The sequence below is a fragment of the Xenopus laevis genome, chromosome 3L (assembly GCF_017654675.1).
Source record: "Xenopus laevis strain J_2021 chromosome 3L, Xenopus_laevis_v10.1, whole genome shotgun sequence".
Lineage (NCBI taxonomy): Eukaryota > Metazoa > Chordata > Amphibia > Anura > Pipidae > Xenopus > Xenopus laevis.
Genome location: NC_054375.1, coordinates 112,913,186 through 113,032,252, shown reverse-complemented (window position 1 = coordinate 113,032,252; position 119,067 = coordinate 112,913,186). Strand labels below are relative to the sequence as shown.

The window sequence follows — 119,067 nt, the reverse complement described above, 5'->3', positions numbered from 1 at the left end:
ATTTTGTAAAATGCTAATTCAATACAGCCTCATGGCAAAAGCTGCCATGGAGCCCCCACATTGAAAGAGCATTGTAGTAAAACATAGAAAACAGGAAAGCAAATATAGGAAGATGTGGTGCTAACAATTTACATTGCTCAACCTTCAGCTCTACAGCTATTTTTAAAGGGCAGCCCTGGGAACTGGCGTGCTGTAGGGTGCTAGCAGGCAATGGAGTCAACAATATTTTGTACTTTTCTATACACACACATATACATACTGAATATATCTTTATAGTTGTAGGTCAGAACCTAGAACAGACACAGGAAACCTTCTTGGAGTCTGGCATCCCACACTAGTAAGTGCCTATTTTATGAAGTCCATCATAAAGGTTTTGCAACAATCACAGCCATTGAACCAGATATATTTTAAGATATGTATAGGACATACAAATGAACATTCAATTTTGATATAAGGTCAAGATGTTCTATTCACCGGCATTAATAAACTTACTGTGCCACAGCACTTTATGTTTAGGGTCTGTTTTACACACATACTGAAAGTGTGCATCAGGTAGGGGCCCAACCGGGGCCTCCTTAATCCTGTACCCCCAGAAACTGCTCAACATATTTACTCTTCTACCTTATCAAAACTCAAGTTTGTGTAATGTTAGAGTTTTTTTTCTACTTGGAATAAACTCTAACTTTAAAAATGAGAATGCTTGGTAAATAAAAAGTCTTCATCCTGCCCTACTGCCTGACTATATATGTTGTCTAGTTTGAAAACTTAATTTGCTGATGCACCATGTCAAAGAAACATAACAAAGGAACAAAACCATGTACGGCCACAATCTGCCTGTTTGGCTTGCTGGAGTTCATTTAGATACCATAGGGAATGGCAACCAGAATTCTCCATTCACGATCAGTACATGAGCTGTCCATGAGGTCACATGCAGCCTATGCTGAAGCAATCAGAGGAGTATTCTGTCAAATGTTTGTTTGCACACATTTTGTAAGTAGCACTTGAAGAAGGGGCTTGCCCCGAAACGTTTGCTGGGATCTCACTTAAAATAAAATTGAAAAGGATTTGAATTTTTGCAGATGTATTGTAGTGAGTGTGCCTTTGTTTCTATTTTTTAGTGCATTGAAGAAAGCTCCATTTGCAGCAGGGCTAACATTGAGCAGCTCAAACCACTATTAAATACTTGAATTAAGCTAAGTGGAAAAAGTTCTTTGGAATTTTATACCTGAGTATGCTGTCAAAATTAACCAGCATTCACATCCATTATCTACCACATTTTGATCACTGCCGCGAGTAGACATACTGAGCTGAGTGACTTTTCTCAGGATACATCTAGTAGTGATATAAAATCTAGGAGAGCTTATTTCTTATTATTTTTCTAACTGCATTATGGAAACTCAATTTTGCAAAAAATCTAATTTTGTAAACTATACTTCCAATCTGAAGGACATGTTATGTACATCTTATACTGATAAAAGGGGATAAAGTGCTCCTTTATAAAAATTAAAGGGCCCTTTAACTAAATAAGTCGGATCCTTCAGCTCAGATATCCCCATGTGTCCACTTTTTGGTGCTAAACTAAGCAAATTTACTTCTATCAATATGAAAACAGGCACAGTTCGGTTATTGAGATAAACATGATAATTTAGTCACAGAACAAAATTAAATGGTGAAACATCCTTTAGTTAAATTAGTGTTTACCTGGTGATAACATTCTGCTATTGTTTTCATGCTGTTGTTTAACTGCCATCAAGGTTCTGTCAACACCATTACCCAGGCAGGTTGTTTGGAAAGACTAACAATCTACTAACTTATTTGCCCAAGTGTATCTCACTATCATTTTTATGTCCATGAGTTCGACATAAGTCAGAAATAAGCTTCATTAATCCAACTGTTTAGATAATGTCACTAATGTAGCTTGCTCCAGAGATTTAAGATCAACCTCTGACATCACTTGTAAGGGACCCTGTCATACAGGCATTAGCCTCCTGTCCTGCCTGCACCTAGAGCTTGCATTTCTTCACAATAGTTCAGGGTGCAGACCGGAGGCTAATGTCAGAGTAGGGGCTGATTCTCTGCCTGTGTATTTCAGCAGGCTGATTTTCAGCCCCATGTGGCAGATCTTTCCTGGGAATTTTGATGTCTGCATCATAAAAGGAGAGCACGGATCAAACACTTTAGGGGTGATTTAACAGACTGCAGTGTGCAAAGTGTGTGCTCCGTTTTGGAGCAAAGAGACCCAAATCCTGGGGTATATTCACTAAAGGGGAAGTGGCTGATGCTAGCGACAATTCACCAGAAATCCCATCCACGGGGACATAGCCAATTCACTAACAGGCATTTGCACCCTATCGCATGGTTCTAATTCACTAAGATGCAGATTTTACTGAATGTTACCTCTTTCGCCAGAGTTTACTTCACCACCACAGACCAGGCGAACTGATAAAACTAAGCTACACCTCAATCTTCTGTCAGTGACATCATATCCTGTATGCTGGAAATTCATTAAAGTTGTAGAAAACGCAAGTGACTTTTACTTTTTTAAAGTGGGATTGCCTTCAAAAGTCCTAACTATTGAAGGGATGGTTCACCTTCAGGTTAACGTTTAGTATGTTGTAGACTGGCTAGTTCTACGCAACTTTTCAATTGGTCTTCATTGTTTATTTTTATAATTTCACTAGGTAGAAATGAACGCTAGCGAAACTTCGTTATGAAATTCTCACATTGCTGAAGTAAAGCTAACGAAAATTCTCTCTGGGATGCAACTTCAATTTTAGTGAATTAGCGTAGTGGTAACAAATTTGCACCTGGCGAAGTAGCGCAAAGTGTGGCGAACTGGTCGCTGGCAAAAATTCGCCCTTTAGTGAATTTGGCCCTCTACCTGACACTAGCATATCTCTCACCATTTGAAAATCAGAAAGAGGGACAAAAAGTTCTGCTGCATGCACCACATTGAAAACTCATCCATTCTACAAAATTTGGCAGGTTTTGGAGAGTTTGAACACATTTCTGGGGGGTTTAGAGGCCGATTCACTAACTTCGAGTGAAGGATTCGAAGTAAAAAAACTTCGAATTTTGAAGTGTTTTTTGGGCTACTTCGACCATCGAATGGGCTACTACGACCTTCGACTACGACTTCGAATCGAACTATTCGAACTAAAAATCGTTCGACTATTCGACCATTCGATAGTCGAAGTACTGTCTCTTTAAGAAAAACAATTCAACCCCCTAGTTCGCCATCTAAAAGCTACCGAACTCAATGTTAGCCTATGGGGAAGGTCCCCATAGGCTTTCCTAAGTTTTTTTGATCGAAGGATATTGCTTAGATCGTTGGATTAAAATCCTTCGAATTGTTCAAGTCGAAGGATTTTATCGTTCGATCGAAGGAATAATCCTTCGATCGTTCGATCGCACTATTTGCGCTAAAATCCTTCGACTTCGATATTCGAAGGATTTGAATTCCCAGTTGAATATCGAGGGTTAATTAACCCTCCATATTCGACCCTTTGTGAATCGGCCCCTTAGTGTCATGTTTTATGTTATTACTGTTTTGCTAATGAATGTGAAACTGCCCTTTAAGCTGCAAGTCTCAGTTCTCCCAAGAGACCTGCTTATCTTAAATAGTTACAATTGTATCTTTGCTTATCTTAAATCATTGCAAATGCATTGCAGGTGCTGAGTGTTCTGGGTTGTCTGTCAAAAAGCCTCTTAGATACAAAGTTTCTAAAACTTAATTACATTTTTCTGGCATCAGTGCAGGAGATCAAAGAGAGCTGGGACATTTCTGCAATCCTGGACTGTGGCTGAGCTGTCATAATCTGGACTTTCCAGTCAAAAAACGGACAGTTTGGAGGTATGCACTAGGTGCAGAACGCAGCCTGGTACAAATGCTTGTTAAGTGAGCACTCAAGTGTGTGTTCTTGTACACATTAAATATTGCTCTAGCGCTCGGGCGCTGCAGCTGTCGAGAAATTTGCAGCAGCCTTCAAGTTGCCAGGGCCGGCAAAAAGCGCTGATTAAACCCGAAATTCAGCTCTTCTAGTGAAGAGAGCGCAATTGCACTTTCTGCACTAGCGATGCAGCCCCCCAGGCTCGCACTGTCACAGTAGCCACCTCAGATGACAGAATTGCCCATGCTAGCACTTGAGCGCTAGTGAAAAGTAAATGACTCCTAATATGGTAAGCCATATCACTACAAAATGTTTCATCCTATCTAGGATCATAATGAATTGTGACCGATAATTCTGGCTTTTGAAAGATTATGTAACACCTCAAAGGGTCTGAGACTTCCAGGGCAGTAATGTTCCATGTCCCCTTGGAACATGACATTCTTGCTCTGCTGTGCACAGTAGAACATAGTAAAGTATATCCTGTACTCATGCTGACTTTCTACCTTCCATTCACAAACAGATTTCCATCCCAGCAGGCAGAAAATACTCCCTGAGGCCCATTGCTTATTTTTTCACTTTTGCAACAAACTTTGAAGTTTTTTAGCTTCATTGGTCCTCTCCGCCAGCAATTTGTTGCATCGATCCTATGCCTTATTTTTTTAATTCAAATTATTGATAAAAAAAATGCGTAATATAAGCTTCTTCACCCTGAAATAAAAAAACCTTATAAATGTAATCAGACATTTCTAAAATGATCAAGTTCCTATTCCTTCTCAGCATTTGTCTCTCTTCATTCTTTCTTCATGCGTGAGTTGGGTGTCAAATTTTGATTGACAGATCTAATATATCTTGGGGGGGTTGTCCTTTCCTTCCACTTAGACTGTAAGCTCCTTCCTCTTGTCTCTTTAACACTCAGTGCTTAAAGGAATTGTTCAGTGTAAAAATAAAAACTGGGTAAATACATTGGCTGTGCAAAATAAAAAAAATTTAAACTAAAGCAAGGCATTAAAGCAATAGACAAAATTTTCATTTTTTTAAAATTATATAATTGGTGTTTCCCTTTAAGCCAGTACCTTCAAGGTGCACTGCCAAGACAGCAGTATGTGCAGCTCTTCACGTAGCTTTAGATGTGACCTTTGGTACTGAATGAGGCAGAAAAATCAACATTTCACATTGTTACTGAGGCAATAAGAGGCGGGGATACAGATTAATTTGAAACCTTACTGATACAGTAACAATTCTAAGGTTCAGACAGTGAACACTTTTACTACCTTAGGGCAATGGCACATGCCTCGATAGTGAGATATATATAGTTTTGCCACCTGCACAATTTCCAGCTCGGCAGGTGGGTGTCAAAAACCTTGCAATTGCCCCTGTACATGTTCATAGTAAGTATGCTGTCCCTACAAGTATGTATAACTTAATTTATAAATTTCTAGGATACACAGTGCTGTACAATCTTACAGTGTATGAAATTACACACAGGGAGGGCAAAGCATTCAATAAATATGTCCATCTTTACTACTTATAGCCACGTATAAGAACCCTTTGTGCTTGTCTCTAAGGTATGTCTTTATGATTTTAAAGCCAGGGTCACCAGGAAAAAAACAGGTGGGTCTGGCCCTCATTGGCCCAGCTGCCCCATCAGAGTGGAGGAAGGAGGTAAAAGGTGTTAGTGCATGTACTGAGGGTATAGTGGCCCAAGCCAGGAAACCCATGGTGGCATCTACTATCCTTATTTAACAGAATGATGCAACGTTTTCAGAGAATGTCCAGTTTTTGCCACCTTACTACTTTTTACTAGTTCTGTCATTACATGAGATCACAAAATTTAGCATGTATAAATGTTATTCACAAAAGGTACTTGTGCCCATACATGCTCCTAGCAACTGGCTACTTGTGGGAAATGACAATGTGTCTGTTCAGCCTAATCTGATGAACATTGTGGGAAGTGCACCCACCAACTCCAATGAACATCAGCCTGAGGGTATTGGTAAATCCAGGGTGTTTTCCATTAATTTGCGGCATCAGTCCGTGCAAGGTGACATCACTGGGGCCATGCCCACAATCCCCCAGCACGGCAGCAGTCAAACAGCTCTGACTGTATAGCATGATCTGGATCAGTGCTGTCCAATTTATATGGTACAGAGGGACAGAATTTTTCTAATCTACATGGTGGAGGGCCAATAATGGAAGCCAGTGTTAGCCACTCCCTTTTTAAGACCACACCCACTTTAAACCACACCCATGTTACCACAAGACCATGTCCACATTAATAGCTCACCAAAAAAACAGATGGTTGGTGCTCACTGCAGGGATCAGGGCTGGAACTAGGGGTAAGCAGAGTAGGCAGCTGTCTAGGACACCATCATTGAGGGGTGCACTTTTAATGGGGTTTTTTTTTTCAAGCGTTTATTTAATCATTTGTTTCAGTAATCATTGTCACTCATTCAGGTAAATGGTAATGCAGGACAGGGGAGCACTGATTGGAGCTCTTTTCTAGGGTGCCAAACTACCTTGGAGGCACCGGTAGGGATGCTACTCATGGCTACTGGCACAGGTATGGGGGGGCAGTATGGTGGATGGCTACTGGCACAGGTATGGGGGGCAGTATGGTGGATGGCTGCTGGGCTTGCTGGTACAGGTACAGGGGGCAGTAATATAAATGAAAGTGTTGTACACTTTCTTTCTTTTTTTTTATTTAAAAACTATCATGGTAAGGAGGTAAATGGTAATGCAGGACAGGGGAGCACTGATTGGAGCTCTTGTCTAGGGTGCCAAACTACCTTGGAGGCACCGGCAGGGATGCTACTCATATGTGAAAAAAGTTAAGTCATATTAAGACATACCCTTAAATCCATATGCCTCCTCCTCCCCTGTGTATAATACAGTACCCCAGCATATGATTAAACACCTAAGGGCCCCTAAAAACAATTTTCAAATGTTAACAAATCCCCAGAACAAATTTCAGGCTTATGTTCCATTGGGATCATAGATCAGGCAGAGTATGTCACACACAGGGTGCAAAGAGCAGGCAAAGTATCACACACACAGGGAGCATATGGAAGAGAGAACAGAGCAGGAGACAGGAATCAGGACCAGTCTAATATGTACTACATACAGTGACACAGTGCTGGTGCCCCATTAGTATTTTGAATAAGGTGTGAACAGGTGAACAATGTGGGCAGTTTCAGTCTGGGTTTCAGGTGTGAACTGTACAGGCTGTACGGGTATGAACAATAGAGGTGTCACAAGTGTTAACAAAATTGGGGGGATTACATGTGTGAACAATAGAGGGGATAACAGTGTGAATTTGATTAAACAATGCAGGTGCCAGTTAATCTCTGTAGTGATACCTTTTAAATTTTACAAATGGTAAACAGACACACTTTGATATGGAGGGCCACATAAGGGGGGGTCGTGGGCAGTGGGCGGCAGGCGGGCCACCAGTTGGACAGCCCTGATCTAGATGAATGAAATTCTTCATAGACACAAGAAAACTTGCAGCGATTTGTGCGATTGGTGTAGCAGTGGATGCAGCTTGGCAGGCACCTATAGTATAATCAATTTTTTTGTAAAAATGGCCAATTTGTATACAAATATTGCACTGTACGCTGCATTTGTGAATACAGTAAATCTTCGGGAATCCAGGGAAGAGCCGAAGTGTGTTTTCAAGCTGCTGCGTATAATTACCTGGCCAAGAGTGAAACTTAACCCTTTTTTCCTCACCATACATCAGAAAGTGACAATATTTTGTATATTTCCTGGCCACATAGTTACATATTTCAAGCACACTATGCAGCATCTAAATCTGAGAGGTAAGAATCTGGCAGCAGCCATGTTAAGATACTCTGTACTGCCATCTGCTGCTAACGTTACTAACGTTAACTAGCAATGAAAAGTAGGGGATATGTGTGTAAAGACAACAATAAGGGGCAGATTTACTAAGTTCGAGTGAATTTTCGAAGTTTACAAGTTCGAATTTCGAAGTAATGTTTTGGATACTTCGACCAACGGATAGGATACTACGACTTCAAATTTACTTTGTCTCGAAGTAAAAATCGTTCCAATATTCGACCATTCGATAGTCGAAGTACTTCAATACTTCACCAACTTAAACCTGCCGAAGTGCTGTTAGCCTATGGGGACCTGCAGGAGCATATTTCTACGTTTTTGGGTATTGAAGAAAATCGTACGATCATACGATAAAATCGTTTGAATCGTACGATTCGAAGTATGATAGGAGTACGATCGTAAGATGAATAAAATCCTCCGACTTCGAATGTCGGAGATAAATGTAATTATCTTTTTTCCTTATTAATTAACATTGGGATCTACCATCATTTTTACCAGTCAGGTGGAAACCCTAGGTACTAGGTCAGTTCACTGTACGGTTTTCCATCATGGTTCCTCCCATCTGTCAAAAACATACAGACAGCCGGCAGGTTAACTGGTTCTTGATAGAACTGTCCATAGTGTGTATGAATGTAAGCTGTACTGGGCCAGGGATCAACCAGGACTAGGGGTGGGCAGGAAAGGAAGCTGGATAGGGTACTGGATAATACACACCACTGAGTACCTAAAAGGCTAATCGGATTGGTCCACGATGGCAAATTGGGGTCAATAAATGAGTATAAATTTGATTTAATATTTTTAATAGATGATATTAAAGGGGCAGTATACCCACTTGTTCAGCATGAGTGCAATTAATACAGCTTGTGCTAAACATACTTTTGGCCTATTTTAATTATGAAATAGTGATTTTTGTCATTTATTGCAATAAATAGGACAAGCATGGAAAATGAAGCTACTACTATCGTTGGTCCTTGCAAGGTAGATAATGTTATGCATATAATCCACCTACATAATGGACTCCTGCTGAAAAACAAAGAAGACAGGCAGTGTCAGACTGGGGTATGCGGGGTCCAGTAGGGCTGCTACCTCAAGGGCTCACACCACAGCCACTGAGGCCTCCACATTGTCACCAATCCCCCAAATGTACCATCCCTCCCCAACATGTACCTCCGAGCCACTCCAGGATGATGTCTGCGCTTGCAGTAACTGTGTCTCATGGTGGGGTAAGCAGCGGGTTGAGGCTGGTGGGGCCCACCAGGTTTTCTTCTGGTGCCCTGCTGGCCAGTGCAATGCTGGGGGCAGGAAGGTTCTGTATACTGGCAATTAAATTATCTTTCTCGCAAAGGACCAAACATACAGTAGCTTCTATCACCCTATTTGCCCTGTTTAACTCAAGAAATAACAAAAAAACATTAAAACAAAAGGCAAAATCTATGTTCAACAGAAGCTCTGTTTAATGCACAAATATTCATGCAGAAGATGCATTTTATGATCACACCTTATCTAGTGCAACATAATTGATATAGAGGAATAATTTTTTATCATCTTGCTAAGTGAGGAGATCCAGTACAAACAGCATGTGTGCTAAACCCACACAAACTGCTAGTGTTTTCTCAGAATGCTTTTTTTTATTCTGCACACTGAATGCAATGAAAGGAACTAGGTCTGACTCTGCTTGGTTTTATTTCTTTAACAAGGGCTCTCTGTTTATTGCCAGTTCCTATTTGGCTGTAGTAGTAGTTCTGGTGAAACCTATTTAGGAGGTATTTAACTTTGCATTTCAATGCAGGGTACATTGTTACAAGCTCTACTGCATCATATTCTGATATTTTTGTATTTTCACCTTGCAGCTGCTATTAAGCAGTTAGTAGCTGTTGCAATCCCTCTATCATTCTCTATAATTTAAAGTAAGCAGAATAACTGTGCGTCCACATGACATGTTTTGGGCAACAAAGGCCCTTTTATAAGCTGATAAATGGAATAATTGATCTCAATTATGAAACAGTTGGCCAAATTGAGATGGTTTACAACATAGAAGAAGCACCTTAAAGGGGTTGTTCACCTTTGATTTAACTTTCAGTAAGATGTAGCGACAAGCCTGGATTTTTGGCTTGGGGCCCCTAGGCCCACTGGGTCACGTGCCGATGCTCTTGCGAGTGCAGTCCCCCCGTGTGCACATGCATGCGCTGGAGCACCGCCGATTACACGTACAGAAGTACGCATCCCCGGTGATCTTTAGGTTGTGGCTGGATGGCATGCCGCCCCTAGGCCCGGGCCTTTGTAGAATCGCCACAATTTCGGGCCTGTGTAGTGAGTGACATTCTGAGATAACTTGTTTTTTATTTTTGTGCTTTTTAAGATATTTCGTTTTTTATTCAGAAGCTCTCCAGTTTTTATCACTGCAGCAAAGTTGCACCTATGTTTGTAAATGTTCCCAAGTAGCATGTTGAGACAAAGTGATCCTAAGCATCTTAGAATTTACATTTCTAAGCAACTTTCCAAAACTATCCAGTTTTCAAAATCTATTTGCAAGTGTAATTGGTATTGAAAAACAGTATTTCTGTTTATACACTCCTGGTTTTGACTCTTGAAACAATGTAGCATAGGTCAGCTCTTTTCCAGTCAAGGCACCATTTTCCCACATTGCCTTGCATGCTTCCTCACAGGTCTGGTAATCAGATGACTTCTTCCACATGAATAGCAAAAATGCTGTATTCAATGGAATGCAATTATTTTAACAAACAGCTTTAAAAAGCATGCAAAATGTGTAATAAATGTATATTGGAAAGCTTCTTAGAATTATATATTTTTTCCTTATGCAAAATTGTATTTTTGACAACCTCATTAATAAATATAACACTTCCGTATTTTATACGTGTGCATATCTAGGTGTAATGCTGATGAGTAGCCCAAAATTTAACATACTTTTAGGTCAGTCACATGTAGAACTTTGTCAACCATGGAAATTGCTTTTCCTGCAAGTGATGGAAGTATCCAAAATGAGACTTTAATTCAGATGCCTGGGGATTGTAACGTCTAACACTTTACATACATCGATATAGCTTAGTTGCAGGGAAATGTGAAAGAGGGCATTTTCCTGTGATTAAGGCAGTGGGTTACAAAGCGCAACACCTAAGCATTTATAATGTTGCCTAACAGATCAATTACCATGCAGTTCAAGATGGTTCTCTTGAGTGTACTCAACTGGCGCTGCAAAAAGAAAATGGAAGCACATCTATATTCACATAGATTTCTCAGTGATGCTATAGGTCGCTTATTTAAAAGGAAAATTAGGGATATAGGAAAAAAGGACAACCACTGAAGATGGAATCTTTACTTAAGACATTTATAATTGTATAGTATCAGTCACTTGGATCCTCCTGTGGTCCATAATGTCTGACTAGGCTAGAGAACCTTATGCATTGATGATTTATGGTGCCTGTATCCCAAAAGGACTTCAATTAAAATAAAGGCCACAAAGGTCCGGTCAGGGTAGGCATGCTTTCATCTGCATCTAAATGTATTCAAAGCACTGGAGACATGCTGGAGATTTGCTAGCTCTTTAAATCTCCCACACTAATCCCCAGTGCCCCAGGAACCAACCAGATAGGATTTGGTTGAGCAGGTGTGCACAGGAAAGGGGACAAGAAGTATGCTGGGAAGGGGGCAACAAGTGGTGCTGGTTTGGGAGCACCCAATCTGTAAATCTAACCTGTTTAGTCATTATATTTATAGAAAATTATATCATGTTTACATGAGGATTCCTCAGGTTAGTACGTCAACCATGCTTAAATATCTCCAGTAACGGTTTAGGCCTTGCATGTATAGTACATCTGTTACAATTGCCATTATTTACAAATGTACACTTTGTCACAATTCTTGTACACTGAACTTATTGATGTAACCTTTTAACATTGTTGTGAGGTATCTGTTTCAATAAAATCTTCTTTGAGCAAAACAAATATCTCCAGTACATTAAGCTCCTCTGCGGAAGTTAAAACAGTCGTGTTGACTAACTAGAAACTGTTAAGGTTTTTTTTTTGTAAGATGGGGCTGCTGTAAGATGCCATAGACAGTCACTATTTATTGGGCTGGTGGTGAGTATGTTTGGGCCTCTGTGTACTTGGAATACCAGGGCCTATTTTGACCTGGGTTTATCCTCTTAAAATTATCATGTATGTTTTTATAACATGATGTTTTGAATAAAATATTTCTATTTCTAATGGAAATATTAGTTTATTCTCAGTGGACCAAGAACAGGTCAAGTAGTCATCTTCACAGCCTAATGCTTGGCCTACAATTAATTATGCCCCTTATTTTTGTTTCATGTTTTACTGTATTAAGGGAAATATGGAACCATGTTGTATACCTCCCAACCATCCCGCATTACGCAGGACACTCACTTTTACCTGCCTGTCCCGCCATCCAGGATAGCAACTGAAGATGTCCTGCTGTTCGGATATTCCGGCACTTCTTCCAGCAGCTGCTTGATTAATAATCACTCGGTCCTCTGTGTGTCAAGAAGGCATTCTCTGGCTTTCTATTCTGCTGCTCTCTACCAGGCTGTGTTGTGTTCTGCTGCTGCTGGTGGGATTAGCTCACTCAGCACTGTGAAGAGCGTCACTGCCGGCTGGCTCCCTGCTGCTGCTTTGTGAAAATCAAACGTTTCAGTAACTTTGACCGTCATAAGCAAAACCAAGGGGGCTAGATTTTTGTGTGGATTATCAGTTAATAAAAAAAAAATAAATAATAAAAAAATAAGAAAAAAGGCAACAAAGGTTTGTTGATTCATTTCCTTTTTCTTACTTTTTTTACCTTTCAAAATTACATTAACTGTTTGTTGACCTTGTTCTGGGCAGTGAAGCACAATTAATGCATGGTGGTAAGGATCTCCCAGAATGCCAGGCACTTAAACGAGAATTCAACCCCCTAATTGGCATCCCTCCTGGCCTACCTGGGCAAATGCCCCTAACTTTCTACTTACCCCTCCTTGTAGGTCCTGTCCAGTGGAGTTCACAGCAGCCATCTTGTCTTCTTCCTGTAGCGTTCGGCATTTTCGGGCTCATGCACAGTTGGAGGAATCTTCCATTGCGTTGAAAGGCACGAAATTTTCGATAAAAAAATCAGAAATATCGTGACTTTCTGTACACGCGCAGTTGGATGAATCTTCAGTTGCGGAGCTACTGCGCCCAAAGTCACGTTGTTTCTGATTTATCGAAAATTTCGTGCCTGAAAATGCTGATCACTACAGGAAGAAGACTGATGGAGACAAGATGGCTGCTGTGAACTCCACTGGACAGGACCTGCAAGGAGGGGTAAGTAGAAGATTAGGGGCATTTGCCCAGGAGGGAGGGGGTCTATTTAGGGTAGGGGGTGCAAATTATGGGGTTATCTAGTATAGCTAAATCTAAAACAATTGGACTTGCTGAGTAATTAGGGGGTTGAATTCTCGTTTAAGTGCCTGGCATGATGGGAGATCCTTACACCATGCATTAATTGTGCTTCACTGCCCAGAACAAGGTCAACAAACAGTTAATGTAATTTAGAAAGGTAACAAAAGTAAGAAAAAAGGGAAATTAATCAACAAAACTTTTGTTGCCCTTTATTCTTATTTTTTTACTTTTCAAAATTAACTGATAATCCACACAAATATCTAGCCCCCTTGGTTTTGCTCATGACAGTGAAAGTTACTGAAAAGTTTCAGTCACGCGTCAAATTGATTTTCACAAAGCAGCAGCAGCAGGGAGCCAGCCAGCAGCGACGCTCTTCACAGTGACGAGTGAGCGAATCCCACCAGCAGCAGAACACAACACAGCCTGGCAGAGAGCTGCCGATTAGAAAGCCACAGAATACCTTCTTGACTCGCAGAGGACCGAGTGAGTGATTATCAATCAAGCATCTGCTTTCAACCAGAGAGACGATCGGCTAGCATGAACTCCTGAGAGAAGACTGACGTCACCGATTAAGCGCCGCCCAAACACCGGAAGATCTGCAGCGTAAGCGGAAGAAGCAAGCAAGCCGGAAAGAGCCGAAGGAGACTACTGCTTCCCTCCGCCGCTCCGGAAAGTGCCGAGAAAACCCGGAAGAAGCAAGAAGTGTCGGAAGATCAGAACAGCCGGGACATCTTCACTTGCTATCCGGGACGGCGGGACAGGCAAGTAAAAGTATATGACCTGCCATCTATAGCAAATTAAGAACTAAGAAATCGGCTTAGCAAATCCATCAGTGGGATATCGGAGAAATCGTTTGGGATAGCCAGGGATCCATGTGTACATACTGTATATACCCACACAGCCACACTCCATGGGTGACTGCCCTCAAGCAGCTTTTCACTTGCAGCTTTTAACTTGCAGCTCTGTTGTGCTGATAGAAGTTGCAGTTCAATAGATTCAAGTTGAGCATTTATAGTACATGAATGCAATGAGTAAACTGTAGGAAGTATGCTTATAAACAGTTATTATATGTTGCTTGTGTTGTGACTCTGTACAGTAACAATAAGGTTAGTAGATATTGCTCTGGCCTGTGGTGGAGTCCTCTGTATATGGTCGGGGAAATTATTGGTGACTTCCAACATGTAAATAATTTCCATTGGGGGATAAAATATTTCTTTTATACTCTATCAGTTATTGCATTTCTTGTTTCTTTTGTGTTGACTGTTTAAACTTAAAGGGGACCTGATAAATAAGTCCAAATTCTTTTCTATTGTGTTACTTGAAAAAAATAAACTTTAGTTACATTATATAAACTATTTGCTTTTTGTTTCCTTCAGTCTGGGAATTCGCCATCACAGCAAGCAGGTAGGTGTCATTTTGTGACTACTGTTGCCAAAGAAATCTTTGCATCATACCAACATTTTGCTTATGTGCCACAATTTGGGACCTGATTCGCATGCCCACAAATTTAGGCAGCGAGGAGGGCAGTTACATCAAGGAAGAGCAGAATGGAAAGGTGGGGCCTGCAATATATGTTTTACAGCTGAGCTTTATAATAAAAAAAAAAGAATTTGGGTTACATGTTTAATTTGAAATTTACTTTTATCATACATGTTTTTATGTCTGGGTGTCATGTCAGTGTAGTGCTTAACTTGACAACACTTATTATGCATGCTCACTACACTTTAGGAAGGTGCATACTTGTTTATTTACAGCACAGTTAGTAAACAAAGTGTTTTGTTTATGCTGTACTCTCTAAGAGTCTAAGAGGACAACAGTAACCCTGCACTACTGTCTTTAAAGTGGACCTGTCACCTACGCATAAAAAGCTGCATAATGAAAGTCCTTTGCAAATTAAACATATAACATAAATTATTTTTTTCATTAAAGGAAAACTATACCCCCAAAATGAACACTTAAGCAACAGATAGTTCATATCATATTAAGTGGCATATTAAAGAATCTTACCAAACTGGAATATATATTTAAGTAAATATTGCCCTTTTACATCTCTTGCCTTGAGCCACCATTTCGTGATGGTCTGTGTGCTGCCTCAGAGATCACGTGACCAGAAATACTTCAACTCTAACTGTAACAGGAAGAAGTGTGGAAGCAAAAGACACAACTCTGTCTGTTAATTGGCTCATGTGACCTAACATACAGTACAGTGAATCCTACGATCCCAGGGGGCGGCCCTTATTTTTTAAAATGGCAATTTTCTACTTATGATTACCCAATGGCACATACTACTAGAAAAGTATATTATTATGAAAATGTTTTATTTACATGAAGCAGGATTTTACATATGAGCTGTTTTATGCAATATCTTTTTATAGAGACCTACATTGTTTGGGGGGTATAGTTTTCCTTTAAAGCATCCATACCTGTTATAAAGGTGTTTAAATATCTGAGCTGTCAATCAAATATTATCTGCCCCGCCTCTGTGCCTGAGGCATAGAGGTGGGGCAGTCAATTACTTTCACTTTCCATTTAGCACTTCCTACATATCACTGCACTTGTTGCGTTGCCCCTTCCCTCCCCAGGCCTTTTAATTATGTAGGACACTGTGTATGGGCATTAGGTTCACAATTCTCGTGCTTATACAAGATTTTGGGGTGATACACAATTTATCTTAATAACAGTGTCCACAAAATGGCTGCTGCATGCTTGGTGTGATAGTGTAATTCCAAGAGTGAAGGAAACAACATTTAAATAATAAATATAGTGCAAGTAAAGTTTATTTTGCTTAACTAACATGATAGAAAAGAATTTGGAATTGTTCCTTAGGGTGACAGGTCCCCTTTAAAGTATGTAGCAGACCCTAAGGTAGGGATTTAATACGGATTTATACCCAGAAATAATAATATACAAAAATTGTACAAAAAAAGAAGAAAGCAGATGGATGATAAACTAAAGGAGAGAGTGTAGACTGTAGTTACAGTAAATAAAGATACAAAGGTTTATCTCTTCTCTTTTACATCATAAACATCACTTGAAATCATTCCCATTTTATGTAATGCAAAAGATGGTGGCCATGGCCTGCTTTTGTTCATGGATATGTAGCTATCACTGAGTGCAGTGAAAGATGTTTCAATAAACTGAATCACCTTTGTCTTATTTTCTTTGCAGTGCCAATATATAATGAGGTATTAGAGGCGATTAGCCTGGGGATTAGTTTGATCATCGCTTTGATTATTCTGTTTATATATTGTTGTGGTATAGTTATGTTCTGTTTATAGTACAAATATGAGGTTCTGTACAGAAAAGGTGTTACCTATGTTTGGGGAACGGTAACTGGTCCAGGCCTTAAAGGAGAAGGAAAGGTTAAAACTAAGTAAGCCTTAACAGAAAGGTCCATCTACATATACCAGTAAACCCCCAAAGTAATGCTGCTCTGAGTCCCCTGTCAAAAGAAACACTGCATTTCTTTCCTTCTATTGTGTACTCATGGGCTTCTGTATCAGACTTCCTGCCTTTAGCTTAAACCTCATTGCCCTGGGCAAGAGCATGCTCAGTTTGCTCCTCTTCCCCCACCCCTCCCTTCTCTGCTGTAATCTGACCCCAGAGCGGGGAGAGACTCGGGCAGGAAGTGATGTCACACCATGTTAATACTGCAGCTCCTATCCTAAACAAACAGAGAGTTTCTAGAGCTTTTTACATAGGTATGGTAAAACATTCTACAGAATAAATATTGCATTCTAGCTTGCACTATTGCAGCTAATCTATTGGCAATAAAATGCCTCCGTAGCTTTCCTTCTCCTTTAAGCTTTCCAATTTATGAGATCTGTAAGGGAGCTGATGATAGGTGAAAACATGAGTTTATCAGGATTTTTTTTTTTTTCAACGTTCGCTAAAATGTAAGACTATCTTCTCCTTCTCTTTTGAAGATGAGGTTATTTGTAGAAAGTGTCTTTTTCATTTTGAAGCATGTCTGCCTCTCTTTATTAGGGTCACTGTTTTCTTCTGACAGCTAATTTATGCTTTATGTGCATACCTTTTTATGGTCACTCTTTGGCTCGGGATGGATATATGTATCTTGCTTCATGGTTTTTTAAAACAAAGAACATATATCGGATTTGATCTCCATACATTTTATGCAGTATATTTTTAATGTTCAGTGCATCATTTCACACTTTAATAGATTGTTAACAGTCTTCTTGACACTTTTTAGATTTAACAAGAATAAAGAATAGATATACTTCCTATATGGTGTCTACTTCCATAGTTATCTGTTGCAAGATAGGGCACAGAGCAGTATCCTGCTAATTCTGTTTAATTCATCCAAACTGCACAGTGTGCTTCAAGTCATTTTAAGAATATTATTTATTTTCTGTATTTCTGTATTTTCTGTATATTTGCTAAATTCTAAAACATCTGCAGTTAAAATAGTGACTATATCCCCCCAAGATTTGGTAGCTTACAAGTTATTTTGGTGGTCTCTTCTGTATTTGATTAAGGGTTTGGTGAAGCCACATGCAAAGATGTGCTGGCTTATTTGATTAATCAACAAACACACAATCTGTTTTATATGGGGATCTCTCTTGCTCTACCAAGGTGAGTTCAGAATAGGTATGCACCAAATTCAGGATTTTCCAAATTCCAGCACTTTGTGTAGGATTGTGTTAAGCCTACCAAATTGAAAACCTTTTTTCCCAAGCAATTTGTTTAGTAGGATATTAGTTCAGATCTGTATATGCAAATGAGGATTTGGGTTTTTGAATATTTTGTTAAGAAACCGGTGTTGAGCAAATCTGCATATCTCTTCTAAGCACTGAATTTGGTTTTTATGCAGTCTGGGTTAACATTTGGAGGACAACACATTGGCTTTGAAAAAGGACTAGTATGTCGTTTTGGGGGGTTATGTTTTGCTGTGGATAGCATAGAAGTGCCTAGGTGTTAAGTTAGACCTTCACTTGGCCTGTAAACTTAAAAAGTAGGAACATAGGGATATCTCTTTATCATCCTTTATTACAGTGTGGAAAAATGCTGTACTTTATTAGATATTTCTGTTAAACTAGATGTGAAAATATTTTAATTACATTATCACAGATGAATGCCTAACGCTGTGCAAAGTTTTATGCAACTAAAATAGATTGTTTGGTCTAAGATTAGAATGTAAATGCAGGAAAACTTGTAACTGTAGATGGGCACTCTGTACAGAATGGAACAGCTGCAACCCTGATATCTTTAAACATTTCATTGGCGGGATTGCACTATGAAACCCATACCCTACAACATGAGTGACATGACAAAATTTATTCCTGTGATAAATAAGATTACTGAAAGAGGTCATTACTCACTTTGAATGGCAATATTGCTTTCCAGCCACATTATCTCTGAGCTTTGTATAACAAATTATTTAGAATTGAGTGTGTGAATTGAGTTTGTGTTTTTTGTGTTTGCCGTACAAATATGCATCACTGGCAGTTTGTGGAGCTTAACTTGAGGATTATTTTTTCTTGATTTACAAAATAAAATATTTTATACAAAGTATAAAATTGCATTCTCTACATTTGACTACAAGCAAGTGCTAATTATTTGTCTTGATGTATTTGTGTATAAAAAGTCAACTAATTACATGTTTCACAAAATGAATGCATGCTTACGCCTCATGTCTTGCTTTTAATAGCTGGTAGGGGAGTATGGAAGTGTGGTTGAGGAGTAGCTGGGGTTCCTGATTTTTTAAATGAGAAGTATACACACTTTTTCAACAGTGGTTTTGTGCTGTCATAGTTTTTGCTTATGTTACATAACTAGTTTAATTTCTGAACAGGGCAAAATCGGAAAGTAAAGTCACATTCAACTTTATTAGTACAAGCACAATCAAAACAAATCAGGAGTCCACTGAGTAGACCTCTGTAAAAGCAAACCCCTTCCCCCAGCTGCAGCCTGTTAGGCTGTGAGATAAGGATCAGTTAATTATACAGAGCCTTCTTAGGATTAGTGATTTGTTTTAATAACATGAAGCATATTTCTTTTTGCTTTTTATTTTAATTGTGTAGACAAATTACTATAGAAAAGAAGGTATGCTGCAGGTGCATGTTGTTGTTAGAAATTATATTGTCTTTAGTAGGAATTATCGAGGTTGTATTAGTCTGGATATTTTTTATTTGGGCAAATACATTTGTGTACATTAGTGGCAAGTTGCAGAAACCAGCTTCCAGCTATGAAACCTTATGACCTGTTTGCTAACTTGGTAAGTTTTAGATACATGGATAATGATCACTTCAAATGGCAGCACACAAGAGCTTAAAGGACCAGTAACGTCAAAAATTTTTACAAAAAAAATTCGTTCTAATACAACGAAAAAAAAACACCAACACAAATTAAAATTTAAAATAGCAAAGCCTTTATTAAGAAATAACTTACAGAAACTCCATTTCCTGTCCTCTTCAGAAACGGTGACCATCCATCTGCAGCGCTCGATTTCTCCTCCTGGCTATACACTGACAGCGTGTCCACTGCCCGATCGCCTTCTCCAGCTCTTCTTCATTCAGCAGCAGTAGGAAGGCGATGTCTCCCGCTCCTCTGCTCCAGGAATGCAACCCTGACTGCCGACCCCGTGCCCACTCCGTCACTGTCAAGGCAGCTGAAACAAAGCAGCCGGAAAAGAATGCGTCCAAGGAAGAACGCTTCCAGGCTGCATTCCTCCCCCTGAGTCTGAGTGCACGATGGATACCGGGGAGAGGATGCTGTTGCTGGGGAGGTAGGGGTTAGAGGCAGCCGTGGCCATCACTTCCCCCCTGCACGTTGCTATCCACAGGTTTGGGGCTCGTCCTCCCCCGGATGCTGCTGGTAAAACAACAATCCCGTAGGATTCCTTTTCTCCAAGAGTAACAATCCCTACACGCTCCCAGTCTCTCGTGGCGCCACTGCCTGTCACTCGCCGCCTTCCCGGGACATGACATTTGCGGGAACGGGAGACGTTCTGCTTCCGCCTTTACTTCTACAACTTTGCTCGCTCTCCTGTCCCAAACTGTCAGTGATGATGGGTTTGGAGACATCGCCTTCCTACTGCTGCTGGATGAAGAAGAGCTGGAGAAGGCGATCGGGCAGATGAAACGCTGTCAGTGTATAGCCAGGAGGAGAAATCGAGCGCTGCAGTTTCTGAAGAGGACAGGAAGTGGAGTTTCTGTAAGTTATTTCTTAATAAAGGCTTTGCTATTTTAAATTTTAATTTGTGTTGGTGTTTTTTTTTCGTTGTATTAGAACGATTTTTTTTGTAAAAATGTTTGACGTTACTGGTCCTTTAAACATTATTACATATTTAACTATGTGGAATACACTAATCTATCTTTCTGTAAAGATAATAAATAAAGGTGAAACCATCAAATGGAATGCTTTCTAGTTTATTAGTTTGCAGTTATACAGTTACCTAAACATCATATATTACCTGGCATTAGAATGTGGCAATAGCCTTTGCACTTAAAGGACAAAGAAAGTTAAACTAAAGAAGTAGGCTAGAAATGTTGTACATTATATTTTGGTCTTCTGTAACATCCCCAGGCAACCAAAGCCCTTTAGCAGTAAAGATCTGTCTACAAAGATGCCCCAGTAGCTCCTCGTCTTCTTTTTTGCTGATTCACTGAACATGCCCTGTGCCCTTGTCAGTTACTGAGCTTAGGGACCCACTCAAAATATACAGAACGCATAAAATATAAATGTGACAGTATAAGGCTGCTTAGTAATTAATACAGATAATTACTACATGGCAGCACAGAAACCAGTGCAACTAGCACCAGAATTTAATAATCAGCCCTGTAGCATCAGCTTATATTACAGACAAACCTTATTTTCTGCTTGATATTTTGCGACAACCCCTAAGCTTAGCTTCTCAACAGCTGCTCAGAGCCCACTGAGCATGTGAGTGTTGCAGACCCTTTCCAAGATGGTGACCCCCTGTGACAAGTTTGAAGTCCTGGATCATTGCTGCTATTGAGAAGCTGAAACTTTATGCTGGTGCAATAGGTTCAGTATATAAAACATGGCATTTTTAGTCCTGTTCATTTTTAGGGTTTAGTTCTCCTTTAACTGCCATAACAGCAGTCATTGTTTGTGCCTAGATATTTGCATCCCATTTTACAACATACTTGCTTTCCAGATTTCCAGCTAATTTTTTTGTGCTTTTTAACAAAACCATTTATAATGTTATTCCAAGACTATGATTTTGTGTTTATTTTAGGAAAGCAAATGGAATAAAGTAATATAAACAATAGTCTAACATTAACATAGCAGTCATAATTTGCAGTGTAAGCTGTAGTGATTGGTTTGCTGCAAGGCGGGGCTGCAAGTAGCCATAGGTTTTTTTCTCCTTGAATCTGTGTTTACTGTACTCAGTGGAATGAGCGTCTTAATAAATCAGGACTTTAGATGATGTTGATCTACTACACAACTGCTGAATGAAGGACAAGGTAACTCTAAACCTCGCTAAAGAATGCAGTGCTTCTTTATTGAATACAGAAATGTAAATGTCCTGGTATATTTTAACTTTTCCTTAAAAAGGGGGGCATTAAGAATAGAGAGATATGTATATTAGTATAATAAGTGGTCTAAGAAGACTATAAATTAGTTTTTACTTTATTGGGTTTTATTTAAATAGGAACATGGAATCTGATGGCATAAAAGAGGTCTTGTTTTGTTTGTATCTATGCAATGCATATTTGAATTTCTTTAGTTAGTTGTTGATTTTAACAAATCTGCAGGAAGTTTATTCCATTTGTTTATCACCCTTTCTGTAAAGAAAAGTTTCCTTGCATTGAAAATGCTTCCCCACCGTCCACTATGTTAGCACCAATATTTTCAGTTGTCTCACACCAGCACTGACACTTAATGGGGGAGAATCACCGAACAAGTGTTGCATTTGCAACAATTATTATAGAGAACCGTGAAGGGTTATGTGCGTTATTCTGTACCTGTATGTATGTATGTATGGAATGCAGCAGGGAAACCGCTGTCCACATATTGGAATATTCCTTATATTCTTTGTTATTTAGACCATAAATACTATTACTTGCCTTCCTCTGAATTAATGCAGTATTATAAGATGGGTCTTAACTATGACCTTTTTAAATTACAATAAACTTTCTCTTTCTACAACTACGAAGTGCCCAAAACATAGTGATCTTCAGCTGCTGACCAGTAGATCTCAGTTGCCCACCATTGCCCACCAACAGTTTTATTAAGTCAACATCATAGGTACTTCCAATTATTTAGATTTGAACTATAATTAATGGTTATTTTTCACTTGTGATTGTTATTATTCAATGCAATGCAGATATATTTTCTGTGAAAGTGTAACACTTGAGGTTGTAGACCCTGATGTGGCGTTTCATTTTATTGTCGTTCACATGAGTAAAGTCGGGGCCCACATAGCCTAGAATTTAATTAGTCTTCCCAACTGCTTTGTTGCATTGCTATCTTACTTTGTCATGTCATTTTATAATTTTTAGCTCACTTTTCCTGTTTTCTGTCCCATATAGTGGAATTTAAATGTTCAAATAGAACTGTCACAGGAAAAAGTAAGCCCTAATAAATCTGAGTTCATTAAACATAAATTAAGCTTTTTGAAAAGTAAACATAATTTCATATACATCAATTTAAAAAGATGCAGACTTTTCATGATCTGTCTGACTACTTTGCTGAGCTGGATAGACTACTGTTACTATGTATCAGCAGCCATCTGTCCTCAGCCTGCATCCTCCAAACCCCACAATTCCCTGCACATGTGATTTCAATAAGGTATGAAACATCACAGTGCAATGCATTGTGGGTTATGTAGTTCCTGCATGTTATCTGTAAGTTGTAGAGAAGTTGTTAAAATTTGTAGTTTAGTCTCTCCATCCCTGCTAGGATTTTCAAATGATGCAGAAATAGAATAACTGTTAAACAGATGGCTTTCAGCATAGAAAATGGCATTTATTCATACTTTTTGAAGAAACAGGTAACTGTGATGGGTATATTAGGGGTTTCTGTGTTATGTGGGCATCGAATTTTGGTTTGGAAGCCGGAGGTCCCCTTTAAGTCAAGCAACTTTGCAACCATAGTTAGTTAAGAATTTTTAAGAGTATTTACCTTAGTGCCCTTATATGTGCAGGTCTTAAGCAGTTTCTGCGGGTGCCCATTATTCAGTGAGTGAGAGCATTAAGGTGAAAAAAAACCCATATTTATAAAGTTCCTTGTTTTACTGAGCTCTAGTTTATTAAGAGAATTATTTTTGTGATAGTTCCCCTTTAACTAGTAAATGTTACTATTGTTTTCTCTAACCTTATCTTTCTTATTTAGCTTGCTGTCCAAACCATCTCCTATATATCTTCCAGGCAGCTGTTCAAACCAATGTCTCTTGGGTCTGTAACCAAAGCCTCCAGATTGCAGGGGTTGTTTATGTCTTCAAATGCAATTGTGCTGAAAGTTCTCTTGGTGTCACTTCCATCAAGACAAGTTCCTGATTTTTATAAGAACAGGAGTTTATCTGTTTCTTTTTTATAAACTTCACTAGCACTAATCATTTCCTCCTTGTTCTGTCTGTTGCTTACTTGCTTTGGACTTTGACATAACTTCACTCCTATAGTTGAATGTCAGACTCGTACATAGTAAAATAAAAAGGTTGTCAGGGAGGATAGCAAGACAGTTCAGAAAGTTAGATCAGTGCTAGAGAGGTTTTAATGACTCTTCCTCTAGGAACTTGAAATGTCCATTTCTCTTCATTGTAAAATCAGGTTTGGTATAAATGATTAAAATTGCAATGATTACATTATTTGCTTACACTGAACACAATATACAGGTATAGGATCCGTTATCTGGAAACCAGTTATCCAGAAAGCTCGGATTTAAAGGCCATTTCCCCACTGATTCCATTTTAATCAAATTATAAAATTTTACAGTTTTACAATAAAGCAGAACCTTGTACATAATCCTTAACTAAAATATAATTAATCCTTACTGGAGGCAAAATAATCCTATTGTGTTTACTTAAAATTGTACCATATAAGTATGGAGATCCAAATTTATGGAAAAATCCCCTATCTGGAGATGCCAAGATCCCGACCATTCTGGATGATAGGTCTCATACCAGTATTATTACTGTATCTGGTGTATTCATTAATATTAATACTTGTTTATCTTGTGTTTTCAGGTTTATCCCTAACAGGTTGAATAAACTGCTCTATACTGTTCAGACTGATATAAGATCTTCAGAAGTCTGTTAAACAACAACAGTTCCAATGGCCTTCATCTACAAATAAAACATGCTAATAACTATCCATTTCCATGTGTATAAGGAGAAATTAGCACCGACTGCTTTACCATGTTGTAGACTTAGTGCTGTTAGCTCGTCTTCTCAAAACCTCTCAAGTTTTTACGTAATGGTTTTGGAGCGGGATGTTAGGTTTACTAGTTTGTGATGTCATCCTTGACCCAACCCTTCGGGGGCGACAGCTCAACACCCAGATTTTTTGTTGGTGCCCGAGATGATGAGACAGATTTCCTGGAATCAAACATGAATCAAGAAAAAGTTGACTTTTATGAGGAAGAGGAAGATGAAGATGAGGAGGCAACCGTGAGTAGCCCAGGAGTATATCTTTATTATTATTATTATTATTATTATTATGTCATACTATTTTTTTTTAACATCATAACCTTTATTGAAAGAAGATAGGCATGACATGTAGCAAAGAATGCAACAGAAAAGGCGTAATGGACAATGCAGTAGATGACATAACACATGACAGTCACATACCAGTCAAATAAAGTTATACAATATGATAATCAAAAGAAAAGAAAACAGTGAAAGAAAAGAAACAAAACAAAAGAAAAAAAAAAAACAAAAACAGAGAAAGTGCATATATTCAACATTGTCTAGAAAACAACAATATGATAATCTGCCAACAACACTATATATAGAGAAGAGTCCCGAATGCAGTAAGCAAAGCTGTCTAAATGCAAGCATACATCGTTTACTCAATAGAGCAATCCAATCGCCGTGCCTAAGAGGCCGGCCACGATCCCCAAACCTTGTCAAATTTGGTAGATGATCCCCGTTTAGTGTATAGGTAAGACATACAATTAATAAAGCTAAGCATTTGTACCATCCACATCTGATGGGTCGGGGGAGCAACACTCTTCCACTGTTGAGTTAGGCATTTGCGTGCATGGAATAGGCTCTGACGTACAATAACTAACTGATCCCTATTGAATTGGGAGTCGTCACAGGCACCCAATATGGCTAGTTCAGGGGAGGGGACTAGAGGGGTACCCAGTACATTCGTTAGCGTAGCAAACACCTCCTCCCAGTACTTCTGTAGTTTCCTACAGTCCCAAAACATATGTTTGAGCGTTCCCATCTCTGAGGTACATCTAGTACAGGTGGGGGGGTTCTGGGAGTGCATTCTGTGCAATCTCACCGGGGTGAAATAGGCTCTATGCAGAATATACCTCTGTATCATTTTGTGGTTAGCGTTGGGGGACACAAATCCAGGTGCCTCCAGGGCATCTAGCCATTCCTCATCAGTGAGTGAAGGGATGTCTAGTTGCCAAGCCCTGAATAAGCTAGCATTGGTTTTATCAAATTTACTAGACCGTAAAACTTTATATAAACTGGAAATAAGATGTTGGTTATCTTGCAGTTCCAGTATCCTGCAAAAAGGGGGTTTCCCAATTTTAAACGGGTCTTTAGAATAAGCATGTTGAACCTGCCTATAGTGCAACCAGTGGGAAGCAGGAGATGTTCAAACGGAACAATAGCATTATTATATGTCATACTATTTGCACTGCTTTTTAACTTCATCCTTTTATTATCCAAGTTGAAAAACAAATGGTTTTAAAATAGGATTTCTGTATACTGTCATTTGCATTCTGTGTTAAAAGAGATTGATACAATATCTGCCCTGAGTCATGATTATACTGCTCGGTTGTGGAAAACAGGGAGATACAGTTAGGCTCATAAATCTTTTTTCTAATTTTGGTTCTGTACATTACCACAATGAATTTTAAATGAAACAACTCAGATGCCGTTGAACTGCAGACTTTCAGCTTTAATTCAGTGGGTTGAACAAAAAGATTGCATAAAAATGTGAGGAACTAAAGCCTTTTTTTCTTACTATACCTCTCTGGTAGGTTCTTTGTAGCTGGTTACTAAGGGACAGGGGTTAGTATTTGAAGTAAGAATTCTAAGATTTAAGATTCGTTCTTGTCTGCATCCCTGACCTCAGGCTAGCCTCAAGTACAAGCAATTTATATCCAGAAAAGTACGTAAGACTGCTGCACACACTTTCAAAGGGATACTGCCCTGGTGCAAACAGAACAAATATATCAAGTTTGAAGAAATGCTCTTGCACTTTAGGGTCTTTTTAAAAAAATAAAAGACTATTAGTATCGACGTTTCGACCCTCTGTGGGGTCTTTATCAAGATAACAAAACATAAGGTAAAAAACAAATTTATAACCTCAAAGGTACACTCCCACCCAGGGGCGTTTCTGCCATGAGGCAAGGTGAGTACCTTGCCTCAGGCAGCATCTCCCCAGAAGTTACAAGGGGCGGCAAAAAGCCGCTCCTTGAAACTTTAAGAGCCGTATTTCCGCTTTTTAAAGCAATTCGTTTTTTAAAGCAATTTCGATCTCTGCGCTAGCGATGCGCCCCCCCCTGGACCCCCGTCGGAGATTTTAAGGTAAGCACAACAGGCGCGGGGGGGTGGCGGCATTTCAAACGCTGCCTCAGGTGGCAAAACAGCCTGGAGCGCGCCTGCTCGCACCAGGCAGGTGCCACCATCAGATGTTCAACATCAAGCCAATTAAGCCCATATTCATTGTGAAGTAGTATGTAAATACTGCCACCTAAAGGTAAAACACAGAAAGACATAGCCAGGAATGAATAAATAGAAATACATATACATTTTCATTACTATTAAAAACAAAAATCAACGTTCATCTAAGAGGCAGATATGGACAGTACTCATTCAGACCCCTTGGGGTCAAAGTATTTCGTTTCTGGATCCAAAAAAATTCTTTTTGTAACAGCATGCGGCAACGATCACCCCCGCGACGAGGGTTAGGAATTGAATCTATTCCCATGAAACGTGGGTGGACCATGGCCTTTTTCTAGGTAATGTTTATATAAGGGAATATCAGTTTGTTTTTTCTCAAACGCAGCACATAATGCTGATCTGTGGTTACTCATGCTTTCTTGTTTGGAATTTTGGGTTTTACCCACATATGTTAAACCACAGGGACATACTATTATATAAATTACATGTGTTGTGGTACAAGTTATCCTGTGTTTTATTTCAATTGGTTTGTGTGGATGGCGAAAGTTATTCCCAGTTAGCATATTTCTACATCTTATCGTGTTATCGTGTTAAAATAAGGTTGAAGGCATGCAAGAGGAAACCAAGAAAAAGGGACGGCACTCTGGTACAACGGAATATAGTTTTATTCCAAGCTCATGTAAGGATCCAACGCCCTACGCGTTTCGGTAATCACTCCCTTAATCATAGGCAAATGCCTATGATTGTGAGTGATTCCCGAAACGCGTAGGGCGTTGGATCCTTACATGAGCTTGGAATAAAACTATATTCCTTTGTACCGGAGTGCCGTCCCTTTTTCTTGGTGTCTAATTGGATTTCAGCAGTGGGGACACTGCGGACAGAGCACCCGATTGGAGCAGCAAAAAGGGTGAGTGAACCTTGAGCGGTCCTTCTTTGTTGAGCCATGCAAGAGGAAACACTCATGTGTCAAGAGTAGGGATGCACCGAATCCAGGATTTGGTCAGGATTCGGCCTTTTTCAGCAGGATTGGGATTCGGCCGAATCCGAATCCTAATTTGCATATCGGGAGGTAAATTGCGTGACTTTGTCACAAAACAAGGAAGTAAAAAATGTATTCCCCTTCCCACCCCTAATTTGCATATGCAAATTAGGATTTGGTTTGGTATTCGGCCGAATCTTTCGCCATGGGTTCGGCTGAATCCAAAAAAGTGGATTCGGTGCATCCCTAGTCAAGAGCACATGAAGGGAGAAATCCTAACTAAGAAGGTGAACACAAACAGAGGGGATTTATTTTATTTGCATGAGGGCATCAGTGATCACATACAGTAGCCGACCTATGTATTTAATAAAGAAATAATAAATACATAGGTTACGACCCATTTCTCTTATTATTTTTTTGAAAAACATATTTTGCTAGATTTAAGAAACTTTACACATATAATATATTATCTTTGTCTCTGGTTTCCAGTGGGAATGCACCAAATCTTTTCCTCTTGCCTTCCTAACCCTAGTTCCATATGCAGTTCTTCACCCCAATCTTTCACAAAGGATTTAGGGGTTCAGCCGAATCCCACCTACAGTGAATTTGGTGCATCTCTAGTGTCCAGTCTCTACTGCACTCCAGCCACATACATAATCATAATCCTTGCTAATTTACCATACAAGAAAATAAAAACAAGGTAATCATTCTTCTAGTGTATTTGATAACAAACAGCTGAATTAAGCACAAATTCTGGACTCTGACCTATGACTCTTTTTCACAAATGAAATTAAGTAAATGTTAAGGAAAGCAGTGTTAATAATGCAACAGCAAAATCATTTCCTGGTAGGACACCACACTAGGTGCTGATCTCTGCAATTTTACTGAGAAAATTTCTAATAATAGGGACAATTACCAAAGCACCTTCTGTTGCGTGAGAGATGTTACTATCGGGTGTGTCTTCTTTGAACAACAGCCGACTTGTCAGAGATAAGGTTATTTTCCCTATGAAGGTAAAAAATCCCTACATGGATATCTGCCTGCATTGACACTTACAAGTGCCTCTTGTATATCTTAGTGTAGAAGTAGAAGTGTTGTATTGTAATGCTGTTCTCAGTTTTGTAGAAGTAGGTTTTCACCACTGCTTTGCAGTTTTGACTGGTTATGCACAAATGAGTCATGTGGGTTATAATTCTGACAGCTTTAGGTCTGCAGCTGTAAGATCCGCATTTGGTGTTATGTCAACAGTTTGAAAAGGTTTGCAAGATGATTGTACTTGCTTAATAACTTAAAAACTTTGTTTATGTGTTCAGTATGTTCATGTTAAAGGAGAAGGAAAGGTTAAAACTAAGTAAGCCTTATCAGAAAGGTCCATTTAACTATACCAGTAAATCCCCAAAGTAATGTTGCTCTGAGTCCCCTGTCAAAAGAAACACTGCATTTCTTTCCCTCTGTTGTGTACACATGGGCTTCTGTATCAGACTTCCTGCCTTCAGCTTAAACCTCATTGCCCAGGGCAAGAGCATGCTCAGTTTGCTCCTCTTCCCCCCCCCTTCTCTACTGTAATCTGAGCCCAGAGCAGGGAGAGACTCAGACAGGAAGTGATGTCACACCACATTAATACTGCAGCTCCTATCCTAAACAAACAGAGAGTTTCTAGAGCTTTTTACTCAGGTATGGTAAAACATTCTACAGAATAAATATAGCATTCTAGCTTGCACTAATCCTCCTTAGCTTTCCTTCTCCTTTAAGGACTGTTATGTGGCACAAATACATTTTCCAGCGAGTGTGGTCCCGATGCACAATCCCCAGACCCTCATCCCAGTGGAGGGAAGATCCATATAACATACAGCACAGAGTGGACACTAGGAATCCACAAGGTCAGACGAGCAAGTAAACTGTTATAGTTATCATAGATCACAGATGGTATACAATCAACCTAAATAAAATAATATTATTTCAAAATTACTAAGCAGAGTTATGAGATCAAATTTATGCTATCAATATTTAGTCCAGCTCCAACTGGAGTGATGTAAAGAAGACCTGAATATACCATATACCATTTTTAAGTGAGTAGTTTTAGCTACTTAAAAAATGGTAAGTTTCGGAAAACTAATTATAAGGTGTTGCAATTAATCAAAAGGCTAATTTTCTTAGAATCAGTCCTCCAGAACAGAAGCAATGTCTTCTAAAAGTCTTTACCGTTTTAGAAATATTTCATATTCTGCCTCTTAAACAATCACAAATACATTTGTGTATTCCATTCACGTATTCAGCACCTTCCTTTTGTATGGTCGCTCTGTTGCTAGGATCATTGACTTAAAGATGACTTTATTTATCCCAATACCTGGTCTTTAGAAAGTCAACCCCAAATGGATTTCTGATGCTACTGTAGGGATGGTGTTTGGTGTATGGCATGCTTATCCCTCCATACCAAGACCAAACAATTTAGCTTTGTTCTCGTCAGACTGTACTTCCACTTGCTGTGCTTACAGTCTTGTGGGTCGCTTTGCTAGCAGTGGCTTTCGTGAAGCTTTCCTATAAAGGCCATGTTTGAGAAATAATCATTCCTTCTGCTTGCTTCGGGCATATGCTCAGTGGCAACGAAGAGAGAAGTATGAAGTGTTCACAACAGCATTGTACAGCTTCTGTAGTTACTGTATGTTATTAATTATGGACAGCTAATCTGCCATCTGCATCATCTAGTGATATCGGGGGCATCTTGTTCAGAGCTAAAGCATATTAATCAGGCACCTAAATTACGGAATTCTAGTTATTTCAGGGAACTAAAAGATGACTGGAGGTCTGTAGTTATACATGCATATGATTGTGGTTGCTTGTTCTTTCTTTACACTACTATGTAAAAATAAAAATTAATCGGCAGATATCACAGAAAAGTGATTGTGGTGGCTGTATTATGCCATTATTGGGAACTTTTATAAACTTTTATGGCAGCTCTTATGACCTATGCATTCAGGCTGTTTCTTCATGCTAGTCTGTTAGTGTATTACATATCACACTGAGATTTTCTTGTACCCATCCTCCAGTCTATTATTTTGAATATACTTAAAAAAAGGAACATTGAGATTGGTCCTGCAGGTATATATGAACTACTGTAGATGAAGATGTGGGCTCTCTCTGTATTATTTTTTATGTGCCTGTTAGCTACTGACATTCAGAAATAAACTAATATGCAATTAAAAGCTCTTTCCACCCGCACCCGACGATAACCCGGCATGCTCCCTTCTTTATATATGCCCGCCCCGTTGTGACCTCACAAAAGGGGGCAGGGCCTGCGTGGGTATATAAGAAGTCGCACGCAGTGGGGCAGAAGAAGGGCAGGGCGAATGAAGGCTAAAGTTTAGCCCGAACCCGCTTGCAGCCTGAAGACTTTGGGGTATATTTATCAAAGAGTGAAGTTAGAGATCGCCACAGTCTGCTAGAGTGAGATTCTGCCGCTCTCCATTCATTTCTAATGGATTTTTAAAAGAGTATTTATCAATGGGTGAAAGTGAAAGTTCACACTTTGATGAATACCACAGAAATGAATGGAGAGAGGCGGTATTTCACTCTAGGGGACTGTGGTAATCTCTAGCTTCACTGTTAGATAAAATACCGCTTTGTGCTTAAGTCGTTTACCAGTGGGCTGGTTTGGGCCAGGCCGCACATCACTATCGTACATCCATATCACAATATGAAGCTGACTAGTAATTAATAGAGATAATTCCTACATGGAAGCACAAAAACCAGTGCAACTAGAATCAGAATTTAATAATGAGCCTTGTAGCATCAGCTTATACTACAGGCCAACCTCATTTTCTACTTGATAATTTATGACAACCCCTAAGCTTAGCTTCTCAACAGCTGCTCTGAGCCCACTGAGCATGTGAGTGTCGCAGACACTTTCCAAGATGGTGACCCCCTTTGACAAGTTTGAAGTCCTGGATCATTGCTGCTATTGACATGCTGAAACTTTAGGCTGGTGCAATAAGTTCAGTATAAAAAATATGGCATTGTTAGCAATATTAATTTTTAGAGTTTAGTTCTCTAAATATAGACGTTTTTAGACTTTGTGGATTTCAGCCCCGTTTTAGTCATACCAATTTTTAAAATATATGTAATATTATTGCAACAAACAGGTTGAGGTTTCTATGACACTCTAAAGATAAATACCCCATTGCATTTTTATCCATATTGATTTTTAGGGTTTACTTCTCCTGTAAAGGGATACTGACAAGTATTAAACAAATCATGCTTTTCTGCTTGCTGCCACAAGTGGGCCACAGCTCAACTTCCTAAGCAGTTTAAGTGAGCAAGGGATAGAAGTACAGGCTGCAACATCACCAGAAATCCATTTTTCTGAACATAAATAAGCCAGTTCCTATGGATGACATGCGTGGGATCTTTATGTGCCACATACCATAAAAGTCATTGTGTTGTGCATATATCTTACTGTCAGTAAAATCCATAAAATAATCTACATTACATGGATTTAATTTATTTTATGGAAAACCAAAAGGCTTCATTTTACAATCTCTGTACTCAGTGCTATTCTATGTGTACTGTATATTGTGAGTGGGTCCCTAAGCTCAGTAAGTGACCGCAGCACAGAGCATGTGCAGTGAATCAGCAGAAAAGAAGACTGGGAGCTACTGGGGCATCGTAGAGACACAGATCTTTACTGCTAAAGGGCTATGGTTGCCTTGGGCAGGTACAGAAGCCCAAAACATCTTGTACAACATTTCTAGCTACTTCTTTAGTTGAGCTTTAGTTCTCCTTTAAGGTCCTGGGGACCTATGTAGATGATGATGAGGACTGAAAATATTTTATGCCTGTATCCAGCTGTGTTCTGCTGTATTTAAAGTTTGGTGTGAGAATTGCATGTCCCATTTATCCAAGGGGTTGTTCACCTTTGAGGTAAATTTTAGTATGTTATAGAATGGCCATTCCTAGCAACTTTGCATTTGTCTTTATTATTTATATTTTATAATGTTTGAGTTATTTGCCTTGCTCTTTTGCCTCTTTTCAGCTTTCAAATGAGGGTCACTGACCCCATCTTAAAAGAAATGCCTTGTACTGCTATAAATGTATTGTTATTGCTCCTTTTTATTACTCGTCTTTCTGTTCATCACACTAAAACAAGAAACTTTCTAAATACATCAATCAATTAATAAATATGTACCGTTTCTGAAAGTTTATCTTCACTATCTCTCTCTCTCTCTGCATCTGCTTCTCTTCAGTCAGGAGTTGGGTGTCAGATTCTCTTCACAGTTAGTTCCAATATATCATAGCAGATGTATTAGAGCTCACTCTAATATAACTGACTCACAAACAAAATAACTGAATTTTGCATAAATCCTGCATGTAGACAGACGGGAGTTATGGTGATTTTGAAAGCGTGAGCTCTAATACATCTTCTAGGCAAAAAGAAATATTGGATCTAACTGTTCTTCAAAATCAGACTTTTTACTTTTTTTTGTTATACTTTCCGTATGATGAAGCTTAGATTAAATTTTCATTTTTGTGATAGTTCCCCTTTAAAGGGGATGTAAACCCGAAAATATTTCTAAGCAACTTTCCATAATAGATTCGTGAACAATTTTAAATGGTTTTAAAGTTATTTGTAAATGTAATTTCTTTTGAAAGCCAATATATTTATATTTCCCCAGAGTCAGAACCAGGAGTACAGAAAGGGATAGATTCAGCTGCAGTTACATTACAAATAACTTTAAAACAACTGAAAAATGAAATCTATAATGGAAAGTTGTTTTGAATGATGTTATCTTTCATTAAGCAAATGTATTTCTGGGTTTACGTGTCCTTTAAGAATATTGCCCTTTCTGTATTCTTTTTTTTTTTTTTTTTGCCACTGGCATGCTCCCGGTAATCCTAGTCGAATGGTGCCCCAGGCACTTCTAGGTGATATCACTAACACACTGCTTCATGTGAAAAGCAGTACAGGAGACATAAAGAGGTATCTATCCTTTGCTATGATGTGAGCGGAAAAAGGGGCAAAGAGCATCAACAGCTAATTGCAGTGTTCTTAGAATCGTCAGAAAGGATGTCGGTAAGTATACTAACCAATACAGACTTTTTACTTGTTATTGGAATTTTGTTATCTAGCCCTTGAGGGCTGGATCTAAATATCCCATCTCTTGACAAACCAAACATATAATTGGATTGCTATATGGCCCAGAACAGGCTGTCTTGATGTACTTTGCAAAGTGTCAAAGGGTTTCATTATAATTGCTATGTTTGCAATTTTTTGCTATGTTTGCAATATTTGCTGACTTCTGTATTTTTTAAAGGGGCTGTTTACCTTCCAATACTTTTTTCAGTTCAGGTATTTTCACCAGAAATAATGATTTTTTCCAGTTACTTTCTATATTCTATTTGTGATTGTTTTTCTAAAATTGAAATTAAAAGTTTCATTTTTCACTTTCTTATGCCTTTCTAAAGCCCCTTGGGGGGGGGGGGAGAGTTCTATATGATACATTAGATGATGCATCTCTTATCTTTGTCCCTGCTGAGCAGAATCCATGAGTTTCATCAAAGGGGAACTCCACACAAACATAACTTAAGCTTTTTGAAAAGTAAACATAATTTCAAGCAGCTTTGCAATATGCATCAATTAAAAAAATATGCAGGCTTTTTATGATTTTTAATGGTTTGGAACAGTTTCCTAAGCCTAGCCTCCTGCTCTCCTGCTGATCTTTTTGACTACTTTGCTGAGCTGGCTAACTACTGTTACTTTGTATCAACAGCCATCTGTCCTCAGCCTGCATCTTCCAAACCCCACAATTCCCTGCACAGTTGATTTCAATAAGAAAGGAACATCACAGTTTTATGGTGGCCATACACGGGCAGATAAAGCTGCCGATATCGGTCGTTTGGACCGATTTGACAGCTTATCTGCCCGTGTATGGGGGCTTCCGACGGGTCTTCCCGATCGATATCTGGCCACGATATCGATCGGGAAGGTTGGATTTTTACCCGACCGACCCGTCGGAGCCGATTGGCGCATCGTAATTCAATCGTTCGGCCGTAACGATCGAATTACCCCCGATATAGCCATGCAGTTTAGTGGCATATCGGGGAAAGATCCGCCAAACGAGCGGATCTTGGAGTCTATGGCCACCTTTAGTCCCTCCTCCCCTGCCAGGATTTCAAATGATACAGAATAGAGAGAAACTGTTGAACAGCTGTATTTCAGCATATTCATATTTTTTAAAGAAACAAGTATCTGTGATGGGTATATTAGGGGTTTCTGTGTTATGTGTAAATTTTGGTTTGGAAGCAGCGTTCCCCTTTAAAAGCAGATGTTAGAATTGATACAATATTTGCGAATGTTACCATTTTTTTCAGTTGCTTTCTATATTCTATTTGTGATTGTTTTTCTAAAATTGAAGTTTAAAGTTTAATTTTTCACTTTCTTATGCCCCTTTGGGGGGCACCAAAAGTTCTATATGATGCATTAGATCAGGGGTCAGCAACCTTTACGATCAAAAGAGCCATTTGCCCCCTCTTCCACTAAAGAAAAATAGTCTGTGGAGCTGCAAAACATAACACAGCTTATAAACTTTTAAAGGTTTTAACCTTTTTTTAATTTGAACTGTTACAACAACAAAATAAAACAAACACAAATGCAGTGTGCATGTGTGGGCCTACTTTGAAATAAATTAAACACTGAATAGCCCTATTAAATGCTAGTGTTCTCATCTGTTTAATGTGACTTCTGTTTCTGACACTACATGCTGATCTTCCCTATGTCGGGGCTATAAGATGTGACTTTGATCATCACACAGGACTGTAGGCTCTCTCTTCTTAAGTGGGAGTAATATTTGGATTTTATGAAGTTCATGTTCGAGAAAACTTGCTTAGATAAGTATGTTGAGCCAAAGATGGACAGGGCTCCAAATGCATACTTTTTCATGTTCATATACATGTCGGGAATGGCACTCCATGTTTCAAAAACAAGTTTGTCGGGTTTGGGGAGGTTTTCAATATCATTCCACTTGTGCTCTTTAGCGAGAGTTCCCTTCTGTTGAGTGATTTCTTGGAGATCCGCTGTCAAGCTTTTGAACTTGGACACCCATAACCATAAGTCTTTATCCGCTATGTCGGCTAGTTCAATTTCAAGATTGGGCTGACTTATCCTTGTGAATGTGGATATGTTCAGCAGGGATGGGTCGATGTTATGTCTTGAGTGTGTGACCCCGTCACTCCTGGGATGACTATCCAGCCCTCGCACTTGCTGGCGGCTTCCTGAGTGTGCTACCGTGGTAAGCTAACCATTAGCTTACAGCGGTCGCACACTCAAGAAGCCGCTAGCAGGTGCGAGGGCTTTATAGACGACAAAGCCACAAGACGGCAAAGCCACAAGACCGAGCCGCAGCAAGGAGGATAAAGAGCCACATGTGGCTCCGGAGCCGCGGGTTGCAGACCCCTGCATTAGATGATGCATCTTTTATCTTTGTCCTTGCTGAGCAGAATCCATGAGTTTTATTAAAGGCAGCTGTTAGAATCGATACAATAGTTGCTAATAGTACAAAGATACTGTTGAGAAATGTATCAACTAATGTAGCACATTGTAACAGTTTAGAATCTGCACCTGAATTACTGAGCTGCCAGACTCAAACACCAGAGACAGAAACATTAAACTTTAATGTTTGAGAAAGACAAGTTCACACTGAATGTAGAGAGGACCAATAATTTGCACTGCATAGAACTCAATTAAATAGGAAATGTAAACCCAGCTCAGTGTAACTGATACATTACAGAGTAGTTAACTTGCATCCTCAGTGTCACTTCGGCCATGAAGCAAAGTAAGATCCTTGCCTCAAGTGAAACATGACAAAAAGCCACCCCTTTTTCATTTTTAACTGGAAATTAGTCTCTTTTAAAGGAATTGTTCAGTGTAAAAATAAAAACTGGGTGAATAGATAGGCTGTGCAAAATAAAAAATGTTTCTAATATAGTTAGTTAGCCAAAAATGTAATATATAAAGGCTGGAGTGATTTGATGTATAACATGTCAGTCAGATCACTACTTGCTGCTTTTCAGCTCTCTTGGTTTACACTGACTGGTTACCCTGGCTACCAGGCAGTAACCAATCAGAGACTTGAGGGGGGGCCACATGGGTCATATCTGTTGCTTTTGAATCTGAGCTGAATGCTGAGGGTCAATTACAAACTCACTGCACAGAAATGTACCATGTGGCCCCCCTTCAAGTCGCTGACTAACTCAGAGTTATAGAGCTGAAAAGCAGGAAGTTGGATTCTGGCTGTTTTATTAGACATCTGTTCACTCCAACCTTTATATATTACATTTTTGGCTAACTAACTATATTAGAAACATTTTTTATTTTGCACAGCCTATCTATTTACACAGTTTTTATTTCCACACTGAACTGTTCCTTTAATGTGTGAGTCCTGGCCTAAAGTTCTCTTGCTTGCCTTTTAAATGCCAACCCGCTGCACACTAGTTTTGCAAGAAATCTGATGTGCGTGCAAAAATGCTTTCATCATGACTCATGACCCTCTTTAAGGGAACAAAGGCACTTTTTGTTAAAAAAAAATCTGTGCAAAGTAAATAAAACATGCTTAAAATACATTGTGATATTAATATTCTTTCAAAGGACCGCACTCCAACATCAGTGAAACATTAGTCTTTAGTCAAACTTGTGCATCCAAGGTAAAGTTGGCACACCCATATAGGCCGACTCAAGCATCATTTCCCATCAGGCAACCCAAAGATAATGAGGGGGCATTAAACGCGGGTACTAGTGTGTCCCTATATTCCCTAATCATTACAGTAGAGGTGGACTAGTAGAGGATTTGCCTAAGTCTGGGGTTTAATCAATAATAGATGTGTTTTTTTTTCTGTGCATAAATTGATTCACTATATTGCAAGAACAGAAACACTGAGTTGTTTCTTTTTTTTTTCCTGTTAAACAACTGGTGATTTTGCTCACTATTACCCTGTTATTTAAATGAGGTTATTAACAAACCCCTTTAGTGCTCATGTAGCCTAAAGTAGTGCAGTGCTCCAAATTGCAGTGTTACATATGTGGACATTTTGCAGGTGTGAGGATCCTATTATTCATGTGTTGTTGCTATTACATTTGCATATATTTCCACTATGGCATAATAAACTTTCTCATTTAATGAATACCTTCACTCACTGGATGCAGAACTTGTGAGAGCACCAATTTTTCTGTTCCTGTTGTACAGCTAACATGGATCTCTTTTCAAATTTCTAGCCTCCCGAGCGGCAGATTGTGGTTGGAATCTGTGCCATGACCAAAAAGTCCAAGTCTAAGCCCATGACTCAAATTTTAGAGAGACTGTGCAAATTTGAGTACATTACTGTAGTTATTATGTCTGAAGATGTAATCCTCAATGAGCCTGTGGAGAACTGGCCCATTTGTGACTGCCTGATTTCTTTCCACTCCAAAGGTATCTTTTTCTATAGCCTCTCGTTATAGTACCAATTCCTAATGGTTTGCCTTGAGTTATTTAGTACAGGCTCAAAGATAAAATCCTTTGTAAATAATTGAATGCTTCTTGTCTGCTGATCAGATAATTGCAATGACTGTAATTCTAATAAGGTATATCTGGTAACATATTATTCTCTAGGAAAATGTTCTGGCTTTAACAGCAAATAATCTTATTATACTGTGGGGCTACATAGACCCACAGGATGAGGACATACCTGTGAAATACTCATCTAATGGGGTTTTCAAACCTGACCAATACTGTTCTGTATATATGGCTAATATTGTGGTCATATATCAGTCAGGCAAAACTGGCAACTTGGGGGCACATTTACTAAAGTGTGAATTTTCTCTTCACCTAACTTCACCACAGTTCGCCTCACTTCACCAGGTGTTTTTTGACAACACATATCCATATTTACTAAAAATCGTAAGTTCACTTTTTCAAAAGAATTGTGGTGAATTTTCTCCTAGTGTAAATTTGCCAGTATATTTCCCCATACAATAGTAGTGGGGTAAATTCTATAGAGAATTTTCGCCAGAGATTTTTCACTAGAGAATTTTCACCATGGAGAAAGGTAGCATGGAAAGGGCAATGTAGATAGCAATTTAAAAGTGGCTGCTCTATCTTTATAGTGGGAGTTCGCCAGCCTGAAACTGGCAAAGTACACTGGCGAAAAGGGTATCATTTGCACTTTGATGAATTACCGGATTTTCGCTAGAGAATTTTTACAGGAGAAACTTCACTAGAGAATTTTTACAGGAGAAACTTCGCTAGAGATTTGTCGCTGGCGAAAATTCTCTGACGAAAAGCTGCAAAACTTCTCTAGTGCTCAACTTTTTCACTAGCGAGTTGTCCTCTTCACCTTTTAGTAAATTGGCAAATTCGCTGGGAATTGTCATTTTGGCAAATTTTCACCAAAAAAACACAATTCGCTCTTTAGTTAATGTGCCCCTTGGTCTGACGGGACTGATTTTATCTCTCTGTGTATGGCCACAGTGTGTGTTTTGGAAAAAAACACTATAGAGGAAAACGCTGGTACAATGCCACAGTGTGTAATGGTCAACATTACTGGCATCTGTCTGTCACTATAACAAATGGGTGGATTTTGACCAGAAAATGCTGATTTGAGTGTTAGACTTTACTGTACTGTACCTTTATGTAAACATATCAGGAGTGTTTCTAGTACAAGAGTGTATTTTGCTCTATATCCGTTAAAAAGAACATTTTAGAATAAGACACTGTAAAAACTATGTAGTTTTGTCAATATTATTACTGTTGTTTTACATCTTCAACAGGCTAAAATAATGGCAATGTAATTTTATTGTATTTTTTCATTTTTTATTTAGGATTTCCCCTGGATAAAGCTGTTGCTTACTCCAAACTCCGGAATCCTTTTCTGATTAATGACTTGAACATGCAGTATTTCATACAGGACAGGTATATAGTTTAACTGCTTGCCCTTATCATTCTGGCATACTCCTTTCTGCCACAGCCCTTTTATAGATAATGTTTATATGTTCTCTGCTTTAATTATTTTTTTTTTGAAAGTATTATGATATAGCTCAATACAGTAAACTGGTGAATTACACATGTTATTGCAAAAATACTCCAACTCCAAGAGCTACACCATTAAATCCAGCTCATATTGAAGTAATTAGTTTACTGGCTACAGTAGTGTTGCCTAAGAACTTTAAGCAAAACATACAACCAACTATAGCACAACTGTGGACATACAGTTAGGCCCATAAATATTGGACAGAGACAACTTTTTTCTAATTTTGGTTCTGTACATTAACACAATGGATTTTAAATGAAACAACTCAGATGCAGTTGAACTGCAAACTTTTCAAAGCATACCACATCTCTATAAAACATGGCGGAGGCAGTGTGATGGCTTGGGCATGCATGGCTGCCAGTGGCACTGGGACACTAGTGTTTATCCATGATGTGACAAAGGACAGAAGCAGCCAAATTAATTCTGAGGTGTTCAGAGACATACTGTCTGCTCAAATCCAGCTAAATGCAGTCAAATTGACTGGGAGAAGTTTCATAATGACCCAAAACACACAGCCAAAGCAACCCAGGAGTTTATTAAAGCAAAGAAGTGGAATATTCTTGAATGACCAAGTCAGTCACCTGATCTGAACCCAATTGAACTGCATTTCACTTGTTGAAGACTAAACTTCGGACAGAAAGGCCAACAAACAAACAACAACTGAAAACCGCTGCACTATAGGCCTGGCAGAGCATTAAAAAGAGTAAACCCAGTATCTGGTGATGTCCATGAGTTCAAGACTACAGGCTATTGCCAGCAAAGGGTTTTCAACCAAGTATTAGAAATGAAGATTTTATTTTCAGTTTTTTACTTTGTCTAATTACTTTTGAGCCCCTGAAATGAAGTGATTGTGTTAAAAAAAGGCTTTAGTTCCTCAAATTTTTATGCAATCTTTTTGTTCAACCCACTGAATTAAAGCTGAAAGTCTGCAGTTCAACTGCATCTGAGTTGTTTCATTTAAAATTCCTTGTGGTTAAATACAGAACCAAAATTAGAAAAAGTTCTCTCTGTCCAAAGATTTATGGGATTAACTGTATGTACATGCTATTCGACCATAAGCCTATATACTGTTTTGACATGCTAGGTAAAACATAAACATGGGCTGTATTTAAAGGATAAGCAAACCTTAAAAATTAGTAAAAAAAATTAACAAGGGTGCTATTCTAAGCACTTTTGCAATGTACATTAATTATTTATTGTTTTAGATTTCAAGATATTAAAGGATACATGTACTGTTAATATGAATGAATTATGTTACAACAGCGCCGCCTGGTCATTTTTAGACCATTCTGACCACCAAGTAGTCAAGGAAGATGTCAGGAGAAAGAAAGAGGCTGTTCTCATGTACTTCTGCTGAAAGATTTGAGAATGGTTTCTAATTTTTTTCCTAAGCAGAAGAACATCAGAGCAGCCTCTTTCTCCTGACAACTTCCTTGACTACTTGGTGGTCAGAATGGTCTAAAAATGACTAGCAGGTGGCGCTGTTGTAACAAAATTCATTTATGTTAACAGTACATGTTTCCCTTAATATCTTGCAATCTAAAAAAAAAAAAAAAATAATGAATGTACTTTGCAATTTTACATTCATTTATGTTTAAAGTTTACTTATCCTTAAAGTGTTGCTGTAGGGAGTAATCAGATATTAATGATGTGTATGTATTCCATAAACCTCATATCGCATCTTATGTGCAATTTTAAAGGTTACATAGTTCAGTTAAGGCAGCTATGTACTAAAAATATAAATAGTTGTATGGTCATTAAACAGAACCTATTTGTGGTGACCTCTATTGAGGTCCGCATCTCCCCTTAAAGTAAAGGTCTGTTAATATAAAGCATTTTAAGTGATCAATTTCCTCCTATTGTGCAACATTTCTATCCCAGTAGGAGTGGAATGTCTTAGGATGAAAACACCTAGATCCACAGGGAGCAGTTGGGCACAAAACAATTTAATGAATAGTTTCTAAATGGTATGCCATCCCAGTCACCTGATCTGAGCCTCATGGGCTTTTGTGTAAAAGTTCAATATATATACTTTTGTGCTGTTTGTGGGGGTGGGTCTCAAATCTGCTTGTAAATTTAAAGGAGACCATAGAAGTAGGGACTCAATAGAAGTAAGTATTGGAGAGTGCAATATAAGACCCAGTCACCTCAAAAAACACTACAGCCCTGTAAGTTTCTTCATCTTCCTTTGAAGCTTAAAAAGTTTGTTTTTATTTCTAAATGACTCTGTTTACACTGCAGATAATTCACTCTACCATATAAAATGTCATTCCTGAACTAATAAGTGTATTTTTTAGTTTTAATATTGGTGTGTTAGCAGCGATCTCAGGTCATTTTGCCTGGTCATGTGCTTTCAGAAAGCACTATGGAACTGCTTTATGACAGGCTATTGTTTCTCCTACTCAATGTAACTGAAGGTGTTGTGGCGGGTCATGTATTTTTACTATTGAGTGCTGTTCTTATATCTACCAGCCAGCTGTAATCTTGTATTAGGCAGCTGCTATCTGGTTACCTTCCCATTGTTCAGTTGTTGGGTGGGAAAAGGGAGGGGTTGATATCACTCCAACTTGCAGTACAGGAGTAAAGAGTGACTGAAGTTTATTAGAGCACAAGTCACATGACTGGGGGCTCCTGGGAAACTAACAACATATCTAGCCCCATGTCAGTTTTCAAAATTAAATATAAAAAAATCAGTTTGCTCTTTTGAAAAACAGATTTTAGTGCAGAAGTCTGATGGAACAGCACTATTAACTGATGCGTTTTGAAAAAAACAAGTTTTCCCAGGACAGTATCCCTTTAAGCACGAATCACCATATAATTTAACTTTATTGTTTGTGCCAATGGATTCTGAAATATTTGGATCCATTCATTATTGTTCAAGATATTACAATTTTGTCTTTCCTGTTGTTATTTGTTGCAGGAGAGAAGTTTATCGCATTCTGCAGCAAGAAGGTATTGATCTTCCCCGTTATGCTGTGCTAAATAGAGATCCTGATCGACCTGAAGGTGGGTTTTACTTCTGTAAAACAATGGTGGGCTCTGCATTTGTCTTCTTGGCATTTGCAGTAATATTATTTATACAGCAATTTCCCCCCCATAATCACCTCTGAAATATACACCTGTTCTGATTCCCCTATCCATATTTCTATAAATTCTCTTTTTTGGATTCCAAATATGTTGTATCCACCCACAGAGTGTAACCTAGTAGAAGGAGAAGACCAAGTTGAAGTGAATGGAGAAGTCTTTCCAAAGCCCTTTGTAGAAAAGCCAGTCAGTGCTGAAGACCATAATGTTTATATATATTACCCAACATCTGCTGGTGGTGGTAGCCAAAGGCTGTTTAGAAAGGTAAAAACAACTCATCTTCAATTATACTTATATAACATTGAGCAATACATTTTAGAAATGACTTCCCTGTTTAACAGGGATGCTCGTCTGGCATACTTACCAAAAGATGGCCTATATTCTGCACAAATCTGATAATTTTTTGTTACTGTGCCTCTTGACCCCTAGTTTGCCTTCATGCAGTGACACAATATACCATGAAACTCCCTTTTTTCATCTGCTGTTCTGATGCGTTTTCTGTTTGGCAGATTGGCAGCCGTAGCAGTGTATACTCACCAGAAAGCAGCGTACGAAAGACTGGATCATATATTTATGAAGAATTCATGCCAACTGATGGCACTGATGTTAAGGTATATGTCCAGCATGTGCTGAGCCGGAAATAATATCCACATACGAGAAAAAAATAATGATGCTTTTGGTAACATTTACCTTAGGTGTACACTGTTGGGCCAGACTATGCACATGCAGAGGCTCGAAAATCACCTGCTTTAGATGGTAAGGTTGAACGTGACAGTGAGGGAAAAGAAATCCGATATCCTGTCATGCTGACTGCTATGGAGAAACTTGTTGCCCGTAAAGTCTGCTTGGCCTTTAAGGTAATATGGTTATCTGAGCATAAAAAAACGAATAGATGTATTATTGCATTGTGTAAAAAAAATCATATACAGTAGATATGAGACAGTTGAAGAGATGCTTATGAAAAATCACAAAGTATTAAAAAATATTAAAAATATTAAAAAAAATTAAAACCACCTACAAAACTAAGAGGATTACACTTTTTAAAAATAATTATAATCACAGTAATTATCTTGCAAAACATAACGGTTTGTTTTTATTTAGTTGAATCTAAGAATAGTTAAAGTAGCAAATATAACATATTTTCCGATGCAGCCTCATAGACACTGCTAAAAGATGCATGTTTTCTTTATTTCAGCAAACTGTGTGTGGCTTTGATTTATTACGAGCCAATGGACACTCATTTGTCTGTGATGTTAATGGTTTCAGCTTTGTGAAGAATTCCATGAAATACTATGACGACTGTGCCAAAATATTGGGGTATGTTGCTGGACTATTTTTTTTTATTAAGTTTATAAAAAAAAAAATATAGAGCATATAGTAAAATGTAAATATTCCAGTATCCATTTATGGAACATAAAAAAATGTCTAATTGTTCTAATTGGTTTGCTTTCCTCACAGCCTACTTATTCTACCTTGTTTTTTGTAACCAAATTCAGGATATGGACTAACAAAAATTCTGTTTTAAGATGAACGTGTTTGTTATTGTATCTTATTTTCTAGGAATATAATTATGAGGGAATTGGCGCCACAGTTCCATATTCCTTGGTCCATTCCAACAGAAGCAGAAGATATTCCTATAGTGCCAACCACATCTGGAACAATGTTTGTAATTTATTTTGTAATACATATTGTAATGCATGTAAAGGTAGCCATACACTAGCTGATTTGGCTGTTCTCTAATACTACAAGCATACAAAATAGAGGGGATTGATTGATGCACACTCCCTGCTTCACTGTCTTATACGTAATTTAGTATCTATGCAAGTGCATGTATTTAAAAAAAAAACAACTGTTTTTAGGTGCATAATTTTAACAAGCCACCATACCACATCAAGTTAAACCCCATAGGGTGATCCTAACTATTTAACACCAACCATATTTTTTAAAGGCTGGCACCTCCCAGGTCTTGTGACCTGAGCTTTGGTCTCAGTCACAGGCTTGATCATCCCCCACGATTAGCTTTTATAGGAGAGAAACCACCCAGACCAACGTCTATTTTTATTTAAGTTCACTAACACTAATCAGCTAATGAGATGAACAAAAGTGGGACTTCTTTTTCTTTTCTCGTACGCTGCATATGACAAAATTGCTTTTGACTCGCTATAAGGTAGTACTTGCTGATAGTGCTGTGGATTAGGCAGCCACATTGCTTCCCAGCCTTATCATAATGTTCCCACAGTGCTGTCTGCAAATGTCTCCTTTGTATATCTATTGAATTAGTTAATGTTGCATTTCTAGGAGCAATGTTCACTAAAAAAAACCTATATTGTTCAACATTATCATGTTTAGTGTGTATAATTTGTTTTCCGAATGGTACATCATTTTTTTTTTTCTTATCTCAGGATGGAGCTGCGATGTGTTATAGCGGTAATTCGACATGGGGACCGCACACCAAAACAAAAGATGAAGATGGAAGTTCGACATTGCAGGTTCGATTTTGATATGCAGAAATGAGTTTTCTTGCATGTAATTTGAGCTGTATTCTAGTACAGTCTGCAAACAGAAGATAACCTCTTTGCAATGATCATTTTGTGGAATTGTTGTCACAGTTGATATGTAGGGCTGTAATCGAACTGTACATCGACTGTAATTTGACCATAATTCCATAAAACGTCTTTTATAATGTTGATCTTGTATAGCGTTAAGAGCACTGCAAGTAAAACTTATCCTTTTTCAGTCTGTTTTCCATTTTTATTTATATTTTGTTCATGAGCAAGCAATGAATTCCAAGCTTATAGCTTCAAACCTCTCTTTGATGAACTGTAATGATGAACTGACATTCATACAAAAGCTTTACAGTACAGCACTAACTTACAGTTTAGCAAATGGTACTTGACAGTCTATTTTTGCCTAAGAATAGATGTATGCATATTTATATTTACATAGCATTACTTATGTGCGCAGCACTTCAGATTGCAGTAGTTGACACTGCACTTTAAGTACCAGAACTTGGTTAGGTATTATGCAAGTGCATATCCAAGTGGAAGTTTTTCAGTTTATTTTTGAAGAGCCTCAGCGAGGGATTTCCTATTTTCCAAACTTTTGTTCCAGGTCATAATGGTAGTGGAGGAATTTGTCCATGGCTTCATTTTAGTGAAGCAAGAGTGTAAGAGAGAGAGAGACGGTAAATATCCTCAGAATGCTCTATAAAATATGAGCAGAATAACAGAACACAGGTGCTGTGAGTGAAGTCATATCCTGGGGGAGGGGAGCTCTGCCACAGGAAGTAGAAAGTCTGTGTGTGACTGAGAGACTGCTGGGTGGTAATGGCTCTCTGCAGTGCCGTACTGGGAGTAAAAAGCAGCCGGGGCAAAAAAAATCAAAGCAGCCCACATGTAAACACACAATGATTTTGAACTCATCCACACATATATTGGAGAAAAAACTGCAGAAATGATGTGCATAAAGAGCTTCCTTTCTTGCTTAACTGTAATTAATGAAGACAATTACCGTTATTAATTAACTATCATTATTACATTACAGTACAGTGTAAAATGTTCTTCACTGGCACCACACAAATCTAGTGTGTCCTTATTAACCATTTTGTTGATTTGCCATTTATTATAAGCCATGAACATCTTATTTAACAATGACAAGGATTCAATAGTTACATTACTGTGGTGTTTATACAAATGACCTTTAGATGTCACTGTGCCCAGACTTATAATGTGCATACTTCCTGACCGCTTAAAAGTGAAAGTTACTGTTGTGTAATGCCTGCAAATGCTATTACAATTGCTAGCCAAATTGAAACAGCAGTGGCAGAGGCTAAAACTCTCAGTCAGGGAACTGCTGGGAATGTACAGATTGTGAATTCAACACTGTGACCTAATAATGCACAGTCACAGGCAAAATACAGTGCTAAGGGAAGGGATTCACTGCAAAACCATACAGCAAATACAAATAGAAAATACTGCTTTCGTACTACAAATGTCACAGTATTAAGTGTGGATAAAGCTAGTACATTTATTCCAGACAAGTTTATATGCACTATAGTCAGTGTCACTACTGCTTCTGCTGACAAGGGGCACTCCATTAACCTGATGCTTGATACAGGTTCAGCTGTATCTATACTACTAAAGGATATTTCCTTGAAATACTTTGCAAAAGATCCGCTTGTTGCACCTGCCCTGAAACTGGTCAGTTACTTAAAGGATCCAATCCCTGTGCTTAGTTGCTTGCCAGTGACTGTACAATTTTAATCAAATACTGCAAAATTTGACTTTTACATTGTGAATAAGGGTACTGCTATACTTTGAAGGGATTTCTTTGCTGCATTAAACCTACAATAAGTTGATGGTCTCATTACTACAGCACCAGTGCCTGCCACACAGCCTGTGTCTAAAATTTCACCACAAAGCAACACTTCACTGGGTTGTGCAAAGAACTTTGTACACAAAGTTAAGTTGAGACCAGATGTAAAACTGAGCACTGTCCTCCCAGCCTGTGGGAGGCTGGGAGGGGAGCCAGTGGGGACTTTTGCCTAAAGGGGGTTTATTTCTCCTTAAAGGGGAGATAAAACTATGGAACCTTACAAGGAACTCTCTAATTCTTTATTTAGCAGTCCTTCCATTAGACATAAGGGCACCCATCCTGATGAGAAGAAAGGAGTTTCAGTCTTACTATTCAGGAAGAGTTTTTTTTTACAGTGAAATTTGTGAAGTTGTGGAATTCTGTCCCTGAATCAGTTGTGTTGGCTGATGCATAAGATAGCTTTAAGAAGAGGTTGAATGGCTTTTTAGCAAGTGTGAAAATACAGGGTTATTGATAATGGCTCTTAGTACAAATTGATGCAGGGGCTGTCTGATTGCCACCTTGGAGTCAGGAAGGTATATTTCTCCCATTAGAAGGGAGAGGCTTCATATGGGTATTTTGCCTTCCTCTTTGGCTTTACCTAGCATAGCCTTTAGAACTAAGTATCTTTCAAATACTGTACTACTCGTGTGATTTCTACAATAAATTTATTTTGTTCAGCTGTTGCTTGAGACATCATGTTGATGGAGGCCCTAAAATTTAATAGAATAAACCTTAATTCAACAATGGTCAGCAGAGGGGTAATCCCAGTGTGCCAAAACTTTACAATGTTTTTATACTTCATTATATAATAAGTTATCACCTTTGTATTCATTTTTTGCTTTTGAATGAAGACATCCACTTAAGCATGCTTACTTTTCATCTACTTTCTTACAATTATCTGGGATAAAATATCCTATCAAAAAGGCACCAAACTAGTTTCATATGTGGGTATGCAGATGCTAGAATAACTGTAGGAAATAAAAAATAAAAACGATTGTCTCTCTTTTCCCTTTTGATATTTTAAAAGGGTCATGGAGTAAACCCTCTTTAACTCCTTGAAGTAGTGGCACACAAAATGTGCTCACATTTTACATTAACAAATTTTATGTATTAAACCTGAATCTGGTTTGTATATGTACACTGCCACAAATGAAATGGAAGTATAAAAAAAACCGAAGTTAGATGATAACTGAAACTGAACAGACATTAAAGCTTGAATGTGTTTCTGTTAGTGTAAAGGGTTTCTCTACACATTCCTATGCATAGTATTAAATCAGATGTATAAAAACACCCAGTTCGTGAAATAAAAAGAGGACGAGGAGAAAAAAAAAACGCTGACAAAACTCTTTCAACTTTTTCTCCAATGCTAGCTTATGTAAGAAAAGTGCATTTTTTTGCAGAATAAAAGTTGCATGCCAGTGAGAATCTCATTGCCCCATTCGTTTTCAATGAGGCTGAAAATCCTCAATGTTTTAATAAACTGGGAAAATAAACTTGTCAGAGAACATTCCCATTGACTTCTATACAACCAGCTTTTACTTGCCGAATTATTTTCTGGCATTATATTCTCGAGTATATTCGTACTCGTGTTTTTTAATTGTGGTTTTTTTTTCTAATCGTGAAAAAACTCTGTCCCTAAGTGCTCCTTTATTAATATTGTTGCCTAATGTTTTCATTTTGTATGTGTTTCCAAAGCATCACAGTGATTGAAAACAACACTTTTTTTATGCACTCAGATTTTTTGAATTGTTTGAACATCATGATGGTTACAAGACAGGAAAATTAAAACTGAAGAAACCAGAACAGTTGCAGGTATGTTTCATGCTGCAATTAATAGTGACATATGTAAATGCCCACCTGTTTATGACATGTCCCCTGTTTCCTTTATTGAACAAATGAAAACCGTCAGGAAAAAACTTCTTCCAGTAGTTCTATTTATGCTTAGCAAGCTCATTAGTGCTGAGGGTGAGAGAGTCATGCTGGCATTGTGTCACTGACTGAAAGTGGACAGGCAAGACCGTCTTGAGCTTGACGTTGGAGAGATTGCACACACCCCTTAAAGAAACAATGATTAAATGTGTATGAATGTATGAAATAAGGGACTGCATTTTGTTTCATTTTTTGAAGGAAGACAAACTTAAGGTAATGTGTGTTTCCAAAATCTCATTATACCAGCATCTGTTACTGACGGGAAGACTTGGGAGGGTATGCTTACACAAGTACTATATTACCGAAATATTGCAGATTAGATAGTTGAGCTTATTTTGCCACCACCCATGTATTCATATATTTATAGCCATGGTACCAGAAACTGTGCATTCCTTACACACTCATTTAGAATGTTGGTATTGCTATTTTGTAGCTTAAAGGGATACTGTCATGATATTTACAGTGTCGTTTTAATTTATAAATTACACTGTTTATACACTGCAAAGAATTCACTCTACCATATAAAAAAATTTTCCTTAACCAACATGTATATGTTTATTTAGTTGTAATATTGGTGTGTAGGCAGCCATCTCTGGTAGTTTTGCCTGGTCATGTGCTTTCAGAAAGCCAGCACTTTATGATGGAACTGCTTTCAGACAGGCTATTGTTTCTCCAACTCGGTGTAACTGAAGGTGCAGTGAGACTTGAAATTTAACTATTGAGTACTATTCTCATATCTACCAGGCAGCTGTTATCTTGTGTCAGGGAGCTGTTATCTGGTTACCTTCCCATTGTTCTGATGATAAGCTGCTGAGGGTGAGGTGATATCACTCCAACTTGCAGCAGTAAAGAGTGACTGAAGTTTATCAGAACACAGGTCACATGACTGGGGCATCTGGAAAACTGACAATATATCTAGCCTCATGTCAGATTTCAAAACAGATAAAAAAATCTGTTTGCTCTTTTGAAAAATGGATTTCAATGCATTAACTGATGCATTTTGAAAAAAGTAAAGTTTTCTCATAATTTTAGTGAAAATTTACCCAGCAGTTTGCATTTTTCCACAGTGACAAACCACTTGCCCTGAGTTTTTTTTATGAACTGACACATGATCACATCATTATATTAATGATAGGAGAAACAAATTTTGTGGAAAACACAAAATTTGCAATTTACTGCAATTTACAATGAGAGTCACTGAGGAGTACCATGACCATATAAAAGTACAAGGCCATAGGCGGAGAAATACTGCCTACAGATCCAGAACTATAAATACAGAGAGGCTGGGGTGTCTTAATATGGCCATACATAAACAAATATTTAAATGGATGCCTGATCAATATCCATGTTCTATGGATGTCAGTCTGTTCGTTAATCAATTAATCTGATCCGCCAGTGTACAGTGCATTGGCAGATAAGAAAGTGAAGAGGAGCCACAGTTGTACTGAACATTCTAACTAGCTGCCAAAATGAGTGGAACAATGCAGCATTACTTATCATAGAATAGGAGTAAGTTTAAAAAACATGCACAAAATATATAAAGAGCACCAATTAAAGATTTCTAAATATCAATATTTACATACTAAAAGGTAATTAAATAATTACATTCGCCTTTAATGTTTGTGCACTTTCTCTTATATTTTTAACTTACCTTTGCATTTAAAGCTTTATGGGAATTGATTGGTTTAAAGGAGAAGGAAAGCTACGGAGGCATTTTATTGCCAATAGATTAGCTGCAATAGTGCAAGCTAGAATGCTATATTTATTCTGTAGAATGTTTTACCATACCTGAGTAAAAAGCATTAGAAACTCTCTGTTTGTTTAGGATAGGAGCTGCAGTATGAATGTGTTGTGACATCATTTCCTGCCTGAGTCTCTCCCTGCTCTGGGCTCAGATTACAGTAGAGAAGGGAGGGGGTGGGGAAGAGGAGCAAACTGAGCATGCTTTTGCCCAGGGCAATGAGGTTTAAGCTGAAAACAGGAAGTCTGATACAGAAGCCCATGTGTACACAATAGAAGGAAAGAAATGCTGTGTATCTTTTGACAGGGGACTCAGAGCAGCACTACTTTGGGGGTTTACTGGTATATTTAGATGGACCTTTCTGATAAGGCTTACTTCGTTTTAACCTTTCCTTCTCCTTTAAGCTAAACTGACTGTTAACTTAAAATATAAGTGAATTTATTTTCAGTTAATGAAGGCTACCAATGTTTTGTCCACAGTTCCAACAAGCTTAGAGGTTATGGATATGTAGCTGTGCAAAATAATGACCGCTACCCACTAAAATTGGAATTTGTCTCTTTTAATGAATTCATTGTGACTAAACGTTTAGGAGGTGCTGGACATTGCTCGATTGCTGCTAGCAGAGTTAGGAACACACAATGACTGCGAAATAGAAGAAAGAAAATCCAAACTCGAACAACTCAAAACTGTTTTGGAAATGTAAGTTGAAATTTAGTAAAACAGTTCATGTAGTAACCAGCCTGGTGGACTCATAGCCCCAAGTAAACTGAGAATTGCTTTTTTCAGCAGTTGTTATTAGTAAAAACTATAAAAAAAAGTCTTTCTGTAGGGGATGGTTTTCAATTATCATCTAAACTTGCTTCTTTGGTCGATTTCTAAGTAGAGTCTCATGTTGAAATTGTTGCCCAATCATGTAAATTTTAATTTAATTACCCTGACCCTAAAAAATGTATTTCCAGATATTTACACAGGTCAACAGTGCATCTCTCAAATGTTTAAATCTTCCAAAGAAGATTAATCTTATAACCATTTCACAATACCCTACACTCTGTATCTGATACTACCTTTAATGTTTAATTAAGCTTCAAGTTTTGAATCTCAACTAACATAACTCCCTTTTAGCATTCATAACCAAAGCCTAAGGCTGCATATACTGTAAATGCTTTCTATGTTTAAAGGAATTGTTCAGTATAAAAATAAATACTGTATACATAGATAGGGTGTGCAAAACTTTTTTTCTAATATAGATAGTTAGCCAAAAATGTAATTTATAAAGGCTGGAGTAACTGGATGTCTAACATAATAGCCAGAACACTACTTTCTGCTTTGTAGCTCTCTTGGTTTCAACTGATTGGTTACCAGGCAGTAGCCAATCAGTGACTTGTGGGGGAGCACATGGGTCATAACTGTTTGCATTTGAATGTGACCTGTATGCTGAGTATCAATTGCAAACCCACTGAACAATTACTGTATGTCCCATGTCCCCCCCCCCCTTAAAGTCACTGGCTAAGTCAGAGTTAGAGAGATGAAAAGCAGGAAGTAGTTTTCTGTTATGTTAGGCATCCACTTACTACAGCCTTTATGCATTACATTTTTGGCTAACTAACTATATTAGAAACATTTTTTATTTTGCACAGCCTATCTATTAACCCAGTTTTTATTTTTACATTGAACTATTCTTTTAATGCAAACCCTCATGTTACCTAACAACCACCATTCATTTTTATAGTACCTGTCAGTGGGGAATAGGTCGATCCAGTCTCCTGTCTGTCCCATATTGTGTATGCACTGACATACACATGATAAGCATGACCACGTACACAAGTGGTGGATTTTGGTGATGTATACTTAGATTTCTACACCAAAATCCACCGCAGGCCGAGCTTTTGCCTGTAAGTGCATACACAACTTGAGCTGGCTGTGGGTGGATTGGTCTTTCCTACACTGGAATATCTACGCCAGTTGTAAAACCTCAAGTGTGCCAATGGCCTTAAGGATCATGTTTTTTGTATACCTTGCATGCCAATATCTAATAAATGTTACATCTATTTTTATTTATTAGGTATGGTCATTTCTCTGGCATTAACAGAAAGGTGCAGTTGACATATTTGCCCCATGGGCACCCAAAGACATCCAGTGAGGATGATGGTAAGGGTTCAAAAGCTTTCCATGTATTCCCCATGACATAAATGTACATGCACATTTCTGCTGCAATGTTAGCTACACCTATTCCAAAAAGTCTGCTGTAGCCTGCAGTGATTCTCTTTGCAACATATTTTTGCCCCTATGTTGGATGCAGAGATCTCAAACTAAATAAAATGTAGCTTTATGGCTTATGTTGTGAACTAGTCTTGTATGTGCAGTTGCTCTGAAGTCTTGTGCACCACAGTTCACTAATGCCATTGCTATGGGGGGAGGAACAATTTGTACTAGTTGTGGCTTGCTCTTTAAAAACAGAGGCAGAAAGTCTCCAGCTGCCACATTGTGATTGTGGTACTAGACAGTTTTTTGTATGTTGATTGATGATACTGAAGGGATTCTGTCATTATTTTATGGTGTAGTTTTTATTCCTACATTACACTGTTTACACTGCAAATAATTCACTTTACCATGTAAAATTAAATTCCTATCCCAACAAGTGAATTTGTTTGGTTGTAATATTGGTGTGTAGGCAGCCATCTCAGGTCACTTTGCCTGGGCATATGCTTTCCGAAAGAGCCAGCGCTGCACTATGGAACTGCTTTCTGACAGGCTGTTGTTTCTCCTGCTTAATGTAACCTCATGTGTCACAGTGGGACATGGATTTTTACTAATGAGTGCTGTTCTTAGATTTGCTAGGGAGATGTTATCTTGTGTTAGGGAACTGTTATCTGGTTACCTTACCATTGTTCTGTTGTTGCTGGGGAAAGGGTACTCAAAATTATTTGCAGTACAGCTGTAAAGAGTGACACGTGACTGGGGGCTCCTGGGAGACTAATAATATGTCTAGCCCCATGTCAGATTTCAAAATTAAATATAAAAAAATCAGTTTGCTCTTTTGAAAAATAGATTTAAGTGCAGAAGTCTGCTAGAGCCGCACTATTAGCTGATGCATTTTGAAAAAAAACATGTTTTCCCATGACAGTATCCCTTTAACATAAGTTTACACCCCACAGATGCACGAAAGGACTCACCTTCTCTTTTGTTAGTATTGAAATGGGGTGGTGAATTGACCCCAGCTGGAAAAGTACAGGCCGAAGAGCTTGGTCGAGCATTTCGTTGTATGTACCCAGGAGGACAAGGTTGGCAACTTTTTAAATTGTATACTTTTAAAACTCTGATTCATTTTTATTGGGATGGTTCATATTAAAAATAACTATTAGTATGATGTAAACAGCAGTAATCCATTTGCAAATAATCTTCATTTTTAATATTTAAAAAAATACATATAAATTGTATAACTCTCTTGACTTTTTTTTTTAACTGCTATTGATTTGCAAGGACTTAATTAAAAAAATGGAAGATGGCCATAAAAGAAAGATAAGCTATTACAGAAAAAAAACAGTAAAAGTAGCACTTACTCTAACTTTTTGTTTGACATCCAGATAGCATGTTAAGTGGTGGCAAAACTAGATGTTACTTGGCCTGACAACAAATTCAATTTAGGGCCAAAATATTAATAAGTTGGCCTATTTTACAAAGATATATTAAAATTGTTCATTAATTAGGGCCTCACTTGGACCCCTACACTCTTGGGCCCCCCTGCAACTACAGGGTCTTCTTGATGTAATCATTGATGTTAAGGTGCAGGCTTTAAAAGCAGGGTGAAAATTAATGCTAATTCATCCAAACATACAAATAAATAAATAACAAGCTGCTTAAAACAGATCCATGTATAACATACTAAAAGTTAATATAAACGTGAGCATTCCCGTTAATGTTATTTAATATTCTTTGTTTTATTTCCTTCACTGTATGAATTGCGTACTCCTATTAATTTTTTTTTACTGTTTTCAACTTCTTTAGACTTTTATGATTTTTCCTTTCTTTCAGATCACATTCTTTTTGGTTTAATTGTGCAACCTTTCCCCATTGCCAGATTTCTATTTTAGGTCCCAATTTTGTGTCCATGTATCTCTGAATGTGACACTTTTTTTTGCTGATACTAGTGATATCATCTGAGAATAAGTGGCAGAGGTTTCTCCATTGTTTATACCTCATTAATGAGTATTACTCTGTCCTTTCTTTGTTGTACCAACTATTTTAGTGGATGGTAACATCCCGGCTTTGGGCTGTAGCTCCCCTATAGACTGCGGTAAGAGCCAAGAATGCCAGTGTGATCTGCACAATCCCCATATATGCATCTGGGAACTTTTTCCTGTTATTGTACTAAACAACATTTCAGGAAACTAATGTCTTCTTGTATTGAGGTTTTTCTGTTCTTAACCTTCCTCGCTAACTCAGGGCTATCCAACAGGTGGCACATGTTATGTCCAGCATCCAGCACCTATTTACAAAATAGGTTTTACATACAAAGCACCGAAAATGTTGGATAGCACTACTCTAACTTGTTGTGGTATAGATCCTATGATAAATCAGACCAACAGGTTACATAAAGCATGTTCTCTGAAATTCAGGCTATTACTGATGGAATTTACTGTGCCTATAGAAAGTTAGCGCATTGTTTTAAAATTGTATCCTTTCTCATGAGATCTGAAACAAAACCTATGAAATTATTTTTTCTTCCTTAAGTCATAGCCCATAACCTTCATCTTTCAATTAAATTAATTTTATAGATCAAACATATTGCTTTTATGTCTCATGCAAATTAGATGTTGCCTGTATGGATGTTTGGACATTCACTAGGTTACTCCGCCTTTCATCAAATCTGATCATACCTAGGAAAGAAGAGGAACTCGGCAATCTGGTTTTATGACCAGTAATTTATAAATGTGTGCCCAATATCACACACTCTGCAAAAAATAATTTTGTGATAAATAGTTTTTTACTCTTTCTAATCTATGCACACAGTTTCTAAAAAGTGCATCTAAACAAATATTTTGTGCAAACAGCCAAGAAGAAATGTTGCTTGTAGGTGGAGGTACAGGTGTCTCAGCAGTTCACAGATCTAGTATTCCAGATAGTTATCCTTATCCCATAGGGATTTGGTGTCTAATAAACCTTTTATGTAGTTTTATCCCTTAATGCAGGGGTCCCCAACCTTTGGTACCTGTGAGCCACATTAAAATGTAAGAAAATATTGGAGAGTAACAAATCCATGCAAAAAGTTCCTGGGGTGCCAAATATGGGCTGTGATTGACCATTGGTAGCTCCTATGTTGATTTGCAGCCAACAGGTGGCTCTGTTTGGCAGTACACATGGTTTTTATGCAACTAAAGATTTCCTTTAAGCCAGGAATTTAAAAAGATACACCTGCTTTGCGGTCACTGGGAGCAACATCCAAGGGGTCGGATCACTGCCTTAATGGTACTTTGAACACTACTGAGACACCCTTTCAAGATGCTATGCAACCACTTTCTCTTACTTGTCATCCAAAAGATTGTCTTTTTTTTTCCTGTAGTTTATTCCTCTGCCTATCAGTATATGTAGAGAGAATTAAAGGAAAACTATACCCCTCAAACAATGTAGGTCTATATAAAAATATATTGCTTAAAACAGCTCATATATAAAACCCTGCTTCATGTAAATAAACCATTTTCTTAATAATATACTTTTTAGTAGTATCTGCCATTGGGTAATCATAAATAGAAAATTGCCATTTAAAAAAAAAAAAATACGGACAGCCAACTGGGATCATATGATTCACAGTGCATACAAACACACCAAACAAACTATACCTGTTAGGTCACATGAGCCAATTAACAGACAGAGTTCTGTCTTTTGCTTCCACACTCCTCCTGCTGCAGTTAGACCTGCAGTATTTCTGGTCAGCTGATCTCTGAGGCAGCATAGAGACCATCACGAAATGGTGGTTCAAGGCAAGAGATGTAAAAGGGCAATATTTACTTAAATATATATATATCGGTATGACAAAATTCTTTAATATGCCACTTAATATGATATAAATCTGTTGCTCAAGTATTCATTTTGGGGGTATAGTTTTCCTTTAATCGGGTTATGAACACTAAGGCATACACACTGACCTTTGGAAAACTTGGAGACAGGCATGCACCAATCAGAATCCAGGAGCCAAATTTTTTTGTCACCAGGGGACACACAGAATTTTTTTTTAAGTCTAATAAATTTGAATATACTCAAAATTCGATTGGAGGGTTATTTGATGGAAAAACTAGACTATCTAAAACTCGCCTGGATATTATCGACCCGAAAACTCGAATCGAATTTGGATCTTTTAAACAACACATTTTGGCTTCTGGATTCCACATTAAGGTTTGGATTGGTGCCTGCCTGTCCCCAAGTTTGGGCATGAGCACCCAGACCCACCATTTTATGTGGATTTATGTCTTCCAATTCACTTTCATATACACACTGACCTGAAAGACCACAGTAGCAAAATGCATTCAGCAGGCTAAGGTAAAAATAAGCTTTCATCCTTGTTCTAAATCATAGTACATTTGGCTAGGGTGCTAAATGCTTTTTGTGTAACAATGGAGCTTACTTATGCAGAGCAGGTGTGTAATGGAGTAATACTTACTTCAACACTTCAAAGTGTTATTCTTTGGAGCAGCTCTCCATTTAGTACTTTGTTTTCTTATTATTACTCTAAATTGTCCCATCTTTCCTGTTACCTCCAAATATAAAATTACTTTTACATTTATTTTTTTTAAATATCTTTTTCTCCTACATTTAGGAGATGCCAAAATTTCCTACCTATAATATATGTCATGGCATGGCTATTATATTTCCTGGGTTTGACAAATTGGTTTGGTTACAGTTTGTTTATCGTGTTCTATACAGTATGTTGTACTGACATTGTACAATTGTTAATTTTACTAGACCATATTATCCTATAAGGGATTACTTTATGATACTGTCCTTCAAAAGACAAAAAAAGAAAAAAGTTTGTCGGTAGAATACAGCCTTAGCAACAACAACAAAAAATTCCTTTCACCAATCGCCAACCTTTTGCCATCCAGGTTCCTGGTGTAATATGCAATATAATCAGTATACTGCTTTTGTCTTATTGCCGGGCTTTTTCCTGGTTAGTTTTGATACAGTCCCAAAGATAATAGTTATAAAAATCTTGCTGGACTTGCTGTTTCTAGTCACCAGGACTTTGTATGCTCTCTGAAATGGTATCGGTTTTCATATACAGCTAGGGTATATGATTTTTGTTCCTTCAGTAAATCACATTAGTTTATTCAGTCCCACTCTAAATTTTTGGACAGTTCCAACCAAATCAATGATTGTCCAACCCAGTTTGCTTTGCTTTGCTACAAGTATGGGATCTCTTATCTGCAAACCCATTATCCATAATACTCTGAATTATGGGATGACCATCTATGATAGAGTCCAATTTAATTTTTGAAAATGATTTCCCCTTTCTTTCAAATAATAAAACAATAACTTTGTGAGTAACTATATTGTGTGAATCCATAGTGGTGGCAAAACATCACATTTATTTAATGTTTAAATTACTTTTGCAAATTTATCTGAAAATGCCAGATCTCAAGCATTCCAAATAACAGATCGTACACTTGTACCAATATATTGTCACAAAATGGCTCCAGTATTCTACTGAGCATAAAAGGAGAAGCCAGTTTTTGCAGGGTAATACTATTTCAGCTTCCTTTACTAACAGCATGTAATCTGAGCATGGATAAATTGCCTTAACCAAACTAATATCTGCAGTTTATATATTGTATGACACACACATGCCCACACAAATACACACTCCCAGTATATCTATCTATATATATATATATATGTGTGTTATGACATTCCCATAATTAATAATGATATTTGAAGACACAACTTTAGAACACATAAATAAACAATATTGCCATATTTTGTAAACCTTACTTATCATTTGTGTATATGTATATGTATATGTGTATATATATATATATATATATATATATATATATATATATATATATATATATATATATATATATATATATATATATATATATATATATATATATATATATATATATATACTCTATAGTTTCCTCTATTTTTTTTTGTTAATATCCTAGTTATAATACCAGTAATAATATCAGATAATAATCTGGTAATAATTACAGTGATTTTTTGTATGAAAAGGGATGCTTTTCCTTCAGGGTAGCTGATAAATACATAGTTAGGGCACCCAAAGACACAGACATATTTGTAATATAAAAGTAGTAGTTTTGTAAAAGAAACTGTATGTTCACAGAGTAACTCATAAAAAAGTTCATTCCCATATTGTGTGCTTTAAATCAAGTCTTTTAAATGTGGACAGTCAGTCTGCAGTTAGTTGTAGAGAAGATTTGTAAACCAATGTATGCCAAGATGAGTTCTTCTCTAGCTTGTTAGATGAGGGTCTTAAATACATACATTCTGTTGGTCCTCTAAATCTCAGTTGCCTTTCAGCATTCGTCTATTGAATTCATTATGGCAAAGTAAAAACCTGGAAGCCCTGCACCTGCTTCATATATGCCAAGATAAGGCAATCGATAAGGATAAGTACCCTATTTTCCATTTTAATGGATAGAAGATAGGGAGTTAAAGAACAGTAACATCAAAAAATGAAAGTGTTTTCAAGTTATGAATAAATATTGTAGAGTTGCCCTGCTCTGGTAAAACAGGTCTGTATGCTTCATAAACTTGACTATAGTTTATATAAACAAGCTGCTGTGTACCCATGTGTACCCATGGGGGTAGACATTCAAGCACAGGACACATAGTAAATAACCGATAAGCTGAATAGAATCCCATTGAATACTACAGTGTTTATCTGTTGTCTGCTGTGTAACCTGCGCCTTTTCTCCTTTTTCAGCCTTAAAGGAAAACTATACCCCCAAAATGAATACTTAAGCAACAGATAGTTTATATCAAATTGAATGACATATTAAAGAATCTTACCAAACTGGAATATATATTTTCATAAATATTGCCCTTTTACATCTCTTGCCTTGAACCACCATTTCGTGACTCTATCTGTGCTGCCTCAGAGATCACCTGACCAGAAATACTACAACACTAACTGTAACAGGAAGAAGTGAGGAGGCAAAGGCATGTGACCTAACATGTGGTTTGTATGTGTGCACAGTGAATCTTACGATCTCAGGGGGCGGCCCTTATTTTTTAAAATGGCAATTTTTTATTTATGATTACCCAATGGCACATACTACTAAAAAAGTATATTATTATGATAATGGTTTATTTACATGAAGCAGGGTTTTACATATGAGCTGTTTTACTCAGTATCTTTTAATAGAGACCTACATTGTTTGGGGGGTATAGTTTTCCTTTAAATGGCTGCCCCCACGAATACAAACAACTTGTTTTATAAACTAAAGTAGTGTGTCTGAACGAAACACACCAGTTTTACTAGTGCAGGGCAACACTGCATTTTATTTTCATTACAGGTATGGGACCTGTTATCCAGAATGCTTGGGACCTGGGGTTTTCCTGATAACAGATCTTTCTGTAATTTTGATCTTTATACCTTAAGTCTACTAGAAAATCATGTCAACATTAAATAAACCCAATAGGCTGGCCTTGCTTCCAATAAGGATTCATTTTATCTTAGTTGGGATTATGGATGCACGAATCCACTATGTTGGATTCGGCTGAACCCTCAAATCATTCTCAAAAGATTCGGCAGAATACCGAACTGAATCTAAATTTGCATATGCAAATTAGGGATGGAAAGGGAAAACCTTTTTTACATCCTTGTCAGTGCCGGGCCATCGCGGGCAGGCGCCCCAGGCATCCTGGCCCAGCAAAGCACCCAATACCCGAGTGCGCATGCGTGAAAAGACACAAGTGCACATGCGCACTTCCGTTTTTCGCACATGCGCACTGCCAGAGCAGGAACCGGACTAGGGGATAGCAGAGGCAGAGAAGGTGCGTGCCTGGCGCCCCTCCAGCTTTGCACCCTAGGCATGTGCCTACTCTGCCTACCCCTAGTTCCGGCCCTGGTCCTTGTTTTGTGACAAAAAGTTAGGCTGTTTCCCTCACCGGCCAAAATTTGCATATGCAAACTAGGATTCGGTTCAGCCAGGCAGAAGGATTTGGGTAGTTGGTATCAAGTACAAGGTACTGTTTTATTATAGCAGAGAAAAAGGAAATCATTTTTACAATTTTGAAGTATTTGGATAAAATTAAGTCTATGGGAGATGGCGTTTCCGTAATTCGGAACTTTCTGGATAACGTGTTTCAGGATAACGGATCCCACACCTGTACTTTAAAACACGTTAATTTTTTGGTGTTACTGTTCCTTTACGAAAAAAATTCCTGCTTCAAGGTTGGTGTCATGTAATAACATGTTAAAGAAGCCAGTCGATTCTTATGTTGAAGACATGCTTCTGTCATATAAAATACTATTTGAAAGAAAAAAAGATTTGATTTGATGACTCCCCAAAAAGGCCTATGAATAGTCTATTTGTAAAGGAGACAAACTGGTACAAGAGGAAGTTATTACCAACACCATAAACACTAGTATAAACCTAAACCTGCACCACAGGCCTCACATTAATTGCATAATTCCAATGTAAGTCTAAATTCTGCTAACAACAGAACAGTAAGTGGAAACATTTGTATTAGGTGTAGCTTTCCATAGGCACTGTATGTTATTTTCTATCCCTTTGCTAGTTCTGGAAGAAACAGATGGAATGAGCTAAAGAATTGTCTTTTCCATCACAATTACTGAAGCAAGCTGGTCCGTGTGGCACCAGCTGTCTCTACTATTATTAAATAGTGATATTACTTATCTGCCACTTCATGCAACTCAGTATTGTCATGGCATCCAAAACTAGTACCCAATATTTCTTTCTTTTTCTCCTCAAAATTATACCTTTATATTCATTATTGTTGTGCTGTTATTGGTGTGAATTCTCTGATATGATAAAACGTATTCTTTAAATGACTTGGCCTGTATTGTATCTAAAACCGGCCACTTAACTTGTACATTGTAGGAGATTATGCTGGATTCCCTGGCTGTGGATTGCTTCGCCTGCATAGCACATATCGCCATGATCTGAAAATTTATGCGTCTGATGAAGGACGAGTGCAGATGACAGCAGCAGCTTTTGCAAAGGTATTTTATTTTAATTTAAAAAAATTGTATTTACTGTAGATAATTTTATATTTGTGTGTGTGTGTGCCTTTCTCTATAGACCCATGACTGCATGGTTAGATATCTCCAGATGACTGAGTTGCTAGTTTGTGTTATGTGAATAAGGCAGGAAAACAATATGAATGATGAACAATCTAAAGAGATATATAAACAATTCAATTCTATAAAATACATAAATATGTACTGGGCAAGTACATTTAATATGACTCACATTTCTAGGACAGTTGATCTTTTGAAAAATTATTTGGGTGGTATTAGTTTATATATTGTGGGGGGAAATGTCTAATAATATAAAGATAGATTTTAAGATGTGGTTGACATCTAAGTGACTGTGTTAAAAAAAAGGCTTTAGTTCCTCACATTTTTATGCAATCTTTTTGTTCAACCCACTGAATTAAAGCTGAAAGTCTGCAGTTCAACTGCATCTGATTTGTTTCATTTAATTCAATGTGGTAATGTACAGAACCAAAATTAGAGAAAAGTTGTCTCTGTCCAAAGATTTATGGGCCTAACTGTACATAATTCATATCAGTCCCTGACTGAGTAGAATTTACAAACCAAGGTCCCTATCACATTTACTCAACACATGCTTCAGATCTATTATTTTAAGAGCCAATTAACTTATCTTTTTGATTTTTTAGTGTTGGAGGAAACGGGAGCACCCAGAGTAAACCCGTGCAGACATGGGGAGAACAAACAAACAAACAAACAAACTTATGTTACACCCTTATGGTACACAAAGCCAATAATACTAATAATTATAGCATATTTGTCTAAAAGCATACTTTATCAATAGCCATATTGGTCCAACTTTACCATGACTCTGAAAACCTTAACTGGACAGTATCTAGTAGAAGTCAAAGGCAACTGGACATTTAGATTTTTTTTCCCTTGTATATCATGACCTGGATAAATGCAAATCTTTATAGACTTAACTCAACAGTTTAGGGTGAATATTTTATTTTCTTTATAATTTTTTTTGATATATGAGCCCATGTTTTAGCTCCACTAGGATACCTCTGTAATTAGTGTGAGAAAAATATAATAAATTCTGATACTTTGTAGAAAATTGCAGTGCCTCCTACGTGTGTTGGCTGAAGCATACCAATTGTAGCCAGAGAAAGTCTTGGCCAGTAGCTGAGATAATGCACGCTGTGGTATAGATGATGTTTTATGTATTGGAGAAAGAAAATCATTATGGCTAAGAGAAAGCACCAGAACATCTGCTATTTTATAATAAAATTAATTTTTAAAGGTTTTCTTTTTTAAATAACATGCAGTTTGATGTGATTTAGTAGTCATATAAAAATTCTAAATGCTGAAATATACTGTTTCAATGGTTTTTCACATATGCAGGGTCTTCTGGCACTAGAAGGAGAACTTACACCAATTCTTGTACAGATGGTTAAAAGTGCAAACATGAATGGACTCCTTGATAGTGATAGTGACTCCCTTAGCAGTTGTCAGCAAAAAGTAAAGGCCCGTTTGCATGAAATCATGCAGAAGGATAAGGAGTTCTCAGAGGAAGAACAGGAAAAGGTAATTCTACTTATCTGAGTTTGCATCTCTTTGGTATTTGCTATTATTAGTTTGAGGCTAAATTAAAAAGATGGTCAAACTTATTCCAATTTTGTAGGCCATGTAATTTCTGTATTCAAGTCCTTGTCTTCAGAAAAGGGTTTTCAGCTTGAGGTACCAACTTAAAGGAAACTTCAACCCTTAAAGGAACAGTAACAAAAAAAAATGGAAGTGGTTTGAAGTAATGAAAATATAATGTACTGTTGTGCTGCACTGGTGCAACTGGTGTTTTTGCTTCAGAAACTCAACAATACTTTATATTGAAGGGATCCTGTCACTAGAAAACATGTTTTTTTCAAAACGCATCAGTTAATAGAGCTACTCCAGCAGACTTCTGAACTGAAATCCATTTCTCAAAAGAGCAAACAGATTTTTTTATATTCAATTTTGAAATCTGACATGGGGCTAGACATTTTGTCAATTTCCCAGCTGCCCCTGGTCATGTGACTTGTGCCTGCCTTTGCCTGTGCCTGAGAAAGGCTTTCTGGCAGGCTGCTGTTTTTCCTTCTCAATGTAACTGAATGTGTCTCAGTGAGACATGGGTTTTTACTATTGAGTGTTGTTCTTAGATCTACCAGGCAGCTGTTATCTTGTGTTAGGGAGCTGTTATCTGGTTACCTTCCCATTGTTCTTTTGTTTGGCTGCTGGGGGGGGGAGGGGGGTGATATCACTCCAACATGCAGTACAGCAGTAAAGAGTGATTGAAGTTTATCAGAGCACAAGTCACATGACTTAGGGCAGCTTGGAAATTGACAATATGTCTAGCCCCATGTCAGATTTCAAAATTGAATATAAAAAAAATCTGTTTGCTCTTTTGAGAAATGGATTTCAGTGCAGAATTCTGCTGGAGCACCACTATTAACTGATTCATTTTGAAACATTTTTTTCCCCATGACAGTATCCCTTTAAAGGAAAACTATACCCCCCAAACAATGTAGGTCTCTATTAAAAGATACTGAGTAAAACAGCTCATGTGTAAAACCCTGCTTCATGTAAATGAACCATTATCATAATAATATACTTTTTTAGTAGTATGTGCCATTGGGTAATCATAAATAAAAAATTGCCATTTTAAAAAATAAGGGCCGCCCCCTGAGATCGTAAGATTCACTGTGCACACATACAAACCACATGTTAGGTCACATGCCTTTGCCTCCTCACTTCTTCCTGTTACAGTTAGTGTTGTAGTATTTCTGGTCAGGTGATCTCTGAGGCAGCACAGATAGAGTCACGAAATGGTGGTTCAAGGCAAGAGATGTAAAAGGGCAATATTTATGTAAATATATATTCCAGTTTGGTAATATTCATAATATGTCATTCAATTTGATATAAACTATCTGTTGCTTAAGTATTCATTTTGGGGGTATAGTTTTCCTTTAACAAGCTGATGTGTAGCCATGGGGGCAGCCATTCAAAGAAAAAGAAGAAAAGGCACAGGTTACACAGCAGATAACAGACAAGCTCTGTAGTATACAATGGGATTCTTCAGTACTTATCTTTTATCTACCATGTATACTGTGCTTGAATGGCTGTCCCCATGGCTACACAGCAGTTTGTTTATACAAACTATAGTTATAGTTTTATAGCAAACACACCAGTTTTAGAGTGGAGGGCAACAGTACATTATATTGTCATTCCAATAAAACACTTTAATGTTTTGGTGTGACTGGTCCTTTAACTAAAAAACCCTACCCTACATAGACCCTCCTCCCCCCCCCCCCCCCAGCCTAGCTGCAACCCCGGGGAAATGCCCCTTACTTTTTACTTACCCCTCAGTGCAGATTCAGGGATCATAGTTCAAGGCACCTATCTTCCGGGTCTTCGGTAATCTGAGACTGAGACCTGCGAAGCTGCGCATGCGCAGTTGGAGCAATTTCTCGGTTCGAGACAGCTGTGCATGAGCCGAAATAGACAGAAATTGCTGAAGCGCCGAAGATGTCCCGGAAGACCCGGAAGATGTCTGCCATGAACTGCGATCCCTGAATCTGCACCGAGGAGTAAGTAAAAAGTCAGAGGCATTTCCCTGGGGTAGCAGCTAAGCTGGGGGGAGGAGGGATTGGATTCTACGTAGAGTAGGTGGAAGGGTTTTTTTAGTTAAGGGTTGAATTCTCCTTTATACTTAAGGTTAAGGGCAATGACCAATGGGGCACTCTGTCACCCTCAGTAAATGTGGAAAAAGGCATTTTCCTGTGGTTACACCAGATCACCACATAACATAGCCTATGACTAAGTGTTAAAACAATGTGAAATGCATAATGCTGCCTCTGTTGTTGGTACTAAATTAATCTACATCCATTTTACTTCTGCCTGTGATGAACTGCTCATTGAGAGCCTGCTCAAACACACACAATTTATGTAAACAGCACTGACTGTTTTTGTACATTTAACCTTGCAGAAGGGGAGATTAGTCGCCCAGCTAATTTGTCGCTGGGTGACTAATCTCCCCTTCTGCCACCACCCTTACAAAGGCAGAGATACCACTTTTGTATGGTATCAGGACCCTCAATTTGCTGATATCCTACAGTTTGGAAGCTTGGTAGTGTTGCATCCAAATTTTGTATCAGGTACTTAATGAATGGGCAGATAGTACACTCAAAATTCCCTAAAGATTTGTTTTATTTTGTCTCAGGTAAAAATGAGGGATTTTCAAGAAAATTATTTGTACCCTACTTTTTTTTTCTATTTGGGTAATAATTGGAAGAAATGCCCTGCTTATCATCGGGTTGTTTTGAAAAATCATATCAGCCCTTAGGTAACATCAGGGTGCTTAATAAATGTAAGCTCTCCACTTACATGTTGATTTAGGGGGTTATTTATCAAAGGATGAGTTTGTAAGGTTATTTTATACCTCGAATAAACTCACAACTGGAATGGTTTTTTTTTTATTTATGAAAAAACCAATCAGGGCAAAAAAACCTCAAATTGCTCTAATTTATCAAGTTTTGGAGCAAAACCTATCGGTAAAAAACCCCCAAACATCATAAAGGCTACAAACATCTTCAAATGGTTCAAGGGACCTCTGCCATTGACTTCTACATGGCCTTGACAGGTTTTAGCTGGAGTATTGGATTCAAGCTATTTCCAGCTTTGGGGCATAATAAATCTGGAAAAATTCGTTGTTTTTTTTTTAAACCCGAAAAATTCACGGGTTTTTACTGAAAACTACCTTTGAAAACTTGAATTTTTCGGGAAAAATATATAACCCCCTTAATGTTTATAAGATTATGATTTGTTGTTTCATTACCTGACTGACTGACACATATGCAGGAATTGTGTCTAGTATTAACCAAGTTAAAGACGGCAATATCCAAAAAAGTACTTCTTGACTACAGTTATGATCACCTGAAACTATTTATTTCTACTTCTTCATTTCCAGCTGGCCCCTACAAACAGCAAGTCTGTGGTAAACTCCATGGAGTGTATTCAAAATCCTGTAAAAACATGTGACAGCGTGTATTCCCTCATTGAAAATCTTACTTCTCAGATTCAGAAACGCCTGGAAGACCCCAAATCCGCTGGTGAATATTGATAAACTAGTTTCAATGTTTGTTGTATTTTATTAAAAGATGAGTAAGTATGCTATAAGGAAAACTTAACTATTATTTTTAAAAGAATCACATGTAATAATTAGATTACCAGAGCACAGATAAACTTCCTAGATGACTTTAGAATTCTTATGATCTGCTCTGTCCTATTTACTAGACTGTCTAGGAGTTTATCTCCAGAACAATGTGGATATCAGTATTGGTAATGCTTACCTGTATTTTAAAGTGACATTAAAATCATGATAGAAATCCCCTTTGATAATGTTATCAAAGCTGATTTCAATCATGATTTTAATGTCACTTTAAACTACAGTAAGGTATTACCAATACTGGTATTCACATTTTTTGGGAGATAGCGAGTACAATGGGATATAGCCACTACAATGCAGAAAACGCATGGTTTCTATTAACTTCTCTTAAATATTAGTACTGTATTCAATAATATATATTTTTTCTAAAGTGAAATAAAAAAGGATGCATAAGCTTTGCTTAAGGCATCTGGAACTGTAAAACTGTAAAGTGAAGTCCCTGAAACTCTATTGGGTTTTTTTTAACAGATCTGCAGCTGTATCACAGTGAGACCTTAGAATTGATGCTACAACGTTGGAGCAAGTTGGAGAGAGATTTTCGCATGAAGAATGGGCGTTACGATATAAGCAAAATCCCAGATATCTATGATTGTGTTAAATATGATGTTCAACACAACAGCTCTCTGAAACTGGAGGGGACAGATGAACTGTTCAAGATTTCAAAATCACTTGCAGATGTTATAATTCCACAGGTGATTTTTTATTGCTTATAAACCATGTGTTTTTAAATATTAAAACCTCTCTCTCTCTCTCGTTACTTATAGGGCTTATTACAAAGCTAGGTGCAAAAACATTTTCTTGTTCTTATTTAACTGGTAGAAATCAAAGTAAATTGCTGACTTCCTTTTGTGTTCTGGTATAATTGAATTTACCTGCATTTGAGTTTTTTTCAGGATAAAATAGTTGGCCTATGTAGCTGGTAACAAATTTGTATAGTGCTATCACCGTAGATTGTACGTTTTTGCAAGGAAAGAATATGTTTCTGCATATATGCAACAAATTACAGTGCCAATTGCTACTAGCCAAAGGGCTAGCAAGATCTGCATTAATTTTATCATTGATACCCGTGTATCCTTTTTAACCACTGCAACCTGTTATTTCATTAGTGTGTGGTCCTGACAAAAATATTTATGGTTGTAGGAATACGGGATAAATAAGGAGGAAAAACTGGAGATTGCCGTGGGATATTGCCTTCCTCTGATTAAGAAGATTCAACTGGACCTACAGCGAACACATGAGGATGAATCTGTTAACAAACTTCACCCCCTGTAAGATTTTTCTTTAAATGATCACAGATTCTGAATGTATCATTATCTGCGCTATAATAATTCTGATACATGTATATGAAAATAAATGAATGAACGCAGTTTGTGCCCAAGATCTGCATGCACAGCAGATGCAGGTGAAGTATAGGAAACTCTCCATCTGACTCAAAGCTGCGGAACAAATAAGAGGGAGGCCCAAAAAAAGAGTCTGCCATTAGGCATTTAGCATCCTTATAGATAACCTTTCTGACTTAATCAAAAATGCTATCTGGCAAAACCTGCAAGTATTACAAATATAACAAGTCACTGTAGTAAATTCCATTTAGTTGTTTGTTTTATGTGGTATCTGCTTTGATGTGCTGTGTTCTGTTTTAATGTAGATACCAAAAATTCTAATGAATATTATTTTTTCTTGCATTAGCTATTCTAGAGGGGTTTTATCTCCTGGACGCCATGTTAGAACACGGTTATACTTTACCAGCGAAAGTCATGTGCACTCTTTATTAAGTATATTTCGCTATGGAGGACTCTTGGATGTAAGTAAATACTTAGTCAACTTTATAAAAGTAGTCATCATAAGTGTATTCAGTTTTTGGCTATTTGCCCGCTTTTATTGCTCACAAACCTGTTGTATTAATACATAATATATGTATTAGCATTTATATGCAAATATTCATACTGATTTTAAATTACAAATAACCCACATCATCTGAAAAATAAATTGTCATGTTCATCTTCAGTCAAGTGCATTAAAGCAACATTACATTAAGGGTTCAAGTTCAATTTGGCCAGCAACTCTGCATTTGGCCAATTATGAATTCTGCAAAAGGTGTTGGGAATTGACCGAATCTCAAAACTAATCCTGGGTATGTACAATACATGATACTATTTATCCATAACAATTCTCTCTTATTGCATGCAAATGCAAAGTGCTTCTATATTACCAGTGCCAGTGAAAGAGCAGCTAAGCAAGAGTACCTGTATCATGTTTTCCATAACATGACAGTAGACTCATTTTAACATCAACCACATTGTAGGTAAAAAACTACTGCTGGTTGTCATTTAGGAAATACTTATACTGGTGCTCAGTCTTGTTTTATATTGATCTGAGCTGCTATGTGCTGTCTGGAATACTTAATTTCAAGATCATAGCTATTTAATGTGGAAAAGCCAATAATTCAGGTACATTATCAAGAAGACTATGTCTGTAATATGTTCTAGGAGTCCAAGGATCAACAGTGGAAGAGAGCAATGGATTACTTAAGTGCTGTTTCTGAACTAAATTACATGACTCAGATTGTGATTATGCTTTATGAGGACAATAACAAGGTAAGATATTACCGGAAATATCTGGCTTTTTATTGCTTGTGTCACCACCGGTTTTACAGGCATCCAGACATTTCCAGTGTTTTCTTTTTTTTTGTCTGATTGCTGAGGTGTAAATAACTGACTTTTTGTTTATATTTTTGTGTAAACACCCATCAGTGGGGTATGGTGAGCTTCTTAGGTGACAAAACAAGGAAGACAGCCTAAACTGTAGCTTTTTCTAGTTCATATCTGTCTACATGAGCTGGAAATGAGTGTTCTGCCAGTTTATATATTTCCTTTGTGGCTATGTTTCAGGACGTATCCTCAGAGGAACGGTTTCATGTGGAGTTGCATTTCAGTCCAGGAGTCAAGGGCTGTGAGGAAGATCAAAATGCCCCCCTGGGGTTTGGATTTCGTCCAGCATCAGCAGAAGTAAGAGTGGCTCCTTCCAAAGTAGCATCTAGGATTTACTATAAATATGTGGCAATAACATTTTGGCGTGTTACGTAAAGTAATATTGATTGCTCCATCCATTGTTACTACATAAACAAATGTATACTAGCCAATATATTTTAATAGATCAAAATTGTGTGTGTTCAGAGCCTGCAAAGCCAACTGTTTCCTAAGAATTTTTTTTCTATCATTTCTGAGTTTCTCTGAAGCTTTTGCTGTACCTCCTGAGGTTCTGCCTTCAGAATTTTGGAATTGTGGAATTTGTCATGCTCTTTAAGTTAATTGTACTATCAAGCAGACACCAGAGGTGAAGCACAAAATCACTGCATGCCTATATATAGTTTCAAGATCATTTATTTTTCTATAAACTGTAAAAAAAAATTACTTCACTGTCATGGGAGAAAGACAAACAGGAGAAAAGAGCATGTACCGAAAGAAAAAGCTTTAGAACCGAGTTGATGGAAAGGGAGAAAATAGTAAGATAGCATGCATTGGAAGGGAAACTTTGTGTATTATTTCTGTTTACACATCCTGTGCACATCATATCCAGTTTTTATGGCACTGCGGAAAATCACTGATTTTTAATTTTACGATAGATGTTTACATTTGTGTTTTCATTTGGACTGTAGAATGAAGATAAGAAAACTGATCAGGGGAGTTTAGAAGACTTATCCAAAGTGAAAGGAAGTGATGAAGTGGATAGATCTATTCTTATGTCCCCTCTACCACCAGAGCCTCTCAGTCTCCAGCGCAAATCACCACTAACTCGCTCCAGGAAAACCGGGTCAATGGAGGTAACACTGTATATTAAACTACAAAACATTGTATGATTAATGCTACCATTCGTGACCTAATGGATAAATATGTTCTAATAATCAAACTATTGCTTATGTTTGCTTATATTTGTGGAGGTGTTACTTCCACTCTTCCCATGTACCTCTTGTACCGACACACAAACTAGGTCTTTTATTTAGTAAATTAAATGCAAATACAGGTAGTGATGCCACTTGCACCATTGTGTCAGAAGTGATGCCATTCACTCTAAGAAGACCTTATACCACAACATGTGTGCGCTTTTCCAAAATGGGCACTAATTTACGCTCACATTTAAGCCACATGCAAGTTACAGCAAAGTAGTTTGCTTGAGCCTACAATGAGGATGGAATTCTGTCACAAAATGCTAGTTTGTTGGTTAAAAACATGCCAATTTGGGCTGACATTTAGAACTTTGTAAATAGCACCAGTATAGTAAATTATTATAGAAAAAAATCTTCTGAATCTTTTAATATCAATATTTCTCCAAATGTAACTTTTGTGGTTGTGGCCAAACTAAAAAGTGCTGTTTTACCTTTTTTCCTGTGCTTAAGTTGATGACTTTTATAATGAGGTTGTACATTGTTTTTTCTGCTAAGAAGTCTCCCATGCAGATCTCTTCTGCATGGGAGGAACTCTGCTGTGGGCTTTTGGATGGCTACATCCAAAACTATATTTGTTCTCTGTAGAAGATTTTACATGCTTTTGGGGTGGTTTCATCGAAGATGTTTCTTTGTCATCGAGATAATGCCATGACTTTGGTCATTTTTATAAAACTTTCCCCAATTAATTTTATAGCAGCCATTTGAAGAGATATGCCTTACCTAAGTACTTATGCCATAAACTCATATGAATACCTGATTTCCTAGGTTCCCCCTACTTAAAACTTGTGTTTGAATGTTTCACGAATACAGACAAATCCAATATAAAGAACCTTCCATATAATCTACTTACTTAGATACAGCTGTTGGGATCTAAAAATCAGAATATACAAAAACTTGTAATTGGTATCACTGCACATGCTTTTGCCATTGACTTGCCAGTCCTCCATTTGGCTCAACAGATGCAGCTGCAGAGTTTCACCTCTAATAGTGGTGTGTTGCATTGCTTGAACAAGTGCACTTGTGGAATTAATGAGTAATGTGTGACCAAGGAAAAATATTTCATGGGACCTTTTCATCAGAGGTTATGCAGTGCTGATAAGTAGATGAGCATAAATATAGCCTGAAACATGTTATATTGAACCTAACAAGTATGTTTAGGAATTAAGAATGCTAACTAAAGATACAGAAATATACCTGGTGCTGTAAGTAAAAGGGCATTTTATGAAACCTTCAGCCTTGAATCCATTTTTGTGGTGAAATTTTCCAAATCAAGGCTTAGTTGTGAAAGTGAAAGATCAGAACATAAGACTCCTTGCACTTTTTATATATGCTGTATTCCGTAAACAATAATTTCTGATCATGTGACCTTATTAGGAAAAGCCTACTTACTATAGACCTTCATATTATGGTTTGAGCGTACTTACTGTAGACCCTCATATTATGGTTTGTCCAGTAAGATGCTTAAACCTGAGAGCACAGGTTGCACTGCTAGTTTCCCTATTGTATATGCAAAACCATCTGTGTTGAAGCTGTAACTAATTATGCTAATATTGTTTTAAAATTCTACAATTAATAAGGGGCTTATTTGATAACATTCAAATACATTTTTGTCTATGAATATGTGAAAAAAGTCATTTTTTGGAAGTGCTTTTTTTCCCCAATTTTTTGTGTTTGTGGCAATTTTACCTGTATTTACTCATCTGCTTTTTTGTTTTCCTTTTTTCTGACAGTGCCCCATATGCAGAGGTAGAGTAAACTATTATATAACTTTAACAAAAAAAAAGGACGCATGTAAAGATAGAAAAACTCACCAAAGAAAAAAAAATGGTCCAGTTCACCAGCCCCAGACTCCATAAAATCACAAGACTGGTGGTGGGTTCTCAAGGAATTCACAAAGGCTACATAAATATAATGAAAAAGAGAATCTATTCATCTATGCCAACTCTCTGTAGCCTTATTCTTTTCATGCCCCAGAGGCATTTATTATACCCAGTGCAAACACTGCATCCAATTTAAAGCATCCTTTTTAAATGTCTAATCAAAAAGTAATGAAAAATAATTTCACAATGTCACTTTGATCTCTAGATTTGGGGTTTCGGGCAGGAAAAATCTCGCCTCCAAATTATAGAAAGATGCAAAACATGATATATAGGCCATTCAAGTTATAGAGAGTTGGTCAGGTACAGTTATGGAGAGATGTTTGGGAGAAAACAATAGGACTTTATAATCAATAATGAAAATAGGGAGATTAGGACGAGCTGGAGGAATAATGACACTGGAATGTGTAAAAGAATATCTAGGAGAAATTAGACTTAATGTTTGGAGAAACAGAAGTTATTTCCTGTGTTCTATTGTCTTTTTTTCTATAATGTTAACCTTGTTGGTAGTGCTGTGCCGACTTTTACCAGGCCTCGGTTTGTTTCTTTTTAGTACTCTGATCACCTGCTCATTTACATTTAATACCTTTCATGAATGCCAACCCTGTTCAGTGGCACCTTTAAATTAACATTTAGTATGACGTGGAGAGGGATATTCTGAGACAATTTGCAATTGGTTTTCATTTTTTATTATTTGTGGTTTTTGAGTTATTTCGCTTTTTATTCAGTAGTTCTACAGATTGCAGGTTCTGCCATATGGTTGCAAGGGTCCAAATTACCCTGGCAACCATGCACTGACTTGACTAAGAGACTCAGATATGAATAGGAGAGAATCTAAACAGAAAGATGAGTTATAAAAAGTAAATTTGTAGCCTTACACAGCATTTGTTTTTAGATGGGGTCAGTGACCCCTATTTGAAAGCTGGAAAGAGTCAGAAGAAAAAGGCAAATAATTGAAAAAATATACAAAATAAAAAATGAAGGCCAATTCAAAAGTTGCCTAGAATTGGCCATTCTATAACATACTAAAAGTTAACTCAAAAGTGAACCACCCCTTTTTAAGGTAGATGTGCTGTATATGTCTAAGCAGAACAGTCAGACACTTACCACCAGATACAATGTAATTTCTCCTACCGCACACCTGTAGTTCACCAATCTTGCAACTGGTGGTGCGTTTCTTCAGTTGTCCCGGCCGGGTCCCTTAGCAACGTATGTGTATAGAAAACTGATCCGCACAAACACACTGGTTAATGCAGTCGGGAGTATCCCCTTTTTTTTAGCCTCCAAACATTCAAAGTTTCAGGGGGGAACACCCACCATTCATCAGGATGAACTTTCATTTCTGCACTTCATTAATGTCACTGGGCTCCTTACATTCCCCTGACCCACTCACTGTCTAAAATTATGTAGTCTGGACATAAGCAAACATTAGGATTTGATATGATGCAAAGCTTGTCTTGGTAAGAGTTTTTACCCATATGCTTGAATTGTGGATTCAAAAACTAAAGGAAACAAGATTGAAATAATTTATATAGGGGCAGATTTTACAAACTCCCAATTCGACCCTTGATAAATCTGCCTCATAGTGTATGTAAAGTTTATTTTGCTTGACTAACATTATAAAATAGGATTTGGATTTATTTCTTAGGGTGGCAGGTTCCCTTTAACAGCTGAATAAAAGTCCTTGATACAGGCAGTATATGCATTTTTGTAATACATCTACTGTCTTCATTGAATCATTCTCACCTCTCACATTGCAGCCTCACATTTTTTAAATGCTTAATAACAGCTCTTAAAATAGGATGTTTAAATTAAAGTGAAGCATTGCTGTTATAAACTATGCTCTGCATACTAAATCTCACTGCATCTTAAAGGGGATCCAAAGTCAATGAATGCATGAATAGGTTCCTATCGCTAAATAAATCAATTTTGTAATGTATGTCTGTAAGGGTAAGTCGACACTGGGACTTACGAGGAAACTTCGGGCGACTTCGGAAAATGAACCGCCGCATGAGATTAGCCGGCGCAGAGTGAGGGACGGCGTTTGGGGAGATTGGTTGCTGCAAAGACGAGGCGATTAGTCGCCAGGCGACCAAATCTCTCCAAAACGCCCAGTGTGGACTTACCCTTTAAAATTTTGTACCTGCTTTGAGATACATGTAATTGTTTCTGCTGTTTTCTCTTCTCTTTCTTGTTTGCGTCTCCTTCAAAGTTCAGAATCCACTGGCCGTCCTGCTTGCTAGCGGCTTGATGGGCTTCACGTCCAATGCTTAACTGCTAGATAAGGCTCAAGTGTGGTTTAACCCTTACATATACATGCTTGTTGAGAAATGACTTCAACCTCAGAGCATCAGGGAGTAAGAGGGCCAGTGGCTGCTGAACTTCAAAGGAGATTGCAAACAAGACTGACAAGAGAAATCTGCAGAAAAAATCGCATGCACCTCAAAACATGTACAACATTTTAACAGACATACATTACAAAATTTTTTATTTAATGTTGGGAACATAACTTTAGATCTCCTTTAACATTTTGAAATATGATTCTCTTGTTCTATATGTACATGTAGAGAAGATGGTACCCCCATGCTTTTTGAGAAGATCATTGACTTTCGTACGTTCAATGAAATTTAGATCAGAGAAGTGTGTGTTTCAGACGTAGTACTCCGACTCATGGAAGTTTGGATAATGCCAGTGTAATTCCTTGTGCCTCTAGAAACTAGATCTCACTGATACATGATATTTTGTAAAGGGTGAGAGTGTACCAAATCAATTAAAATGTTGTTACCTTCACTTTTACCTTGGCAAAAATAATTTTATATGATATTGTTGTGGACATTTATTTCTGAATTAATAGTGAAAAGATAGTTTGTGTACTGAAGTCTGGATTGGTTTTAAGCAAACTCTGGTGATATTTCAGTAATGAAAACAGATTCATAAAGTTGTTTGCTCAGGTGTAAGTGGATTGAAATCTTCCTGTCCACGGATTTGATTGCAGGTCATGAATGGCAAAAGCACAGGCAATAGAGGGCGCCGGAGAAGAAGATCGGGAGAGCCCCTTCGCTCCCCATGTTCGATCACTCTGCAGTCCAAGGCCATGTCCACCACTAACCTGGCATCATGGCAACAGGTGTCTCCTTTTTTGTATTTAGCTTACCATCAGCCATCCACCTTCTTCTCGCATCTTCTCAAATCTCTTTCTTCTTTAACTGAAAATTTACAGCCACGTACATTGTACAATTGATTGAATGTAGTTGGGCTGTCAAATTGTCTGGTTTTATGAAGAAACTGCAATCCGCTTCCTTGTTACCCTCTGTCCTTCCAAAATTCACAACTGAAGTTGAAACTCGTTTAAACTTTTAACATAGTAATTATTATGTAGTCACCTAATTCACAGGACACACTAAAAAATGTTAATTCAGTTATTGAAACATAAAAGACATCACAATAGGCACAACATAAATGGAACCAGGACAGACTAAAGCAACCATTTTAATATTTATATATATATTTTAGGCAAAACGTATAAAGGTTAAACATTTCAAGCTTGATTAGAATATTTTAAGGTCACCAGATCATATGAGAAGTCACGTCTACAAAATTCACCTAGCAGGGCAGTAATGATTGCATTTAATATAAAGCCACAGTATGCCACTTTTTTAACATTACTTAAATTAGAAATGCAATGATTTTTGTATTTTCTTGCACTAAGCGGGACAGAATCTAGAATTGTTACATTGTTTTGTTTCTTAAAAATCAAATCAAAACAAATTTCCTGATCAGCCTTCTATGTAATGAGCTGTTCTTTATCTCTGAGTCTTAAATGTTTTAGCTGGGGAAAGGGAGGGTTTGTTTTCTCCATGCGTCACATTTTTGATTTGCTATTCAGGTGGTTTCATACAGTTGAATGCAAAAGTTTGGGCACCCCTTGCCAAATAAACTACTGCAGAAATATGTGTTAAAAAAAACAACATGTTTGCAAATGCACAGTTACATTTTATTTCACAATGTTTAAAACATAGGAACAAAGATAATATGAATTGAGCCATGTTCAAATGTTTGAACACACTACCACTTCTCCAGTGATAAACTCCAAGGTCCCTGACCCTAATTACCTCATTGGGCCTTAAGAGCCATTAGGAGTTGTCACCTGTTGACAATTGCAGCTCAATAGAAACTCTGACACCCCCATACCTTAAACTGTCAGTCAAAAACCATGGGGTCCTTTAATCAACTGGATGAGGATCTAAAAATGAAGTTAACTGATGCCCTTAAAAGCAGGGGAAGGCTGAAAAGGAACTGTAGAAGTCGATGCAAGAGCAATGCTGCCGTCATTTAACACAAAGGTTCCACATCATTGTTTGTCAGGATAATAAAGTGGTAGTTGACCCATTGAATTTGCTTCCAGTATCCCTTAAAAGAACAGTTACACCAAACAACTTAAAATGTCTTAAAGAAATGACAATATAATGTGCTTTTGCCCTGCACTGGTAAAACTGATGTTTGCTTCAGAAACACTACTATAGTTTATATAAACAAGCTGCTGTGTAGCCATGGGGGCAGCCATTCAAGCACAGGATACACAGTAGATAACGATACATTCTGAAAAATACCATTGTAAACTCCTTTGTCAGCCTTAAATGGCTGCTCTCATGGCTACACAGCAGCTTGTTTATATAAACTATAGTAGAATTGTATATTTTCAAACACGCAGTTTTACCAGTGCAGCACAATAGTAAATTCTATGTTCATTACTTTAAAAGACTTTCATATTTTGTTCTCACTGTTCCTTTAACCAGGGGGATTTAAGATACCCTTACTAGAAATAATAGTTTGACCGTCATTTACTTCCTTATGTATTGGCATGTAGAAGTTTCTTTATTGGGTAATGTCATGGTATGGGTTTTAAAGAATCTTTCAATGTAATTTTAAAGTTATGTTGACGTATTGTAGAATCTTGTCTCCTCCGATAATTCACCTTACTGTCTTGCACTGTTATTTCAAAGATGTTAATGGGGTTGTTCACCTTTGAGCTAACTTTTAGTATGATGTATTGAGTAATATTCTGAGACACTTTGCAATTTGTTTTCATTTTTTATTATTGAAGGTTTTTGAGTTATTTAGCTTTTTATTCAGCAGCTCTCCAGTTTGCAGTTTAAGCAAGAGACTGGAATATGAATAGGAGACGGCCTGAATAGAAGGATCAGTAATAAAAGTAACAATAACAATACATTTGTAGCCTTACAGAGCATTTTTTTTTAGAAGGGAATTAGCGACCCCCCCATTTGAAAGCTGCAAAAAAAGGCATATAACTATAAAACTATAAAAAATAAATAATGAAAACCAATTGAAATTTGCTTAGAAGTGGCAGTTCTAATAAAAGTTACCTTAAAGGTGAACCACCCCTTTAAGGAGACAACACAATGTGCAAGCAGGCATGGTTTCTGACTAATTTGCCCCTGTGCCTAGCAAATTGATACCATATTAGGACCTATTCATGTGTATGGACACCTTTAATATTGTTTCACTTGTGTGCAGTTTGACTGGTCAAGCAACTGGACGTGAAGTGGAGCTGCAGAACTGCTCCTCTTTACTTCCTTTTGCTTGACTGATTTGTCTAAACAACCCCCTGACCAGACATAGAAATAAAGTATTTGCACTGTATAAGGAAGGACGTGTAATAGATTTTTTAAGCACAAAAACAGTGTTACAGCTTGACTGAAAAGTTATATACCATAACAAGTGTTTAAAGAGGTTGCATAAAAAAACTGAAGTAAAATTGGATTTTTATTTTAAATTGTGCTCACATACATTAAGGGCTATGGCAGACACATCATTATGAATGCTGCTCTTTGTAGCTGTGATTACGGCTCTTCTACCCACAGCAGCCACATGAATGGAAAGAACCAGGTTCATGTATATGTGTCACATTTGCAGTAACCTGCTGCATGTTCAATTCCTGTTAAAGCAGCAGGTATGCAATTGACCTTTCGGGCACTAGCTTTGGTACTGGCGGCTGATGGGTGTTGAACTGGAGTATTTGCCAATTGTTACTCTACAGATAACAGGCAGGGTTTTGGGCCAGAGGACACTCAATAAATGGGTGGAAATCACAAAACATGTGGCCCTGGGAGGCATAGAAATTTTATTTGGCATTGAATATCATGAAGCTGCAGATATCAAATCTATACTAGCCTCTTGGTTTTTCCTTCTGTTTAACATGGTATCACCTACCTACCATTAATGTAGTAGGTTCTATTATATTATAACAATTGAATTGTGGTATTAACCTTTTACCTGCCAAGAACGTAGGTACTACGTTCTTGCAGGGAAAAGCCCTAACTGCCAAGCACGTAGTACCTACGTTCTTGGCTTTAAAGGGTTCCTCTCTGCATCTGCGGCGATTGCCGCTTCAGCAGAGGCTTCCATTAGTCTCCCCACCCCCTAGGCAACGAGCAGAGGGAGAGGAGGGGGAGGTCACGTGGGTCCTGCGACACGATCGTCGCAGGACCCGTCTACAGTTATGCAGACACGTGTCTGCTGCTTGTGCTGCCGCTCCTCTCCTCTCCTCTGCTCCTCTCTGCATCTGCGGCGATTGCCGCTTCAGCAGAGGGATCGTTACTCTCACCACCCCCTAGGCAACGAGCAGAGGGAGAGGAGGGGGAGGTCACATGGGTCCTGCGATCGTCGCAGGACCCGTCTACAGTTATGCAGACACGTGTCTGCTCCTTGTGCTGCGTCTCCTCTGCCTGTTCCAGCCAGCCTGCTGCTTCCTGCTGCGTGCACTCTGCTTTAGGACCCCCCCTCAGCTGCCCAGGACCCTGCTGGACATCAGAACTGTAAGTAACATTTATTTTACAGTTATACACACATTTACATACTAATTACATGCATGTACAAATACACAATACACATTTTACTAAGTTAGCTTTATTCTTTTTCTTTTCAGGCTTTTTTTTTGTTGTTGCAATTTTGTATATGTCAGAATGTGTACTTGTATGTTTTTGGGGGGGTCTTGTGCTGTTAGGGGGTCTTGTGGCACAATATACAGTCACTGCTTTATGTTCACAGAAGGCGAAAAGACAATTTTCAGAAATGTCATAAAAACCGCTGCCTTAGCGCAACTTTGCAGTACGATATTTTGGAGTAGAAAGACATAATTACCTATTTTGTATTCGTCAGAATGTGTACTTTCTAAAAATATATGGTTTTGGGGGTCTATGTGCTGTTAGGAGGGTATTGTGGCTCAATATGCTGTCACAGGCCATTCTTCACAGAAGGTGAAAAGACAGAGAAGAAAATTCAAATGCACTAATTTTATTTGGGGGTCCGCACATGCCACCTGCTTTGGTATATCTATGCATATTCGGCATCAAACTGTTCAGTAGACCAGTGGCGTCAATATTTAGGGTGTTTTACAATTGTATGTAAGAAATTGGGTGAGATAAATGCGGCCAATTGCAATATTTTTAGACAATTTTCAGAAATGTCATAAAAACCGCTGCCTTTAGCGTAGCTTTGCAGTAAGGTAGTTTGGAGTAGAAAGACATAATTACCCATTTTAGATTCGTCAGAATGTGTGCTTTCCAAACATATATGGTTTTGGGGGTCTATGTGCTGTTAGGAGGGTCTTTTGGCAAATAATACGCAGTCATGGGTCATTCTTCACAGAAGGTGAAAAGACAGAGAAGAAAATTCAAATGCACAATTTTTTTGGGGGTCCGCACATGCCAGTTGCTTTGGTATATCTATGCATACTTGGCATCAAACTGTTCAGTAGACCCTTGGCGTCAATATTTAGGGCGTTTTACAATGGTATGTGAGAAATTGGGTGAGATAAATGCGACCAATTGCAATATTTTTAGACAATTTTCAGAAATGTCATAAAAACCACTGCCTTTAGCATAGCTTTACAGTAAGGTAGTTTGGAATAGAAAGACATAATTACCCATTTTAGATTCGTCAGAATGTGTACTTTCCAAACATATATGGTTTTGGGGGTCTATGTGCTGTTAGGAGGGTCTTTTGGCAAATAATACACAGTTACGGGCCATTCTTCACAGAAGGTGAAAAGACAGCGGAGAAAATTCAAATACACAATTTTTTTGGGGGTCCGCACATGCCAGCTGCTTTGGTATATCTATGCATATTGGGCATCAAACTGTTCAGTAGACCCTTGGCGTCAATATTTAGGGTGTTTTACAATTGTATGTTACAAATTGGGTGAGATAAATGTGACCAATTGCAATATTTTAGACAATTTTCAGAAATGTCATAAAAACCGCTGCCTTTATCGAAGCTTTGCAGTAAGGTAGTTTGGAGTAGAAAGACATAATTACCCATTTTAGATTCGTCAGAATGTGTACTTTCCAAACATATATGGTTTTGGGGGTCTATGTGCTGTTAGGAGGGTCTTTTGGCAAATAATACACAGTCACGTGTCATACTTCACAGAAGGCGAAAAGACAGCGGGGAAAATTCAAATACACAAATTTTTTGGGGGTCCGCGCATGCCAGCTGCTTTGGTATATCTATGCACATTGGGCATCAAACTGTTCAGTAGACCCTTGACGTCAATATTTAGGGTGTTTTACAATTGTATGTTACAAATTGGGTGAGATAAATGTGACCAATTGCAATATTTTAAGACAATTTTCAGAAATGTCATAAAAACCGCTGCCTTTATCGAAGCTTTGCAGTAAGGTAGTTTGGAGTAGAAAGACATAATTACCCATTTTAGATTCGTCAGAATGTGTACTTTCCAAAAATATATGGATTTTAGGGGTTACCATAACTTTTTGTAGCTTTTATCCCATATAAATCTGGTCATGTTTGGAAATTAGTGTAAATGTAAGACATCAAATAAGTATGCAAAAGGTAGATTCTGGGGTCTTTACATGCCATGTACTTCGATAATCTTATGTACATTGGGCATCAAACTGTTCAGAGGACCCCACGCTTTCATATTTGGGGTGATTTATCTTGATACCTAATAGTATGTATGAAATAAGGTGCTGCAGGTGGAAGTTTTGAGGTGATTTTTGGAAATGCCCCCAAAATTGCCAAATTTAGGAAAGATTTGCGGCTTGGTGCTTTGGGGTAGAAAGACATGCATACCCAATTTAGATTCGGGGGAATGTGTACTTTCTAAAAATATATAGTTTTCTGGGGTGAACGTACTGTTTCCTACCTTTGCCCACCCCAAAATGATGTAAATGTCTTGATTTTGCAGCACCTGAAATGACAGACCAAATGGGGGGTCTTCCTTTTGGGGCCCTATATGCCACGTGCTTAGGTACACCTATACATATTGGGCATCAAACTGTTCAGCGGACCCTAGGCTTTCATATTTGGGGTCATTTGTCTTGTTAACCAATAGTATGTTCGATATAAGATGCTGCAGGGTGGAAGTTTTGAGGTGATTTTTGGAAATGTCCCCAAAATTGCCAAATTTAGGAAAGATTTGCAGCTTGGTGCTTTGGGGTAGAAAGACATGCATACCCAATTTGGATTCGGGGGAATGTGTACTTTATGAAAATATATAGTTTTCTGGGGTGAACGTACTTTTTTCTACCTTTGCCCATTCCAAAATGATGTAAATGTGTTGATTTTGCAGCACCTGAAATGACAGACCAAATGGGGGGTCTTCCTTTTGAGGCCCCTATATGCCACGTGCTTAGGTACACCTATACATATTGGGCATCAAACTGTTCAGCGGACCCTAGGCTTTCATATTTGGGGTCATTTGTCTTGACAACCAATGGTATGTTCGATATAAGATGCTGCACGGTGGAAGTTTTGAGGTGATTTTTGGAAATGTCCCCAAAATTGGCAAATTTTGGAAAGATTTGCGGCTTGGTGCTTTGGGGTAGAAAGACATGCATACCCAATTTGGATTCGGGGGAATGTGTACTTTCTGAAAATATATAGTTTTCTGGGGTGAACGTACTGTTTCCTACCTTTGCCCACCCCAAAATGATGTAAATGTGTTAATTTTGCAGCACCTGAAATGACAGACCAAATGGGGGGTCTTCCTTTTGAGGCCCCTATATGCCACGTGCTTAGGTACACCTATACATATTGGGCATCAAACTGTTCAGCGGACCCTAGGCTTTCATATTTGGGGTCATTTGTCTTGATAACCAATAGTTTGTTTGATATAAGATGCTGCAGGGTGGAAGTTTTGAGGTGATTTTTGGAAATGTCCCCAAAATTGGCAAATTTAGGAAAGATTTGCGGCTTGGTGCTTTGGGGTAGAAAGACATGCATACCCAATTTGGATTCGGGGGAATGTGTACTTTCCGAAAATATATAGTTTTCTGGGGTGAACGTACTGTTTCCTACCTTTGCCCACCCCAAAATGATGTAAATGTGTTGATTTTGCAGCACCTGAAATGATAGACTAAATGGGGGTCTTCCTTTTGAGGCCTCTATATGCCACGTGCTTAGGTACACCTATACATATTGGGCATCAAACTGTTCAGAGGACCCTAGGCTTTCATATTTGGGGTAATTTGTCTTGACAATCAATGGTATGTTCGATATAAGATGCTGCACGGTGGAAGTTTTGAGGTGATTTTTGGAAATGTCCCCAAAATTGACAAATTTAGGAAAGATTTGTGGCTTGGTGCTTTGGGGTAGAAAGACATGCATACCCAATTTAGATTCGGGGGAATGTGTACTTTCTGAAAACATATGGTTTTCTGAGGTGAACGTACTTTTTTCTACCTTTGCCCACCCCAAAATGATGTAAATGTGTTGATTTTGCAGCACCTGAAATGACAGACCAAATGGGGGGTCTTCCTTTTGAGGCCCCTATATGCCACGTGCTTAGGTACACCTATACATATTGGGCATCAAACTGTTCAGCGGACCCTAGGCTTTCATATTTGGGGTCATTTGTCTTGATAACCAATAGTTTGTTTGATATAAGATGCTGCAGGGTGGAAGTTTTGAGGTGATTTTTGGAAATGTCCCCAAAATTGGCAAATTTAGGAAAGATTTGCAGCTTGGTACTTTGGGGTAGAAAGACATGCATACCCAATTTAGATTCGGGGGAATGTGTACTTTCTGAAAATATATAGTTTTCTGGGGTGAACGTACTGTTTCCTATCTTTGCCCACCCCAAAATGATGTAAATGTGTTGATTTTGCAGCACCTGAAATGATAAACTAAATGGGGGTCTTCCTTTTGAGGCCCCTATATGCCACGTGCTTAGGTACACCTATACATATTGGGCATCAAACTGTTCAGCGGACCCTAGGCTTTCATATTTGGGGTCATTTGTCTTGTTAACCAATAGTATGTTCGATATAAGATGCTGCACGGTGGAAGTTTTGAGGTGATTTTTGGAAATGTCCCCAAAATTGGCAAATTTAGGAAAGATTTGCAGCTTGGTACTTTGGGGTAGAAAGACATGCATACCCAATTTAGATTCGGGGGAATGTGTACTTTCTGAAAATATATAGTTTTCTGGGGTGAACGTACTGTTTCCTATCTTTGCCCACCCCAAAATGATGTAAATGTGTTGATTTTGCAGCACCTGAAATGATAAACTAAATGGGGGTCTTCCTTTTGAGGCCCCTATATGCCACGTGCTTAGGTACACCTATACATATTGGGCATCAAACTGTTCAGCGGACCCTAGGCTTTCATATTTGGGGTAATTTGTCTTGACAATCAATGGTATGTTCGATATAAGATGCTGCACGGTGGAAGTTTTGAGGTGATTTTTGGAAATGTCCCCAAAATTGACAAATTTAGGAAAGATTTGTGGCTTGGTGCTTTGGGGTAGAAAGACATGCATACCCAATTTAGATTCGGGGGAATGTGTACTTTCTGAAAACATATGGTTTTCTGAGGTGAACGTACTTTTTTCTACCTTTGCCCACCCCAAAATGATGTAAATGTGTTGATTTTGCAGCACCTGAAATGACAGACCAAATGGGGGGTCTTCCTTTTGAGGCCCCTATATGCCACGTGCTTAGGTACACCTATACATATTGGGCATCAAACTGTTCAGCGGACCCTAGGCTTTCATATTTGGGGTCATTTGTCTTGTTAACCAATAGTATGTTCGATATAAGATGCTGCACGGTGGAAGTTTTGAGGTGATTTTTGGAAATGTCCCCAAAATTGGCAAATTTAGGAAAGATTTGTGGCTTGGTGCTTTGGGGTAGAAAGACATGCATACCCAATTTGGATTCGGGGGAATGTGTACTTTCTGAAAATATATGGTTTTCTGGGGTGAGCCTACTGTTAGTGGAATGTTTGGCCTTGAAATCAGAAGTATGCCGTTTTGTGGAGCGGTGCTTTGGAAATTTGCTAGTGTACTGCTTGTAGATTTTGATCTATATTAGTGAGAAATCTCAATAAAACTATATATATTTGGTATTGTTGCGTTCAGGAGACATAGACCTTTCCAAATCTGCTGTGTTCTCGTACATAAAATAAATGATGTTTCTGATATATGTAATTGTACTATGTGAAACCTGATTTTTTTCATTTTATTAGGCACTTTGAAGCCTATATTTTTTTACAGAAGTTGAATTACACAAAAATTCTAGCATATTTTGAAAGCTCAGGTTGTCCTGAAAAAAAACATATATTATTTCCCTGGTTAAACTAAAACACCCCCCCAGGAAATGCTCTTAAAGTGAAAGAGTACAAAATGTTCAAAAATGGTCTGGCAATAGATGTACCAAATCAGCCAAATTGCCTGGCAGCGAAAAGGTTAAACAATATACTGTAGTTGTTATTGTTATTATCGCCGCCTTTTCCTTTTAGATCTATCTGTTGTTGACAAGCTTTAATTTCCTCAGCATCCACAGCAAAATATTGCTTTAATAATTTAAGGATTGTCTGGGTTGCAGAATAAATTTATAGTGATTATTTATATTTCATAAGCAAAAAACAACTCCATCTTTGGGGTAGATAGGCTTATAGTTCAGTCTATATCACATTTCAAAGCTGAAATGTGACATCTTGTTTTTTCCCTAACTTGACTCAAATGGATGAGGATTGTCCTGCTGGCCTTTCCTCTTAGTATGAGACATGTTCATAACACAACTGGGCTTGATTTTGAAAATTCTATTTTTCAGCAGCTGCATAGCTTATAGAATGGGAAGTTTCACCGCATTCCTCCTTCTGATATTATCGTCCATCATGGCATCATCTTTAGGAAGCAGTAGTCCCTTAGTCAGCAAAGAGAAATGTGTTAGATTTCAATGTGCTATGATTTAAGTGCATACATATTTTACTATTCTCACTCTCTATATTATTCCTTTATAAGCACAGCCCTGCCAAGAAAATTCTCTTGTGAATGTGATGTGCGCTTCATGCTTTTTATATTGTCAGAAATGCAGAATTCTGGATAGATTTATTACAGATCAACTGGGGATCCAGAAGGATTCCCTTTCCCTTTTGCTTGATTTATATTGTCATTTGTCAGGATGGTTTGAATGAATCGACATTTATCAAAGTTGATGAAGTAGTTCGTTTGTCAGAATATGCACGAGTGCCTTGAAATGTTAAAGGAAGAGTGACAACAAAAAATTAAAGTGTGCTTAACTAATTAAAATATAATATGTTGTTGCCCTGCACAGGTAAAACTTTGTTACAGAAATACTATTAAGTTTATATAAGCAAGCTTATATATAAACACTGCTATAGTTAATATAAACAAGCAATGAAGGTAATTGAAATAGGGCTAATGACACAGGTTAAATAGCGGTTAACAGATAAGCTCTGTAGAACACCATTTTATTCTACAGAGCTTATCTGCTATGTAACCTGCGCTGCTTCTCCTTTTAATGTCTGCCCCCATGGCTACACATCAGCTCATTTATATAAGCTATAGTATTGTTTCTGAAGCAAACCGGTCACTTGTACCTGTGCAGAGCAACAGCATCAGTCCCTAAATTTCCTGTACACCTCTACCTAGCCCCACCCAGTACCTCATGATTTTAACCTAAACCATATAAACTAGAAGTGTTGTCACTATACATATAAGTGACATCAACAAGGTTTAATGAAACCTCTTTTTCCTGTGGAGTGAAGTGGAGACAAATTTGTCCAGACTGGATCTTGCATTTTCCCAGGTATCCATACAGGGTACCCATAGACCACATGCACAGTCCGTGAAGCAGGAATTTTTCTGCACAAACCTTACCACTGTCTATGTCAGGGGTCTGCCACCCGTGGCTCCGGAGCAACATGTGGCTCTTTATCCTCCTTGCTGCGGCTCGGTCTTGTGGCTTTGTCGTCTATAAAGCCCTCGCACCTGCTAGCGGCTTGAGTGTGCGACTGCTGTAAGCTAATGGTTAGCTTACCACGGTAGCACACTCAGGAAGCCGCCAGCAAGTGCGAGGGCTGTATAGTCATCCCAGGAGTGACAGCGGGTCGCACACTCAAGACATAACATCGACCCATCCCTGCTGAACATATCCACATTCACAAGGATAAGTCAGCCCAATCTTGAAATTGAACTAGCCGACATAGCGGATAAAGACTTATGGTTATGGGTGTCCAAGTTCAAAAGCTTGACAGTGGATCTCGAAGAAATCACTCAACAGAAGGGAACTCTCGCTAAAGAGCACAAGTGGAATGATATTGAAAACATCCCCAAACCCGACAAACTTGTTCTTGAAACATGGAGTGCCATTCCCGACATGTATATGAACATGGAAAAGTATGCATTTGGAGTCCTGTCCATCTTTGGCTCAACATACTTATCTAAGCAAGTTTTCTCGAACATGAACTTCATAAAATCCAAATATTACTCCCACTTAAGAAGAGAGAGCCTACAGTCCTGTGTGATGATCAAAGTCACATCTTATAGCCCCGACATAGGGAAGATCAGCATGTAGCGTCAGAAACAGAAGTCACATTAAACAGATGAGAACACTAGCATTTAATAGGGCTATTCAGTGTTTAATTTATTTCAAAGTAGGCCCACACATGCACACTGCATTTTTGTTTGTTGTATTTTGTTGTTATAACAGTTCAAATTAAAAAAAGTTTAAAACCTTTAAAAGTTTATAAGCTGTGTTATGTTTTGCAGCTTCAGACTATTTTTCTTTAGTGGAAGAGGGGGCAAATGGCTCTTTTGATAGTAAAGGTTGCTGACCCCTGGTCTATGTGATATGCAAAAATAACTATGGTCAGAACAGAAGGGCTTTATACAGGAGATACTGGGAAAAAGCCCAGAAAGAAAAATACACGCCACATTCATAACGATAACAGAAGTGTATGGCGCATCATCTAGTAATCTTATATTTGTTTCCTTTATCTTTCTCAATGCAGCTTGGGAATTCTCTTATTGCTTCGTTATTCATCTTTTTTCTTTAAAGCAGTTGTGTTCACAGTACCCAAACACTTGGAATAAGTTGATGTTATATATTGTGTGTTTATTTTGCTGAGTGAAATCATTATGTCCTTTCAGGTCCTTTCTGAGACATCATCTAAAGCTGGCAGCTACCGTCTCTTCACTTCCTTTGCCAGACAGTCCTCGGACATGAAGCAAAGTGGTTTAGGTATGTTAGAATGGTTCCATATGTATGCACTTGGTTTTTTTTTTCAATACAGCTTTAATGCTTGCTCAAGTAGGGATATGAAACAACCGATCATTTTATCTGTTAGGTTTAACAAGTTTTCCCAGATTATGTATCTGTTGAGCACTTATATTCATATATATAGTAACAGCCTGCTCCTGATGGAGATAAAGTGATTTGTCAAGCCAATTCAAAGAAGTCAGAGAAACTGTCCAAACTGTATCTTCAAGATACAAGATACGGTTTCTGTAACGTACCATTATTTGGACAAAATGATATTAAAATCCTTCCCTTGAAACCTTTTACTGCAGTTGGCAAGCTTATTCCATATATAAAAAAATTGTAAATGCTACTGGCCATATTTTGTAGTTACAGTGTGTTTCATCATAGTTGATCAGTGCTTCTCAGCCTTTATTCTACCCTCATGCTTCACTCTATTTACACTGTCATCCAACTTTACTTTTTTACATCTTTCCTTTCTCTCTCTTCTCTTTATCTTAGAAAAAAAGCTTAGTGTTTTATACCATTTGTGGTAACACATCTAAATTATCATACTCTGTGTTCATTCATTCCCGTGAATGCTTCTATTTAATTGATACCTTGCTACCAATTCATCAGATATACTTACTACTAGGGATGGGCGAATTTGACCCGTTTCGTCAAAAATTCGCCGATGCCCATTGAAGTCTATGGGCGTCAAAAAAATTTGTCGCACAGTGAAATTTTTTTAGATGCACGACGCCATGCAAATCTATGGGCGTCATTTTTGCGGCAAAACAAGGCGAAAAAATTCGCCCATCGCTACTTACTACCAATTTGAGAAGCATTTGTCAATACATTTTTGATTTGTCTTTCATTTGTGTTCTGAACTTCATCAGTTGAAGCATTTTCCAATTTAGATTTGGTTTTACATTTATGAAAAAAGAAATCTATTCCTCTATTCCTTTGTAGCATGCTTATACATATAAATTCATTATTTTGCTTCTCGTTTATGTTTCCCTTAACTAGTGAGTCATAAGAGTATAGCTATTATCTTGTTTTCCTTTTTAACACTCAATAAGAGGAGCTGCTATATTGCTTACTTCTTTGTAAATACCAATGATTCGCATATCTAGAAGTTTCTGGGCCGGCCCCCGGGCTTTTATGTTTCAATGTTATATTGAAAACATTTTCAAACCTTTTGGGCTCTAGCTATCCTTTGTTGTCAAACATTTGGAGCCCCTCCTATAGCTCTTAACATGGTATTAACAGTGACTTTTATTGATTTATGCTACACATTTTGGGAACCACTAAGTATCGAACATGATTGCTTAGAGGGAGATTTTGTAGTTTATCTCTCAACAGTGTACAGCAGTGCACTTCCTAAGTTTTATACATGGAAAGAAAGATTTCCTATAGTGCTCCTCTGCAAAAAATATTCCTTTTTAATGTAGTTAGTCTTTAAGGCTAATGGCACATCATACATTGTATTCACCAATGTGTTTCTGATGATGGTGAAACTCCTGTCATCATCTGCCAATGACATGAATGGCAGTTGCCCACCACTGTTTTTATAGACCTAACCAAAGTTTTTTCAATATTATTGAAAAAATTTTTTGTTTAACCATTTTTCCCTTTTAATCACACCCTCACCTTGTTATGTCCATGTGTGTTGAAAAACTACTGTTCATGTTTAATTTTTGTCCATTGTGCTAGTGTGTTTTTCAGCTACTCTGTTTATAGTCGTAACTTCTTCTCTTGACCCCCATTTTGTATTATATCACATCATTCCCTTTATTTCCTTGCTTGTTGTCATGTCATCCTTGAAGTTAAACATTTTACTTTGTATCTTTATTTTTGACTTTTCAAACTTGTATATTTATTGCATTCCCATTTCTTCATTTGTGTGCGTTCCATGTGGTGGTAAGCATTTCTGTCTTTGCTTTTACATACGTCATCTGTGTTTGTTGGCAATTGGCTTAGACTTGCCTTCAACCCATGCTCCTTGGTTGAAAGCATGAGGAAGACATATTTGAATTGTAATGGCATAGTTTAACTTTTCACCTTTGCAGTGATGAAGGATAACCAAGGCACACCGAGGGTCTGTGTTCTTATTTTGTTGGTAGTACTTTCCATGCGCAAATGGATAGAAAATGGTGTAAGACTTGGTACATTTTGTCTAAATGATGTTTTCATACTCCTTGTTACGAGTGGACTTATCTCCTTGTAGTTTTGGAATTCTTGATCAGTCTCACGTGCAAATGAGTCAGTGGTCTAAAATTCCTTTGTTGTGTTATATAACAACACTACAGCCTGATAATTTGTGTCAAACTGTGTGTGTGTACACACACACACACACACACACACACACACACACACACACACACACACACAACATTTAAAAGAAATAAGTTTCATCCAATATTCCAAAGACTAACAACACTCTTCAGCTATACTGGGCCTTCCAGTGCTGCTAGTGACAACTTAATGCTGGAAGGAATCAGATGGCCACACATAAAATTAAAAGAGGATAAAACACAGAATAACTGAGGTGGTGGGGAAATAGCCACACCAACATCCCTTGCTTGTTGCATGGACAGTTCAGTAGTACAGAAGTACTATACTTTACTTGCGCTCACCAGCACTGAAAAAGGAATACATGGGAGAAAGGTTTTTGGGGTTCTTTCTTCTTTAATTAAGCCACTGAATTATAACATTATAATGAAGACATTTGAAATTGTCATGGCAAATGCGTAATTTAATAAAAATTAAATTACAGTTTGTTTTAAATGCTGTAATAACTGCTTGCCACCTTATCCGTACTGAAAAATTATTGCTAACAGGTGTGTTTAAATGCATATGTAAAATGGTAAGCTGTTTGCTTAATGGAAAACACAAAACACGCTTCCAGATTCTTCAATACAATATATATATATAAATACAGTTGCCCCACAGTGACTACAGTCTTAGCGAATGAGCAACTTGCAGGCTCAAATTTACAGTGGTTAGCAATCCTCCTACATGCCAAGCAGTGCCCAAAGATATAGTCTTTCATTTTAGTTTTGAAGAGACAGAAGTAGGATTCTTTACTGAGGGTATAGGTATGGAATTGCAGGGGTATGCATCATCAAGACAAAAGGCTTCAAGATGGTTTGGAGCAGTGAAAGTATGCAGTGTAACCATGCAGTGGCTGTGAGAGGAACAGCAAAAGTCAGCAAGAAATGTTTAAAAACACAAGAGAAGAGATATAGTTAGGTGCAGTTAAGTACATTTATAAGTTATTATTTACTTAATGGGAAGCCATGATAAAGATTTCAACAGCCTCTCTTTGAGGTGAGAGAGCAAGGATTCTAGAAGGAAAGTTGAAGGAAGACTGTAGGGGTAGAGGTGGAAGTTAGAGAGACCAGTATGTAGCAAGTTGCAGTAGTCCAGGTGGGATAGCTTGTTTATTAATTACTGAGAAATCCTACACTGTGTGAGATATTCTTGTATAAAATCTGTCTGTTTATGATTCATTGTTGTATAAACATTATTCAGGTCTAAAATAAAGAGTCTCTCATCTGTAGTTTTCAGGGCTGCTTTTACAACCGTGCCTGATTTTCTTCTTGCTTTGTCCAGAAACATATTTGCACCAAACCTACATCTTGTTCCAAGACTTAAAAGGGAGAAACTGCTCCAAAAGGAAAGAAGGCCACAGTTAACTGTGGTGATGTGTCTTTAATAGCATGTACTAGACCTGTGTGATTACTAATCCCACATCCCCCACCTTTCCAGGATCGCAGTGCACTGGGCTGTTCAGCACCACAGTGCTGGGAGGCTCCTCCAGCGCTCCCAACCTGCAGGACTACGCACGCAGCCACCGCAAAAAAATCAGCTCTGCTGCCAGCCTGACTTACAAAGACGGTACGTGTATTTAGAACCACTGAGCTTCCAGCCCAGTGATGTAGTTTAAACTGCCCAGTCTTTGGAAAGGAGGGGAGTACTTGCATGATTAAACACAAGGTAACTGAGCTTTAGCGGCAATAAAAATAACAGACTTCTAAAATGTTCTCTCTACATAACTTGGGAACTAATACAAAGAGGTGTAATGGCAATATAAAGGAAACCTCAACTGCTATCCGTAGTATAGAGGGAAGATGGTTTCCTATTGACTTCTGTTCTACATCACATGCCACCTTACTGATGAATTGTTATTAAGCATTCATAATGTTACAGACAAATACATTTGTGACATGGCACCTCATAGGCTTGTAGAAAATGTTTTTTTTTTTATTTTTTTTACTACTAATGGAAACTAAAATACAGCACCAGCAGAACTACATGAATAAACATGTATTGGGTTGTAATGTGTAGTCATTAAGTGGAATATCACTTGGGGCCTGTTAACATAAGGTTAAAGCGGCAAAAGTGGTTATTGATTGCATTACCCAGTGTTTTCCCACAAATTCAGTGCTACTTTGGTATAAATCCACTTCACCCTTTGGGAGGATGAAAAACTATTTTAGGATCCACTGATAATTGTGCCCAAGGTATTTAATCACTAGGGAAATAACTATATTATGGTAACCTTGATAAACCTCAGATGACGGCTCTCATGTCTTTCCTGCACAGAGCGACATTATTCAGACCCGTTTTTTCTTCAGATAACATTCTCCCAACTGAATTCATAGTCAGCAAACTGACCAGCAGGTGACACTGTTGGTACTAAATCCTTTATATTAGCAGTACATGTTTTTGCTAGTACAGGCATGGGACTTCTTTTCCAGAAAGCTCGGGACCTGGGGGTTTCCAGATAAGGGATCTTTCTGTACCTTGTCTACTAGAAAATATTTTAAACCGTAAATAAACCCTATAGATTTGTTTTGCTTCCCCTATGGATTCATTGTATCTTAGTTTGGGTCAAGTACAAGGTACTGTTTTATTATTACAGAGAAAAAGGAAATCATTTTTAAAAATGTGGATTATTTAGATAAAATGGGTCTATGGAATCCTGTAATTCGGAGCTTTCTGGATAATGGGTTTCCAAATAATGGATCCCATACCTGTATCTTACAATTAATGTAAATTCAAAAGATCAATTTTCCATCAGCTTGTTTTAAGAGTTTACGTTTGTGATGTGCTGGTTGACAATTTTTAACCTTATCCAGCCCCTGTCCAACCCGACTAGTGATTCACCTCTATTTATAGACCCTTACCCACCCCATATCAGATGTCCAGAAGGGGGAAGAGCAGAGCAGGCACACCTATAAATACAGGCCTCCAAAGGCAGAAGCAGAGCATAGTAAGGTTGCAGGTGCAAACCTTGTGTGGATGTCAGCCCATACCTGGCCTGCCCACAGGTTTTTGTTTGACCTCCACATCACTAGCACACACATATGTGTATTTATTAGCAAAGGCATGCAAAGAAAGACAACCACACAATTTGACAAGAGAACAATAGAAGCACTGCCTTGTTTATTAGTAAAGCTTTGATTCTTAATCACCTGAAACCAATAGAACAGAGATTTGATTAAGCTGGCCATAGAAGCAAAGATCCGATCATACGAATCCTCGATTCGTACAATTTTCGGACCGTGTGTGGAGAGTCCTGACATTATTTGCCCCACGGAGATTGGTCGCAGTTTAAAAGATTTCTGTCGGCTGCCGATAATATCTCTACATCTATTGCCAATCGGACGATTTCCGTTGGGAGACTGTCACTAGCTTTGGTCGGAGATAACTTTCGTACGATTGCTGTCAGGGGCAGAACATCGGCTGATCTGTTCTTTTACTACTTTATTTGATCGGAACGGTTAGTGGGAAGTCCGATTGTTCGAGGATTCGAACGATCGGATCTTTGCATCTATGGCCAGCTTTATTCAATGACTTTGGATCATAGGTCAACTTTTGTCAATTGTTTCGATCTTTTTGGTGGGGCTATGCCACTTTCTTTTGTTTTGCCATGGGATAGCTAGCTAGAAGCCAGTTTTGTAGAAAATCTGCAAGTAAATTGATTGTTGTGTCAGTCGTCTGTTTGTCGCGTTTTTTCATCTTTAAAATTTAATTTAAATGTCTTGGTGCATATTAGTTTGTGTGTTCCTTGCTGTATTTTAGATACTGCAGGGATTTGTTTTTTTTATGGTACTTCATCCACTATCGTGTCTTGGTAACAACTTACATTAATCTGTAACTATTTGTCCCTGTGGATCCATTAAGGACATACAGTAACTGTCTATCGAATGCGTCATCACTACAGCAGTATCGCACGTAAATATTTATCTCACGTTGGCTGGCTGTGTGTCCATATAGTCCATGTGTCTTGTTTTAGAGTTGTTCACTTGGCTTTTTTCAAATAATAAAAAATACTGTATGTTTTTATATTTCATATGTTTTGCTAGGTTTACTCTATTAGTGCTGGCCCTAACAGGCTCTACTTGTTGCTAGGCAATGTGTTTTAGCCATAGACTGCAATGAAACACAGAAACCGAAGCTATGGCTCAATGGTAGTCAAGTCCTTGACAGCCAGGGCCATAGATTCTTCATTCTGTGGCAGGTAAGCAATTACATGTTCTGGATCCCTCTTGAGGTTCAGAAACAATTCTATATCTTTACATTATTGACTTTTCTGAATTTATATGTGTCCATTTCTTGCAAACATCTGTCATTTGACACCATGGAATATAACAGGATTCTAGATGGGTTGGACTAAACCATAGATGCTGCACTCCTTTTTATCATTTTATCAAAGGGGTTTTTCACCTTTAAAGTAACTTTTAGTACAATGTAGACATGAATATTCTAATTTGCATTTTTTTTATAGTTTTCTTTCTGTTGTTTAGCTTTTTGTTCAGTCCAGCTTCGTATTTCAGCAGCTGTCTGGCTGCTAGAGTCCTATTTATCCTAGCAACCAGGCAGTGGTTTGGACAAGAGAATGGAATATGAATAGGAGAGGGCCTACATAGAAAGATAAGTAATAAAAGGTAACAATAGCAATAAAACTGTAGCTTCACAGAGCAATAGTTTTTGGCTGCTGGGGTCAGTAACCCCAATTTCAAAGCTGAAAGGGAGCAAAAGAAGGCAAATAATTTAAAAACTATAAATAATGAAAACCAATTGCAAAGTTGCTAGGAATAGGTCATCTATAACATATTAAAAGTTAACTTCAAGGTGAACCACCCCTTTAAACATTACTGTGGGTTGCATGGGACACCAAGACCCTAAGGCTACTGCCACATATAGCAGTTTTATGAAGGATGAGAATTTTTTTTATTCTAATCATTCACTCGAGCTTAGTAAATGTGCCCCTAAGAAATGCTCGCACTGTCGAAATAACGTTAGCAAAACTTTGCCAGCATTTGACTGCATAGCATTTTAGCGAATTAGCGTAGTAGTAGTAGTAGCGAATTTGCACATGACTAATTGCCACGAAGTGTGGCACAGTGTTCGCTGGTGAAAATTTGCGCCTCTAGTGAATTTGCTTCCTTGGGTGGCAGTAGCCTGAGATATAAGTTCTGAAATTTGTCTTATCAGACCGTCTGAGATGAGAAGAGTCTCTCAATGAAAGATTACTGTCTGGTGCTTCTCCACTTTTCCTGCTATTGTCGAGTTGTTCCATAAAATGAAACAGTTAGTGAGCTGGTTAATCTGGTAGAAAAGTAGGGAAATAATTGGAATACACATTTTCAATGCAGCCTTTTTGATCTAGGGCTGGTTTTAATGTTAACAAATTATTGTAATATCAATGTTTGTGTGAAATACTTAATTCGTTATTGGGTGTATAATTTGCAGTATACTGTTTGCTGTTGAACATATACAATTATCAGTCGTGGGAGTTCACGCAAACGTTATCCTTAAAAATACATTTTCAAAGTAGAAAGACCGCAACATCCGGGTAACTTTAAACAGAAATCCATGTGTTTTATTCACTGACCGGAACTGCCTTTTCCACTGGAAGACCGGTCGCACAGATTTATATATCCGTTTTCTTGCTTTTCTCAACACCTCACTTAGCATGTATTTCCTACTTCCTGATTCCATTGGGCAGAGAGCTTCACTCCTCCAGGTGATGAATCATTATTTACAGCACCTCTGCTAATTGATTTACAGCTTCTGTTATTCTTCCCATATCTTGCCTCCCATAGAACATTCTTGGAGATATGTACATTCCCTCTAGTGTTATCACAGACATTGTGCCACACAGAGGAGCAAGGTGTTACTGGGAAGTTATTTGTACTGTTCCATGCAAAGGCCATATTAAGGTTAACTAATTAAACTGATACATATTCTGAAGCTACTATGGTTTCTTATGGTACTCCTTAGGACACTAATACTCTACTGTCGTAACTAGAGGAAGCAGACCCTGTGGTCTCAGGGTTTGCAGTGCGTGCCGGCCCCTCCGAATATCTTTTGTGGGGGTGGCCCAGGGCTTTTTACGTATGCCACTGTTAAAATTTATACCTTAAAGGAACAGGAACATCAAAAAATAAAACTGATGTGTAGCAATGGGGGCAGCCAATCAAAGGAGAAAAGGCTCAGGTTACTCAGAAGATAGCAGATAAGCTCTGTAGAACATAATGGTGTTTTCTGTTATTCATTATTTAACCTGTGCCATATAGCGTTTATTCAATTTTCACAATTGTTACACAGCAGCTTGTTTATAAGAGCTACAGTATTGTTTCTGAAGCAAATAGATGTTTTACCAGTGCAGGGCAACATTACATTATATTTGCATTACTTTAAAACCAGCCAGTTTGTGCAGAACTACCTATCTACCTTTAAACAAACAAACCTTTTTCCTTAAATAAGCATCTGCTTTTGAGCAGCTCATTATCAGGGGCTTCTCAGTGGACTGGTAATTATTTTTATCAGCTCCCGGGGGGGGGGGTATATATTGTTCCTTTAAATGCTGTTTGAACTACAAGCAAACATGCAAATTTTATTTAGATGTTTGGCTAAAATGGCACACCATGTCCTTCAGTTTCTATTGAATTTCTGTTGAAATGAATGCTGTGACATGTACCCTGCTTGTCACGATGATGTCAATAGAAAGATTGTACCATATGAATAACTCGGTTTTTGAGGAGTTAATAGAATTTCCTGAAAGTAGGTAGAGCAGATTTTGTATGTTGTGTGCGAATCGGGAAATAACAAAATATTATTAAACGATAAACGATTTAATCTAACTAAAAGGGCTTATTGACTTTATTGTCCAACCAATACTCTTCAACAGGACTGATATACTTAATATGGGCAGCTCCATTTTAATAATATTATCTAAAGATATGTTTTTCTTCTGGAAAAGAAAACATTGGCAAAATTATCACGGTGGCTTTCAGTATGCGTTTCTCTGTACTTTGCTGTATTTGCTCTTAATAAGAAAGCTAATCAAATTTTTCTCCATTTTTTGCCACTGAGGCAAGAAACAAACGTTAGAGTTATTTGTGGACTCACTACCACTTTTATACAATGTATAACAACACTTGTTATGTATTGTATAATAGTGGTAGTGTGAGTCCACAAATAGCTATAACTTTTGGTTCTTGTCTTATTTATTTGATGTGGTACCAGACCAAATATGATTTATGCTTGTGTGAAAAAGGACCTTCAATTTCAATAAAAGGATAGCATGAGATAGCTAGTTGTTTACCCAACATACTCCCAACAAGTACATAGAAAGGGAAAAGTTCTAAACACAAACATGGAATACCCATTTTCTGAACATCTCTTTCAAAAATAGGCATTCATGCATACCAGATGTTAGAAAATGATGGGGCAGATTTATGTTACTGATGATTACTGCTGCACCGGAACAAATTGCTAGATTCCTTAATGATTCCTTCCTTGGTGATTTTGAGATTAATTAGAGACCAGAGCTGCTGAGCTCAAACACCCTGTAGTGTTCTAAATAGCAGAAGACATTTTGATGAATTGATAAAAGCGTCACTTCATTAAAACCCTTTGCCAGTCTGCAAAGTATTGATAAATGGGGAAAATATCAAACTACTGGAAATCCTTCAGATTTCCAAGTTCTACATTTGATATATCTGCCCTGTATCTAATAGCCTGGGGTTCCACCTGTCCACTGGCCAAGAAATAAGACTTGAATAAAAATTCTTTTGAAGACTAACTGCCCACCCTTAGGTGCTTAATGCAAAATGATCCATTGCTGACTGTCAGAAGTGCCCTAGGATTCTTTGCAAAATAGAAAGGTTAAAGTCACTGTTTAATAAGCTTTGATTCTTGTCAATGGGGTATGGATTATTCTTCATGACTTTTGAGAGATGCTGTGTGGACAAATCAGACAGAAATGAACACAAAGAAGCAGCATGGACTCTACTATTGTCAACATCTGGCATAATGGCACATGGTGCATTCTACAAAATCTACAAAGCATACTGATTGTGGTGTCATTATTTTGTAATGCATTCAGTTTTATACTTAATGTAAATAAAGCAGAACATTATTGAGGCAAAATACATTCAATATTAACTAAATATGCATGTTAAAGGTGCATTTCGGAATTCATTTTATTGAATAGCTATGTTGGTCTCACTGATTGTGGAAAGAGTTGCCAACAATACTTGCATTCCAAAGGGCAACGTTAAAGGAAAAATAGCTATGCAAACTAAATTAATAGGACTTTTATAGATATACAACCATAGGATCTATTATACATAATGTTTGGAACCTGGGGGTTTCTGGATAAAATAATTTAAACATTAAACATGATAGGATTGTTTTGCCACCAACAAGGATTAATGCATCCTAGTTAAGGTCAAGTGCATTATTACAGAGAAAAGGAAAATAATTTTTTTAAAAATTAGCATTATTAGCTTATAATGGACTCTACAGGAGATGGCCTTCCCATAATTCTGAACTTTATGGAAAACAGGTTACGGGATAAAGGATCCCATACTGGGATTATTTCTTTTGGACTACATCTATGTACTGTATTCAATTATATCACATATTAATTTGTTCAGACTTTGGTCAAGAAACTGTATTGAGTAATTGCACGTAGACATAAACACATCAAAATGATACAATTGAACTGAAAGGACCAACTGGCTTAAAGTATAGGCACTTTCTCAGTAAGTAATGGGCTTTGTGTGAATGTAACAAGCAGATGTGGATTGTGCTTTGGCTGGAATCTGTTCTGTAACTTTGGCTGTGCTTGAGTTTTGTCTCAGGATTGTTGGTGTGTCTATGTGCCTGCCTGAGTTCCAAAAGCAGGATGTTAATGCAGATGCTTGTTTTTTTATTTCCTCAGAACTGTTGTCTATGCCAGCTGTAAAGCGATTTTCTGTGTCGTTTGCAAAGCATCCGACTAATGGTACGTTCGCTTCCTTGATTTGAAGTGTTGCCTCACACTATTAACCCATTTTTTCCATTTATTCACCTCTTTCTCCATTGTTTTCCTCCAAAATCCATTTTTCTTCTTCCTTCTTGATGTTGTATCGTGGTTTTTGCCCTATTTCCCAGCCATCCATCTAGAAATTATCAGAACCCTTACGAGAGCTATAAGGCAATATTGCTCTCATACTGTTTAAGCATAATAAATACAATTCTGAAGTAACACAGCTGCATATTATTAGTCTTTATACCATTAAAATCATAAGAGCAAACAGTACCAATATACAATTTTCCCTCTCACTATCACCAGCCTGTTAGTGATCATACATATGTAAACACTAGCAACACATGTTCTGAATTAGCATTAGCATCTGCATTTGCTTTCCACTTTCAATATCAGGTTCCAGTCCCATTTGACCTTCAATATACCGTTATGGAATTGCATGAAGCACACATTAAATTAATCCAGTGCTTGTTGGCATCAAAGTGATGGGTTAAATGTGAAAAAACCTTTCACCAAACTAAGCCATTGCATAACTCCCTGTCAATTGTACACTTCTTTTGTTTGGTTGTTAACGCATATTCTTTCTCTATTATTATACTCTGAGTCTTTTATCTTATCCGATCCTGTCCTATCTGCAACCGGAACAATAGTCTCCGCCCAGGTCCTGACACACACGTGGGATTAAGGCGTGAGAATACCAAAATCCTGTGTGTGTGTCTTCGCCCTGCACTCAGGGGTTGTCATTTATAAACACTGGGCAAATTTGCACCAGGGCAGTAACCCATGGCACCAATCAGATGATTTCTTTCAGTGTTCAACCTGCAGCTAACTGAAAAAAGTGAATTACTAATTGGTTGCTATGGGTTACTGCCTTGGTGCAAATTTGCCCAGTGTTTATAAACGAGCCCCTGGGTGTTTTAGTCAGTACTAGCCTCTCAAGGAGAACTGGGACATTCAGGACCTCTTCCCAAAAATCTCATTCCATAAATATTCTACATTTTATGGACAGTTCCTTTTGTATGCTTCCATTTCTTGGAAATCAGCATTCCCAAGCAGTACCTTCCTGCTAACAAAGGCATCTGCAATGCCTTAGGCAGTGTGTTCATGGAGAAGGGTGTTTTGAATACACATGTTCTCTTTGGGGGACTGTTACCACCACTATTTTTGTCCTCACAAGCTCTCTCCCTCACAAAACAGATTCTTTAGTTGCCTTTCACTTCCCCTGTTTTAGTTAATTGTATTTTGCTGTTTTTTACTAGATATTCCTATTTGAATAGGATTGTCATACAATTCTTATCTCCTTATGTACCACTTGTCTTGTTTAGTGCCCAGTTTTAATTTAGACTCTTCCAGCAGCATTCTCAACTGTAGCTCATTGCCATCTATTTTGTTTGAACACAGCCCTGTGGCATAATAACTATGCTTGAGCCTTATCTCATCCTACTAGTTAACCATAGTTTCTAAACTGCAATGTTTTCAGTCAGGCCCTTGCCCGGTTGCAGGGTCTCCCAAACTTTTGCAGGGACATTTCACCCTCTAGTACCCAGAATTAAGTGGCTAAACTAAATTTAACATAATTGTAATCTTTTTTTTTAACATATCAATTTCCTTTTAAATTGAAATAAGCTCCACCTTCATTTGTGTTTGTATATCCGCATTTTTATTACAACTAAATTTGTTTCTTTTTAAAAAAACATTTCCCCGATATGACCAATCTTATAATAGTATGCCGTCATGCCCATGTATGACAGTGCCTTTATATGTTTGTATCTCTGTTTGCCAGTGCATGTGCTGCTTCAGCCATTTTAGATGTTTTCTAACTTATATGGTCACTAATATCGTTTAGTCTTGTTAACTTTTAACACTAATGAATCCTTTTGCTGACTGAGGGCCTACTAAACCAATTTTTCATTCGTTCCTTCATAGTGAAATAGTAAATATGGATTAGCATAGGAACAAATGCTCGGCAAATGTTAATGCCGTTGTCTTGCTGTTTTTTTTATCTACATCAGACATGAAAGTACAACTGCAAAGCTGAAAACAATCAATCGGGGAATCTAAGCATGTACTGTTATCTAAACATATCCAAATGTTCTGAAACCCAAAATTCAGGATATTATTCTAAACTGATTTGTGATTGAGACCATGCAACTATGACTAAAGTATAATCCTCTTAAGGTGGCCATACACAGAGAGATCCGCTCGTTTGGCAATGTCACCAACCTAGCGTATCTCTCCCCGATATGCCCACCTTGAGGTGGGCAATATCGGGCTTATCCGATCATGGGCCCTAGGGCCCAACGATCGGATCCTAACGATGGCTAACGGGGCGGTCAGATTGCCGGACCACATCAACGAACAGATGCGGCCGCGATCCGACAGGATTTTTAGTCCCGTCCGATTTACTTCTGGTCCATTTGTTTATGCATAGGTTTAAGTTTCCATTATACAATATGTTTTGAGATAAAAAAAAAGATGATCTCATACAAATAAACAATTTTAGTACTTGGGGAGGATTATAAGAGGACCAGTGTCAAAAGAGTTCTTGTGCAGTTCAGTGGTGTTTCTCTCTACAGGCCATACATAAATGAAAGGGGTTGTTACTGGTAATTCTGTGCCCATGGGAAATAAATAGCAACTGTTTTTTGCAAGTTACATACCCAGTGATATTATACTATACCTTTTCTGTGTAGGTGACCTTTCTTGCTCACAGAGGAAGGATGGGGCTATGGGAAAAATACTGAAGCCGATAGCTTGGATGGATGCTGAAACTGCACATGGCATCATAAGTGACACCTTCATAGAAACCATTAAGAATAACTAAACCCTAAAACAAATGGCTAGTATGTTATATACTGAGCTTATTGCATCAACCTAAAGGTTCATCGCCTCTATAACAGTAATGATTCAGGCTTTCTTAGCTGTCAAAGGAGCTCACCGTTTTGGATTTTATTAGGCGTGTCAGTGACATGCACATGCTCAGTGGGCTCTGAGCAGCTGAGAGAAGCTTAGGGGTTGTCACAAATCATCAAGCTGAAAATGAGGTTCACATTAGTGATGTGCGGGCCGACCTCGTAGTGCTCCTCGCAGGTGCCACCTTGAAATGCCGGCATCCGACTTTCGGGTTCCGTTTTTTTAGTGTCACGTCTGCTCACCACGCCCCTTTTGTGACGTCATCGGCGGGGTGGCGCAGGCCTATAAAAGGACCCCCGGAAGCGGGTATTAGCAGGGCGAGTTAGGGAAACCCTGACCCACATATCACTAGTTCACATGTCATTGAAGCTGATGCTACAGGGCTAAGTATTCTGATACAAATTGCACATTCTAATTTGTTTTGTAATTTTATATAATGATAGATAGATAGATAGATAGATAGATAGATGATTGATAGATAGATGATTGATAGATAGATGATAGATAGATAGCATGCAGCTGACTGAAAAAAAAAAGTAATCACTGATTGGTTGCTATGGGTTACTGCCCAGATGCAAATTTGGCCGGTGTTTATAAATGAGCCCCAGTGTATAGCATTTTAGCATTTTCTACCCTACCTCTTTGTTAAGCTTTTGTTCTCCTTTAAAACCATGCAAAAAGAAAACATCTATCTTCACCTTTTAATGATTCCTTATACTTATAACCATTCGGTGCTATAGATTTGAACGTTTTCCACTTAATATAATTACTTATTTCATGGTGAGGCTTTCTAAGTTGCTTAGTTGTACTTTTCCTTCTCTTATTCACATTATATTCTTACCACTTGGTAGACAGTAGAAGTATTTTCTCCAACAGAGCAATATTTGTTTTTTTTATCTATTGAAAACCATATTTCAATCTGAGTGCTGAATTTTCATCTATTAAAATTCTTTATTCCTTGTGAATCCTACAACCATATTTGTAAGAATATGGGTGCTAAAGTGCCCTACCCATAGTAAACCGTTACATTTGATCAGTCTACTACAAGTTAGAAAATGAAAACAAAGATCTGATTGGTTGCTGCACTTGTGCAAATTATCACCTATGTTTGTCACTCATCTTAATGACAATGAACACCAGTGTTTTGGGTGGGGTTTTCCATCAATGGAAACATGTCCAGCACAGAAAACCCCGGGTGTTACAGTCTAATGTTTGTAAATATATGTGCTTGAAACAAAGTGGAGTTTTGAATTTAGTTGAGGTGATTTCTAGAGTATGTTTTATGTTTGAGCAGACATTTCTTGAGTTTATTTATGAGTATCTGAGAGAATAATGCCATTATAAATTTTGATACAACCTTACCGTTCCTGAATTTGATTTTTTGACTTGTAATATCAAGCCTCCATGTGAAGCCCTATATATATATAGTTAACAGACAATTTGTGTAAACATTTCATTTTGTAACTCAGTGGTTTGACTTTTTGATTATTAATGCCTTGCAGATATTTTTTCCTGACATGAGTAACAGTAGAAATGGCCTTATGCAACATTAAGAAAATTGAGTTGTCATGTATCAGTGACACTACAAAATGCTATTGACCGCCAGAGGAAACCAGGATCATTTATAGTGCTTGGTAGGCAAAATATAACCCTCAAAACAAAAGCTAATGTGATGGCTCAGGACTAGGCATAATGCGACAATATGAATACCCAGCAGCACCAACTGCTCTTAATGTTTGCCATTGAAACATTTGTGTAGCCTGAAAAACATATGCTATAAAACATTGAACTTAAGTTCAATTCATCCAAGTCTATTAATGAACTCATGATTTTCTTTTCTGCATTCTTACAGAGGTATCCTTAAATCCTTTCTGCAGGTTTCTCTGTATATCATACAATAAATATTCCTTCAGTTGATCGGTGATGTTTGGTAGGCCAGTAATGAAGACAGCCACAATTGTAATATATGTTCTTCAGTTTTTATAAATTGGGATTTACCTGAATATATAACACACAGAATTATGATTATACTCCTAAAGCAGAGTTTTCTGTTAAGCTATTGGGAATGTTATCGACTGTGATCAAGAAACCGTAACCTAAAAGCATGGTGAGTTTCTAAACTGTAAAAGTCAACTGAGATTATAAAATTGCTAGAGCATTTTTTTATTTACTGGCAATTTTTCATTATATTTTATAATCTATGTATCATTGTACTGTAGAAGTGAAAGACCATGCGATTTAAAGCATTTCCTGACTCTTCGTCACATGCTTCCCCTTCCTTTCTCTCCATTTTCCCACCCTCATGCTTTTTTCTTTCCTTGTTGCTTGTCATGGGCCATTTTCCTCCAGAATGCCTGGAAGACCACGAGGTCGCCCAGCTGCTGCGCCGCTTTTCCTGTGACTGCGCCCAGTCTCGGAACATCTGTCTGGATCGGGCTATGGCCCACCACCTGCACCAGTGCTACTACCACCTGCGTCTCTTCAAGAACTGGCTGATCTCGGGCCATGACGATTTGGAGTGCCTCTACGGTACTGCACGCTTGCAGCTGTGCCTTCTGCTGTGGTGGCCGAGACAGTTGCACTGTCTGCTTTATGGAATGCAAACTGCAATGAAAACTATTTCATTTGACCCCTCCTTTCCTGCTCCATGGAAAGATGCAAAATGAGCACTTGAATGTCTCTTTGACCTATAACTTGCTCATAAATTTTCCAAGTATCCCTTTACAGTAGTTTGTTGAGCTTCTGTACGTTGTGGTGTTGCAGTGCATAATGTACGGCTGTTTAAAGGCTAATTTTGTACCCGAGCGCTTTGCCTGGTTGCTGTTTTTGTAAAGAAAAATTAACAAATAGGGTAGTCAGCCCATTCTGTCTTGCTTGTTTTTTTTTTAATTAACTGAGACACATCATCTGCTGGCATCAGTTAAGCAAGCTTGTATGGATATTTTGAAACGACCTCCAAATGTAAACTGTGTGAACTGTAAAGGCTACAGTTGCTTCCTTGATCAAGTAACCATATACTTACTTTGCAACACCAAAAAAAAAACATGATTCACTTTTATTATAATGGCTTAACTAGGGACTTTTCAACCAAAAATATGTAACATGGTATTATGTAGATTAACATGAAATAGTATAGGTCTCTGTCACATCACATACCTCCCAACATTTTGGAAGTAAAAAGAGGGACAAAAAAATGTTTTCACATGTAGAACAGCTAAATGTTCTGACCACGCCCCTTTCTGTGGCCACACCCCCTAATTACCATGTTCATTTTACAAAATTTGGCAGGTTATGAAAGTTTGAAAATATTTCTCCTTATCTAAACTGTTTTTTTGTGTCTCAAAATTGTTACAAAGTATCTTATTTGCACCTGTTAGCTATTCTGTACTCTCTGCTAAAAGCCAATTGAGAGTGAGAGACTTTGTTTCTTTTTCTGGCTGTTCAGTGCAGAGAAAATAGGGACTTTACAGTACAAATGAGGGACTGCAGGTTGAGCTGTCAAAAGAGGGACTGTCCCTCCAAAAAAGGGAGAGTTATGAGGTAGGAGGTATGACACCACTATATGAATGCTTGATTCAGTGCTGTAAAATCCATGTTTGCTCATGCCGTCTTCAAGAGCAACGTCATCCTCACATATCTCAAGTACACCAAAGGAATGGTAGTTACCCCCAAATGCTTGTGCTATCCATCTTTTTGTAATAAATGCTCTCCCCTGCGTTCCATTTCAGTCGGCTCAATTGCAGGGGAGGGCAGGTCCAGACACACTCAATTCTTCTATATGGTCCGATCCTCACGAAACGCAGGGGAGCGCAGCCCAAAGATAGCTGGCCAGTTCTTAGTCATTGGTCGGGCAGGCTAATTGCTCCTATACATAAACTGTTGTAAGTAGAATTTGGAGATATATAACAATGTCTATATAGAGCTTAATCTGGTTTTGGCTCTCGCAATTTAGGTAGAAATGTATATTGCCAAAGAGGGTTATGACAACAGCTTACACTTCTCTAAGTTAAAAACATATAGAGGCATATTTTGTTCTAAAATATTTTGTACAGTGGTATTATTTCCAAAGTATGCAGAGATGTGAAGGATGATGGTGGCTTCAGAAAAAAAGTAAATGTTACAGATGTGTTTGTACAGCTTTCATGAGAGACTGTGCTTGGCGGTGCCTTTGGGGGGGGTGTATGGAGGTCTGTGTGCCTGGTAATTCATGTCAAATCGATGTTTGAAATTGTCAAAATACTCACTTGGTAAGTGATCTCCTTAGGTAAGAAATATTTATTTAAAGAAAGAACTTCTTAGTCCCGTTGAATTGATAATATTTATTATTATTCATATTTTACTGTAAATATATATATATATATATACAATATTATACATGCAAGACTATTCTCAGACCTTTAAATTATATTGGGAGGTAAACGGTTCCTCACAATACAACAATATCGTATTCTGAATCTACAAGGGTCTAAATGAATAATGTTTCTTTCTATCTTTTGTATGGCTTCAACTCTTAGAGGCACATTTATCAAGGGTTACATTTCGAATTTATGTTTTTTAAAACGCCCATGAACTCGAAATTTTGTAAACTCGGGTGAATAGGATCGACCTGAAAATTTGATTGAAACTCGAAACTTATTCTAAAACTCGATTCTAGTTTTTTCTCCGAAAAGAACTCGAATGTCAACTCCAAACTGATCCCTGGATGTCTCCCATTGACTTAAACAGCAATTCGGCAGGTTTTAGGTGGTGAATAGTCAAATTTGAGTTCTTAAATGGCAAGTGTATGATAAATCTTGAAAATCTAATTCAAATTTTTTGACAAACTCTAATCGAATTTAAATAACGCCCTAGTTTGGCAGTTTTGACCATATAAAAACTCGAAAATTTGAATTTCGAATTCAAATTTTCAATTTGACCCTTGATAAATCTGCCCCTTAGAGTCTTTCTAATTTCCAATTCACATTTTTTCCATTCATTTTAGTGTTGGCCTTGTTCACACTACAGGCTTTCAAATTCAGTGCATAAGAAACCATGATCTCACTGGATAGCATCACATAAAAAGCCTTTTTGCAAATGTCTAGTGGGCCTCAATCTGACACACAGGGGCGCTCCGCCAATGAGGCGAGTTGAGGCACTTTCCTCATACAGCAGCGCCTCTCTGGTTGCCAGGGGTGGCAAAAATGCACTGCAAAACCCAACCCGGAAATTCAGCTCTTCTAGCACAATTGCGCTCTCTGCACTAGCGACTTGGACCTGTCCGGCACTGAAGGTTAGAGGCGGGGGGGGCAGCAAAAACTAAGGCCGCCTCGGGCAGCAAATTGTGCAGGATCGCCCCTGCTGACACACACACTCACACAACAGTGCACATCAGGTACTAGTAAACTACTCAGGAGAAGTCTGGAGTAAGTGATATGTAACCATCACTGCATATATAACCCTAGATTACCATCTTTTCCCAGTGCAAACACACAAAATTTCCCACAATTAATATATATTTGTCTTTTAGCTTTTCTGATCCATAACCCAATATATAAATATTATTAGCCATGGGTTCTTAAATGTGCACATTTTATCCTTAATGACTTAAGCCTTCATATATTGACTCCGTATAATAGCAATTTTATTCCATGCAAGCTTTAGAGCAGTCTATATCCAAGTCTATATCCAAACTATGTCACACTGTCTCCATATTTTATTTGACTTGTTATGCCTAATTACAAAGTTCCTATGGGGGTTTGTGCATCTGTATGTATAGATAATTTATATGTTATTCAAGGACTGTCCAGAGATGGGCCCCAGGTTGGTTACTTATTTTGGACTGTATTTTTGGTTTTAAAGGTACTAAAGCAGCGATAGTAGTACCCTGCAGCGAGAAAAGGTTAATATTTACTAAAATATAGGAGAACCTATTACAAGTTGATTCTGACATTTTTGTGATTTTTCCATGTGGTAAAACTATTTTAAATAGAGGTGTTTTCATACATACTTCTCCCTCAGTTTCTTTTCTCCACCCTTAACTATTGCAAAATAAATCATTTTTAGGCAGTCGAGTGGAGATGTGCATTATATCTAGCTTTGTTTAATTCTGTAGTGGTAGGTTTTAAGTAATGTATTAAAGGGGACTTAGCCAAAAATAAAAGCCTATTTTCAGGTGCAATACTCAAAAACAAATATACTTTAAATATATATATATATATATATATATATATATATATATATATATATATATATATATATATATATATATATATATATATATATATATATATATATATATATATATATATATATATATATATTCTTTTAAAAAAAAATAGACCTTTGCAATGCATACCCCTGCTCCCCACTGGCTCTTATTGCTCTGCACATAGATTCAAGGGGTCCCTGGATGTACTAATTGGGAATGCTCAGTGGTGCTCCAAAATCTGGACTGTAGGAAAGAAGCGTGCAGGGTTGTTTCTCATTGAGGCTAGAAACATATCTGCATATTGATAATGTGTTAGATTTTGAGTCTGAAACCTGAAAATTGGAACAAAATATTATTAAATATGTAGAACCGGTTAAGATAAAATAAAGCCATACAACAGAAATGTTATCTCCTCTTCAAAATACCTGTAAAATGCATAGATAAAAAGCAAATAAGATCTGCTTTATTGATGCTTTGTGTCATCTATGCTGCTTTGGTAACATATAAAATGTATTGCTTACTTACAGGCAGAACACAAAAAGGAATTTGTGCATAATTTTGAGTTACGACCAATATTAATACTTTTTATCAGGTTGAGTAAACCAATGTAAGCAACATTACAAACAAGGATGAAGTACTTTAAATGTACAAGTTCAGAAAGGATGAAAAAGATCAACTTGTGGTGCTTAGTGGTGTGTTTACAATATGCTAAACACCCTTCTCTGTTGTATCCCATGTGCAGTCAGCGCAGTTAGAGGTCACTGCACGGCAGAAGTAATAACATAACATAGCTTATTCGCCATAGTATAAAATGGTGGCGATTTCTCCATATAGAGGAAGAATGTATAGTGCAGCTACAGCTGTTTATTTGGTCAGCTGAGCAAATCAGATCTTACAATGTAGAGCCTTAAAGGAGAACTGAACCCCAAATGAGAAAAGCCCCATCCACTATCCCCAATAGTCCCCCCTCCTTCCTGCTACCCCCCTGCATAGTGTCAGTCATTCTCAGTTCTCCATGCAGAGTAGTGCAGCAGAGCTCAAGGACGCCATCCTCCGCATATTCAGTTTTCTTCGGATCCTCTTCCTTTTCTTTGGCAATTCATGGAGCTTTGCGGCATATGCACAATTGCCTCAAATACTGAACTGGCTCCAACTGTGCATGCGCCAAATAGCTCAGTGTCGGAGGTCCCATTCTGAAGAAAAGTGAATATGCAGATGATGTCACCCTTGAGCTCCTCTGCGCTATTCTGCATGGAGACGTGATATTGACAGGGACACTTTTTGCACTATGTGGGGAGGAAGCAGGGAGGGGGGACTATTGGGGGGGGAAGTGTGGATTTCTCATTGGGGGGTTTAGTTCTCCTTTAAGGCTCATGTTAACATCTAAAGTATCATTTGTGTATAAAGCATATTGGTGCCCAGTGATATGTTCTCGGGTAAATAAGTTGGGCCATGCCACATAATCAGAGAAAAATGACAAGACAAAAAAATGGTACTTTAATGGGTGTGGCCCTTTCACATACAGAAATATCCCATTGAGTGATCAATGGAATGTATTGTATCTTTTATTGTTGGAAATATTATGGAAAGATTAAATATTTGTCTTTTTTATTATTTTTTTTTCTTAAATCTTTTCCAGGTTTTGAGGGTTGTTCCATGGTACCTACTATCTACCCTCTGGAGACACTTCACAACTCATTGTCCCTCAGGCAGGTTAATGGCTTTTTGACAACAGTTTGTAAACAATTTGCAGAAAACCAGTCAAGAAGATCTTCAGGTAAAATGACTACTACTACTAATTACCTTAGTGTGACCTACAATTGATGTATGAGTGGGGAAACAAGCATATGTGTTTGGATTTCCCTTCCTTGCATGTGATAAAAAAACAAATGCAATAGCAAGTTAGTAACATTACAACACTTTGTTCCTTTTAAATGTGATATGTTACTTTTGGCTGTATACCATTTATAGCATGGGATTATTTAGCATTAGATAGGTGATTGATAGATAGATAGATAGATAGATAGATAGATAGATAGAGGTCAGATTCCCCCATCTACTTTGTCAGTTTGATAAAGGACCTGTTAGGTTTGAAATGTTCCTTTGCCATTTGTGAAATAAAGTCGGTTTTAATATCATCATTTGGGATTGCTGCAAATTCTATGGATTCAGATTCCCCCGTCTTTCATGGACATCCTTTATACTTAAAGGAATTGTTCAGTATAAAAACTGGGTAAATAGATAGGCTGTGCAAAATTAAAAATGTTTCTAATATAGTTATTTAGTCAAAAATGTAATGTATAAAGGTTGGAGTGACTGGATGTCTAACATAATAGCCAGAACCCAACTTCCTGCTTTGCAGCTCTCTTGTTTTCCACTAATTGGTTACCAGGCAGTAACCAATCAGTGACTTGAGGGGGCGGGGCACATGGGTTATAATTGTTTGCTTTTGAATCTGACCTTCAACAATTGCAAACTCACTGAACAACTATGTCCCATGTGGCCTCCGTTAAAGTTGCCGACTAATTCAGAGTCAGAGAGCTGAAAAGCAGGAAGTAGTGTTTTGTTCTGTTAGACATCCAGTCACTCCAGCCTTTATACATTACATTTTTGGCTAACTAACTATATTAGCAACAGTTTTTATTTTGCACAGCCTATCTATTTTTTTATTTTACATGGAACTGTTATTTTAAAGCCCAAATGACACCACATTATGATTAAGAGCCGTAATCAACAGTAGCAACAGATTTTTAATAATGACCATTTATTTAGGAGGCTGAGAGAAAGCAATCAAGGCAGAACTTGCTGCTAAGTGTTCTTTATTGCACACAACATGTTGTGGGCAGGTGCCCTTTATCACTTGATAAAGGGCACCTGCCCGAAACATGTTGTGTGCAATAAAGAACACTTAGCAGCAAGTTCTGCCTTGATTGCTTTCTCTCAGCCGCTTAAATAATTGGTCAAGTTTCTACACCTAGAGCGGGGGTGTTTCACTGAGATTGAGAGCACAGCTACCATTCCCCAGTCATCTGTATATTTCTTTCAGATTTTTAATAATCCTAATGCTGATTAGTTGTGTCACGTAGGCTTTTTGGCAAAATGGGTCTGAACCATGAAGAAAGGTTATTGATTACCTCAGCAAAGTTTTGAGAAATTATAAATTCCAACTAATGCTTTTTTATATGATGAAGATTGTCTTGAAATGTAAAATCTGATTTAGCATAATTAACTGCCACAAAAAAAACCAGATAAGTAAATAAGAGCGGGAAGGACAGCAGACGGGGGGGGGGGATTGAAAAAAAGACTAACATGAGCCAGGCTGTATACTTACAAATAGAGCTGCAGTCAAGCACATCCCCCACTCAGTCTCACCCCCACTCAATCTCACCAGAGCAGCAGCCCATGTCAGCACAGAGCCAAAGTTGTCTTCTCCCTGAAACTTGGATTCCTTAATATTGTCACATAATCAGATTTTTAACAAATGATCTACTCTTGCATTAGAGCAGCAGTGGGAACCTCACTTGTTATTTATACTGAACAATTGATAATAATGTCACTGTGGGAGGGGTGAAGTGGCAGTAGATGTAAAGAAAAACTAAACTGTCAAATTCCTATAAGTAAGATAGGGGGATGGAAAGCACTTAAATGTTGTGTAACAATCTAGCAATTACTCGTGTATTTGTTATAACAGCCGGATGTGACTCCATGATGTCAAGCCATACATCTGATGCTTACTTGCCACATCGAATACTCTCTTCTTCCTCACTTCATTATCGTCACCGCTCAGAGAGGCCTCCCTGGTGTAAGTCAATTTTTTATTTGCTTTTGTTTGTTAATTTGATTATTTTGTGGCTTCTACATTGTCTTTACATATAACATGTATGTATATATAAATGCTGCAAGGGATGGTTTACACAGGGCTGCATGCAACATTATATGCATTAATGTTGGTTATTTGAATATCATTTGTTGTATTTCTAAAGCATTTATAGAGTTGAATCCAAAAGTATGGACACCCCTTGTCAAATTACATGTTTGATTAATTATGTAAATAAATGAAAAGTAGTAACCAACTACTATAGTAGTTGGTTACTATTTTTCATATCCAAAATTAATCAAAACTGTCTTCTACAACAAGACGATACTTATCTTAGCACAAAAGCCATCATGAGCTACTTGAAAAAAAGCTAGCTGAAGGTTTTGGAATGACTCTCACAGCCCCAAAACATCATTGAAAATCTGTGGGAAGGTCTTAAACATTCAAGACAGCTGAAGAATATCTTGGAATTAGAAGTGATCTGCAAGGAAGTGTCTGCAAAAATCCCTACAAAAACTAAACGAAGGATTCTAGCAAAGTACAAAAGGGGTTTTCAAGTTGTGATCTGTGTCAAAGAGGGGTGTTACTAAATACCGATGCCACAAATACTATTTTCTTTGTTTCCATGTTTTACTCAATGAATTAAAATGTAACAGTGCATTAACCTCGGCAGTAACCAAATGAATTTTCTATGGTTTATAACCATAAACTAATCAATAGATAAATGTAATATAGCTTAAAATAGCTGAACATAAAAATAATACAATTTAAAAAGTGCCATTTTGCATACAATACAGATGGTGGATACTCAATGATATTAAACATGTGGGTTCATATATTTAACAGTCATTTTTAAATAACTTTTTTACAAAATGAAGCCTACTGCATGTACCTTTCTCTATTTAAGAGTGCAACACACAATTTAGTTCAACAATCTTAAAAATAAAGATACATGAAACATGACCAATAAGGTCAGGCTAAGAGAATCTGAGATATGAGGGAAAAGGGATGGATATCTGTTTACTCTGCCCTGTCTTCGACAAATGTGAATTTCTTATGCCAATAAGTTTTTGTATATAACTCAGAAGTCAACAGCTGAAACAGATAAAATTCTTGTGCCATCCAGAAGTCCAGACTGGATCATGTATCTCGGCCCTTGCTTCATTTGTAATTTCTTTGTATAGGACTGCATAAAGGAACAGACTTATTTAAGAATGACGTTACTGGATAGAGGCATACGAGAAACTTGCAACTTACACAGTCAAATTAATAATTAAAATTTCCATTTTACAGACAGCAGCGGTCCATCTAGTACAGTGTCCAGCGCAGGTCCATCATCCCCAACCGCTTTAGATCTCTCTGCTCGTTTTAACTTCAGTGATAAAACTTCCCTCACCGAAGAGCAAAGAAAAAAACTAAACCTTGAAGAGAATCTTCAGCTTCAGAATTCAATTGGTGAGGGTCGATCCAACAGCCAGGAGATTCATCAGTTTGAGGAACCGCTTGCTAGTGAATGTTTGACACCAGAGCCTTCCAGTGGTGTGGCTGCACCTGTGCAGCAGTGTGTAGAGCATGAGCTTCAGATCGGCCTAGAATCATTTGGAGAGGCTTCAGTTCCCAGTCAAGCACTATCAGAGCTTTCAGACCAGAGCATGAAAACACATAATCAAAAGTTTCCCCTCCTGTCTCCTGTAGATGAGCAGATGATAACAGAATTAGCCCTTCAAGGTAGGGAGACATCTCTTTAACAACTGGAACAACAAAAGAAGTAAGTTGGCCTGGTAAAGGTTTATGAACGTGGCCTATAACACGGATCTCTGGAGTTGCCACTAGTCTTCAGCACTGAATGACGTGATACTGCAGCAAGTTTAATCCAAACTGATGACAAAAATACAGTAAACATTTACAGACTCAAGCAAAAAATCCTGTTTATTTGACCAGACATTCTGTACAACCATTTCAAAGGAAAGGATGCATAGTGCACAAATCAGCCATATAAAATATATAACTATCCAGTATTACATGTAACCCCTGTTACATCTGTTGTCATTGAAAACTTCTCTTCACCAGCTAATGGGCAGCATGTAAGGAAGTGTTTTGTAGGTTTTATAAAGGTTTGCACTTGATTAGTTGCAATGCTGTCTTTAAGGCATAAACCATAACAATAAGAAGCTCAATCCTTCTGGACATGGTCATTACACAGAATGGTAAGGCGTTTCTAACCAGCTGAAATGACACTTTTCACATTTGAGTTTTAATGGCGGATCATAAACTTTAGTCAGTTAATATATTCTGATATCACTGGCATTCAATTAAAATGTGATAGAGATAAATTGAGTACTGAGATCAATGAAGTCTGACTTTGTTTTGCTGATTTTAAAAAAAAGAAAAAGGCTAACAATTACAATTGCACAAGAAAATGAAGCAATGGGAAATACCTTCACACCTACCTTTTTCAAACCACTCACAGCCGTCCTTATTTATAGTTCTTCAAGATGGGATACTGTGCAAAAGTAGGTGGGTGATTCAGCCATTTATATAAATTCAGAAAGTAAACCACAGCTGGTTAAATAATAATCAAAAGTAATTTTTGCTGTGACATTATTATACATTTTATTGGACTTTTTGTTTCTTTTTTTTCCAGTGAATGTACTTTGAATACAGGAACTTCACTTGTTTGTTCATAGGCAAGCTTGTGACCCACATCTGTTCTGTTGCAGCTTCTAAGCATACAGATAGAGTAAAGACGCAACAGCAGTAGGTACTAATAAAGAAGCTTATGCAGGGCCATTATAAAACAATTTTGCTATATTTCTAAAGTCAGTCTGGGTGAGCAACAGATGTTTTTGCTGCACCAATAAAGAAATCTGCTTGGATAAACAGTTCCTACAGTGCAGCAAAGAAAGGGGTTTCATATATTGCAGCAAACTATAATATGGCACATGGGAAAGAATACCTGCTGCTCCCCTGGCTGTTTACTTAGCCTCTTCTAAGGCAGCTTTATGGCCCATATATGAAGGGTTTGGTCACATATCAGTGGAAAATACCATCAGCTAGTGGATTCATCTTATCCTTGTAGGTCTGCCCTGGTTGTGCCAGAGGGCAAACAGATCAACCCACTTGGTCCACTAATTAGATGGCCACATATTGCAAAAATCTGTCTTTGGTGTCTTAACAAATGAGCAGATCTTAGTGTATACATTTAACCAAGGAGATCAGTAGCTAAGGTAATGGCACATGGACTGCTTAGAGCAACTATTTTTGGATGTGTAAAAATATGCTCAAAGAGCACCCAGAACTGGCCAGTTGGCCATTACCTAAAAGTAGGGTTCTCGCTTCTTAAAGAGAGTTTCTGCAAGCACTCTCTTTAATGGACATGCTCTAATCTATTTTGATTAGATTTTATAAAGCAGTTTTTTTGCTTAAAGCAAACATGACACAATTATAACTCTAAACTAATGAACTCTGTGGTTTTTAGGTTTGAACTGTATCATTACATAAGGAACTTGATGCAACTAAGGATTAATCTGTATGGTATACTGATTCTACATCAGAGCACATTGCACTTGGACATACATATTAGTTATTGTTTATTAGACCGTTTTCCAGCTTCACTCCGACTGTGGTGCCAAAACAAGGGCCAAATGGTGAAGCTCCTTATTCTATTGATATCTGATGACTATAACTGATCATTTATTTGATGTCAATGAAAGTGAAGCTGTATTGCAAACATGATCACATGTATACTGTTTCTGGACCTGGCGATTATAATATACACACAATTTGCAGACGTTCGCTTGTGCTGTTTTTAATTATTAGCTCAGTCATTGCATCAGATTCATATGGATGGTAAATAGAACACTTTATAGATTTTACTTGGGCATTGGTTTTCTTTTATTCTGCTGCCAATTATGGGACATCCATCTTTTCGGGCTACCAATTTAGAGGCAGACGTTACTTTCTCTAAACATTATTTGGAACAAAATAGATTTTGTTTTATTATAAACAGCCTGTCTCATGGATATATTAATATGCCAAATCACATTTACAAACAAGCATTTATTGTTTTTTAATCAATGTAGTACATCAGGGGAAACCCATGAGGAAGTTTAAAACTATTTTAGAAAATAAACTTTTTTTCATTGAAACCAGTAGCCAGTTATATTAATGGCAGCTGTTGGATTAGATGTACTATTTTCACGATGACAGAGCTATTACGATTGAAAAGAGATGAATCTATATTATATAAAATGATCTATATTGTTAAATGTTTAATTTATATATTTAATCCAGATGTTTGGAGCTGGTACTACTGTGCAGAATACAGTAGGCTTGTTGCAGTTCGACATCATTATATGATGGGTAGACGTAGAGTGCAGCTAACCATTGCCACTAGTTATCCGACGCAGCTCTGGATTTGTAAATGGTTGTACATGTTGTGCAGTAGTGCAGTGTCGTTTGTCTGTTTCTGTTATGAGATTGGCATCATGTTCCTGAGATTTTTAAAACGGTGTAGTGAGTATTGTGTTTATCTACTGTTCCATATACTGTATTTGATTCTGTCATTCAGAATGAAGAAGGGAAACTGTTTCTGAATATCCGTATGTCCAATGAACAACATTGAGGAACTTCATGTTATAAGCTTTGAGTATGTGGCGCCACGTTGAAATCAGCCAACAAGTGGCTTCAGTTTATGGGTTATATCAAGGTGTACTGCCTGTGTCACTGCCATTGGTATGGGTTGGATATTCCTCGAGAATTTCCCTGTTTTAGAGGCATCTATTATTACAATGTCATGTCTAACAGTATATTGTATGCGCTAGAGACAAGCTGTAGAATAAAACAAGACAAGTAAATCCGGTGGCAAATCTGGAGCAATTGCTCCATTCGTTCAATTATATTCAATAGAAAAGTATTCAGTTTTCAAATAAATTAATGGTATGCTTTATGTCCAGAATACTAATGAGATTGATCCTTCTTTGCAAAATGTGTACGTTATAAATTATCTATTACATTTTTTATTTTATTTTTTTTCTTCAGATTTTTCAATTGACCAAAACCAAGATCCAAAGTAGTTAAGGGAATTGAATTAGTTATGTGATATTGCTATTTCATTTAAACAGTCATTGACTATTTCTTCTCTATAGTAAACCTGAATTCTTGACCTGCCTGTTTTATCTCTCTTTTTTTTTTTTTTTTTTTAAATGTTTTTTGTACCATTATACCAAAACACCTTCAAGCCCTCTACATTAAATACATTTAAATATTTTAAATAAACTTTCTCATCTAGGCAATATATATATACAATGATGGTCAATCTCTAAAACATTGTCTTAAGTTGGGACATCTGATTTGCTTGTCTTTTTGCTTAAATAAGCTATACAGTCTTACGTTTTCTAAGCCATGAAAGTTGTTTTATGGTTGCACTGTTTGAATGGAAACACTCCTGTCTGAAAGCAATAAAGTTGTTTTTGGAAAATTAACTTTTCAAGTTTTTAAGCCTATTTATTTGCGTTTGCTAATATTATTTTACATACAGAGTACAGAGTAATATTTGTGTCTATCTGTACTTGGCAGCATTGGACAACTGAACAATTCATGGCATTTCTGTGCAGCTCCAGTGCTAGGTACAGCTTGTAAATACTGAATATTCAACCCATATCAAAGTGAATAAGATGAGTAAAATGTAATAACACAGAAAAATTGTAAAAAAATAAATAAATACTTGTGTAATGCTTTGTGTCTTGTTGACATCACTAGCAGTCAAAGACAAAATAAGAGTAAGCAGTATAAAATGCGTACATTGATCAAAAAGTAGAGGCATCACACCAAATATATTAAAAAAAAAAAAAATACCCATAGAGTGGAGTTAAAGAGAGGGGTTCACAGTTCACCCCAGTCTAAGGGTTCATCCCATCAACTGAAAAAATAG

The 119,067-nt window shown here is 37.7% G+C and overlaps 1 protein-coding gene across 13 annotated transcripts; it reads left to right on the top strand.

The window, feature by feature from the left end:
* The first annotated feature begins 13,623 nt into the window (after positions 1 to 13,623).
* ppip5k1.L (diphosphoinositol pentakisphosphate kinase 1 L homeolog) lies at positions 13,624 to 118,618 on the top strand. Of its 13 annotated transcripts, none has more exons than XM_041586813.1 (32): positions 13,624 to 13,899; positions 24,309 to 24,731; positions 38,174 to 38,369; positions 39,758 to 39,848; positions 42,887 to 42,972; positions 43,160 to 43,314; positions 43,560 to 43,661; positions 43,746 to 43,907; positions 44,246 to 44,367; positions 44,611 to 44,712; positions 45,453 to 45,539; positions 49,143 to 49,218; positions 51,666 to 51,775; positions 53,139 to 53,224; positions 54,232 to 54,357; positions 62,164 to 62,285; positions 63,681 to 63,863; positions 67,279 to 67,420; positions 68,005 to 68,228; positions 68,677 to 68,804; positions 69,223 to 69,337; positions 70,023 to 70,130; positions 70,425 to 70,541; positions 71,192 to 71,356; positions 76,352 to 76,483; positions 88,796 to 88,886; positions 92,658 to 92,786; positions 100,132 to 100,194; positions 105,481 to 105,660; positions 110,958 to 111,095; positions 113,010 to 113,120; positions 114,429 to 118,618. In XM_041586813.1, the coding sequence occupies exons 2-32, from the start codon at positions 24,576 to 24,578 to the stop codon at positions 114,881 to 114,883; spliced, it is 4,260 nt and encodes a 1,419-aa protein (XP_041442747.1). In that variant the 5' UTR covers positions 13,624 to 13,899; positions 24,309 to 24,575; the 3' UTR covers positions 114,884 to 118,618. The 13 variants fall into 13 exon arrangements, with proteins under 13 accessions (XP_041442747.1, XP_041442746.1, XP_041442751.1 ...); XM_041586812.1 differs by lacking the exon at positions 13,624 to 13,899 and adding an exon at positions 14,512 to 14,542; XM_041586817.1 differs by lacking the exons at positions 13,624 to 13,899; positions 76,352 to 76,483 and adding an exon at positions 14,512 to 14,542.
* Positions 118,619 to 119,067: the final 449 nt, after the last annotated feature.

Excerpts from the sequence above, each read along its gene's own strand:
- ppip5k1.L (XM_041586813.1), top strand. The coding sequence starts at position 24,576 with ATGTCATCCTTGACCCAACCCTTCGGGGGCGACAGCTCAACACCCAGA. Across the intron at positions 42,973-43,159 it reads AGATCCTGATCGACCTGAAG|AGTGTAACCTAGTAGAAGGA; the intron begins GTGGGTTTTACT and ends ATCCACCCACAG. Across the intron at positions 111,096-113,009 it reads CCAGTCAAGAAGATCTTCAG|CCGGATGTGACTCCATGATG; the intron begins GTAAAATGACTA and ends TTGTTATAACAG.